Source organism: Pristiophorus japonicus, chromosome 6, assembly GCF_044704955.1.
Source record: "Pristiophorus japonicus isolate sPriJap1 chromosome 6, sPriJap1.hap1, whole genome shotgun sequence".
Taxonomy (NCBI): domain Eukaryota; kingdom Metazoa; phylum Chordata; class Chondrichthyes; family Pristiophoridae; genus Pristiophorus; species Pristiophorus japonicus.
This window is the reverse complement of record NC_091982.1, coordinates 158565918-158707176: the sequence shown is the minus strand read 5'-3', so window position 1 is coordinate 158707176 and position 141259 is coordinate 158565918. Positions and strand designations below refer to the sequence as shown.

At 48.2% G+C, this 141259-nt stretch overlaps 1 protein-coding gene across 1 annotated transcript; it reads left to right on the top strand.

Moving 5' to 3' along the window:
* Positions 1 to 42534: 42534 nt before the first annotated feature.
* LOC139266211 (beta-arrestin-1-like) lies at positions 42535 to 139806 on the top strand. The gene is made up of 13 exons (XM_070884041.1): positions 42535 to 42622; positions 43065 to 43142; positions 50431 to 50627; positions 51249 to 51308; positions 72052 to 72119; positions 81866 to 82001; positions 87878 to 87962; positions 90720 to 90792; positions 94447 to 94584; positions 121306 to 121383; positions 130741 to 130764; positions 132358 to 132417; positions 139725 to 139806. Exons 1-13 carry the CDS (start codon positions 42535 to 42537, stop codon positions 139804 to 139806), a joined length of 1167 nt encoding a protein of 388 aa, XP_070740142.1.
* Positions 139807 to 141259: the final 1453 nt, after the last annotated feature.

Here is a 141259-nt window from a genome sequence, read left to right as displayed (position 1 = left end):
CCTCTGTGTCTCAGCTCCAGCCTTGCTGTATGCTAACTGCACCGTTGGAGGAATGTTTGTCCTGGGCCCAATTCTCATCAGGAACTGAGACTGTGCAAACTCACTTCACATGAGATTAAAGTTTTAAAAAAAAGGCAAACTTTCAACTTTTCATCCCCTCAGACTTGTTGGTGAAGGCCAGTAGCAAATCCACTGCATCATCCAGTCCCTCATTGCTGGCCTTTTTATATAGACAAATGAATCAAAATAAAACCTTCAACAACAAACCCCATGTATTGTTCACCAGAGGAGCCTCCAACTGCCAGCTCTTTGCTGCTTGACCATCACAGTGAGCTTTGGCAGTGCTGAGGGGCTTTTCAGTCTGTGGGCATCAGCCAGGTAGCTCTGTTCTACATGTGAAAATGCTCATATCAAACAATGTTTGAGTCTAGTTTCTGGTCCCATCTTTGTTGCATTGCTAGCGTAACATTTCCGCCTGTTGCGAGGTAACCCTGCTGAGATCGGGGGTGGGGGATGCATGTTCATTAATGCAACGGACTAGCCCCCTGGAGGTCAAGGCTTCGCACCTTTCTCATGGCTGCACCTTAGATGTTCAAATATCAGGGACCTGTAATTTACTACTGATCCGCGTTGGGGGGTGGGGGGGGGGAGAAAGAGTTCTCCAATTTGTTCAGATTGCCCTTTGCTTAACTGCCTGTTGTCAGTGTGGGCCACTCGAGTTGGGAAGAGCTGCAGCTGAATCCACAGATCCAATACCTTCCTTGGCTCCTAGTTTTACCAAATGCGCTATTAAGAAATTGCTTGCGCTGTGACTGCAGACAGATTTGTGCTCCTGTCCTGTGGTAGAGAGCAATGATGGCAGGATCCGACCTTTGTTCTGTGTGCGTAGTTAAGTGGCATGTTCCAATTACCTCATTTGTATCAACGCTTTAAGAGTGCTCTCCACAAAGTCTTATTTGCACTTTATATTTTTTGTCTGAAGAGCGCGGCACTGTAACTGCCTCGTCGCCTGGCTGAGATTCAGCTCGCTCGGCGTGGCTGAATCCCATGTAATCACTACCGACTTGCTCTGTAAATCTGCCAGTGCTGCTTCATTACAAATGGTTTTTAAAAAATAAAGTGAATTCTAAAAGCTACACCCACGTCAAGTTCTGAACCGCCATCTCTCCAGCACAGCTTCAACCGATGTTTCCTTCTGCAGTTTAAAAAAAAATGTGTATAAATGTTTGAGCCAATTTGAGGGTAAAGCTGTTTTTAAATTGTCTGTAGAGCCCCTTTCTCACCCCTCTTTCTCTCCCCCAACCCTCGGCTTTAATGGCTCAGTGGTTAAAAGCTCCACCTAGTGTGGTACAGAACCACAAGGAGCAGTGGAACATGGTTTTGGTGTGGTACTGAGCCACATCATACAGCAAAGGAGGTGGCCATTCGGCCCATCGTAGTCTGTGCCGTGCAGCAGGAGTGTGTGGACCCTGTCTATGCTGAGTTAGCTGGTGTCACCTGAATAACCAGTTATGACACTTTCATTGGCAATAGTACCTTCAGGGGGGGAAGGGGGGGGGCGCGCAGAGGGATCTCTGTTCTTGATACCTAGTGGGGGTCTGCACATTGAGTGAGAACAGAAATCGATGTTATACTCCTCGTGTTTGAATAACTTGCCAAGACTCATTACCTAGGCTCGCATTAGGACTGGCCACTTGGGGCAGTCATTAAATGTTTGAGCACCGATTGGCCTTTTAGTCATCAAATAATAAGAACTTTTATTTATATAGCGCCTTTATGCAGCCCCTGCATGCGGGTTTAATTGGGATGGGATAACTTTTATTTATATGCCGACTTTAACGTAGTTAAAAAGTCCCAAGGTGCTTCACAACAGTGTTACAGACAAACAGATAAATTGGACACCAAGCCACAGAGGAGAAATGAAGGCAGATGACCAAACACTTGTTTAAAGAGATAGGTTTTAAGGAGCGTCTTAAAGGGGGAAAGAGTTAGAGAGGCAGAGAGGTTTACGGAGGGAGTTCCAGAGCTTAGGGCCCAGGCAGCTGAAGGCACGTCCATCGATGGTTGAGCAGTTATAATCAGGGATGTTCAAGAGGCCAGAATTTGAGGAGCGCAGACATCTTGTGGGGTTGTGAGGCTGAAAAAGATTACAGAGATAAGGAGAGGCAAGTCCATGGAGTGATTTGTAAACAAGGATGAAAATTTTGAAATCAACAGGGAACCAATGTAGGCCAGAAAGCACAGGGGTGATGAGTGATCTTGACTAGTGCGGGTTAGTACACGGGCTGCTGAGTTTTGGTTGACTTCAAGTTTATGTAATGTGAAATGTGGAAGGCCGGCCAGGAGTGAGTTGGAATAGTCAAGTCTAGAAGTAACAAAGGCATGAATGAGGGTTTCAGCAGCAGAAGAGCTGAGGCAGGGGCGGAGACGGGCAATGTTATGGAGATGGCAAAAGGCGGTTTTAGTTACATCGCGGATATGTGGCTGGAAACTCATTTCAGGTTCAAATATGACACCTAGGTTGCGAACAGTCTGGTTCACCCTCAGATTGCAAGGGAGAGGGATGGAGTCAGTGGTTAGGGGACGCAGTTTGTGGCGGGTCCAAATCCGGGTTGGTGCCTTTCTCCATGAGGTACCAAGTTTAATCCCACACTCCTGTTTGTTTCCCATGCACTTTAATGTTAACCTAGTCTAAACCCACTCTTACCCTACCCTTTGATATTCCTTTTTCAAACAACTATCTAGTATTCTGATGAGGCTCAAGTAGCATGTTATTAAGTGTCAGACTTGACTAGTGAAAGCACACTCGCCTTGGCCTCATGCTAAAGGCTTGAGCACATAAACTAGACTGACACTTCAGTGCAGCACTGAGGGAGTGCTGCATTGTCAGAAGTGCCACCTTTCACAGGAGAGGTTAAACCGAGGCCCAGTCTACTCTTGGATGGATGTAAAAGATCCCATAGCCCTAGTCAAAGAAGAGTAAAGGAGCTTTCCCGGTGTCCTGGCCAATATTGCTGGTGTAGCGTGCTGGAGGTTACAGAAAGAGGGAGGGACAAGGCCATGGCTGGATTTAATTACGAGAGTGATCAGGATTTGGTGCTGGGCAGCAGAGTTTTTGAAGAACTGAAGTTTATGGAGGAGAGTCTGCCAGGAGTGCTTTGCAATATTCATAGAAACATAGAAAATAGGTGCAGGAGTCGGCCATCCGGCCCTTCGAGCCTGCACCGCGATTCAATGAGTTCATGGCTGAACATGCAACTTCAGTACCCCATTCCTGCTTTCTCGCCATACCCCTTGATCTCCCTAGCAGTAAGGACTACATCTAACTCCTTTTGAATATGTTTAGTGAATTGGCCTCAACAACTTTCTGTGGTAGAGAATTCCACAGGTTCACCACTCTCTGGGTGAAGAAGTTTCTCCTCATCTCGGTCCTAAATGGCTTACCCCTTATCCTTAGACTGTGACACCTGGTTCTAGACGTCCCCAACATTAATAAGAACATAAGAATTAGGAACAGGAGTAGGCCATCTAGCCCCTCGAGCCTGCTCCGCCATTCAACAAGATCATGGCTGATCTGGCCATGGACTCAGCTCCACGAACCCGCCCGCTCCCCATCACCCTTAATTCCCTTATTGGTTAAAAATCTATATCTGTGATTTGAATATATTCAATGAGCTAGCCTCAACTGCTTCCTTGAGCAGAGAATTCCACAGATTCACAACCCTCTGGGCGAATAAATTCTTTCTCAACTCAGTTTTAAATTGGCTCCCCCGTATTTTGAGGCTGTGCCCCCTATACAACCTCTCTGCCTCTATCCTGTCTATCCCCTTCATTATTTTAAATGTTTCTATAAGATCACCCTTCATCCTTCTGAACTCCAACGAGTAAAGACCCAGTCTTCTCAATCGATCATCATAAGGTAACCCACTCATCTCCGGAATCAGCCTAGTGAATCGTCTCTGTACCCCCTCCAAAGCTAGTATATCCTTCCTTAAGTAAGGTGACCAAAACTGCACGCAGTACTCCAGGTGCGGCCTCACCAATACCCTGCACAGTTGCAGCAGGACTTCCCTGCTTTTGTACTCCATCCCTCTCGCAATGAAGGCCAAAATTACATTCGCCTTCCTGATTACCTGCTGCACCTGCAAACTAACTTTTTGGGATTCATGCACAAGGACCTCCAGTTCCCTCTGCACCGCAGCATGTTGTAATTTCTCCCCATTCAAATAATATTCCCTTTTACTGTGTTTTTTTTTCCAAGGTGGATGACCTCACATTTTCCGACATTGTATTCCATCTGCCAAACCTTAGCCCATTCGCTTAACCTATCTAAATCTCTTTGCAGCCTCTCTGTGTCCTCTACACAACCCGCTTTCTCACTAATCTTTGTGTCATCTGCAAATTTTGTTACACTACACTCTGTCCCCTCTTCCAGGTCATCTATGTATATTGTAAACAGTTGTGGTCCCAGCACCGATCCCTGTGGCACAGCACTAACCACCGAATATCCAACCCGAAAAGGACCCATTTATCCCGACTCTCTGCTTTCTGTTAGCCAGCCAATTCTCGATCCATGCTAATACATTTCCTCTGACTCCGCGTACCTTTATCTTCTGCAGTAACCTTTTGTGTGGCACCTTATCGAATGCCTTTTGGAAATCTAAATACACCACATCCATCGGTACACCTTTATCCACCATGCTTGTTATATCCTCAAAGAATTTTAGTAAATTAGTTACACATGATTTCCCCTTCATGAATCCATGTTGCATCTGCTTGATTGCACTATTGCTATCTAGATGTCCAGCTATTTCTTCCTTCGAGAGGTGACAACGGCATGGAGGAAGCAGCAGTTGTGCTGAGGTGGGGGTGGAGGCATGTGATGTTACCGAGGTGACAGTGTTTGTGTTGGGAGATCAAATGAGGTCGGAAGCTCAGCTTGAGTTGAAAAAGGTACTGAAGTTACAGTCTGGTTCAGGTAGGATTTTGAACGAGCTGAAAATAAAAATCTGACCTAAAAAAATACTTTGTATAATGAAATCCATTTTTCCACTCCTTGCCTCCAAATGTGGACCTACCCAATCAGCCCCTCTCCTACATGATGCCGTGAGCACATCCCATCTCCTGTTCTTTAACTCTAGGGTCCTGCAGTGTGGGCCTTGGTGAAGTTCTAAAAAATTTCAAACAACATTTTATATTTGGTAAAGTGACAGTCCGAACTGGAGCCTCTATATCCCGCCCCCCACCACCACCACCACGCCACTTGTACATCTCACTCCTGAGATTGACTCCCCCATCTTCCTACTTGTCTTCCAGTCGCTTTATTTCCGCCTTGCCACTGTCTAGTGTCTGGTTCATAACGTAATAGGAGCAGAAGTAGGCCATTTGGCCCCTCAAGCCTGCTCCGCCATTCAATAAGATCATGGCTGATCTAATCTTGGCCTCAACTCCACTTCCCTGCCCGCTCCCCATAACCCTTGACTCCTTTATCATTCAAACATCTGTCTGTCTCTCCACCTGAATATATTCAATGACCCAGCCTCCCTCCATCTTCTCCCACCGTATTTTACACTGTCTCTCTGCCTCCATCCCCTCTCCTATTAACAATGCACCTCTGTCTAATCCTAATATCCTTTTATATCCTATCTCTCTGCAGCTGCCACTCACCTTTCTCCATTCAAGACTGACTCCCTGTCCTCTCCACATTTTCTCTCAGACTGTTCATTGTAACTCCTCATTGCAACTTTACAATTGCCAATACCCACAGTGCAGGACAGAACCAAGGTTGAAAAGAGATGAGATAAGCCAGGAGCAGTGATTAGGTGATTAGCTCGGGATGATTGAGAGTTCCACAGGTTGGAGACCCTTGGAACAAATAAGTTGCAGTAGGAGGCAGTGCAATGAGTCTTTACGGTAGAGGACACTAACAATGTTCCGACAGTGGATAGTCTAGGGGCTATAGGGGTGGAGGAACTTAAAACAAACACTAAGGAGGTGGTACTCAGTAAGCTAATAGGACTAAAAGCAGATAAATTCCCTGGACCTGATGGCTTGCATCCGAGGGTCTTAAGAGAAGTAGCGGCAAGGATTGTGGATGCATTGGTTGTAATTTACCAAAATTCCCTGGATTCTGGGGAGGTCCCAGCAGATTGGAAAACTGCAAATGTAATGCCCCTATTTAAAAAAAGAGGCAGACAAAAAATAGGAAACTATAACAAAGTTAGCCTAACATCTGTGGTTGGGAAAATGTTGGAGTCCATTATTAAAGAAGCAGTAGCAGGACATTTGGAAAAGCAAAATTCGGTCAGGCAAAGTCAGCATGGATTTATGAAGAGGAAGTCATGTTTGACAAATTTGCTGGAGTTCTTTGAGGATGTAACGAACGGGGTGGATAAAGGGGAACCAGTGGATGTGTATTTGGACTGCCAGAAGGCATTTGACAAGGTGACACATAAAAGGTTACTGTCCAAGAGGTTGGGGGTAATATATTAGCATGGATAGAGGATTGGCTAACTAACAGAGAGTCGGGATAAATGATTCATTCTCTGATTGGCAACCAGTAACTAGTGGGGTGGGTGCTGCAGGATCAGTGCTGGGACCCCAACTATTTGCAATCTATATTAACGACTTGGAAGAAGGGACTGAGTGTAATGTAGCCAACTTTGCTGACGATACAAAGATGGGAGGAAAAGCAATGTGTGAGGAGGATAGAAAAAATCTGCAAAAGGACATAGGCTAAATGAGTAGGCAAAAATTTGGCAGATGGAGTATAATGTTGGAAAGTGTGAGGTCATGCACTTTGGCAGAAAAAAAATCAAAGAGAAAGTTATTACTTAAATGGAGAAGGATTGCAAAGTGCCGAAGTACAGGGGGTTCTGGGGGTACTTGTGCATGAAACATAAAAAGATAGTATTCAGGTGACCAGGAAGGCCATGGTATCTTGGCCTTTATTGCAAAGGGGATGGAGTATAAAAGCAGAGAAGTCTTGCTACAGCTATACAAGATATTGGTGAGACCACACCTGGAATGCTGCATTTTGTTTTGGTTTCCATACTTAAAGAAGGATTATACTTGCTTTGGAGACAGTTCAGAGAAGGTTCACTAGGTTGATTCCAGGGATGAGGGGGTTGACTTATGAGGAAAGGTTAAGCCTCTACTCATTGGAATTCCAAAGAATGAGAGGTGATCTTATTGAATCGTGTAAGATTATGAGGGGGCTTGACAATGTGAATGCAGAGAGGATGTTTCCACTGATGGGGGAGACTAGAACTACAGGGCATGATCTTAGAATAAGGGGCCGCCTATTTAAAACAGATGAGAAGAAATTTCTTCTCTCAGGGTTGTAAATCTGGAATTCGCTATCTGAGAGCTGTGGAAGCTGGGTCATTGAATAAATGTAAGACAGAAATAGACAGTTTCTTAAACGACAAGAGGATAAGGGGAATGGGTGGGGAAGTGGAGCTGAATCCATGATTGGATCAGCCATGATCTTATTGAATGGCGGAGCAGGCTCAAGGGGCTGTATGGCCTACTCCTGTTCCTATTTCTTATGTTCTTAAGGAAGCATATTAGGAGCAATAAGGGGGAAAATTCGGAGCACAGAGTGTAGTAACGTTGATAAAATAGTGACAAAGTTTGCGCTGGAGAGAGGAGGGAATCTCAATACTTAAGCTCCTTTCAGCCCCGCTTATACCTCTTTACATTTGTCTGTACATTCTGTTCTCATTAGTAATGGACCAAGTGATGAGTTCAAATGATTTCAGTAATACAGGGACTGCTGAGTCAGGTAGATGCTGATTATAGGCAGGATTATAGGGATATTCTGAGCTTTAGCAGATATGGATTCTGCTCGCTGATGGATCCCTATTCCTGGGAGATATATTTTGTTAATTTGTCGTGTCAACTGCTGATCAACCCAACAGTTAACTGAAACCCCTTGGATTTTTGTTTTCAAGATAGTGAGGAGTGAGTTAGGAGATTGTTTTATGTAACTAATCAGTGTAGAGAGATGTGTAATTCTTCCAGCCACTGTGCTAATGTCCAGGCTCTCTCATGTTTCCTGCCTGAGGTTCTATGGCTCTCTGATGTTTCCTGCCTGAGGTTCTATGGCCAGCTCAAGAAGAGAGGGGGCACCATTCGTACCCCTTTGGGGGAATCACTGCAGAGCAGAGGATGTTGGTACACAAAATGGATGCAAGATTCTCGCGTCAAACTTTATCCACATCTAGAACATAGAATGCTATTCGCCTATGTACGACAAAAAGGAATTTCCACTCTATTCTCTCAAGTGCCTTCTCTATGTTTGGGGCAAGTTTTGTGCAAGGTTGTTGGTGTAGTACAATATTGTCTAGGGGCCTGGGGTTCCACCACCTCCAAATTGAATATCTCTTCCAAGAGCCATTCATATATGAAATGCACCAATGGGATCTGACCAACCTCCACTCCACTCCCCAACAAACCCCCATAAAACACATCTCACCCCCTTTTCCAAGTTTGCTTCTAGTTCAAATGATGACCCAAAATGTCTTAAGGCACTCTTTGAGCTAGACCTAGTGTTCCAGATCGTGGGCTAGATTTTCGGCTTTGATGATTTCGGGGCAGTAATTGCTGTGAGACGGTAAAGTTTGCGCCCGGGAACAGCTTGCGCCTCAGTCATCAAAATTGGGCAGCTGGGCCCTGAGTCTGGGGTGCAGCGCTAAGTAAGATGTTGTACACCTCTCAGGATGTTAGCATTGGAAAATCCTGGGCTAAAGAGCCGGGCCAGGAGCATTCCGAGAGGCTCCTAGGGAGAAACCCCACCCCACAAAAACACCGTCAATACCCAGCCCATGCCACCACAACATAAATCGCAAAGAAATTACACTTAGCTTAGGACAGCATTACTTATCTCTCAGCAGTTGGTATAGGTTGGGCTGCCTGTTTTCCAGGCCGGTCACTGCGAGGTGTGTTGTAGGGTGTACGGGTCGGCTGGGAGTCAAAAAGCGTGCCAGTGTTCCAACCAGGGGCGTTGCACACCGACGCAGCTCTTCCGGGCGGTACCACTCTGCACTGCTGCAAAGCCCGCTTCAAAAAACTCTGTGGGGTGCTGGAGGCTGACCGCCCACCCACCTAGAAGACCTCTCTGCCGCCGCTCCTGGGCAGAAAACGGAGCACAAAGATCGGAAAATCTGCCCTATCGACTCTTACAGCACAGTAGGAAGTCGGCTGTTTGAAAAAGCTATCCAATTGGTTCCCTCTCCCCTGTTCTTTCCCCATTAACCTGCACATTTTTTCCTTTTCAAGCATATATCCCATTCCCTTTTTGAAAGGACAAGACCCTAACTCTATCAGAGCCACCATTATAGCCCCAGGCTTAGCCAAATTGCGCTGTCAAATAACCCCAGTCTACAAAAAGTGCACCATTTCTGCCAGATGCACATCTTGGCACATACCCTCGTGGACCTATGTAAGTACCAGGTGATGAAATATACTGTGACTTCAGCAAATAGATGGATGTATATTTTTGCTATGAAAAATAAAACTTGATCAATCAACAAGCGTCCCATTGCAAACCAAACCATAAACTACAGGTCGTCTATTAAAAACGAAACCACAAACTGCATGACATGCATTACAGACTATAAACCACAGGTTGCAAGAGTTGCATTACTGTCTAAACCACAGGTTGAAGGAGTTTCCATTACAGACCTTAAACCTAGATCCTGACTATATTCTAAAACTATTTTTTCCCTGTCCCTCTCGTGCAGGCCCTCACTTATGCTGTGGGTACAATCATATATACTGGGTACCCTACGGTATCTCATGCTGTGGGTACAGTCCTATATACTGGGGACCCCGAAGGTACCTCACTCAAGCAGCCATTCACATACCAGGCGAGATAGTGAATGCTGGCTGACCTTTCAACTACAGATCTCGTTCTTCCCCAATGTCCATGTATACGCACCTCCAACAGGAATGGGACTCCTGGGTACCTGGTCCCCTCCCTGACCCAGTGATGGCCCTGCTAGATATAGCTCCCACAACTGTTGCCTCAGTGGTGACCAGCTGACTCGGCACAAATAGGGGATCAAACCTGGGGCAATCTAGTCTGGGTTTACAGCGCAACAGCTGCAAGAAAAATGCAGGGAACATCACCAACCCTTATACATGGCCGCCTTTGACACTGTCAACCGTGAGGGGCTATGGAGCGTCCTCCCCCATTTCGGATACCCCCAAAAATTCGTCACCATTCTCCACGACGACATGCAAGCTGGGATCCTGACCAATGGATCCATTACAGACCCAATCCATGTCCGGACCGGGGTCAAGCAGGGCTGTGTCATCGTCCCAACCCTCTTCTCAATCTTCCTCGCTGCAATGCTCCACCTCACACTCAACAAGCTTCCCGCTGGAGTGGAACTAAACTACAGAACCAATGGAACCTGTTCAACCTTCATCGCCTCCAGGCCAGATCCAAGACCGTCCCTACTTCTGTTGTCAAACTTCAGTACGTGGATGACGCATGCGTCTGTGCACATTCAGAGTCTGAACTCTGTCATAGTCGACATCTTCACTGAGGCATACGAAAGCATAGGCCTTACACTAAACATACGTAAGACAAAGGTCCTCACCACACAGCACTACACCCCAGTCATCAAGATCCACGGCGCGGCTCTGGACAATGTGGACCACTTTCCATACCTCGGGAGCCTGTTATCAACAAGGGCAGACATCGATGACGAGATTCCACACCACCTCCAGTATGCTAGCCAAGCACAGCTTTCGGCCGCCTGAGGAAAAGAGTGTTCGAAGATCAGGCCCTCAAATCTACCACCAAGCTCATGGTCTACAGGGCTGTAGTAATATCCACCCTCCTGTATGGCTCAGAGACGTGGACCATATACATTTGACACCTCAAATCGCTGGAGAAATACCACCAACGATGTCTCCGCAAGATCCTGCAAATCCCCTGAGAGGACAGACGCACCAACGTTAGGGTCCTCAATCAGGCTAACATCCCCAGCATCGAAGCACTGACCACACTCAACCAGCTTCGCTGGATGGGCCACATTGTTTGCATGCCCAACACAAGACTCCCAAAGCAAGCGCTCAACTCGGAACTCCTACATGGCAGGCGATCCCCAGGTGGGCAGAGGAAACATTTCAAGGACACCCTCAAAGCCTCCTTAATAAAGTGCAACATCCCCACTGACACCTGGGAGCCCTTGGCCAAAGATCACCTTCAGTTGAGGAAGTGCATCCGGGAGGGCGCTGAGCGCCTCGAGTCTCATCGCCGAGAGCATGCAGAAACAGGCGCAGGTTGTGGAAGGAGCGTGTGGCCAACCAGTCCCACCCACCCATTCCGTCAACAACTGTCTGTCCCACCTGTGACAGAGACTGTAATTCCTGTATTGGACGGTCCAGTCACCTAAGAACTCATTTTTAGAGTGGAAGCAAGTCTTCCTCGATTTTGAGGGACTGCCTATCATGATGATTGTCGGTACCATACCGGGTGGTACAGTTACCAACCTGAGCCACTAGGGGTGCTGTAATGCTGCTTAATTGGGTGGTTCCTGACCAGGTTAGTGGCTGTTTGCTGTGTTATAAACTGTTATGTATGATGTTGTAAATCTGTTGAATGTGTCAACAGATTATATATAGTTATTAAAAGATTTATCACATGAGGAGATGTAACCTTGGTGAGAATCTGATGTGCTGACAATGCCCTGTAATCTGCTCAGGCTGATGGCATACAAAGATTTACTACAACTTGTCACAGGATTTCAGAGCTTGAACACGTGAAAAGGAGCCTCCCTCTGACAGCGTAGGGGTGGGCACAGCAAATCACCAGACTATAAATGGTTCCAGTTCCCCACTTGTGGGTACCAGTGTTGGGCTCACACAGCATCTGAGAGGGCGGCTTCCTATTTGGAGTGACAGCAGGCCAAGAGAAGCTTCTTGTCTAAAGGGAGTGCCCAGGAGGTGCTGAAGGTTGTTGACTAGCTGACTTCTGTGTCTCTGTCCTGAGGCTCCTTCAGGTACTCACTCAAAATGTTCCCATTGTTTAATTTAATGAATATTGTTTCATTTATAATTATTGCTGTGACCGGGACAGTTTTAGGAAAAGGATGACAGTAGACCGTTCGCTCAAGTTGGGTTAAAACGTCACCTCATTTTGATAAGTCTCACTCTTAAAGATAAATGCAGCTGTGTGTGTTTAACCATGTCTCGGATCTATGTCATTCTTTCTGATGATAAATCTCACTTTTAATATTTCTCTGATGTCAGCAGCTTTGTCTTCTAATTCTAATGTAACATTGTTACTCGTCCAGTAATAGTGTCTAGTTCCAATGCAGCATTATTATTCATCTGGTAATAATGTCTAGTTCTAATGCAGTGCTGTTACTTATAGAATCATATAATAATGCAGCACAGAAGGAGGCCATTCGGCCCATTGTGCCTGTGCAGACTCTTTGAATGAGCTATCCAATTAGTCCCACTCGCCCCGCTCTTTCCCCATTGTCCAGCAATTATTTCCTTTTCATATATTTACCCAGTTTCCCTTTGAAAGTTATTATTGAATCGGCTTCCACCTATAATCTGGCAGTGCATTCCAGATTATAGCAACTCGCTGCATAAGGGATGGTTTTTTAGACCAATATGTCGAGGAACCAACTAGGGGGGAGGCCATCTTAGACTGGGTGTTATGTAATGAGAGAGGATTAATTAGCAGTCTCGTTGTGCGAGGCCCCTTGGGGAAGAGTGACCATAATATGGTGGAATTCTGCATTGGGATGGAGAATGAAACAGTTAATTCAGAGACCATGGTCCAGAACTTAAAGAAGGCTAACTTTGAAGGTATGAGGCGTGAATTGGCTGGGATGGATTGGCAAATGATACTTAAGGGGTTGACTGTGGATGGGCAATGGCAGACATTTAGAGACCGCATGGATGAACTACAACAATTGTACATTCCTGTCTGGCATAAAAATAAAAAAGGGAAGGTGGCTCAACCGTGGCTATCAAGGGAAATCAGGGATAGTATTAAAGCCAAGGAAGTGGCATACAAATTGGCCAGAAATAGCAGCGAACCTGGGGACTGGGAGAAATTTAGAACTCTGCAGAGGAGGACAAAGGGTTTGATTAGGGCAGGGAAAATGGAGTATGAGAAGAAGCTTGCAGGGAACATTAAGACGGATTGCAAAAGTTTCTATAGATATGTAAAGAGAAAAAGGTTAGTAAAGACAAACGTAGGTCCCCTGCAGTCAGAATCAGGGGAAGTCATAACGGGGAACAAAGAAATGGCGGACCAATTGAACAAGTACTTTGGTTCGGTATTCACGAAGGAGGACACGAACAACCTTCCGGTTATAAAAGGGGTCGGGGGGTCTAGTAAGGAGGAGGAACTGAGGGAAATCCTTATTAGCCGGGAAATTGTGTTGGGGAAATTGATGGGATTGAAGACCAATAAATCCCAGGGCCTGATGGACTGCATCCCAGAGTACTTAAGGAGGTAGCCTTGGAAATAGTGGATGCGTTGACAGTCATTTTCCAACATTCCATTGACTCTGGATCAGTTCCTATGGAGTGGAGGGTAGCCAATGTAACCCCACTTTTTAAAAAAGGAGGGAGAGAGAAAACAGGGAATTATAGACCGGTCAGCCTGACATCGGTAGTGGGTAAAATGATGGAATCAATTATTAAGGATGTCATAGCAATGCATTTGGAAAGAGGTGACATGATAGGTCCAAGTCAGCATGGATTTGTGAAAGGGAAATCATGCTTGACAAATCTTCTGGAATTTTTTGAGGATGTTTCCAGTAGAGTGGATAAGGGAGAACCAGTTGATGTGGTATATTTGGACTTTCAGAAGGCGTTCGACAAGGTCCCACACAAGAGATTGATGTGCAAAGTTAGAGCACATGAGATTGGGGGTAGTGTACTGACATGGATTGAGAACTGGTTGTCAGACAGGAAGCAAAGAGTAGGAGTAAATGGGTACTTTTCAGAATGGCAGGCAGTGACTAGTGGGGTACTGCAAGGTTCTGTGCTGGGGCCCCAGCTGTTTACACTGTACATTAATGATTTAGATGAGGGGATTAAATGTAGTATCTCCAAATTTGCGGATGACACTAAGTTGGGTGGCAGTGTGAGCTGCGAGGAGGATGCTGTGAGGCTGCAGAGCGACTTGGATAGGTTAGGTGAGTGGTCAAATGCGTGGCAGATGAAGTATAATGTGGATAAATGTGAGGTTATCCACTTTGGTGGTAAAAACAGAGAGACAGACTATTATCTGAATGGTGACAGATTAGGAAAAGGGGAGGTGCAAAGAGACCTGGGTGTCATGGTACATCAGTCATTGAAGGTTGGCATGCAGGTGCAGCAGGCGGTTAAGAAAGCAAATGGCATGTTGGCCTTCATAGCAAGGGGATTTGAGTACAGGGGCAGGGAGGTGTTGCTACAGTTGTACAGGGCATTGGTGAGGCCACACCTGGAGTATTGTGTACAGTTTTGGTCTCCTAACCTGAGGAAGGACATTCTTGCTATTGAGGGAGTGCAGCGAAGGTTCACCAGACTGATTCCCGGGATGGCGGGACTGACCTATCAAGAAAGACTGGATCAACTGGGCTTGTATTCACTGGAGTTCAGAAGAATGAGAGGGGACCTCATAGAAACATTTAAAATTCTGACGGGGTTAGACAGGTTAGATGCAGGAAGAATGTTCCCAATGTTGGGGAAGTCCAGAACCAGAGGTCACAGTCTAAGGATAAGGGGTAAGCCATTTAGGACCGAGATGTGGAGGAACTTCTTCACCCAGAGAGTGGTGAACCTGTGGAATTCTCTACCACAGAAAGTTGTTGAGGCCAATTCACTAAATATATTCAAAAAGGAGTTAGATGAGGTCCTTACTACTAGGGGGATCAAGGGGTATGGCGAGAAAGCAGGAATGGGGTACTGAAGTTGAATGTTCAGCCATGAACTCATTGAATGGCGGTGCAGGCTAGAAGGGCCGAATGGCCTACTCCTGCACCTATTTTCTATGTTTCTATCTATATGTAACAAATCGTTTCCACATGTTACCTCTGGTTCTTTTCCCAATTACCTTAAATCTGTGTCCTCTGGTTACCGACGATTCTGCCACTTAAAACAATTACTTGCTTAACCAATACCCTTCAAGGTTTTGAAAATCTCTATCAAATTGCTCCTTAACTTTCCCTGCTCTAGTCTCTCCACATAAGTGAAGTCTTTCATCCCTGGTACCATTCAGTAAATCTCCTCTGCACCCTCTCTAAAGCCCTGACATCCTTCCTAAAATGCAGTGCCCAAAAATGGCTACAATATTCCAAGTAGGACTGTAAGACTTACTGTCTAACTGTTTACAGAGTTCAGACTCGTGGAACAGACAACTCAAGTCACGGAGATCTTGTTTCCCTCACGGAGTAACCTTTACTTAAGAATCAACAAATCAAATAACCATCCAATAGCATCAATGCACAACAGTTCCTGCAGAGATCTACCCCATAAGACGTGCTGTCAAACAATTTATTTACTTTACACCCAAGCAATTTTAAGCAAAAACTCGCACATAACTAACACTAGCAGTGGTCAAGCGTCTAGTAACTAGTCCGTGGCTCTTTGGTTGGCTCCTGCCCAAGTTGCCCTTTTCGACTGCAGCGACGTATTGCTTTTTCACAGTCCAATTATACCTAAGAATTTGGCAACCGGCTCACTGCATCAGTGTCCCAAACTATACTAATAATGGTGGAATAATTGGTCTTTAGTTCCTTCTTCTCAAAAAGTCTGCAATTGTTTCTTTTTCATGTGTTAGTTTCAATTCAATGTAACTTAAGTAAGAAAGGATTGGTTTTGCAGTCTTATCAATCTATAGGCTCCAAGGACAGATACTGTACTTTATCTGAGGATTTTCGCACCTTCAAAAGTTCAACATAGAGATCTTTTGGCCTTGCAATGTATGCTGGGTTAGAAGAATTTGGTCAATTTTTAAGTTCGCCCATTTTGAAGCATAGTTACCGCAAAAAAATCAAGCAGAAAATGGTGTAATCATACAAATCCACCTTAAGTGACTGGACTCGAATCTTCTGGTCACAGGCACTTACAGCTTGTAGTCGTCTTCTTTCTTCGGCGTCTTCTGTAACAGCTTGAGCCACTCATGCTGCCTGCGTCTCCTGCTAACATGGCATGTTATTATCAAGAGATACAACACAATCACCAACTGAACTATGACCAACACACGTGAGGTAATCCGTATCCAAGGATGAATTTCGATATTCATACCAATGTCTCACCAGATGAATTGTCCTTGATTTTAGACACTTCTTTACGCAGTTCACTATTTTCCTGGGCCAATGTATAATAATGCTTTTGGGACTGTTTTTCATGTGCCATAGAAACATAGAAAATAGATACAGGAGTAGGCCATTCGGCCCTTCGAGCTTGCACCGCCATTCAATAAGATCATGGCTGATCATTCCCTCAGTATCCCTTTCCTGCTTTCTCTCCATACCCCTTGATCCCTTTAGCTGTAAGGGCCACATCTAACTCCCTCTTGAATATATCCAATGGACTGGCATCAACAACTCTCTGCGGTAGGGAATTCTACAGGTTAACAACTCTGAGTGAAGAATTTTCTCCTCATCTCAATCCTAAATGGCTTACCCCTTATCCTTAGACTGTGTCCCCTGGTTCTGGACTTCCCCAACATCAGGAACATTCTTCCTGCATCTAACCTGTCCAGTCCCGTCAGAATTTTATATGTTTCTATGAGATCTGCTCTCATCCTTCTAAACTCCAGTGAATAAAGGCCCAGTCGATCCAGTCTCTCCTCATATGTCAGTCCAGCCATCCCTGGAATCAGTCTGGTGAACCTTCGCTGCACTCCCTCAATAGCAAGAACGTCCTTCCTCAGATTAGGAGACCAAAACTGAACACAATATTCCAGGTGAGGCCTTACCAAGGCCCTGTACAGCTGCAGTAAGACCTCCCTGCTCCTATACTCAAAACCTCTAGGTATGAAGGCCAATATACCATTTGCCTTCTTCACCGCCTGCTGTACCTGCATGCCAACTTTCAATGACTGATGTACCATGACACCCAGGTCTCGTTGCACCTCCCCTTTTCCTAATTTGCCGCCATTCAGATAATATTCTGCCTTTGTGTTTTTGCCCCCAAAGTGGATAACTTCACATGTATCCACATTATACTGTCATCAACTCTACCAAGTGTTCTGGTAGAGTTTGAATGTCATAGCCGATTCAAGCCACACACTGTTGCAATTGCTCTTTTAACTCATCTTTTACAGTGATATTTTACTTACCTCTGTGAATAGTTAATAAAACCCACACCCCAAGTCTCATAGGTTGGACTGGGGTAAAGCAAAAGATTCCCGCAATGATGGAACAAGTCAGGGGTACCATACTGTTATTCCCGGTGCATGGTGGTGACACAATATTCACCCTTCCCTCTATATGCAGATCGTATGGGAAAATGCTGTCCCGCAATTACCTTCATGGTGCAGTTCCATGTTATCCCACTATTCCCACTAAACTGCTGACCACTCAACTTCCTTTTTTGGCTCCCATGTTAGCCGCCATTGTTAATGGTTCTCTCTCCTCAGATACTGTTCCCCTCTACTTCAAATCTTCTCACATCACCCCTCTCCTCAAAAAAACAAGCCTTGACCCCACTTTGCTTGCTAGCTATCACCCCATCTCCAAACTCCCTTTCCTGTCCAAAGTACTTGAACATGTTGTTGCCTCCCAAATCGGTGATAATCGTTCCATGAATTCAATGTTTGAATCACTTCAATCTGGCTTTCGCCCCTGCCACAGTACCGAAACTGCTCTCATCAAAGTCACAAATGACATCCTTTGTGACTGTGACAAAGGTAAACTGTCCTTCCTCATCCTTCTGGACCTGTCTGCAGCCTTTGACACAGTTGACCACTCCACCCTCCTCCAACGCCTCTCCACCATCGTCCAGCTGGGTGGGAATGCACTCGCCTGGTTCCATTCTTATCTATCTAATTGTAGCCAGAAAATCTCGTACAATGGCTTCTCTTCCACTCCCGCATCATTACCTCTGGTGTCCCCCAAGGATCTGTCCTTGGCCCCCACTTCTCATCTATATGCTACCCCTTGGCGATATCATCCGTAAACACGTAGTCAGTTTCCACATGTATGCAGACGACATCCAGCTCTCCACCACTTCTGTCGACCCTTGCTTGGTATCTAAATTGTCAGATTGCTTGTCCAACATCCAGTACAAGATAAGCAGAAATGTTATCCAATTTGGGAAGATCGAAGCCATCTTTGGTTTCCTAACCACTGACTCCATCCCTCTTCCTAGCATCAATCTGAGGGTGAACAAGACTGTTCACAACCTAGGTGTCATATTTGACCCCGAAATAAGATTCCAGCTACACATCCACGGCATAACCAAAACCGCTGTTTTCCACCTCTGCAACACTGCCCACCTTTGCCCCTGCCTCAGCTCTTCTGCTGCTGAAACCCTCATTCATGCCTTTGTTACCTCTAGACTTGACTACTCCAACTCAATCCTGGCCGGCCTTCCACATTCTACATTACGTAAACTTGAGGTCATCCAAAGCTCAGCAGCCCGTGTACTAACCCGCACCAAGTCACGATCACCCATCACCCCTGTGCTTTTTGAGCTACATTGACTCCCAGTTAAACAATGCCTTGATTTCAAAATTCTCATCCTTGTTTATAAATCACTCCATGGCCTTGCCCCTCCCTATCTTTGTAATCTTTTTCAGCCTCACAACTCCACAAGATGTCTGTGCTCCTCAAATTCTGGCCTATTGAACATTCCTCATTATAACTGCTCAACCATCGATGGACGTGCCTTCAGCTGCCTGGGCCCTAAGCTCTGGAACTCCCACCCTAAAGCTCTATTCCTCTCTATCTCTCTTTCCTCCTTTAAGACGCTCCTTAAAACCTACCTCTTTAAACAAGCTTTTGGTCTTAGAAACATAGAAATCTACAGCGCAGAAGGAGGCCATTTTGGCCCGCACAGCCCTCGGTCAGCAGCTCTGAAGGTTACATATAAACCTATGAACAATGAACAAAGGCAGAAAGGTAAAGAGCCCAACCAGTCCGCCCCACACCCCTTGCATCGCAACATTCTACATTCCATCCCAATCGGAGCCATGCGATCTCCTGGGAGAGGCAAAAACCAGATAAAAACCCAGGCCAATTGGCGGGAAAAAAATCTGGGAAAATTCCTCTCCGACCCATCCAGGCAATCAAAACTAGTCCAGGAGATCGCCTTGGCTGTATTCGATTCCCTGCAGTACTTATCATCGTATCTACACCAGCCAACAAGAGGTTATCCAGTCTAATCCCACTTACCAGTTCTAGGTCCGGAACCCTGCAGGTTATGGCACTTTAAGTGTCCATCAAGTACCTTTTAAATGTGGAGAGAGTATCTGCATCCACCACCCTTCCAGGCAGCGAGTTCCAGACCCCCACAACCCTCTCCGCAAAGAAGCCTCCCCTCAAATCCCCTCTGAGCCTTCCACCAACCACCTTAAAACTATACCCCCTCGTAATTGACCCTTCCACCAAGGGAAATAGGCCCTCGCTATCCACTATATCCAGCCCCCTCAAAATTTTGTACACCTCAATGAGGTCTCCTCTCAACCTCCTCTGTTCCAATGAGAACAAACCCAGCCTATCCAATCTTCCTCATAGCTTAGATTCTCCATTCCAGGCAGCTTCCTCGCAAATCTCCTATACATCCTCTCTAGTGCAATCACGTCCTTCCTACAATACGGCGACCAGAACTGCACGCAGTACTCCAGCTGTGACCTAACCAGTGTATTATCCAATTTAACCTCCCTGCTCTTATATTCTATGCCTCGGCCAATAAAGGCAAGCATTCCGCATGCCTTTTTAACCACCTTATCCACCTGGCCTGCTACTTTCAGGGATCTGTGGACAAGCACTCCAAGGTTCCTTTGTTCATCTACACTTTTAAGTGGCCTACCACTTAATGTGTATACCCTTTCCTTATTAGTCTTCCCAAAGTGCATTACCTCACACTTCTCCAAATTAAATTCCATTTGCCACTGCTCTGCCCACCTGACCAGTAGATTGATATCCTCCTGCAGTCCATGACTTTCTTCTTCATTATCAACCACACAGCCAATTTTAGTGTCATCTGCAAACTTCTTAATCATACTCCCTATATTCAAATCTAGATCATCTGCCTTAATTTCTTCTTCTGTGGTTCGGTGTCAAATGTATCTGTTTGTCTTGTAACGCTGTTGTGAAGTGCCTTGGAACTTTTTACTACATTAAAGGCGCTATATAAATAAAAGTTATTATTATCCCATCTCAATAAACCCCGCACACAGTGGCAACATGTTCTACTACACTGTAGGGGCAAATGAACGTGTCCTGAGCTTGAGCACACGCAGTTAGATCTGGGGCTACCGATGATGTCCTATCCACCCGGGTCACATATTTTGGGGGTTCACTATTAATCATCATCATCATCATAGGCAGTCCCTCGGAATCGAGGAAGACTTGCTTCCACTTTTAACATGAGTTCTTAGGTGGCTGTACAGTCCAATACGAGAACCACAGTCTCTGTCACAGGTGGGACAGACAGTGGTTGAAGGGAAGGTTAGGTGGGGAGCCTGGTTTGCCACACGCTCCGTCCGCTGCCTGCGCTTGATTTCTGCATGCACTCGGCAACGAGACTCGAGGAGCTCAGCGCCCTCCCGGATGCACTTCCTCCACTTAGGGCGGTCTTTGACCAGGGACTCCCAGGTGTCAGTGGGGATGTTACACTTTATCAGGGAGGCAAATAGTCTCACTGACATACTCCTATGTTCTCCAATCGGAACAAAGGACTTGGGGTTACTTTCTTGGGCAAAATAGGATAATATAATACTATCTCTAACAGGGCGATGCTGTTCTGTTCCTATGGTTGGCACTCGTGTTTCACCAGATACACCTGTACCAGCCCTTCGACTTGGCACAGAGTTGTGGTAATTTGGTAAGTGGACATTGCCCTCAAATGTCGATCAGTTACCCACGAGGGGAGATTTCCCTCAGCAATACGCTGCAGGTTTTCTCGGGCTTGTTCCACAAACCAAGATCCATACATTACACATACGTCATTTCAAGCAGTCTCGTTGAAGGCTTTCCCATTCCCTTCTAGAATCTGCTTTACCTTTTTGGCATGGGATTTGCGATGTTTAACCACGCCTTGCAAATGAATGGTCACGAATTGGCCCTCCCTCCTTTTGCTCCAGACCATTCATTTCACTCAAAGTTTTCTTTAATTGATTCCTGACCAGCCTTACGGGCTGGGCTCGGCTAGCCAAATCAAGACTGTTAACGAGGGAGGTTCCGGTATTAAAAACAGTCGCGGCATCATTCATCAGGCCTCGCCGCCTTCTGTTATGATTCTCTTTAATAGATTTGGTACCATACTTTTCGAGGGTATGATTAAGCTTATCACTCTCCTTGGATTAGGTGTAATATAAATGTTCTAAATTCTGATTTCGTTAAAGTTATAATGGCCCTCTCCCAAAATCCCTTGATTAATTCCAGTGCCATTCTCCCATATAATCGCACTGCCTCAGGCTTGCACCATCCAGGGGTAGTCCCACTTTGGTCAGATTCAATATTACACGCACCACTTCGTGATGCACATCATGGTACAATATCATCCGAGCTGGGATTACCACTAGCCCGTTTGTTGGTCCTGGGATGTGTTTAGGATGAACAATCAGAATTGTAGGCTGTCTATCCCGCAAGTGTGTTGTATTCACAGGGAGAGGGACTTTCGGATGAGTTTTAATTCTGCATGTATAACCGCATTCCCTTCACTACATCCCTTGATATGATGGATGGTTGCACTGATATGGTTACCATACCACTGGTAAAGTACTCTGGTCCTATTGTGAATAAACATTGTGCAACGAGTCACCTCCTCCCTGATTCCCTGATTTGCAACCGGACTGTCCGGGCCCGACTTGAAACCATAAGTTAACACTCCTGGACTTACATATCCGTAAATTCTCTCATGAGTTTTCCACCATCGAGGCCGACATAACTGGGCATATCCAGTGCATTGGGTCGAGCTCCCTACATTTCCCTTAGGGTCCCCTGCCCGGTGATACTTTGTGTGGTCATTCACCTCCGCCCGCACAAACCACTACAATGGTCGCTTGTTGCATTTTATGCACACCTTCTTGGACCTCATAGGTGGTAACTCATACTGTAACCGAGCACATAGTTTCACAATTACCCTTGATAGACTGCAGGGTATTGTTCCGAGCCGAGCATTGGGGTCCTGTCTCTGGGACAATGGTAATTGAACTGTTATAACGGAAATAAGTAAGAATGCGCCCAAATGCCAAATAGGCAGATGTTGAATCTTCGGGATAAAACAGAATCCCGATCATGAGCCAGAACAAATCCATCATGCTATATATCTTGCCTGTGGGGGACAAGGGACAAAAATGACTCTGCATCCTATTTCTACCCACACTATACCCTCGGCCGTCCCTACTCCCACCATTCACAATATCGAAGGGGTTTTCTTTTCTTTCTCTTACTACATCATGGGGTTAGAGAGGTATGTGGTGCTTATCTGTGGACAGGAAGTGGTTCTGGATCTGGGGCCGGAGAGGTTCTTACAGCTCCCGTGTCCTGTTTACCTTCATTTGGATCATACTGTACCTGATTAGGTGGGGGTATCCCATCAAGCACCCCTTCTCCCTCATCCCACTGGAAAGATTGAATCCAGCTCACCATGCTCATAATTGTAGCTTGTTGTCTCCACCGCCTGGTGGGCTGAAAAAGTTTCATCTGATAGATATGAAACCACTTAATTTTTTCAGGTAACCAAACTGCGTACACCATGGGACTAGCTTTTTCAATGATACTATACAGTCTCTTATACAGGGGTTCAAACACTCCCGCCCTTGCATAGTTTTGTGCCATTACCTGGCTTCCCACCTCCTACTCCTGAGGTTTACTCGGGGCCAGGTGTAGTCGGTTGCATTGGTGTGCCCTCCTGATATTGTGGGCAGTCACCAGATTCGATTCCTTTAAAGTTTCCCAAAGGTCATTCATGAACTTTTCCCTGAGTCACTTCCTTAGTTTGTCGGTTAAAGTGGGGACCAAATAAATGTGTAGGAGTTCGCCTGGATCTCCCGGTTACCAATTCATGAGGGGAGTAACCCGTCTCTTTGGACTTATCACTGCGGATTCCCATCAGGAGTAGGATTAAGGGAAGCACCTCATCCCACTCTGTGTCCTGTTCAATTAATTGCTTTCGCATAGCTAACTTTAATGTACGATTCATTCTCTCCACAATTCCAAATGACTGAGGGTTGTGGGTCACGTGCCACTTTCCTTCAATACCAAGCAACTTCAGACTGGCTTGCATTATCTGACCTGTAACGTGACTTCCCTGATCTGATTCTACCACCCGAGGGAGTCCCCATCGAGAGATTACTTCCCTTACCAGAGTCTTAGCCGTCCACAATGCTGTGGCCGATTTGCATGGAATAGCTTCAACCCATTTTATGAAACTATCCACTAGAACAAAGCAGTATTTATTGCCCTTCTTAGTGCTGGGCAGGGGCCTGATGAAATCTATCTGCGCACACTGCCATGGCCCCTCTGGTCGACGGACATGTCCCAGGGGGGCCTTTCTCTCGTGCAGGTCAGGGTTGTTAGCTGCACACATCAAACAGATTTTACAGTAATCCTCAACATCTTCCCTCAGATGGGGCCACCATCCCATCTCCTCTACCCGCTTGCAGGTTATCTCCGGTCCAAGGTGTCCGGCCCCTGGTCCCCCCATTTGTAAGCTGCATGAATTCCTCCCGATATCCCTCAGGCACAATCTACTTAAACCCTTTAAACAATATGCCTACTCTGACCTCTACTTCACTGGCGCCTTAGGGTCCTTCTACAGACTGACCAGCCCTTTTCTCCCTAAGGATAGCTTTTCGCACCAATTGTACCGATTTATGATCTGGGGGAAGCAAAACCACATTGGCCACTGGGATCGTGGCGGCTACTATTCCTGATTGGTACGGATTCCACGGAACCTCTTTTCTCTGCCTCCATTCTAGCTAGTTCATCTGCTTTTCTGTTTCCCTCCCACCTAGTTTGGTCTTAGAATGTGCTTTTACTTCGTGTATATAATAGTTTTCACCCCCTTTTCCTATGGCTTCTACAATAGTTGGCAACATTGGTGCTGTAATTAACGGTTTACTGTCCGCGGACGTAACACCCCTTCTAGCCCAGATCATCAAATATTCCGCACAAAAATTACAGGTGAACATGGAGTCAGAACAGATCATGTACAGCGGGGGGAAATTCAGCGGAATGTGTTACTACGGAATGAATAGCTGCCAATTCTGCTTGTTGAGCATTAAGTGTGACGGGCAACTTAATCACTAATTCCACACCTCTTCCCGATGGTCACCTACTTTAAACAAAAGAAACAGAGAATCCATTGTGACTCTGCTGAACAGCCCAATGGGTTAATCATAAAATTCCTTCTGCACCATGGGGCAAATATTTATTTAAAATGAAGAAACCTTCATTTAATAATGTCCAATATCTTTACTTTTCAGTCATCAATACAAAAAGCGGTTCCTTGATGATTTAAAAAAACAGCTGTCAGCAGAAAGGGTTAACTTCCTTCTAGGTTTATAAGAAGGCAGAACAAAACATTGTTTGACGTCATTACGTCACTTCACATAAAGTAAGAAAACTTTCGCAAACAACCAAACACCATCTTTTGTTTTTATTTTTGCTAGCAAAAATCGTTCTCAGCACTATTGACTTTAAACATTCTGTGAACTTATTCTGTTCCCACCATAGGGTGTCTTCCGTTTTTTTTCCCTCAATGTGAAAGTCTCATGTCTGGAACTAGAGACCCCCACACAATTTAAAATAACCAGAATTTCACCGTGGCCACAATGAAAGTCGGGTTTTCATAGGTGAATTAACCTCAATAACTCCAATTTAATTCAGACCAATTGTATCTGTGCAACTAAACGCAATGCCTATAAAACAAAAAATTATCAACTTGCTTTCAAAAAAAAAAGTAAATTACATCACCTTTCTTTTTTTATTCCTTCTTGCACTGTTCCAGATGAATGTTAAAATACTGCAAATATAACCGGATAAAAATTAGTTTTCATATTTTAAAGTGACACCACACTGAAAGTAGAAAAAGTACAGAAACGTTCCCTTTCTTCTTTCTTTCTGCAAACAAACCTGTTGCCTTCTGTACAGTTTTTAACACTTCCCTCTGGTATATGGGAGGTGTGTAATGATATAGATCAAAGGGTGCCAAAAATGCCGAATATTCAGTAGTCAAGAGTCCCAGTCCTTCCCTCAGTTTACCCTTCAGAATGCTGCAACTGTTTCTCTCAACATTTTCAACAACCCAACTTCCATTTCACACCCTCTTCGATCATGTTAACAATTCCCTTTTTTTTAGCTTTCCACTTAACATCTCATCATATATTAATATATCCTTTTTTTTCCTCAAACCTAATTTATAATTACTGATTACTTCTCACTTGTCAAAAACTTAGAGAGTGGGTATCTCGGACTTTCAGTAACCAAATTGAAAAGACAGTGCTTTGTTACGATTTGAATTTTCGAATTGAATTAAAACAGTAAGACAATAGCAATGTTTTACTGTAATCCAATCAAAATACTTTGTAAAAGATCAAATTCATTTTTTGTTAGCAGCCACCATAGCAACTAACGTCAAGGCTGAAGCTTATCTTTTGCAAAACAAACTGCTTTCTGTGCATTTCATAACTGAATGAATTATAGTCAAAATAGATCTGCACCTACATTTTTAACCAAAGATGTTATTCAATTCTGAGTACATGATTTCATTAACATTCTTAAGCAACTGCATTCACATAACTTAGAAAATATTCACTCCTGTAATGGATTATGAACTCGAGGTTCCAAATCAGTTCAAAACCAAAACCATGGCTCAAGTACCTCTCAAATAATACATGTGCATACATACCTAAAGCAATTAACCAACTTAACAGCATAAGCATTTGTCTAACATCCACAACAAGAGTACAACGGATTAAATGGCTTTTAGCTCTCTGTACAGAGCTAAAACAAACATACAGACACCTTTTTTTAAAAGATAAGGGGGCCGAAATTCAGGGTCTTAAAGAGACCTGTTAATGCCCGTTTGCAATGGCCATTCTTAAAAATTGAATGGCTGCTGTTTTGGGGTCAACTGGCTGACACGACCTAAATTCAGGGCGTGGATTTTTCGGCCTAGACCCGATCCCGCCCGATTCGGATGACCACTGAAAGTGAGTCACCAGGGGTTGCACCGGCAATTTTATTAAACAAAAACACTTACCTTCCGATATTCAGCTCCGTTCGTCGATCCCCCGATGCACGGTGTCCCCGACAGGTTTTTCTGACAGTGCACCATCTCTGCACAGTGCGGCCTGGCAGTGCAGTGGCCCGTAAAGGGGAGGGCCCACTGCCGCAGCCGCAATGTAGAAATTTTTGCCGGCCAACTTCCTGATCGGCCGGCAAAATACTGCTCCCGGGTTCGGCCGGGCCGCCAATGGGCAGCCTGGCACCCTGTCTTGGGTGAAACCATCCCTGGTGGCCCAGTGGCTGAAGATTTAAAATGACAGAATCACTCCCCTTTAACGGAGGGGAGAGAGCGTGATGACACACATGTGCTGTCATGTCACCACTACTCCACCGCTGATTGCGATTCATTTCCCGTGGGACTTTGAAAAAATGTCAAAGTCCTGAAAATGGCTCCGCATCAGAACTCCCAACGGTGAATAACACTCTAAAAATAATAGGTGCGCCAGCATCATCGCCGTCTATAATGACCCATACCCACCCTGAGAGGTAGCTCATCCATAGTCCTTGACATTGTCTGCTCTTAATGAGTCCCCGTTGTTCAGGTGCCAAAAATGTAAGACTGTCTAACAGTTTACAGGATTCAGACTTGTGGAACAGACAACTCAAGACACGGCGATCTCGTTTCCTCTCATGGGGTAACCTTTATTTAAAAATCAACAGAAGAATACAAATAACCATCCAATAGCATCAATGCACAACAGTTCCTGCAGATATCTAACGTGCTGTCTAACAATTTACTTACTTTACACCCAAGCAATTTTAAGCAAAAACTCGCACATAACTAACACTAGCAGTGGTCAAGCGTCTAGTAACTAGTCTGTGGCTCTTTGGTTGGCTCCTGCCCAAGTTGCCCTTCTCGACTGCAGTGACGTATTGCTTTTTCACAGTCCAATTATACCTAAGAATTTGGCAGCTGGCTCACTGCAACAGTGTCCCAAACTATACTAATAATGGTGGAATAATTGACCTTTAGTTCCTTCATCTCAAAAAGTCTGCATGTGTTAGTTTTAATTCAGTGTAACTTCAGGAAGAAAGGATTGTTTTTGCAGTCTTATCAATCTGTAGGCTCCAAGGACAGTTACTGTACTTCGTCTGAGGATTTTTGCAGCTGCAAAAGTTCAACAGACTTGCAAGCTTCACTGGGTTATAAGAATTTGGTCAATTTTTAAGTACGACCATTTTGAAGCAGTTACAGCAAAAAAAAGCAGAAAATGGTGCATTCTGACAGGACCTAACCAGTGTTTTATAAAAGTTTAGCATAACTTTCTTGCTTGCTCTACGCCTCTATTTATAAAGCCAAGGATCCCATATACTTTTTAAAAACATTCTGATCTTGTCCTGCAACCTTCCAACACTTGTATACAGATACCCACATGTCTCTCTGCTCCTGCACCCCCTTAAAAATTCTATAATTTAGTATATTTGCCTCCCTTCATTCTTCCAACCAAAATGAATCACTTCATTTATGTGAGTTAAATTTAATATACCGTGTGTCTGCCCATTTCACTAGGCTGTCGATGACCTCCTGAAGTTTGTCACTATTCTCCTCACTGTTGGCTACATTTCCGAGTTTTAAGCTCCACTGGTAATAGTGTCTAGTTCGAATGCAGCAATGTTATTCAGCCAATATATGAAAGGATAGTGTGTGACCCACTGTACCACCCAGTCCCAGAGTGTGAAAGGACAGTGTGTGATCCACTGTACCACCCAGTCCCAGAGTGTGAAAGGACAGTGTGTGACCCACTGTACCACCCGGTCCCAGAGTGTGAAAGGACAGTGTGTGATCCACTGTACCACCCAGTCCCAGGGTGTGAAAGGACAGTGTGTGACCCACTGCACCACCCAGTCCCAGAGTGTGAAAGGACAGTGTGTGACCCACTGTACCACTCAGTCCCAGAGTGTGAAAGGACAGCGTGTGACCCACTGTACCACCCAGTCCCAGAGTGTGAAAGGACAGTGTGTGACCCACTGCACCACCCAGTCCCAGAGTGTGAAAGGACAGTGTGTGATCCACTGTACCACCCAGTCCCAGAGTGTGAAAGGACAGTGTGTGACCCACTGCACCACCCAGTCCCAGAGTGTGAAAGAACAGTGTGTGACCCACTGTACCACCCAGTCCCAGAGTGTGAAAGGACAGTGTGTGACCCACTGTACCTCCCAGTCCCAGAGTGTGAAAGGACAGTGTGTGACCCACTGTACCTCCCAGTCCCAGAGTGTGAAAGGACAGTGTGTGACCCACTGTACCTCCCAGTCCCAGAGTGTGAAAGGACAGTGTGTGACCCATTCTACCACCCAGTCCCAGAGTGTGAAAGGACAGTGTGTGACCCATTCTACCACCCAGTCCCAAAGTGTGAAAGGACAGTGTGTGATCCACTGCACCACCCAGTCCCAGAGTGTGAAAGGACAGTGTGTGATCCACTGCACCACCCAGTCCCAGAGTGTGAAAGGACAGTGTGTGATCCACTGTACCACCCAGTCCCAGAGTGTTAATGTGTCTAGTGCTGGTTTCCAGTCAGGCCATTATTTAGTTATTTTGTTGTTCAGAAAATAGCCTATTTTTGGTGAAGTGAATAATTTTTTTTTGCCTTCGCTTCACTCCAGATCTCACATCTACCGACAGCCCCCATTGCAGAAAGGATGAGTGCTCGTTCCAAAAAGCACATTGTCTACAAAAAGCTGTCTCGCGACAAGTCGGTTCGTACTTTCTCTTTTCTTCTTTGGTCTTCACCTGCCCCATTTCCCTCCCTAGAACACAGGCAAGCACAGAACAAGAAATGTCCTTGGTCTTCCCACAAGCCCTATACAATCTATCCTTTCATGGACCCTAACCCTACGATTCCAATACAATTGACCCTATCACAGATCCTAACGCAACAATTCCGATACAATCTACGCTATCATGGACCCTAACACAATTATTCTGAAACAATCTACACTATCGTGGATCCTAACAAAATGATTCCAATACAATTTACCTTATCACAGATCCTAACAAAGCTATTCCGATACAATCTACACTATCCTGGATCCAAACACAATGATTCCGATACAATCTACTCTATCACGGACCCTACTCAATGATTCTGATACAATCTACCCTATCATGGACCCTACGCAATGATTCTGATACAATCTACCCTATCACGATCCCTAACTCAACAATTCCGATACAATCTACACTATCATAGACTCTACCCCACCCATGTCGGGTACAATTTGCTCTATCGTGGACCCTAACCCAATGATTCCGATACAATCTACTCTATCATGGACGCTAACCCCATCCATTTTATGTACTGTCTACCTTAGCATGCAGTGTACTACAGAGCCTAGCGTGCAGGGCACCACAGAGCCCAGAGGAACATAGGAATAGCTAGACAAAAAGGACCAAGTTCTATCTATAATAAAAACAGCAAATGCTGGAAATCTCAGCAGGTCAGGCAGCATTTGTGGAGAGGAAGCAGAGTTAATGTTTCAGGTCGATGGCCCTTTGTCAGAACCGGAGAATGTTTGAAAAGAACAGATTCTTAACAAGCACTGAAAGGGGGAGGGGAAGAAAGAACAAAAGGGAAGGTCTGTGATAGGGTGGAAGACAGGAGAGATTAGAGAGACAAAAGGGATGATGGCTCAAATTCAAATGGTAATGCCAGGAGTTAGAAAAACATTAGTCAAGATAGGGTGTGAATGGCGGGATAATGACCAACTGCCATTAGAGAGAAGGAGAAAAAAAGAAAGAAACAGGCTCCGAGTTGGGGGGTGGGGGGGGGGGGCGGGGGGGGGGGCAGAGCCAAAGATTGACCGCAGTTACGCTCTGTTGAACTCGATGATGAGTCCAGAAGGCTGTAAAGTGCCTAAATGAAAAATGAGGTGCTGTTCCTCGAGCTTATGTTGAGCTTCATTGGAACAGTGTAGGAGACCGAGGATGGAGATATCAGAGTGGGAATGGAGTGGAGAATTAAAGTGACAGGCAACCGGAAGCTCAGGGTCACACTTGCGGACTGAACGGAGGTGCTCCGCAAAACAGTCACCCAATCTACGCTTGGTCTCCCCAATGCAGAGGAGACCACATCGTGAGCAGTGAATACAGTATACTAAACTGAAAGAAATACAAGAAAATTGCTGTTCACCTGCAAGGAGTATTTGGGGCTCTGGATAGTGGGAACAAAGGATGTAAAAGGGCAGGTGTTGCATCTCCTGCGCTTGCACGGAAAGGTGCTGTGGGAAGGGGAGGGGGTGCTGGGGGTGACAGCGGAATTGACTAGGTGCCGCGGAGGGAGCAGTCCCTTCAGAATGCTGAGAGGGGAGGGGTAGATGTGATTGGTGGTGGGATCACGCTGGAGGTGGCAGAAATGGCGGAGGACGATTCGTTGAATGTGGAGGCTGGTGGGGTGAAAGGTGAGGACTAGGGGAACCCTGTCATGGCTCTGAGAGGGAGGGGAAGGGGTAAGAGCAGAGGTGCGGGAAATAGAACAAGCACGGCTGAGGGCCATGTTAACCACGGCGGAGGGGAATCCTCTATCTAATTCACCTTCTACCACCCTGGTAGTCATATGATGCAACGATACTGGAGTTGATGACTAATCATGGCAATCAATCTCTGTCAATTAGTCTACAACAGACCCAGACATGAGGCGTGGAAAAACCCAGTGGTGGAGAGCTGTTCTTCCCAAGCAAGCTACACTTACCACATCTCATGACTCCAATTATTCATATATTGTATCCCAAAATATAATTGTCTGAAATAAATCGATCTAATTTGCATTTGAATGAATCAATACAAACTGCTTCCATCATCTCCCTAGAGAGTCTGCTCCATAGATTGACCAATTGCTCACTGAAATAATGTTCACAGAGATTAGCTTTGAACTTACTCCCTTCAAGCATAGGCCACGTCCTCTGGTTCTACTGTTCTGGAGAAGGGCACACACGGCCTAGAGTGCAAGGCAGGAAGGTGAAAATGATGATAAGGGAAGCAAGGTAGATGTGGGAGTACTAATCAGGTGACTCTAAGCTTGGGTTTTGGAAGCCTATAGAGTGTACGAGGAAGGGAAAGTGAAGAACGGAAGGACTTCCGCAGTTTTCAGGCTCTGGGAAGGAATGAGTTGAAGTGTGACATGGTGCAATGAGTCTTGATTTAGGTGAGGGGAAGGAACGAGAATCGAGAGGAACACTAACCACAGTGATGTCATATGAAGAAAGGAAAATATTAAACAGGAGAAGGCCATTGAGCCCCTCGAGCCTATTGCTCCATTCAATTAGATCATGGCTGATCTGTACCTCAACTCCATTTAGCCACCTTTGCTCCATATCCCTTGATAACCTTACCCAGCAAAAACCAATTGATCTCAGTCCTGAAAGCTCCAATTAACCCAGCATCCACAGCCGTTTTGGGGAAACATAAGAACGTAAGAAATAAGAGCAGGAGTAGGCCATACGGCCCCCCGAGCCTGCTCTGCCATTTAATACGATCTTGACTGATACGATAATGGACTCAGGTCCACTTCTCCGCCCGCTCCCCATTACCCCTTATTCCCTTATCGGTTAAGAAACTGTCTATCTCTGTCTTAAATTTATTCAATGTCCCAGCTTCCACATCTCTCTGAGGCAGCGAATTCCACAGATTTACAACCCTCTGAGAAAAGAAATTTCTCCTCATCTCAGTTTAAATGGGCGGCCCCTTATTCTAAGATCATGCCCCTGGTTCTATCTTCCCCATCAGTGGAATCATTCTCTCTGCATCCACCTTGTCAAGCGCCCTCATAATCTTATACGTTTTGATAAGATCACCTCTCAACCTTCTGAATTCCAAGGAGTAGAGGCTCAACCTACTCAACCTTTCCTCATAAGTCAACCCCCTCATCTCCGGAATCAACCTAGTGAACCTTCTCTGAACTGCCTCCAAAGCAAGTATATCCTTTAGTAAATATGGAAACCAAAACAGCACACAGTATTCCAGGTGTGGCCTCACCAATACCCTGTATAACTGTAGCAAGACTTCCCTGCTTTTATACTCCATCCCCTTTGCAATAAAGGCCAATATTCCATTGGCCTTCCTGATCACTTGCTGTACCTGCATACTAACCTTTTGTGTTTCATGCACAAGTATCCCCAGGTCCCGCTGTACTGCAGCACTTTGCAATCTTTCTGCATTTAAATAATAACTTGCTCTTTGATTTTTTTCTGCCAAAGTGCATGACCTCACACTTTCCAACATTATGGGCCCAAGTTTCCACATGATTTGCGCCTGATTTTTAGGAGCAACCGGTGGAGAACGGACTATCTTAGAAATCGCAATTCTCCACATTTTTTTTTCTGCAGTTCTAGTCAGGTAGAACAGTTCTACTTTGGAACAGAATTTTTTCTTCAAAAGGGGGCGTGTCCGGCCACTGACGCCTGATTTGAAAGTTTCCACAGTGAAAACGTACTCCAAACTAAAGTAGAATGGAGCAAGTGAAGATTTTTGTAGAACTGAAAAAACCTGTTCTACACATTAAAAAATCAGGCGCAGGTTACAAAGTAGGCGTCCAGAACGAGGTGGGGGGCGGGGGGAGGGAAGGGAAGTCATTAAATTCTACAATCAATCCTTATTTATACTTCTACAAATATTATACAAATAAATCCAACCTGAATAAACATTTATAAGCAAAGAAAAGATTAAATAAACCATCTTCCTACCTGTGTGAAAGTGCTTCAGCCATCGATCGTTGCCGCGGGGGGTGGGGAAGGAAACCGCCGTTTGCCGCCGCGGAGGGGAGGGAGGGGAAGGAGACAGCGGTTTGTTGCCGCGGAGGGGAGGGAGGGGAAGGAGACAGCGGTTTGTTGCCGTGGAGGGGAGGGAGGGGAAGGAGACAGCGGTTTGTTGCCGTGGAGGGGAGGGAGGGGAAGGAGACAGCGGTTTGTTGCCGTGGAGGGGAGGGAGGGGAAGGAGACAGCGGTTTGTTGCCGTGGAGGGGAGGGAGGGGAAGGAGACAGCGGTTTGTTGCCGTGGAGGGGAGGGAGGGGAAGGAGACAGCGGTTTGTTGCCGTGGAGGGGAGGGAGGGGAAGGAGACAGCGGTTTGTTGCCGTGGAGGGGAGGGAGGGGAAGGAGACAGCGGTTTGTTGCCGCGGAGGGGAGGGAGGGGGAGGAGACAGCGGTTTGTTGCCGTGGAGGGGAGGGGAGGGAGGGGAAGGAGACAACGGTTTGTTGCCGCGGAGGGGAGGGAGGGGGAGGAGACAGCGGTTTGTTGCCGCGGAGGGGAGGGGAGGGAGGGGAAGGAGACAGCGGTTTGTTGCCGTGGAGGGAAGGGAGGGGAAGGAGACAGCGGTTTGTTGCCGCCGCGGAGGGGAGGGAGGGGAAGGAAACAGCGGTTTGTTGCCGTGGAGGGGAGGGAGAGGAAGGAGACAGCGGTTTGTTGCCGCGGAGGGGAGGGAGGGGGAGGAGACAGCGGTTTGTTGCCGCGGAGGGGAGGGAGGGGAAGGAAACAGCGGTTTGTTGCCGCCGCGGAGGGGAGGGAGGGGAAGGAAACAGCGGTTTGTTGCCGTGGAGGGGAGGGAGGGGGAGGAGACAGCGGTTTGTTGCCGCGGAGGGGAGGGAGGGGAAGGAAACAGCGGTTTGTTGCCGCCGCGGAGGGGAGGGAGGGGAAGGAAACAGCGGTTTGTTGCCGTGGAGGGGAGGGAGGGGGAGGAGACAGCGGTTTGTTGCCGCGGAGGGGAGGGAGGGGAAGGAGACAGTGAGAAAGATAGCCTCAGCGCTGATGTGCTGATGGCAATGTGCTTTTATTAAAAAATGTTCAAAAATTAAACAGCTACAAAGAACTACAAAAATGGCCGAGTGCCAATGTTTTTTTCACACTGAGCATGCGCGAACGCTCCAACGCGCACGCGCAGCGTTGCCGGCAGGAAAAAAACTAATTTAAATAGTACCCGCCCCCTCCCACTTACAAAATCGGTGCGAATGTAGGCTCCACCCCCCTGCGCGCTGCGCCAGGCAGACAAGGAGCTGCAGGGCGCTCGAGAATAGCGCGTTTTTTTTAGGCGCCGTTTTAGGCGCGAAAAACAGGCGCCCAGCTCGGAGGGGCGCCTGTTTTTTATCCTGTGGAAACTTGGGCCCTATATTCCATCTGCCAAATTTTTGCCCACTCACTTAGCCTCCTCACACATTGCTTTTCCTCCCATCTTTGTTTCATCAGCAAACTTGGCTACATTACACTCGGTCCCTTCTTCCAAGTCGTTAATATAGATTGTAAATAGTTGGGGTCCCAGCACTGATCCCTGCGGCACCCCACTAGTTACTGATTGCCAACCCGAGAATGAACCATTTATCCCAACTCTCTGTTTTCTATTCGTTAGCCAATCCTCGATCCATGCTAATATATTACTCCCAACTCTGTGAACCTTTATCTTGTGCGGTAACCTTTTATGTGGCACCTTGCCAAATGCCTTCTGGAAGTCCAAATACACCACTTCCATTGGTTCCCCTTTATCCACCCTGTTCGTTACATCCTCAAAGAATTCCAGCAAATTGTCAAACATGACTTCCCCTTCATAAATCCATGCTGGCTCTGCCTGACTGAATTTTGCTTTTCCAAATGTCCTGCTACTGCTTCTTTAATAATGGACTCCAACGTTTTCCCAACCACAGATGTTAGGCTAACTGGTCTATAGTTTCCCGATTTTTGTCTGCCTCCTTTTTTAAATAGGGGCGTTACATTTGCAGTTTTCCAATCTGCTGCGATTTCCCTAGAATCCAGGGAATTTTGGTAAATTACAACCAATGCATCCACAATCCCTGCCGTTACTTCACTTAAGACCGTGTCTCCACTCCTGATTTCCACTCTTAAATGGCCTAACTCTAATTTTAAGATTGTGCCCCCTTATTCTGGATTTCCCCACCAGAGGAAATAGTTTCTCTATATTGACTGTCAAATCCCTTTATCATTTTAAACAACTTGCTTAGATCACCCCAGAACCATCTAAGTTTATGCAACCTGTCCTCAATAACGTAGCCCTTTAAGCCTCAGAATCATTCTGGTGTATCTGCACTGTACCCTCTCCAAGGCCATATCTATCCAGACGTTCAGTGCCCAGAACTGAACGCAATACTCCAGTTGGGGTCTGACCGAGCCTCTTTACAACTGAAGCATCACTTCCTCACTTTTGTATTCCACCCCCCTTAAGATGAACACAACATTCCATTAGCCTTTTTGATTGCTTTTCAACCTGTGCACCAGCTTTAAGTGATTTGTATACCTGGACACCTAAAATCCATTGCTCCTCCACAGTTGCACATAGCCTTTCTCGGAACCAAAGTGTAAGATTTCACACTTCTCCACATTGAACTGCATCTACCATTGTGTTGCCCATCCTCCTCCTTCTCTTTACCCGATTAGTTTAACCACTACACTGACCCTCTATATCCCAGTTAATTTAACCTCTACACTGCCCCTTTCTCTATACCCCGATCAGATTAACCTCTACATTGTCCCTTTCTCTATACCCCGATCAATTTAACCTCTACACTGCCTGTGTCTCTATACCCTGATATATTTAACCTCTACACTGTCCCTTTCTCTATACTCTGATCAGTTTAAACTCTACATTGTCTGTTTTTTTGCGATATGCCATTGACATAGATTCTTTTATCTGTTATTTTGATGAATACCACTTTGGATTAATTGACAACAGGCTAATGGTTAAGTTAAATCAATGGATGGAGTTTAATAAGAGATTGTCCGATAATATCGCCAATCATTTCTACCTATAATTCTATCTTTTAATCGTTCATAGATTGCTGCCTACTTAAGCAAAAGAGATTTTGTGGATCATGGCACCCATATTGACCCTGTGGGTAAGTGTGCATCACTGACAGTTAATGTATTAACACACACTAAACCTCACAAGGAACTTTTTTTTTTCCCACAAGAATTTTGCAATGTACTGTTATTCTCTACTTTCAATCCTCATCAGATTGTAGGTAAGAATTCCTCCTACACGAAGCCAGTCAGTCTCCCTGCTCACCGGCTTGTCTCCACACTGCAAATAGCATCCAGCATGAGGTGCCATAGAGCAATTGGGATGTCTCTGTGGGGTAGTGTCTCTGTGGGATAGTGTCACTGTGGTGTAATGTCTCTATGGGGTAGTGTTTCTCACTCTGGGAGTGTGACTCTGGGGGTTAATGTCCCTCATTATGTTGTGTGACTTACAGAAGTGACTCTGATGGTGAATGTTCAGAGAGTGAATGCTGGAGCTGTGTGCAGCTAGGTGTTGAGTCCTGGTTTGTTCTGATAGGTTGTCTCCGGGTTTGTTCTGATGGTGTCTTTGGGGGCAATTTTCACCATCATCAGGCGCCATTATTTGGTGCCGGGCGATTTTTTTTTTGCCGTGATTGGTAATTTGAAATTTGCCCCAAAGTTTTGGCGCTGGTGCAGATCGTCAGCGGCAGATATTTTGCCGCTGGTCTGTGTTGAAAAGGAATTCTACGCCGTTTCTGGCCATTTATGTCAGTTTCCTCAGCAACGATTGTTTTCAAAAAGATGCAGAGAGACCTTAGACACCGTTGTAAAAAAGCCTAACTTAAGTTAAGGAAATCAGCGCTGGCCCACTGTATTCCCGGGTCAAAGGTCCCCCACACTCACGGTCCGCTCCAATCCCACACTCCCGGCCCGCTCCAATCCCACATCCCATACCCCATACTCCTGGCCCGCTCCAATCCCACATCCCACACTCCCGGCCCGCTCCAATCCCACACTCGCGGCCTGCTCCAATCCAACACTCCCGGCCTGCTCCAATCCCACATCCCACACTCGCGGCCCGCTCCAATCCCACATCGCACACTCCCGGCACGCTCCAATCCCACACTCCCGGCCCGCTCCAATCCCATATCCCAACTCCCGGCCCACTCCAATCTCACACTCCCGGCCCACTCCAATCCCACACTCCCGGCCCACTCCGATCCCACACTCCCGGCCCACTCCGATCCCACACTCCTGGCCCGCTCCAATCCCACATCCCATACCCCTGGCCCACTCCAATCCCACACTCCCGGCCCACACCAACCCCACATCCCACACTCCCAGCCTGCTCCAATCCCACACTCCCGGCCCGCTCCAATCCCACATTCCCGGCCCGCTGCAATCCCACATCCCACACTCCAGGCCCGCTCCAATCCCACATCCCACACTCCCGGCCTGCTCCAATCCCACACTCCCAGCCCGCTCCAATCCCACACTCCAGGCCCGCTCCAATCCCACATCCCACACTCCCGGCCCGCTCCAATCCCACACTCCCGGCCCGCTCCAATCCCACACTCCCGGCCAGTTCCAATCCCTCACTCCCGGCCCGCTCCAATCCCACACTCCCGGCCCGTTCCAATCCCTCACTCCCGGCCCGCTCCAATCCCACACTCCCGGCACGCTCCAATCCCACACTCCAGGCCCGCTCCAATCCCACATCCCACACTCCCGGCCTGCTCCAATCCCACACTCCCAGCCCGCTCCGATCCCACACTCCCGGCCCACTCTGATCCCACACTCCCGGCCCACTCCAATCCCACACTCCCGGCCCGCTCCAATCCCACATCCCACACCCCTGGCCCACTCCAATCCCACACTCCCGGCCCACTCCAATCCCACATCCCACACTCCCGGCCCACTCCAATCCCACATCCCACACTCCCGGCCCGCTCCAATCCCACATCCCACACTCCCGGCCCACTCTAATCCCACACTTCCGGACCGGTCCAATCCCACACTCCCGGCCCGCTCCAATCTCACACTTCCGGCCCGCTCCAATCCCACACTCCCTGCCTGCTCCATTCCCACACTCCCGGCCCGCTCCAATCCAACATTCCACACACCCGGCCTGGTGCAATCCCTGGCCCAAGGTCCTCCTCACATGGTCTCGAGCTTCTATGTCAGATTGAACAACAATCATAGAATCATACTCCAGGCGCATTGAAAAATAGTTTGCACCATTATAAGGAAATGTCATTCACAGCATACATTGAGGTGTTGTTAAACTTGCAGAAGAGTTTTTCAATCTAGTTGCCTTAATATAATTGAATGCAACTTCGTGTCAATTTCATACTATTTCAATCCACAGTATTTTCAGTTAGTTTAGTAATACAAAACTACCGAAAATGTAACATTTCTAAGTGTTGATTTGTAGTTAATGAATTGAGAGAGGGGGGTGGGGGCGGTGCGATGGAGGGGAAGAGGGAAATTAGGTGGTAATAAAACATCTTAATGGTGTCTTGTCATTCGTGTTCTTATTACCTTACACAATAACTCCTGCTGAATGTAAATAAGGGGATCCTGAGCCATCATCAGTGCCTTTTCCATTGCCACAAAAGAATTTAAAGCAGCCTTGCTCAAAAATGCATTACTTAAACTTTTCAGATGGGCTCTAATTTGTTGACTTCACTGATGTAGAAGGTTTTTCTGTTTTCTGTTGCCCTGAACAGAAATATTCATGACCGCGTTGCCCTATCAGAATGCTTTAAACAAATCTCATTTGATCTTTGATGAAAACTCGTCAATCCAATTACAAACTTTCTGTCTTCCAATGAGACGTAAACCATGATAAATTATTGCAGTAAGAGAGGCAGTTTGCATATATAAATTACAGAGGAAGCATGTTTACGGAGTCATCTATTGAACACTTTGGTTCTGGAAGATAAGAGCTTGATTTTATAAACAAGACCGATGGGGGCAATTTTCAACTTTGTCCCTGGGACCACCTGTAGAGCAGATCACGGCTTATAGAACCTGCCCCTGTTTCATTTAAATTTATTTTTTTAAACTACATATTTTATAATAAAGTTAACAGATTTATTCACTAAATTAACTTTTATGTCTTTTAATGCCTTTATTAAAGTTTTTATATGAAGGTGTAACATTAGTGCTTGTAGTTGCCCTTTCATCTTTCATCACAGAATGGGTTTTCAGGCCAGCATTGGAAAGGAGTGTGATTATTGCTAAGTGTGTGTATGGTTTTATGCTGCAAATTTGGCTCTGAACAAAATTTTAATTCTCAGTTTTTAAAAACATGTTGCACAAAACACAGAGTTTAAATGTGAATGATATTTAGTCTTATTTCCCTCTCTAAGACTACATTGCTTTATAATTATCTTTTTTATACCTTTGCTGTTTAAAAAGTGTCTTGTAAAGATGACTCAAGCTGATCAAGTGAATGAAATAGTATCCTGAACTTTACCCAGTTTGGTTGCAACACAGAAGGAGGCTATTTGTCCTGTCGAATCCGTGACATAATCTAGAAAGATTTTCTAGTGCTGGATTCAAAAAATAATGTATAGGATTCTGGTTAAATATAAAAAATAAATATGTTTATTAAACATTTGTACAGTACAGTTGTACTTAACTTAACTTTTAACTTTAATAACTTTCAAAAGTTTGATGCAAAATTTTTTAATGAAGAAACAAACAAATAAATAAACAAGCCATCTCTCCTCTCCCTTCGCTCTGTGCGCTACTCCTGCCCCTGTTGCTGCCTCTACCCCTACCCATCCCCGTTCTTGCAGACTTCTGCTTCCTCGCCCTCGCCCCCCGCCACCCCCTGACCCGACCCCAAGGTTTTTTCTGTTTCCTTTCGGACGGCGCGTTTGTTGTTGGTGAGTTCTGACAGGGACAGAGCAAGCAGACTCATTGTGGAAGGCCCCGGTTCCTCTTCAGACTCTTCTTCAGCCTGTGGATCAACCCCTGACTTTGGTCTGGGGATTAGAATGTTAGTGGCAGCAATGACAGCCTGGGTGTGCCTCCTTATTGCTATTACTACCCCTGGCATCCCCTCCTTCATCTGTCTCGACAGTGTTGCTACCTCTAATGACAGTCCCGCAATTTCTCCCCTCAACTCACCCATTCCTCCAGACAGTGTTGCTACTTCAAGTGCCAGTCCCACTAATTCTACCCTCACCCCACCCAAGGTTTCCAGGAGTGATCTCGTTAACTGGATGCTCTCCCCACTCATCCCCACGAGCTGTCTTATGTTCCCTGCATCCTCTATTTCAGGTTCTCCCTTCCACCCTCCTCTGCCATCTCCCAGGTGTGGCTTGCTGCGACACACTGGGACCCGCAGCCTCAGGCGGTACACCTTGAAATGTCGTGTCGGTTGAATCGCTCAGGAAAGGGCTTGGAATCCTCGAGAGGTTCACAAGCTCCAATTCCAGTGTAACCATCTCAGTATCGGGGTCTTCCTGCTGCCCTTCATTCTCCTGATGTAGATGAACAATATCTGGACTGCCGGCTTCCTGATCATGCTCTTCTTCTACTCAGGTGCCTCTTCTGTCTCATCCTGATGGGCAACATCTGCAAAACATAACAGAGCAGATGCTTGGTTAGCAGCAGGGGAGGAAGCAGAAGCCCACGCAGTACTTAACATTTAGCCAACCCAGACTGTGCAATTTACAGGGCTTACCCTCTCTCGGAAACCTGGGCCCAATGTCCACATTGGTGGTTGATCTTCTCTTGTGAGATTTAATCATATCAGCGATCCTCTGTTCCACGGCTGTTAGCTGCAGCCTACTTGACGCACCTCCCCCAGTTTTTGCCCTTTCTCGGATGATCTGTGACACCTTTCTCTGCAAAGATGAAAATATAATTATTACTTAGTCACTGCTTGTCCGAAGTCCTGCCACTTTTTGAGCTGTGTGCCGCTTCTTGGGGTAATGGACAATGCATTAACTCTACTGCAACCTGGTTCCAAACTTTTGCGAGTGCAGAGGGTTTAAGTTTCTTTTGGCCCAGTCTCCTTTTGTTCTGAAGCACATCCCATCTCCTCTCAATTATGTCTACCAGGGGCTCAATTTTTTCTGCTAGAAATCTCTTGGCTATTACAGCTTCCCCTTCCCCCTCGCCTTCTCTGTCCCGTTCTACTTCTCTGCCCCCTTCCCTTGCATCCATCTTTTGTTTGAAGCTGTATTTTCAATCTGCAAATCCACCTCTGCTACCAGTGGGTCGCACTGGTGATCCAGACCAGGCAGATCCGTCACGTGCAGAAAGTGATTTTCTTTTTCCAGCGCATGCGCAGTGATTCCCCCCCAGCGCATGCGCAGTGATTTCCCCCCCCCAGCGCATGCGCAGTGATTTCCACCCCCCCAGCGCATGCGCAGTGATCCCCCCCCAGCGCATGCGCAGTGATTCCCCCCCCCAGCGCATGCGCAGTGATTTCCCCCCCCCCAGCGCATGCGCAGTGATTTCCCCCCCCCCCAGCGCATGCGCAGTGATTTCCCCCCCCCCCAGCGCATGCGCAGTGATCCCCCCCCCCCAGCGCATGCGCAGTGATTTTTCAGCACACACTACAAGCTCCGCCCTCAGAATTGTCTTCGGGTAGCGCGGCGCTAAAAATAACTTATGCTTTGTGGAAAGTGCCGTTTTTTTTTTAATGCAAACGGGGGGGGGGGGAAATGTCATACGTGGGCGCCAGAAATCAGCCTTTGACTGAGACCTGGTCCATGGTGGTTGGTGTTGGGTTGGGTTTGAGATTAACCTGGGCTTCCTGGTACACTATTTCAACGGTTCATTTCACATTCTGTTGTTTGTAAGCTCAGCATCTCCTTGAGACTGGTTCAGCAGCATTCAATGGTCTGCTATTGGGCTCCTCAGAAGACACATCCACAAGAGAAGGTTTCTCTGGGATTGGATGATGGTGCTGTCCCAATGGTCTATCCTGGAGGAGATTGTGTTACTTTCCATTGTTGATTAACTGTCAAGACTATCAAAGTCTTGGAGGGGGTGTAGAGGAGATTGACTCGAATGGTACCAGGGATGAGGGACTTCAGCTATATGGAGAGACTGGGGAAACTAGGATTATTCTCCTTAGAGCAGAGAAGGTTAAGGGGGGAATTAATAGAGGTATTCAAAATTGTGAATGGTTTTGATCGAGTAGATTGGGAGAAACTGTTCCCACTGGCAGGAGGGTCAGTAACTAGAGGCCACAGATTTAAGATAATTGGTAAAAGAACCAGAAGGGAGCTGAGGAGAATTTTTTTAAGCACCGTGTTGTGATCTGGAATGCACTGCCTGAAAGATTGGTGGAAGCAGACTCAATAGCAATTTTCGAAAGGAAATTGGATAACGACTTGAACAAAGAACAATTTGCAGGGCGATGGGGAAAGTGGAGAAAGGGACTAATTGGACAGTTTTTTCAAAGAGCCAGCACAGGCACGATGGACTGAATGGCTTCCTTCTGTGTTGTAAGAATCTATGACTGACTGAATGTTCATTTTCTTTCCCTCATCTCTAAAGGCGCTGGCTCTCAAGGGAGCACGTGTTCCACTTGCAGTGGCTGCTCTCCACTATCTGAGTCAAGTGACCATTCTTTACGTGCAAGCCTAGACAGTGAGCGCCAGCCAGCTATTCCACTGTGGAGAGCATCATGGCTAAACCCAATGCTGCCCTCCCTCAAAGCCCACATACATGTGCTTTCTGGCAGGAGGTCACTGAACAGGAAGTCAGTGGCGCGACCTCTGACTGATTTTTTTACCCTAAGTCCGTCACTATCTGGGGCTGTTTCCATTTTTAATTTTCACTCTTTCTTAAAACTTACAATCCATCTGGGTTGAGAAGGATTGGTTCTGTGAGTCTGAGGGAAGTTATAAGTTGCATTGATATGAGATGCGTGGGTTTCAAGTAAAGTCGGAGTAAGCAATGTTCTGCTTCTTTCTGTAGATGGCGTGCTGCTGGTGGACACCGGTTACGTAAAGGAACAAAAAAGTGAGCTCCGGACTGTCCGCAGTACTATAAGGGCCGTTGTCCTTTTCTGAAGTGAACCTTGTGATAATGTCATCACGTTACCGATTATACGAGTTCTTACAAAGAAAACTTCTCCAAATAAAATGTAGTCAAAAACTGCTCAACACTCCTTTGAAAGTGGAGTGGACCAGATTTGCATCAGAGTTCATCCTTAAAAAGACCAACATCAAAAAATGAGACCTAGAAGCTCCTATTTCTAATGTTAGGGGACAAATATTTTACTCACTCACCCACTCTTCCAGTTTAGTGGAGGTGTTTAAAATAACTTTTATTTTTCTTATTCATTCTCAAGATGTGAGCGTTGCTGGCAAGGCCGGCATTTATTCCCCATCCTCGGTTGCCCTGAGAAGGTGCTGGTGGTGGTGTGCCTTCCTGAGGGAGTACTCCACTGCCGGAGGTGCCACCTTTTGGATGAGACGTTAAACCGAGTCCCCATGTGACCTCTCAGGTGGACGTAAATGATCCCATGGCACTATTCAAAGACCAGCAGGAGAGTTCGCCCAGATGTCCTGCCTGTACTTATCCCTTAACCAACATCACTAAAACAGATTATCTGGCCATTAACACATTGCGGTTTGTGGAACCTTGTTGTGTACAAATTGGCTTCCCACATTACAACAGTGACTACACTTCTAAAGTACTTAATTGGCTGTAAAGCATTTTGGGATGCCCTGAGGTCGTGAAAGGTGCTATATAAATACAAATCTTTCTTCTTGAACTGTCGTTAGCATTATTTTGATACAACTGAGTGGCTTGCTGGACCACTTCAGAGGGCAGCTAAGAGTCAACCATATTGGTGAGGGAAAGAAGTCACATATATGCCAGACGGGATAAGGATGGCAGATTTCCTTCCCTTAAGGACAGGGTTTTTTTTAATGACAATCGAGCAGCTTCGTGGTCAGTTTTTATTGATTTTATTTCCAGATTTTTAAAAAATTGATATGAAACTGGGTGAGTACCTCTGCCATGACAGGGGAAATCTCAGTCAACACAACCCCCGCCCTGCCCCCAGTCTGACTGGGTGAGTATCTCGGTCAGGACAGGGGAAATCCAGGCACACCCACAAAGGGTTAAATGGTTCGATCCCACAGTGCAATTTCAATGCCTGAATTTTGTTTTATCTCACACTCCTGAAATATGATTAACTTCACTTCAGAATTCACAAGCGGATTATAATGAATGGCGCATTTGTAGAAGCTGTCTCACCATTTGGAACTAATCCACGCTCGTGTGTAAATTGCTCCACTCTTGGGCTGCTGTGGCTTCATGTAATGGTCCTGAGGAGGAGGCCGTGCAGTGGGCAGTAAACTGGGTCCCAGACCCCTGGAGCTTGCTGAAGAGAGTGAAGTGCTGCCGGCCCACACTGCCCCTACCTGTTTCCTGCAGTCTCCGTGTGATGGGCATGCTGCGGACATGGGCGGTGAAATCATGGGCAGCATACCATGATATTCCCATCCACGTTCACGGCGTGCCAGGCACCTCGCCCTGGGTGAGGAGTTGGAAAATGTATCCTGTCATCGCTCCCTATTGGCTAGACGGAGAGCAGATGACTGGGATGGCAAAACGCTTTGCGTGGACCATGGACCTACCACTCTGGCACATGTTGGCAATGCATTCCAGCACCAGCCGGGCAAAGGAAGAAGCTCACGGCTTGACGGAGTTGACCAGCTGTAAGACTTTACAACAGGACGGGTGGATCTGTCAGCTGTGTTTGGTTGAATGCATCTTAGAAACTGCAAACTAATAGCGAAAAAATAATGGGGGTGACATTCGACTTGGGCATCGGTGAAAGAAAATCGGGCTGGGTGTAAATTGGGCGTTGTGTAAATCGGGCATGATGTAAATCGGTGTAAATCAGGCGTTGTGTAAATCGGTGTAAATCTGGCTGGGTGTAAATTGGTGTAAATCGTGCTCGGTGTAAATCGGTGTAAATTGGGCGTTGTGTAAATCGGTGTAAATCGGGCGTGGTGTAAATCGGTGTAAATCGGGCGTGGTGTAAATCGGTATAAATCTGGCTGGGTGTAAATCGGGCATTGTATAAATCGGTGTAAATCTGGCTGGGTGTAAATTGGTGTAAATCGTGCTCGGTGTAAATCGGGCATTGTGTAAATCGGGCGTGGTGTAAATCGGTGTAAATCAGGCTGGGTGTAAATCGCTGTAAATCGGGCGTGGTGTAAATCGGTGTAAATCGGGCGTGGTGTAAATCGGTGTAAATCGGTGTAAATCGGACGTGGTGTAAATCGGTGTAAATCGGGCGTGGAGCAAATTGGTGTAAATCGGGCGTGGTGTAAATCGGTGTAAATCTGGCTGGGTGTAAATTGGTGTAAATCGTGCTCGGTGTAAATCGGGCATTGTGTAAATCAGGCGTGGTGTAAATCGGTGTAAATCAGGCTGGGTGTAAATGACTGTAAATCGAGCGTGGTGTAAATCGGTGTAAATCGGGCGTGGTGTAAATCGGTGTAAATCAGGCTGGATGTAAATCGCTGTAAATCGGGCGTGGTGTAAATCGGTGTAAATCGGGCGTGGTGTAAAACGGTGTAAATCTGGCTGGATGTAAATCAGTGTAAATCGGGCGTTGTGTATATCGGGCGTGGTGTAAATCGATGTAAATCGGGTGTGGTGTAAATCGCTGTAAATCGGGCGTGGTGTAAATCGGTGTAAATCGGGCGTGGTGAAAATCGGTGTAAATTGGTGTAAATCGGACATGGTGTAAATCGGTGTAAATCGGGCTTGGAGCAAGTTGGTGTAAATCGGGCGTGGTGTAAATCTGGCTGGGTGTAAATCGGGCGTGGTGTATATCGGGCGTGGTGTAAATCGATGTAAATCGGGCGTGGTGTAAATCGGTGTAAATCGGTGTAAATCTGGCTGGGTGTAAATCTGGCTGGGTGTAAATCGGGCTGGGTGTAAATCGGGCTGGGTGTAAATCGGGCTGGGTGTAAATCGGGCTGGGTGTAAATCGGGCTGGGTGTAAATCGGGCTGGGTGTAAATCGGGCTGGGTGTAAATCGGGCTGGGTGTAAATCGGGCTGGGTGTAAATCGGGCTGGGTGTAAATCGGGCTGGGTGTAAATCGGGCTGGGTGTAAATCGGGCTGGGTGTAAATCGGGCTGGGTGTAAATCGGACTGGGTGTAAATCGGACTGGGTGTAAATCGGACTGGGTGTAAATCGGACTGGGTGTAAATCGGACTGCGTGTAAATCGGACTGCGTGTAAATCGGACTGCGTGTAAATCGGACTGCGTGTAAATCGGACGGGGTGTAAATCGGACGGGGTGTAAATCGGACGGGGTGTAAATCGGACGGGGTGTAAATCGGACGGGGTGTAAATCGGACGGGGTGTAAATCGGACGGGGTGTAAATCGGACGGGGTGTAAATCGGACGGGGTGTAAATCGGACGGGGTGTAAATCGGACGGGGTGTAAATCGGACGGGGTGTAAATCGGACGGGGTGTAAATCGGACGGGGTGTAAATCGGACGGGGTGTAAATCGGACGGGGTGTAAATCGGACGGGGTGTAAATCGGACGGGGTGTAAATCGGACGGGGTGTAAATCGGACGGGGTGTAAATCGGACGGGGTGTAAATCGGACGGGGTGTAAATCGGACGGGGTGTAAATCGGACGGGGTGTAAATCGGACGGGGTGTAAATCGGACGGGGTGTAAATCGGACGGGGTGTAAATCGGACGGGGTGTAAATCGGGTTGGGTGTAAATCGGACGGGGGTAAATCTGGCTGGGTGTAAATCTGGCTGGGTGTAAATCTGGCTGGGTGTAAATCGGACTGGGTGTAAATCGGGTTGGGTGTAAATCGGACGGGGTGTAAATCGGACGGGGTGTAAATCGGACGGGGTGTAAATCGGACGGGGTGTAAATCGGACGGGGTGTAAATCGGACGGGGTGTAAATCGGACGGGGTGTAAATCGGACGGGGTGTAAATCGGACGGGGTGTAAATCGGACGGGGTGTAAATCGGGTGGTGTGTAAATCGGACGTAGTGTAAATCGGGTGAGGTGTAAATCGGGCGGGGTGTAAATCGGGTGGGGTGTAAATCGGGTGGGGTGTAAATCGGACGGGGTGTAAATAGGGTGGGGTGTAAATCGGACGGGGTGTAAATAGGGTGGGGTGTAAATCGGACGGGGTGTAAATAGGGTGGGGTGTAAATCGGACGGGGTGTAAATCGGACGTAGTGTAAATCGGGTGAGGTGTAAATCGGGCTGGGTGTAAATCGGGTGGGGTGTAAATAGGGTGGGGTGTAAATCAGACGGGGTGTAAATAGGGTGGGGTGTAAATCGGACGGGGTGTAAATAGGGTGGGGTGTAAATCGGACGGGGTGTAAATCGGACGGGGTGTAAATCGGACGGGGTGTAAATCGGACGGGGTGTAAATCGGACGGGGTGTAAATCGGACGGGGTGTAAATCGGACGGGGTGTAAATCGGACGGGGTGTAAATCGGACGGGGTGTAAATCGGGTGGGGTGTAAATCGGACGGGGTGTAAATCGGGTGGGGTGTAAATCGGGTGGCTGATCTGCTATTGCCTATTTTAGTGTTAAAGCCCAGGACAGATTTCCCACCCCCTGATTTTTAGCCAGTCAAGAAGCAGTGTATATCTTGACCTGGTATTCACAAATGACCCAGAAAACAACAACTTGTATTTATATAGCGCCTTTAACACAGCAAAACTTCCCAAGGTGTTTAACAAGACTGATATTAATGAAAATATTTTTGGCTCCGAGCTACAGAAGGAGATATCAGGACAGATGACCAGAAGCTTGGTCAAAAATGTTGGTTTTAAGGAGCATCTTAAAGGAGGGGCGAGAGATGGAGATGCGGAGAGGTTTAAGGGCGAATTCCCGAACTTAGGGCCCAGGCAGCTGGAAACACGGCCGCCAACAGAAGAGCGATTAAAATCAGGGATGTGCAAGAGGTTAGAATAGGAGAGGCACAGAGATCTTGGTGAGTTGTAGGGCTGGAGAAGGTTACAGAGAAAGGGCCATGGAGTGATTTGAAAACAAGAATGAGGATTTTAAAATCGAGGCGTTGTTAGTTCACGAGCCAATGTAGTTCAGCAAGCACTGGGGTGATGGATAAATGGGACTTGGTGTGGGTTAAGATATGGGCAACAGAGTTTTGGATGAGCTACAGTTTATGTGTGGTGGTAGATTGGAGGCAGCCAGGAGAACATTGGAATAGTCAAGTCCATAGATAACAAAGGCATAGATGAGGGTACCAGCAGCAGATGAGCTGAGGCAGGGGCGGAGTCCAGTGATGTTACAGAGGTGGAAGTAAGCAGTCTTGGTGATGGAGCAGATGCATGGTCGGAAGGCAATGTACAGGAAGTGGAAACTGTGGCTTCCTTGAGGAACAGAGCAATCAAGTTCGACAAAATTTGGAATTCAAAAATCCTAAGGACCAGGAGTCAGGTACATAACTTTAAAAATGCTCAAGGAACTGAGGAAACATTTTAAGCAAAATGGGTGTGCGGTTTGTTCAACATTTCGACAGTGCATGTGTAGTGTGCTGAATAAATGTGTACCCAGGATTAGAAAATGTGGGTAAACTGCGATCTTAAATGGGTTAACAAATTCATCAGAAGTGTTTCAGTGGATGGAAAGTCAGGGACTCAGTATAGCTGGGAGCCCCAATCCGAGTATCGGCCCTTAAATGGTTACTTCCTTTAAGTTTTCACTGAGGAGACATAAGCATATTGCTCTGACCAAATTACAATGGAATTAATGAATTCGATATAAGTGGGATGGAAGTCCGAGACAGGCGAAAAGAGCTCAAGACAAATTAATCTCCAGGGGTAGATGTTATTTGCCCCAGAGTACTAAAAAAGACTCAGGTCGCCATTTGTGATGCATTAGCAGTCATTTTGAAGGAGCTACTGGGCACAGAGGAGGTAGGAGTACAGTGGAAATAAGCTAACATATAGAATCATAGAATGATACAGCACAGAAGGAGGTCAATCGGCCCATCCTACCTGTGAAGGTTTTTTGAACGAGCTATCCAATTAGACCCAATCCCTTGCCCTATCCCCATAGCCCAGCAAATGTTTCCCCTTCAAGTATGTATCTAGTTCCCTTTTGAAAGTTACCATTGAATCTGCTTCCACCGCCCTTTCAGGCGGTGCATTCCAGATCATAACAACTCGCGGCATAAAAAAAATTCACCTCATGTCCCCTCTGGTTCTTCAATTACCTTAAATCTGTGAGCTCTTGTTACTGACTCTCCTGCCACTGGAAATTGGAAATGGTGCCAGCCACAGGCATCTACAGACCCATTAGTCTTACTTCAAAACGAGGCAAATAATGGAACTGATAACCAGGAGAAGAACATAAGAAATAGGAGCAGTATTTGGCCCCTCGAGCCTGCTCCGCCATTCAATAAGATCATGGCTGATCTGATCATGGACTCAGCTCCACTTCCCTGCCCGCTATCCGTGACCCTTTATTCCCTTATCGCTCAAAAATCTGTCTATCTCTGCCTTAAATATATTCAATGACCCAGCCTCCATAGCTCTCTGGGGCAGAGAATTACATAGATTTACAACCCTCTGAGAGAAGAAATTCCTCCTCAACTCAGTTTTAAATGGGCGGCCCCTTATTCTAAGACTATGTCCCCTAGTTTTAGTTTCCCCTATGAATGGAAATATCCTCTCTGCATCCACCTTGTTGAGCCGCCTCATTATCTTATAAGTTTCAATAAGATCATTCTTCTGAACTCCAATGAGTAGAGGCCCAACTTACTCAACCTATCCTCATAAGTCAAGCCCCTCATCTCCGGAATCAACCTAGTGAACCTTCTCTGAACAGCCTCCAGTGCAAGCCTTAAGGGTTATCACTAAAACAATAACCAAGTAGACAACTCTCAACATGGATTCAGAAGGAAAAGACGCTGCCCAACTAACTTCCTTTTTTGCCTAAGTGACTACTTAAGTGGTCTGTGGTATACCTTAACTTCCAAGAAAACACTGAGCCAAGTTCCACATGAAAGGCTTTTCATTAAGCTTAAAATGATGGAGATTCAGGGTAAATTCTGGAAAGCAATAATGGAATTGTCAGAAGAATCCTGGTAAAACTATAGATTGCTCTGATCAGACCACACTTGAAAGATCTATCCAGCTTAATCAGGGCTCACAGGCGAGACACCAGAACCTATCTTGTCTCTTGACAGACCCCGGCTGACCTGCTGTGTATTTCCAGTATTAGCTCTTATTACTATCTCGTTAATCTCCCACTCTTCCTCCACTCTCAGTTTTTTGCAGGCTGAGCTGTATTTTCCGCTATGGACCCGATGACATCGATGTGGTTGGACACTGTTTTACAAGGGACCTGTTTGAGTCCACAATCCAGATATACCCTCCAACAGGCGAGGAGCAGAAACCCCTGACCAAGATGCAGGAACGCCTGATGAAGAAGATTGGAGACAAAGCCATGCCCTTCTCCTTTCAGGTACCTCTGCAACCTGCAGTAATGACATAAATGACTCTGGTTTAGAGCATTACCGGCTGGGAGGGGTGGGAGGTGTTGGGCAGGGTGGGGAGGAGTGGGGGGGGGGGGGGGTAGGTGGCAGTAGAGCTGGGGCTCAATCTTATCATGGCCATTTTTACAAAACTGAGCTTTGAACCCGATGACATTGATGACATTATCACTAACTAGTCAGTACTCCATCCAGATTCCGGTCCACAATTGCAGTCACTAACCAAGTTAAAGAAGCTTCCCAGTTATGGGAGCAGGATTCAAGCCTCGTACATGCTTGGGTTTCTATAGAGAATCCAGAGTTATTGAGTGAAAAGAGGTATTTGGCACAAAGGCCACTGTGCATCTTAGAGGCAGCATCAGTGATGGAGGAGATGTGAGCATTCCATGTGAGGTCAGAGGAGCTTGATCAAAAATGGCACTGAATGAAGAAGGACTACGGCTGAAGTAAGGAGGAGCAGCTGACTTGTGAGAGATACAAAGAAACTGTGTGTGTGAAAAACCAAGAGGAACAAGAAAATGTGTGGTTGCTGCTTTGAATGTTACTGATGGTCTGTCTGCCACAATTAATATCTCCGTCTTTTCCCTGAACAGTTCCCAAACCACCTGCCCTGCTCTGTAGCTCTGCAGCCTGGTGTCAACGACCCAGACAAGGTAAGAAGAACCGGTTATGATCCAGAGGAAAACGATGAACAGCAGGGGCACACTATGTTGGATGTATATTGTCCACAGATAGTTTAAAGGAGTTCCCTGTTGATGTCATCAAAATTATTTCCAATAATCCAACAATTTTAGTCTTAATTCTGGTCCAAATTCTTCAGTCGTGAGGAATTGAAGAGTAAGAGCTGGCTTATCTATAGCGTGAGTTATAGGCTGCATCCAATTGAAGTGTTTGGGTGGTTGATTTCTCGAATACCAAGTACAGTGAGAGCAGAGAGAGCAAGCCTGAGGCCAAAGTCAGTGTCAGAGTGCGTGCTGAAAGCAGAACAGAGAAAGAAATTCAAAACTGAAGTCACTGCCGTGGAGGGAGCAGACTGATGGGTAAAAGGTGATAGTTTGTTCGCTTGTTTGATTAAATTATTAGATTTTTCGCTGTTATTGATAATTCACTTGCTTGTAGTTTCCATTGTGTTTTAGATTGATAGATATCAATTCCAATGTTCCGAGTTAACCTTTTTACCATTTTAGTATCTCGGGCCGAAACTGCCCTGCACCGTTTGAGGCGGTAACCTTGCAGGGTCAGGACATTTTTTGCCCAGCCCAGAAGTTCCACTGGTGCAGAATTTTGCCTTTCCCTATCGGAGGCACTCCGCGTCCCTGGCGGGACACTCCAGGGGTAGTAGCGCGCTCCAAAGCCCAGCACCCGCCAGCAGTGTCAGTGCTATGCGGATGCTCCCATAACGTAATGCCGGTCTGCAGGATGGTGGCCCAGTCGAGGCGAGGGCCTACAAAAAAATATGGCGGCTCCACGGCACAAACAGCCTCCTCTTTACCGGGCGCCCCAGCGGCAGATTTCCGCCAGCTTCGCGGCAATGACCTAATTGGTGTGCGTGCGCCATCACGGGGGGGAAATTGCGGGGTACGCCGCTAATGACGCGACATTCCCCAATTCTCCGGGGCAATTTCCCCCGGGCGATAACCTTGTTGCGCCCCATTAGCGCCCCTCCAGAGGTGCTAATGGGGCTATAAAAGAGGGCACTCTGATTGAGTGCTGAGCTGCTGGCGTGACACCCCTGCTCCCCCGTGGTCTAGGTACAACCCTTTTTATTATGCAGCATATGCAGCCTTGGCTTTTCCCTTTAATTCAGGGAAGAGCGCCTCCTACGTGGCAGTGCTATGCTACGTGTGCTCTGCTATCACCCCAGAAAGGAAGTGAAGCGCTTGATTTAACGCTCCACTTCCTTTCAGGCATGGTAACCCCAATTTCTCGTAAGACTTCTGAACCTGGAGCAACGTCTCATGCCTCGCGAGTGCTGGGATGGTACCCAATTTTTAGCCCTCAGTGTCTTAGATTTTTAGAGTTCTGTTTCAAGAGTTTTAATGGTCAGGGTCTCAGTGATTTACAGGTCAGTGGATTGACTACCCTGGCAGGCCAAAGGGGACCCGTTGTATGCGCACCCTGTTCTTTGTTGGAACTCCAGGACAGTCCATGCGTCCGGGACAGCCCACTGCCACAGAAGGTGCAGGCGATGAGGGAGTGGGTGACCACCAGACAGAGGAGGAAGATGCAGGTTGTGCAGGGAACCTCCAACCTAATGGAATTCGCTAACCGGTTTTCAGTTTTCAATACCAAGGAGGGTGACCACTCCTTGGAGGAATGCAATAAGAATCAAACCCCCGGCACCATGGGAGATTTGACTGCACACAGGGGAAAAAGAAAGAGTAGAAATGCAGGAGTCAAAGGGGATTCGATAGTTAAGGACATAGACAGGCATTTCTGTAACCACTAACGTGATTCCCGAATGGTATGTTGCCTCCCTGTCACCAAGTGAGTGCAGGACATTTGGCAAGGGGAACAGCCAGAAGTCGTGGTCCACGTTGGAACCAATGAAATAGGTAGAGAAAGTGTTGAGGTAATTCAGGCAGAATGTCAGAAGCTGGGATAAAGATTAAAAAACATGACCTCAAAGGTAGTAATCTCAGGATTACTTTCAATGCCACGTGCTAGTGAGTATAGTAACAGGAAGATACCACAGGTAAATGCGTGACTGGAGAAGTGGCACTAAGAGATCCTTCAAGTACAAACAAGACATATTCCTTTGAAGGGGAAAGGTAGAGCATCCAAAACTAATGCACCCTGAATGACAAAGGAAATAAAAGTTAAAATAAAACAGAAGGAGGCTTATAGAAACATAGAAACATAGAAAATAGGTGCAGGAGTAGGCCATTCGGCCCTTCGAGCCTGCACCGCCATTCAATGAGTTCATGGCTGAACATGCAACTTCAGTACCCCATTCCTGCTTTCTTGCCATACCCCTTGATCCCCCTAGTAGTAAGGACTACATCTAACTCCTTTTTGAATATATTTAGTGAATTGGCCTCAACAACTTTCTGTGGTAGAGAATTCCACAGGTTCACCACTCTTTGAGTGAAGAAGTTTCTGCTCATATCGGTCCTAAATGGCTTACCCCTTATCCTTAGACTGTGACCCCTGGTTCTGGACTTGCCCAACATTGGGAACATTCTTCCTGCATCTAACCTGTCTAAATATGTCCTGACAAATGTCAGGACCAAGATTCAGTTAATAACCCGAGATATTTTGGGAAGTACAGGAGGGAATTGAAAAAGTTAATATGGGAGACAAAGAGAGGTTACAAGAAAGGATTAGCAGGCAACATTAAATTGAATCCTAAAACATTTTATAAACATATAGGGGGACAAATTGGTCTCCTTAGTGCCTCCCATTAGTGCCTCCAGGGGCAATAATGCGGCACTAACGGCTTACCGACCGAGCGCAGCGAAAATACCAACACTCGCGAACTTCCCTGGTGGGTTAGCGCTGGTGGTAAACCTTACTGCCTCGATCTCCTGCGCCCCGAGATCGTGATGTCATCTGGTGCACAGCGCTGGTTATTGGCCTTCATCTTAAATTCGCTTCCGCCACCTGAATCATTGCTGGGCGTCAACACTGGCAGCTGCAGAGGCGTTGCGAGCTCGGCTGGCCGCTTGGGGAGTGGTAATTAAAGGCATTGCTGGCCAGGTAGGCCAAAATTTAATTTTCACCCCACTGTAATGTGTTTTGAATTTTTCCAATGCTGCAATTGATCAGCCCTGCGCTCTGTTAGATCTTTGCGGTTCGCAGGTGCCATCGCCGATCAGTCGAAGCCTTACCTTGAAACGACCTAGGTATTGGCCCTTCCCTTTAAGGGAGGGAAGGAGCCTGTGAATCCAGCAGCGCTGCATGGGACAATGTGCAGCTCTGCCGCTGCCCCCCTCCCTGCTCCAAGGGAAGTGGTAGAGCTTGATTTAGCGTTCCACATCCTTCCTGGAGTACTAAACCGGAAGTTCGCATCCGCTGGAATTGTGTCACGCCCGCCAATACTTTTACGATCCCGCAAAAGTTATCGCCCCAAACGTGGCACTACGCAATGTCTATCCCATAAAGTGAAAGAAGTTAGCTCGGGAAAAAGTTGGGTCTATTAAAGACCCAAAGAAATCTTCATGTAGAGGCAGAGGACATGGTTAAAGTATTAAATGTATGCTTTACATCTGTCTTCACAAAGGAAACGGATGATGTGAAGGTTGCACTAAAAGAATAGAGAGAAGTTATGGACAGGACAGTAATAGATAGAGAAGATGTACTTGAAAGTTGGTAAGCTACCTGGTCCAGGTTGCTGAAAGAAGCAAAGGTAGAAATAGCAGAGGCATTGGTCACAATCTTTCAATCCTCATTGGATACAGAAGTGCCGGAGGACTGGAGGGTTGTCAATGTTATACCACTATTCAAGAGACTACAGGCCAGTCAGCCTGACATCGAAGGTAGGGGAGTTATTGGAAACCATTAATAGGGACAAAATCAAATTTCATTTGGAAAGGCATCAGTTAATCAAGAAACCTAGAGTGTGCCAGTGCCCATATATCTGTAAGCTAGAGAGTCAATGCCCATATACCTGTAACCTAGAGAGTCAATGCCAATATAGCTGTAACCTAGAGAGTCAATGCCCATATACCTGTAACCTTCCACCCCACCCCATGGATTGGGGCAGAGAAAATCTTAAAGAAATGGTAAGTGCGCTCCATTCGGGGCAGAGGACAATTTCGGCCCCAGTGGGTTTATAGGATAGCTGCTTTCATCTAGAATTCATGTAATCAACAACATTAATTTTTTTAAACAATGTTAGTTTTAGTTCAACCAATAATGAGAACTCAAACTTGCACCAGTGTCTTGGTAAAGTTCTCAAAAGTGAGTTACTGGAAAACAGAAAAAGGAAATTGGAATCAACTGCACTAAAGTAGGAGTCTCACGTCAGAATTGAACAATTACAAGCCCAGCTAAGCCCAGAAATCGGCACGGTCCCGGCCTGCAAGACCATCAGCAGGCCGGGACCATTAGAGGGAGCAGTGTGCGGCGGCATACCACTGTAGGGAGCAGCGCGTGCTGCTGCAGGAGGGCGACAGCTGATTGCAGTGCGGGCAGGAACAGCAGGAGCGGCAAGAGTTCATAGAGGGATGTGATCAGGAGAGGCGAAGGTTTGGGGTCCAGAAGAGCCGAGGGTCCAGGGGCAGCACGAGCCAGCCCACACTGCGATATGTGTGCGCACTAGGTCCGTGCAGCAGAGCAAGTCTCCAGTCATCTTGGTTAATCCTTGCCACTGGACCAAGACCTAGATCTGTCAAGCCCGTGTGGTGGCTGGTGTGCAACGGCCACCACACGTTAAAAAAAATCCACGCACAGGCATCTTCCACCCTTCAGGATCCGGCATATCATTGAAACACCTGTGAACTCATCCGTTCTCGGCATGGAAACAAGTCTTCCTTGTTTTGAGGGGCTGCCTATGTTGATGATGACCTGTAACCTAGAATGAGTCAATGCCATATACCTGTAGCCTAGAGTGAGTCACTGTCCATATACCCATAACCTAGGGTGAGTCATTGCCCATATACCTGTAACCTAGATGAGTGTTTCCCCATTCTTGGCCAGCAGTGAGGTGGGGCCTTGAGTGTTTGGCCTGTAGGTGGCCTTGACTGCGGTGAAGAATCCTCGCACATCATGGTTGTCGGCCAGCTGCTGTATCTTCTGTGCTTTCTCCATCCACCACCTGTTCTTTAGGTCCTGGGTTTTTTGTTGGACCTCAGCCTTGAGCCGTCTGTAATGCTGCTTTGATGCTCCCGCATTGCGTTGTTGTTTAAGGCTCAGATATGCCCTGCATTTGGGATCCATTAGCTCTTGGATATCCTGATCATTCTCATCAAATCAGTCCTGGTGTTTCCTGGTTGAGTGACCGAGCATCTCTTTGTAGGCATTGGCTATGGAGGCCTGGAGGGCAGATCGAGCGTGGTGGGCATTCTGCGTCTCATAGAAACATAGAAAATAGGTGCAGGAGTAGGCCATTCGGCCCATCGAGCCTGCACCACCATTCAATAAGATCATGGCTGATCCTTCACCTCAGTACCCCTTTCCCGCTTTCTCTCCATACCCCTTGATCCCTTTAGCAGTAAGGGCCATATCTAACTCCCTCTTGAATATATCCAATGAACTGGCATCAACAACTCTCTGCGGTAGGGAATTCCACAGGTTAACAACTCTCTGAAGAAGTTTCTCCTCATCTCAGTCCTAAATGGCCTACCCCTGATCCTAAGACTGTGTCCCCTGGTTCTGGACTTCCCCAACATTGGGAACATTCTTCCCGCATCTAACCTGTCATGTTCCATCAGAATCTTATACGTTTCTATGAGATCCCCTCTCATCCTTCTAAATTCCAGTATATAAAGGCTCAGTTGATCCAGTCTCTCCTCATATGTCAGTCCAGCCATCCCTGGAATCAGTCTGGTGAACCTTCGCTGCACTCCCTCAATAGCAAGAACATCCTTCCTCAGATTAGGAGACCAAAACTGAACACAATATTCCAGGTGAGGCCTCACCAAGGCCCTGTACAATTGCAGTAAGACCTCCCTGCTCCTATGCAGTGCATTTGGAAAGAGGTAATATGATAGGTCCAAGTCCAAGTCAGCATGGATTTGTGAAAGGGAAATCATGCTTGACAAATCTTCTGGAATTTTTTGAGGATGTTTCCAGTAGAGTGGACAAGGGAGAACCAGTTGATGTGGTATATTTGGACTTTCAGAAGGCTTTCGACAAAGTCCCACACAAGAGATTAATGTGCAAAGTTAAAGCACATGGGATTGGGGGTAGTGTACTGACATGGATTGAGAATTGGTTGTCAGACAGGAAGCAAAGAGTAGGAGTAAATGGGGACTTTTCAGAATGGCAGGCAGTGACTAGTGGGGTACCGCAAGGTTCTGTGCTGGGGCCCCAGCTGTTTACACTGTACATTAATGATTTAGACGAGGAGATTAAATGTAGTATCTCCAAATTTGCGGATGACACTAAGTTGGGTGACAGTGTGAGCTGCGAGGAGGATGCTATGAGGCTGCAGAGTGACTTGGATAGGTTAGGTGAGTGGGCAAATGCATGGCAGATGAAGTATAATGTGGATAAATGTGAGGTTATCCACTTTGGTGGTAAAAAGAGAGAGACAGACTATTATCTGAATGGTGACAGATTAGGAAAAGGGGAGGTGAAAAGAGACCTGGGTGTCATGGTACATCAGTCATTGAAGGTTGGCATGCAGGTACAGCAGGCGGTTAAAAAGCAAATGGCATGTTGGCCTTCGTAGCGAGGGGATTTGAGTACAGGGGCAGGGAGGTGTTGCTACAATTGTACAGGGCCTTGGTGAGGCCACACCTGGAGTATTGTGTACAGTTTTGGTCTCCTAACCTGAGGAAGGACATTCTTGCTATTGAGGGAGTGCAGCGAAGGTTCACCAGACTGATTCCCGGGATGGCGGGACTGACCTATCAAGAAAGACTGGATCAACTGGGCTTCTTTCACTGGAGTTCAGAAGAATGAGAGGGGACCTCATAGAAACGTTTAAAATTCTGACGGGGTTAGACAGGTTAGATGCAGGAAGAATGTTCCCAATGTTGGGGAAGTCCAGAACCAGGGGACACAGTCTAAGGATAAGGGGTAAGCCATTTAGGACCGAGATGAGGAGGAATTTCTTCACCCAGAGAGTGGTGAACCTGTGGAATTCTCTACCACAGAAAGTTGTTGAGGCCAATTCACTAAATATATTAAAAAAGGAGTTAGATGAAGTCCTTACTACTCTGGGAATCCAGGGGTATGGTGAGAAAGCAGGAATGGGGTACTGAAGTTGCATGTTCAGCCATGAACTCATTGAATGGCGGTGCAGGCTAGAAGGGCCGAATGGCCTACTCCTGCACCTATTTTCTATGTTTCTATGTTTCTATACTCAAATCCCCTAGCTATGAAGGCCAACATACCATTTGCCTTCTTCACTGCCTGCTGTACCTGCATGCCAACTTTCAATGACTGATGAACCATGACACCTAGGTCTCGTTGCACCTCCCCTTTTCCTAATCTGCCACCATTCAGATAATATTCTGCCTTCGTGTTTTTGCCCCCAAAGTGGATATCCTCACATTTATCCACATTATACTGCATCTGCCATGCATTTGCCCACTCACCTAACCTGTCCAAGTCACCCTGCAGCCTCTTAGCATCCTCCTCACAGCTCACACCGCCACCGAGTTTAATCTTGGAGATATTACACTCAATTCCTTCATCCAAATCATTGATGTATATTGTAAAGAGCTGGGGTCCCAGCACTGAGCCCAGCGGCACTCCACTAGTCACTGCCTTCCATTCTGAAAAGGACCCATTTATCCCGACTCTCTGCTTCCTGTCTGCCAACCAATTCTCTATCCACACCAGTACATTACCCCCAATACCATGTGCTTTGATTTTGCACACCAATCTCTTATGTGGGACCTTGTCAAAGGCCTTTTGAAAGTCCAAATATACCACATCCACTGGTTCACCATTGTCCACTCTACTAGTCACACCCTCAAAAAATTCCAGAAGATTTGTCAAGCATGATTTAGAAACATAGAAACATAGAAACATAGAAAATACGTGCAGGAGTAGGCCATTCAGCCCTTCTAGCCTGCACCGCCATTCAATGAGTTCATGGCTGAACATGCAACTTCTGTACCCCATTCCTGCTTTCTCGCCATACCCCTTGATCCCCCGAGTAGTAAGGACTTCATCTAACTCCCTTTTGAATGTATTTAGTGAATTGGCCTCAACTACTTTCTGTGGTCGAGAATTCCACAGGTTCACCACTCTCTGGGTGAAGAAGTTTCTTCTCATCTCGGTCCTAAATGGCTTACCCCTTATCCTTAGACTGTGACCCCTGGTTCTGGACTTCCCCAACATCGGGAACATTCTTCCTGCATCTAACCTGTCTAAACCCGTCAGAATTTTAAATGTTTCTATGAGGTCCCCTCTCATTCTTCTGAACTCCAGTGAATACAAGCCCAGTTGATCCAGTCTTTCTTGATAGGTCAGTCCCACCATCCCGGGAATCAGTCTGGTGAATCTTCGCTACACTCCCTCAATAGCAAGAATGTCCTTCCTCAAGTTAGGAGACCTAAACTGTACACAATACTCCAGGTGTGGCCTCACCAAGGCCCTGTACAACTGTAGCAACACCTCCCTACCCCTGTACTCAAATCCCCTCGCTATGAAGGCCAACATGCCATTTGCTTTCTTAATCGCCTGCTGTACCTGCATGCCAACCTTCAATGACTGATGTACCATGACACCCAGGTCTCGTTGCACCTCCCCTTTTCCTAATCTGTCACCATTCAGATAATAGTCTGTCTCTCTGTTTTTACCACCAAAGTGGATAACCTCACATTTATCCACATTATACTTCATCTGCCATGCATTTGCCCACTCACCTAACCTATCCAAGTCACTCTGCAGCCTCATAGCATCCTCCTTGCAGCTCACACTGCCACCCAACTTAGTATCATCCGCAAATTTGGAGATACTACATTTAATCCCCTCGTCTAAATCATTAATGTACAATGTAAACAGCTGGGGCCCCAGCACAGAACCTTGCGGTACCCCACTAGTCACTGCCTGCCATTCTGAAAAGTACCCGTTTACTCCTACTCTTTGCTTCCTGTCTGACAACCAGTTCTCAATCCACGTCAGCACACTACCCCCAATCCCATGTGCTTTAACTTTGCACATTAATCTCTTGTGTGGGACCTTGTCGAAAGCCTTCTGAAAGTCCAAATATACCACATCAACTGGTTCTCCCTTGTCCACTCTACTGGAAACATCCTCAAAAAATTCCAGAAGGTTTGTCAAGCATGATTTCCCTTTCACAAATCCATGCTGACTTGGACCTATCATGTCACCATTTTCCAAATGCACTGCTATGACATCCTTAATAATTGATTCCATCATTTTACCCACTACTGAGGTCAGGCTGACCGGTCTATAATTCACTGTTTTCTCTCTCCCTCCTTTTTTAAAAAGTGGGGTTACATTGGCTACCCTCCACTCGATAGGAACTGATCCAGAGTCAATGGAATGTTGGAAAATGACTGTCAATGCATCCGCTATTTCCAAGGCCACCTCCTTAAGTACTCTGGGATGCAGTCCATCAGGCCCTGGAGATTTATCGGCCTTCAATCCCATCAATTTCCCCAACACAATTTCCCGACTAATAAAGATTTCCCTCAGTTACTCCTCCTTACTAGACCGTCTGACCCCTTTTATATCCGGAAGGTTGTTGGTGTCCTCCTTTGTGAATACCGAACCAAAGTACTTGTTCAATTGGTCTGCCATTTCTTTGTTCCCCGTTATGACTTCCCAATTCTGACTGCAGGGGACCTACGTTTGTCTTTACTAACCTTTTTCTCTTTACATATCTATAGAAACTTTTGCAATCCCCCTTAATGTTCCCTGCAAGCTTCTTCTCGTACTCCATTTTCCCTGCCCTAATCAAACCCTTTGTCCTCCTCTGCTGAGTTCTAAATTTCTCCCAGTCCCCGGGTTCGCTACTATTTCTGGCCAATTTGTATGCCACTTCCTTGGCTTTAATACTATCCCTGATTTCCCTTGATAGCCACGGTTGAGCCACCTTCCCTTTTTTATTTTTACGCCAGACAGGAATGTACAATTGTTGTAGTTCATCCATGTGGTCTCTAAATGTCTGCCATTGCCCATCCACAGTCAACCCCTCAAGTATCATTCGCCAATCTATCCTAGCCAATTCACGCCTCATACCTTCAAAGTTACCCTTCTTTAAGTTCTGGACCATGGTCTCTGAATTAACTGTTTCATTCTCCATCCTAATGCAGAATTCCACCATATTATGGTCACTCTTCCCCAAGGGGCCTCGCACAATGAGATTGCTAATTAATCCTCTCTCATTACACAACACCCAGTGTAAGATGCCTCCCCCCTAGTTGGTTCCTCGACATATTGGTCTAGAAAACCATCCCTTATGCACTCCAGGAAATCCTCCTCCACCGTATTGCTTCCAGTTTGGCTCGCCCAATCTATGTGCATATTAAAGTCGCCCATTATAACTGCTGCACCTTTATTGCATGCACCCCTAATTTCCTGTTTGATACCCTCCCCAACATCACTACTACTGTTTGGAGGTCTGTACACAACTCCCACTAACATTTTTTGCCCTTTGGTGTTCTGCAGCTCTACCCATATAGATTCCACATCATCCAAGCTAATGTCTTTCGTAACTATTACATTAATCTCCTCTTTAACCAGCAATGCTACCCCACCTCCTTTTCCTTTTATTCTATCCTTCCTGAATGTTGAGTTCCCAGCCCTGATCATCCTGGAGCCACGTCTCCGTAATCCCAATCACATCATATTTGTTAACATCTATTTGCACAGTTAATTCATCCACCTTATTGCGGATACTCCTTGCATTAAGACACAAAGCCTTCAGGCTTGTTTTTTTTAACACCCTTTGTCCTTTTAGAATTTTGCTGCACAGTGGCCCTTTTTGTTCTTTGCCTTGGGTTTCTCTGCCCTCCACTTTTCCTCATCTCCTTTCTGTCTTTTGCTTTTGCCTCCTTTTTGTCTCCCTCTGTCTCCCTGCATTGGTTCCCATCCCCCTGCCATATTAGTTTAACTCCTCCCCAACAGCACTAGCAAACACTCCCCCTAGGACATTGGTTCCGGTCCTGCCCAGATCCTGTCCCTTTCATAAATCCATGCTGACTTGGACCGATCCTGTCACTGCTTTCCAAATGCGCTGCTATTTCATCCTTAATAATTGATTCCAACATTTTCCCCACTACTGATGTCAGGCTAACCGGTCTATAATTACCCGTTTTCTCTCTCCCTCCTTTTTAAAAAAGTGATCTTACATTAGCTACCCTCCAGTCCATAGGAACTGATCCAGAGTCGATAGACTGTTGGAAAATGATCACCAATGCATCCACTATTTCTAGGGCCACTTCCTTAAGTACTCTGGGATGCAGACAATCAGACCCAGGTCATTTATCGGCCTTCAATCCCATCAATTTCCCCAACACAATTTCCCGCCTAATTAGGATATCCTTCAATTCCTCCTTCTCACTAGACCCTCGGTCCCCTAGTACATCCGGAAGGTTATTTGTGTCTTCCTTCGTGAAGACAGAACCAAAGTATTTGTTTAATTGGTCTGCCATTTCTTTGTTCCCCATTATAAATTCATCCGAGTCCGACTGCGAGGGACCTACGTTTGTTTTCACTACTCTTTTTCTCTTCGCATATTTACAGAAGCTTTTGCTGTCAGTTTTTATGTTCCCGGCAAGCTTCCTCTCGTACTCTATTTTCCCCCTCCTAATTAAACCCTTTGTCTTCCTCTGCTGAATTCTAAATTTCTCCCAGTCCTCTGGTTTGCTGCTTTTTCTGGCCAATTTATATGCCTCTTCCTTGGATCTAACACTATCCTTAATTTCCCTTGTTAGCCATGGTTGAGCCACCTTCCTTGTTTTATTTTTACTCCAGACAGGGATGTACAATTGTTGAAGTTCATCCATGTGATCTATAAATGTTTGCCATTGCCTATCCACCGTCAACCCTTTAAGTATCACTCGCCAGTCTATTCTAGCCAATTCACGACTCATGCCATCGAAGTTAGCTTTCCTTAAGTTCAGAACCCTAGTTTCTGATTTAACTGTGCCACTCTCCATCTTAATAAAGAATTCTACCATATTATGGTCACTCTTCCCCAAGGGGCCTCGCACAACAAGATTGCTAATTAGTTCCTTCTCATTACACATCACCCAGTCGAGGATGGCCAGCTCTCTAGTTGGTTCCTTGACATATTGGTGAAGAAAACCATTCCTAATACACTCCAGGAAATCCTCCTCCACCGCATTGCTACCGGTTTGGTTAGCCCAATCTATATGTAAATTAAAGTCGCTCATGATAACTGCTATACCTTTATTGCACACATTCCTTATTTCTTGTTTGATGCTGTCCCCAACCTCACTACTACTGTTTGGTGGCCTGTACACAACTCCCACCAGCGTTTTCTGCCCTTTGGAATTCCGTAGCTCCACCCATACTGATTCCACATCATCCAAACCAATGTCCTTCCTTATTATTGCATTAATTTCCTCTTTAACCAGCAACACCACCCTGCCTCCTTTTCCTTTCTGTCTATCCTTCCTAAATACCCCTGGATGTTGAGTACCCAGCCTTGGTCACCCTGGAGCCATGTCTCCGTGATGCCAACTACATCATATCCATTAACTGCTATCTGCACAGTTAATTTGTCCACCTTATTCCGAATACTACTCGCATTGAGGCATAGAGCCTTCAGGCTTGGCTTTTTAAACACACTTTACCCCTTTAGAATTTTGCTGTAATGTGGCCCTTTTTGTTTTTTGCCTTGGGTTTCTCTTCCCTCCACTTTTACTATTCTCCTTTCTATCTTTTACCTCTGTCTCCCTTTTATTTCCCTTTGCCTCCTGCATAGGTTCCCATCCCCCTGCCATGGTAGTTTAACTCCTCCTCAACAGGACTAGCAAACACTCCCCCTAGGACATTGGTTCCGGTCCTGCCCAGGTGCAGACCATCCGGTTTGTACTGATCCCTCCTACCCCAGAACCAGTTCCAATGTCCCAGGAATTTGAATTCCTCCCTTCTGCACCACTCCTCAAGCCACGTATTCATCTGAGCTATCCTCCGATTCCTACTCTGACTAGCACGTGACACTGGTAGCGATCCTGAGATTACTACTTTTGAGATTCTACTTTTTAATTTAGCTCCTAGCTCCCTAAATTCGTCTGGTAGGACCTCATCCCATTTTTTACCGATATCATTGGTACCTATATGCACCACGACAACTGGCTGTTCACCCTCCCTTTTCAGAATGTCCTACACCCGCTCCGAGACATCCATGACCCTTGCACCAGGGAGGCAACATACCATCCTGGAGTCTCGGTTGCGGCCGCAGAAACGCCTATCTATTCCCCTTACAATTGAATCCCCTACCACTATCGCTCTCCCACTCTTTTTCCTGTCCTCCTGTGCAGCAGAGCCATCCACGGTGCCATGAACTTGACTGCTACTGCCTTCCCCTGATGAGTCATTCCCCTCAACAGTACCCAAAGCGGTGTATCTGTTTTGCAGGGGGATGACCGCAGCGGACCCCTGTACTACCTTCCTTGCACTGCTCTTCCTGTTGGCCACCCGTTCACTATCTGGCTGTGTACCCTTTACCTGCGGTGTGACCAACTCACTAAACCGGCTATTCACGTCATTTTCAGCATCGTGGATGCTCCAGAGTTCATCCACCCACAGCTCCAGTGCCGCAATGCGGTCTGTCAGGATCTGCAGATGGATGCATTTCCCGCACACGTAGTCGTCAGGGACACCGGAAGCGTCCCTGAGTTCCCACATTGTACAGGAGGAGCATAACACGTGTCTGAGCTCTCCTGCCATGACTTAACCCTTAGATTAACCTAATTGGGCAACAACAATGTTAAAGGGTTACTTACACCAGGTTAGCTGTGAGACGCTGGCTGTATAGAGCTCTCTTAGCTGGGTCCTTAAGTGCTCCGGCATTGACTTTTTTGCTGCACTGCTTCTGCTGCCCCCGCCGCTTTGGGACTATGTTGATGTCGATGATGGATCGGATTAGGCGGTTGTCCGTCCAGCAGTCGTCAGCTCCTGTCATGGCGTGGGTGATGCGCACATCCTTGCGATCCCTGGCTTGGACAATGACATAGTCGAGCAGGTGCCAATGCTTGGAGTGAGGTTGTTGCCACGATGCCTTGTATTTGTCCCTCTGGCGGAACAAGGCAGTCAGGGCCCGCTGGAAAGAGCACTTCGAAGATCTCCTCAATTGAGACTATGCCTTTGACTTAAGTGTTCTCGACTCCATCCCCCAGCATGCTACCCACCGCCACCTCAGTGAGACCCCAACACTGCATGAGGTAGAAAAAGCCATAAGACAGCTTAAAAACAACAAGGCTATGGGTGCAGATGGAATCCCTGCTGAGGCATTGAAGGATGGCAGAGAGGCTGGCGCGAATACATGAGCTCATCTCTCTCATCTGGAAGGAGGAGAGCATGCCGGGGGATCTTAGAGATGCAGTAATCGTGACCATCTTTAAAAAAGGGGACAAGTCCGACTGCAGCAACTATAGAGGAATCTCCTTGCTATCAGCCACTGGGAAAGTCGTCGCTAGATTCCTCCTCAACCGTCTTCTTCCCGTGGCCGAGGAACTCCTCCCGGAGCCACAGTGCGGATTACGTCCCCTACGGGGCACAACAGACATGATCTTTGCAGCGCGACAGCTGCAGGAAAAATGCAGAGAACAGCGCCAGCCCTTATACATGGCCTTCTTCGACCTTACAAAGACCTTTGACACTGTCAACCACGAGGGTCTATTGAGTATACTCCTCTGTTTCGGATGCCCCCAAAAATACATCACCATCCTCCGCCTGCTCCATGATGACATGCAGGCCGTGATCCTTACCAACGGATCCATCACAGACCCAATCCACATCTGGACCGGGGTCAAACAGGGCTGCGTCATCGCCCCAACCCTCTTCTCAATCTTTCTCGCCACCATGCTCCACCTCACTGTCAACAAGCTCCCCGCTGGAGTGAAACTAAACTACAGAACCAGTGGGAACCTGTTCAACCTTCACCGTCTCCAGGCCAGATCCAAGACCACCCCAACCTCTATCGTCGAGCTACAGTACGCGGACGACGCCTGGGTCTGTGCACATACAGAGGCTGCACTCCAGGACATAGTCGACGTATTTACTGAGGTGTATGAAAGCATGGGCCTTATGGTAAACATCCATAAGACAAAGGTCCTCCACCAGCTTGTCCTCATCGCACAGCACTGCCCCCCCCGCCCCCAGTCATCAAGATCTACGGCACGGCCCTGGACACCGTGGACCATTTCCCATATCTCGGGAGCCTCCTATCAACAAGAACAGGCATCGACGACGAGATCCAACACCACCTCCAGTACGCCAGTGCAGCCTTCAGCCGCCTGAGGAAAAGAGTGTTTGAAGACCAAGCCCTCAAAACTGCCACCAAGCTCATAGTCTACAGCGCTGTAGTAATACCCGCCCTCCTGTATGGCTCAGAGACATGGACCATGTACAGCAGACACCTCTAGTTGCTGGAGAAATATCATCAATGATGTATCTGCAAGATCCCACAAATCCCCAGGGAGGACAGGCGCACCAACATCAGCGTCCTCATTCAGGCCAACATCCCCAGCATTGAAGCACTGACCACACTCGATCAACTCCGCTGGACAGGCCACATAGTTCGCATGCCAGACACGAGACTCCCAAAGCAAGTGCTCTACTCGGAGCTCCTTCATGGCAAACAAGCCAAAGGTGGGCAGTGGAAATGTTACAAGGACACCCTCAAAGCCTCCCTGATAAAGTGCAACATCCCCACTGACACCTGGGAGTCCCTGGCCAAAGACCGCCCGAAGTGGAGAAAGTGTATCTGGGAGGTCGCTGAGCACCTCGAGTCTCAACGCCGAGAGCATGCCGAAATCAAGCGCAGGCAGCGGAAAGAGCGTGTGGCAAACCAGTTCCACCCCGCCCTTCCCTCAATGACCATCTGCCCCACCTGTGACAGAGTCTGTGATTCTCGTACTGGACTGTTCAGCCACCAAAGAACTCACTTCAGGAGTGGAAGCAAGTCTTTCTCGATTCCGAGGGACTGCCTATGATGGTTGTTATGTATGCACGTTAATGTATGTACCGTAACACTAGGCCACTGAATGTACCTTCACCCTGTATACACTATACCTGTACCACCAGAGGGTGCTGCTGCTGGAGACCTAAGGGCCACCTGTACACTGCAGGTAACCAAGTATAAAAAGGAGTTCACCTCTTGGTGTCCTCACTCTAGGAGCTGCAATAAAGGATTAAGGTCACTACAGTTCAAGTACTATACCCTTACCTCATGGAGTCGTTATTAGAGTGCTTGCATATACTACAACTGGCGACGAGGTTACGAATTTCCACGCACAATATGTCTAACCTAAGTAACTTCCAACAATTCGCTGATGGGGAAGATTGGGATGCCTTTATGGAAAGGCTAGAACACTTTTTCATTGCGAACGACCTGGCTGGGGACTTGGTGACCTCGCTGGTGGACAAGCGCAGGGCCATCCTGCTCAGCAGTTGTGGACCCAATAACCATGGCCTCGTCAGGCACCTGCTAGCCCCAGCGAAGACGACAACCAAGACCTATGCAGAGCTCGTAACTTTAATACAAGAACAACTCAAACCTAAAGAGAGTATCCTCACAGCCAGACACCGGTTCTACACTCACCGACGGCCCGAAGGCCAAGAAATTACGAAATATGCTGCAGAACTGAGAAGATTGGCTGCACCGTGTGATTTTGGCAACCACCTCACCGAAGCACTAAGGGACATCTTTGTTATTGGAATCGGCCACGAGGGCCTCCTCCACAAGCTGCTCTCTGCGGACACTATGGTCACCCTGCAGAAGGCAATCAAAGTGAGCCAGACATTCATGATTTCGGTCTGCGACTCCAAACGGATGAGGACTCACATCCAGGACTCTAACCCGACGAGCACTGTGAACAGAATGGTGACTTTCAGAGGCAAGACTGCTGCCCCGAGTCCCGCAACCCTGAGTCCGCCACATGGACCAACCGGCTAGCCAGCTGGCGCTGTGGAGGAAACCACAGGGCCCACCAGTGCCGATACAAAGACTATACCTGCAAAGGCTGCAACAATAAAGGTCACCTTCAGCGAATGTGTAGAAGTTTTACTCACTGAGTCGCTGAAGAGTTGGCCGATCACCCGGGCTCCAGCGCTGATGAAGACGAAGCTGCTCAGCCCCTGGAAGAGGAGTATGGAGTGTATACCTGCTCCACCGAGAGTTCCCCGAGGAAAATGGAAGTGGAAATCAATGGGGTTCCAGTCTCGATGGAGATCGACATAGGGGCGAGCCAGTCGTTGAGAAACTTTGGGATAGCCCCGCCAAATGACCCAAAATGTCCCCAATCCAGGCAAAGCTGCTCACCTACACAAAAGGCACCATCCCAGTCATTGGCAGTGTGGAGGTCCAGGTATCACATGGCGGCACAATGCACAAGCTTCCCTTGTGAATCATTGCTGGTGATGCCCAACGCTGCTGGGAAGAAGATGGATGAAGCAAGTCCAAATCTGTCGGAGCGACGAAGGCCTGAAAATCCTACCATCCAGCTCGACTGTGTGGCAATGACACAGACTGCACAACTCAACGGCGAGATGATCCTACCTGAACGACCAGACCTCACCTTCCGGGCTCCAGTGGCAGGGCTCCGAAGGAAGAAGATCGGCGCAGAAGGTAGATTCCTGGCGTCCGTGGCAGAACCTGGGGAGAGAAGGATCACCACAGCCGATCTCGTGGAGAGAAAGAAGATGGCGCTCACACCATGAGGCGAAGCACCTGGAATCAAGTTGGCCGCGACCAGACCACGTGGCGAACCGGATTGGGGTAAAGATTGCAAGGCCCTCTTAAAGGAGGCCAGCAACCCAAAACAATTAAAGGGACAGTTCCACTCTAGGCACAGCGTGCCAGTGATATTAAAGATACAAGTGTAATTAATGAATGCAGGTCTATAAATGTATTGTTGAATGGTGATGCCGGCAATGCTAATGGGAGAAATGTAACGAATGCTTCAAAAAGTGATGTAAGTGACAAGTTTGTACTGTTGAACAGTGATGCCAGTAATGCTAACATGATAAATGTAACCAACAAAAGCAGGAACCCAAATGTAACCTTGTACAGAGATACTGATAGCACACAAGAAAGCATTGCAAGTGATAAATGTGAAAGGTAAAGAGATATGACAAAGTCGAGTCAGCTAGTTATGATCAGAGCCAATGTATCATGTATACTAATGATAGAATGAGAAATTATACCGGGTTCTACATGTAATCTGACAATGCCAAAGGTAACCCCCTGTGGGAAACACCCAGGTCCAGCGGGCTATCTGATCATGTAGTCTGCGCTTCCGGGACCAATGTGATGCCCCAGGAAGGGTTCACACACACCCAGTGGGAGCATACCCACTGCAGGGACAACGGTCAATGGGCAGCTCAGCTACCACCACTGGCAACCTGCCTCAGATAGGCCCTTACCCCCCTCCCCCCTCCCCCGGCCACCAGGGCTAGCACCGGGAGCAAGAGGCCAGTACCTCCAGCTTTCCCGGCAGAACCTGGGATGACCAGACTTCCACCACCAATGGAGGACAAGAAGGCCACACCAGCCTGTGGCCCTGCCCACCACTAAATACCACCACCTACCCATTCAACAATGTAGGTACCTTACCCATAACAACATGTACTTTCTCCACCACTGCGGAATCCTCCAACAGTGACCCACATGGTCTATATATTGGGGGGGGGGGGGGGGGGGGGGGGAATGGATGTGGGCAGCCAGGAACACATGGATCACACCCGGCCCCCACACAACCCTCACCACAACCTCCCACCATCCACTACTGATCACCTCCTCATGTCATGGCAATAAGGACTTGGGAAAGGCTTAGGGGGGAGTGTTATTATGTATGCACCGTAACACTAGACCACTGAATGTACCTTCACCCTGATTACGCTATACCTGTACCACCAGAGGGTGCTGCTGCTGGAGACCTAAGGGCCACCTGTACACTGCAGGTAACCAAGTATAAAAGCGAGCTCACCTCTTGGTGTCCTCATTCTAGGAGCTGCAATAAAGGACTAAGGTCACTACAGTTCAAGTACTATACCCTTACCTCGTGGAGTCATTATTAGAGTGCTTGCATATACTACAATGATAATGACCTGTAACCTAGAATGCGTCAGTGCCCATATACCTGTAACCTAGAATGCGTCAGTGCCCATATACCTGTAACCTAGAGTGAGTCAGTGCCCGTATATCTGTAACCTAGAATGTGTCAGTGCCCGTCTACCTGTAACCTAGAATGTGTCAGTGCCCGTATACCTGTAACCTAGAATGTCAGTGCCCGCATACCTGTAACCTAGAATGTGTCAGTGCCCGTATACCTGTAACCTACAATGTGTCAGTGCCCGTATACCTGTAACCTAGAATGTGTCAGTGCCCATATACCTGCAACCTACCCTACCCTCCCCACTGAATAACTGTAATTTGTGATCATAGAATCATAGAAAGGTTACAGCAAAGAAGGAAGCCAGCTCTCTGCAAGAGCACTTCAGCTAGTCCCACTACCTGCCCTTTTCCCGTAGCCCTGGATTTTTTTTTCCTTCAGGAACTTATCCAATTCCCTTTTGAAAGCTACAATTGAATCTGCCTCCACCACCCTTTAGGTTGTGAATCCCAGCCTAACCACTCACCATGTAAAACAGTTTTTCCTCATGTCGCCTTTGGTTCTTCTGCCAATCACCTTAAATCTGTGTCCTCTGGTTCTTGACCCTTCTGCCAATGGGAACAGTTTCTCTCTATATACTCTATCTAGACCCCTCATGATTTTGAACACCTCTATCAAATCTCCTCTCAAGCTTCTCTGCTCTATGGAGAACAACCCCAGCTTCTCCAGTCTATCCACGTAACTGAAGTCTCTCATCCCTGGAATTATTCTCGTAAATCTTTTCTGCACCCTCTCTAAGGCTTTCACATCCTTCAGTACTCCAAATGAGTCAAACCAGTGTTTTATAAAGGTTCATCATAACTTCCTTGCTTTTGTACTCTATACCTCTGTTTATGAAGCCCAAGATCCCATATGCTTTTTAAACCACTTTTTCAACCTGCCCTGCCATCTTCAATGATTTGTGCACATAAACCCCCAGGTCTCTCTGTTCCTGCACCCCCTCTAGAATTGTACCCTTTCGTTTATATTGCGTCTCCTCACTCTACGTACCCAAATGTATCACTTCACACTTTTCTGCATTAAATTTGATCTGCCACGTGTCCACACATTCCACCAGCATCTTGAAGTCTATCACTATCCTCCTCACTGATCACTAAACTTCCAAATTTTGTGTCATCTGCAAATTTTGAAATTGTGCCCTGTACACCCAAGTCCAAGTCATTAATATATGTCAAAAAAAGCAGTGGTCTGAGTACAGGTACCGACCCCTGGGGAACCCCACTTTATACCTTCCACCAGTCCAAAAAACAACCCTTCACCATTACTCTCTGTTTCCTGTCACTTAGACAATGTCATATCCCTTTTATTCCATGGGCTTCAACTTTTCTGGCAAGCCTATTATGTGGCACTTTATCAAATCCATGTACACCACATCAACCGTGTTGCCCTCATCATCCCTCTCCATTACCTCATCAAATAACTCTTTCTGCTTTCTCTTCAGTTCTGTGCCGTAGATTTTGAGGTAGTAGCTTTCTGCGTGGAAAATCTGGAGGAAAGGATACATAAAAGGTAAATGAAAAGGAATATGCTGCAATCTGGAAGGCAATTGGCCCTGATATATCCCTCATATTCTGTGAAAATGGTCAAGTCTCTAACACCATTGCGATATTAGTAACACCTTCACTGAAACACAGTATCATATCTCTTCCTGTCATGTGCGGCACACAAGGTTTCAATTGGCCGCAGCAATCTGCTCAATTGAGGGTTGAAGTTGTTATGTATGCAACCTATGTAACCTGCACACTACCGCCACCAGAGGGCGTATCTGTTGGAGTCTCAAGGGATCCCAGCATCCCTTGGGAGCACTGTATATAAGCAAGCCTACCATGCTGTAGCAGATTCTGGAGTTAGAATAAAGAGACTTAGGTCACACTTATTCACATCTACAGTACTCAGTTACATTACTTTATTCAAGACATAACAACTGGCGACGAGATAACGAACCATCACGCGAAAATGCAGAGAACTGTTGGCATCCTGGAGAAATTCTCAGAAGGGGACGATTGGGAGGCTTTCATGGAGCGACTCGACTAATACTTTGTGGCCAATGAGCTGGAAGGGAGTGTGAACGCTGCCAAACGAAGGGCGATCCTCCTCACCGTCTGCGGGGCAACAACCTATGGCCTCATGAAGAATCTTCTTGCTCCGGTGAAACCAACAACAAAGTTGTATGAAGAACTGTGGATACGCTGGTCTGGGAGCACCTAAATCTGAAGGAGAGCGTTCTGATGGCAAGTTATCAATTTTACACATGTCAGCGGTCTGAAGGCCAGGAAGTGGCAAGCTACATCACCGAACTAAGGCACCTTGCACATCATTGCAAATTCGATGGATTCCTGGAGCAAATGCTTAGAGACTTGGCCATGAGATTATCCTTCGCAAACTATTGACTGTTGAAACACTGAACCTGAGTAAAGTCATAATGATAGCCCAGGCAGTTATGTCCACCAGCGATAACATCAAACAAATTTCGCAGCATAAAGATGTTTCAACAAGTACTGTACACAAAGTAACGTCGTTTTCAGGCAGGAATTCATATGGCAGAGCGTACATACCTGCAGCTGCACGACCTCAGGTGAATCAGAGTCCATCATCAAGCATTAATGCGAGGCAATTGACACCTTGTTGGCACTGTGGAGATGATCATCGAGCCCATCAATGCTGCTTCAAACACTAGGCGTGCAAAGGCTGTGGAACAATGGGACATCTCCAGTGAATCTGCAGATGAGCTGCAAATCTTGCAAACCACCACGTTGCAGAGGAAGACCGATCCATGGCGGATCAAACTGAACTAGGGACTCAAGCCGAGGAGGCAGAAGTGGACGGGGTACACACTTTCACCACGAAATGTCTACCGATCATGTTAAAAGTTGAACTGAACGTAATTCCAGTATCCATGGAATTGGACACGGGTGCGAGTCAGTCCATCATGAGCAAAAAGGCCTTCGACAGGCTGTGGTGCAACAAGGCACACAGGCCCAAGCTGAGCCCTATTCATACCAAGCTGAGAACTTACACTAAAGAGCTGATCCCTGTAATTGGCAGCGCAGCAGTAAGAGTCTCCTACGATGGAGCGGTGCATGAACTACCACTATGGATTGTACCAGGAAATGGTCCCACACTGTTTGGCAGAAGCTGGCTGGGAAAAACCTGCTGGAACTAGGATGACATCCGAGCGCTTTCGTCCGTCGACGATGCCTCATGTGCCCAGGTTCTGAGCAAGTTTTCGTCGCTGTTTGAGCCAGGCATCAGAAGTTTCTCGGGGGCGAAGGTGCAGATCCACTTGATTCCCGGCACACGACCCATCCACCACAAGGCACAGGCGGTGCCATATATGATGCGAGAGAAAGTGGAGATTGAGCTGGACAGGCTGCAACGAGAGGGCATCATTGCGCCGGTGAAGTTCAACGAGTGGGCCAGTCCGATTGTTCCGGTCCTCAAGGGCAATGGCATTAGTCCGAATTTGTGGGGACTATAAAGTAACGATCAACCGTTTTTCACTGCAGGACCAGTACCCCCTACCCAAGGCAGATGACCTATTTGCGACGCTGACAGGAGGGAAGATGTTCACCAAGTCAGACCTAACCTTGGCCGACATGATGCAGGAGCTGGCGGAATCTTCGAAAGGCCTCACCTTCATCAACACGCACAAAGATCTGTTCATCTACAATAGATGCCCATTTGGGATTCGATTGGCCGCTGCTATTTTTCAAAGGAACATGGAGAGTCTGCTAAAGTCGGTTCCGCGCACCGTGGTTTTCCAGGACGATATATTGATCACAGGTCAGGACACCATCGAACACTTGCAGAACCTGGAAGAGGTTCTAAGTCGGCTAGATCGTGTGGGACCCAGGTTGAAATGCTCAAAGTGTGTTTTCCTGGTGCCAGAGGTCGAGTTCTTAGGGAGAAGAATCGCGGCAGATGGCATCAGACCAACCGACGCCAAATCGGAGGCCATCAAGAACTCGCCGAGACCACAGAACGTTCCTTAATTATTTTGGTAATTTCCTACCCGGATTAAGCGCCTTGCTAGAACCTCTATACATGTTGCTATGCAAGGATTTTTCAAAGGAACATGGAGAGTCTGCTAAAGTCGGTTCCGCGCACCGTGGTTTTCCAGGACGACATATTGATCACAGGTCAGGGGGAAATCACAAGAGATTGCTTTTGAGAAAGCCCGAAATCTGTTATGTTCCAACAAATTGCTTGTCCTATATAATCCTTGTAAACGTTTAGTGCTAGCTTGCGATGCGTCTTCGTACGGGGTCGGGTGTGTGTTACAACAAGCAAATGAATCGGGAACATTGCAACTGATCGCTTATGCAGCCAAGAGCTTGTCCAAGGCCGAAAGGGCCTACAGCATGATTGAAAAAGAAGCTCTGACATGCATTTACAGGGTAAATAAAAATGCATCAGTATCTGTTTGGTCTTAAGTTCGAGATAGAAACTAATCATAAGCCACTCATATCGCTATTCTCAGAGAGCAAAGGCATCAATACCTCTGCTCGCATCCAAAGATGGGCGCTCACGCTGTCTGCATATAACTATGTAATTCGCCACAGGCCAGGCACAGAGAACTGTGCTGATGCTCTCAGTCAGCTACCATTGCCCACCACAGGGGTGGAAATGGCACAGCCTGCAGACTTGCTCCTGGTGATGGATGCATTTGAAAATGAAAAGTCACCCGTTACGGCCCGCCAGATCAGGACCTGGACCAGCCAGGATCCTTTACTGTCCCTTGTAAAAAAACTGTGTCCTCCATGGGAGCTGGTCCAGCATCCCAGCGGAGATGCATGAAGAGATCAAGCCATTCCAGCGGCACAACGACCAAATGTCCATACAGGCGGACTGTCTTTTGTGGGGTAACCACATGGTTTTGCCCAAGAAAGGCAGGGAAATGTTTATACGTGACTTACACAGTACCCACCCAGGCATAATAATGATGAAAGCTATAGCTAGATCCCATGTGTGGTGGCCTGGCATCGACTCAGATTTGGAGTCTTGCGTGCGCCAATGCAACACTGAGCAATGCACCCAGGGAGGGATTGGTAAGTTTGTGGTCATGGCCCTCCAAACTGTGGTCTAGGATCCATGTTGACTTCGCTGGCCCGTTTCTAGGCAAAATGTTTTTGGTTGTTGTGGATGCTTATTCAAAATTGATTGAGTGTGTAATAATATCTGTAAGCCTGTCCACTGCCACCATCGAAAGCCTACAAGCCATGTTTTCCACGCACGGCCTGCCTGATGTCCTTGTCAGCGACAATGGGCCGTGTTTCACCAGTGCTGAATTCAAGGAATTCATGACCCGCAATGGGATCAAGCACGTCACATCTGTCCCATTCAATCCCGCATTTAACGGCCAGGCAGAACAGGCAGTCCAAACCATCAAGCAAAGCTTGAAACCCGTGTCGCAAGGCTCTCTGCAGACCTGCCTGTCCCGAGTCCTGCTCAGCTACCGCACAAGACCCCGCTCGCTCACCGGGGTTCCCCCAGCCTACCTGCTCATGAAAAGGGTGCTCAAAACAAGGCTCTCTCTAGTCCACCCTGATCTCCATGATCACGAGGGCAGCATCAACAAAGCATGTACCATGATCGCGCAAATTTGTCACACGACATTGAAGTCAATGACCCTGTATTTGCACTCAACTATGGACATGGTCCCAAATGGCTTGCTGGCACTGTCATAGCCAAAGAAGGGAGTCGGGTGTTTCAGGTCAAACTCACAAAGGACTAACTTGCAGAAAGCATTTAGACCAAACGAAACTGCGACTCACAGGCAGCCATGAGCAACCTGAAGAGGACACCACCAACTTCGACCCTCTGACACACACACAAGTGGCAACCGACATCACGAAGCTGAACTCATCACCCACAGCAGCCCAGCAATGCCAGCTGTGCAGCAGCCCAGCGAAGAGCCAACCAACTCACCTGCACCTGCATTTGTACCGAGACGATCGACTAGGGAGTGGAAAGCCCCAGATCATCTCACCCTGTAAATAAGAATACTACTGACTTTGGGAGGGAGTGATGTTATGTATGCAACCCTATGTAACCTGCACACTATCGCCACCAGAGGGCAAAAACATTAGTGTCCCAAAGATCCCAGCATCCCTTGGGAGCACTGTTCTGTGCCGCAGATTTTGAGGTAGTAGCTTTCTGCGTGGAAAATCTGGAGGACAGGATACATAAAAGGTAAATGAAAAGGAATATGCTGCAATCTGGAAGGCAATTGGCCCTGATATATCCCTCATATTCTGTGAAAATGGTCAAGTCTCTAACACCATTGCGATATTAGTAACACCTTCACTGAAACACAGTATCATATCTCTTCCTGTCATGTGCGGCACACAAGGTTTCAACTGGCCACAGCAATCTGCTCAATTGAGGGTTGAAGATGTTATGTATGCAACCTATGTAACCTGCACACTACAGCCACCAGAGGGCGTATCTGTTGGAGTCTCAAGGGATCCCAGCATCCCTTGGGAGCACTGTATATAAGCAAGCCTATCATGCTGTGCCAAACTCTGGAGTTAGAATAAAGAGACTAAGGTCACACTTACTCACGTCTACAGTACTCAGTTACATTGCTTTATTCAAGACATAACAGAAGTACTACCAGCTGAAATAGGATCGGCGACGGGCAAAGACATAGAATTGTGAGCTGTCAGTTAGTGGGCCTTTAGTGAATCCTCAGTACAAACTTTCTGCTGCTACCAGTACCGTGTAAAGCATTGCGGCTTCATCTAGCGACTGACTTAAAAGGGACTGGGTAGTACAATGGATGAGACACTGATCTTTCACCACAGAGGCTTGGATCAAATCCAGCCCAGGTTGATGGGATGAAAACTGTAATGTCCTTACACACTACTATGAATTCACATGAGGCACATTCTGCAGACAAGGTCACTGTGTGACCTGAACCTTTATTCACAGGACCAAGAAGTGATGACGCTGCGTGGGACCTCCCTTTATATACCTGGATGACCAGGTGAGGAGTGTCTCCCACAAGTTCACCTCCTGTGGTCAAGGTGTGCATTTCTTGGGTGTATACAGTATGCAGTTACAGTTACATGAAGGTTACATACATGACATCACCTCCCCCCCCCCCCCCCCAACGTCTTATGGGGTCAAAGATTAAGTCTTTCAGGTGGTCGATGCTCTCTCGTGGAGCCCTGCAGTTGGGGCTCTGGTTGTTGAGCCTTGGCATGCGTCTCTGTCACCTGTGGTGATTTCGGTTTGTCCGGGCTGGCCGCAGGGACTGTGCATGCTGCTGATTGTTCTTGTTGCTCGTTCATTGGCGTTGGTGTGGGCAGCATCTCATGATCTTCCTCAGGTTCCTCAGTGTCCATGTTGAACCTTTTTTTTACTTGGTCCAGATGCTTGCGGCATATCTGTCCATTGTTAAGTCTGACCACTATTACCCTATTCCCCTCTTTGCCAATTACAGTACCCTCAAGCCACTTGGGCTCCAAAGCGTGATTAAGAACAAATACAGGGACATTGATTTCGATACATCTCCCCTTTGAGTTACGGTCATGGCACTCGTTTTGGGACTGGCGCTTACCCTCAACAATGTCTGACAGGACAGGATGAATGAGGGACAGCCGAGTTTTAAGTGTACATTTCATGAGTAATTCCGCGGGCGGGACTCCAGTGAGTGAATGTGGTCGGGACCTATAGGCCAGCAGGAGGCGCGATAGGCGGCATTGAAGGGAGGGTCCTTGAATCCAGAGCATGCCTTGTTTTATGATTTGGACCGCATGTTCCGCCTGGCCATTGGAAGCCGGCTTGAATGGTGCCGTCCTGACATGTTTGATGCCATTATCCGACATGAACTCCCGGAATTCATAGCTAGTGAAAAATGGGCCGTTGTCGCTAACCAGGATGTCCGGCAAGCCGTGGGTCGCAAAGACCGCACGCAGCCTCTCCACAGTGGTGGATGTCGTGCACAAATTCAATATGATGCACTCGATCCATTTCGAGTACGCATCAACAACAATGAGGAACATTTTTCCCATGAACGGGCCCGCGTTCTACGTGAATACGTGACCATGGCATGGTGGGCCAGGGCCACGGTCTGAGTGGGGCCTCCCTGGGGGCATTGCTCAGCTGTGCACACGTCCAGGTTGTGGAGGTGTTCCTCGGTGTCTCGACCCGTGATAAGGATGTCGTCCTGAAATACGATTGTTCCAGGGATGGATTTGAGCAGGCTTTCCATGTTCCTTTGAAAGATAGCGGCTGCTGATCGAATGCCAAACGGACACCTGTTGTAGACAAACAGACCTTTGTGCGTGGTGATGGTGGTCAGTAGCTTGGATTCTTCGGCCAGTTCCTGGGTCATGTAGGCTGAAGTGACGTCCAACTTGGTGAACAGTTTGCCGCCTGCCACCGTGGCAAAAAGATCCTCCGCTCTCGTAAGCGGGTATTGGTCTTGTAGTGACACTCGGTTAATAGTGGCCTTGTAGTCGCCACAGATCCTGACCGAGCCATCCGTTTTTAGAACAGGGACGATGGGGCTTGCCCAGTCGCTGAATTCAACGGGTGAAATTATGTCCTCTCTTAGCAACCTATCCAACTCACTCTCAATTTTCTCTCGCATCACATACGGCACAGCTCTGGCTTTGTGGTGCACTGGTCTGGTAACTTTGAAAGTCCCGACGCCAGGTTGAAATAGTGACTCACATTTCTGTAGGACCTGTGAGCATGAACTTCGTTCCACAGATGAAATGGCGTGCACATCCTTGCATTTCCAGTTCATCTCGGCTAACTAGCTCCTCCCCAAAAGTATGGGACCATTTCCTGGGACAATCCAGAGTGGCAGCCGGTTCTCTGATCCATTATGTGTAACCACCAACATTGCACTGCCTAGCACTGGGATGATCTCTTTGGTGTACATCTGTAATTGTGTGTCAATGCGTTCTAGTTTGGGTCTGCTAGCTCTGAATGGCCATAGTTTCTCGAATTGTTGGACACTCATAAGTGACTGGCTGGCCCCTGTGTCCAGCTCCATGCGTACCGGTATGCCGTTTAATAGGACTTTCATCATCATGGGTGGCGTTTTGGTATATGAGCTGTGGCTGTTTGCCACATGAACCCGCTGAACTTTAGCGTCCATTGCTTTGTCCCAAGCATCAACCTGCCTTGCAGACCCCTCTTCTGGTTCATCTGCCTCGTAAATTAGCCTCGCTGCGGGCTTCCTGCACATTCTGGCTAGATGTCCACTGAAGTTACAATTTCGACAGATAAATTGTTGAAACCTACAGGTTTTTGCAGCATGTCTGCCCCCGCACCTCCAGCATGAGCTGAGATCGTTGTGAACAAAAGGGCTGTTACCAGGCATTCCTCTCTGATTGTCTCTTTGATTACTCTTGAGCACTCTGTTAATGGGTGTCAATGGCCCCATCGCGAGACGCTTGTCCACCGTGATGGCATAAATGTCCATTCAACCTGCCATTGTCTCTGTTGAGGACCCGTTCTAGAGTCTGTTGCTGCCTGAATTGCCCTTGCCTGCCTGTGGGGCTCTGAGTCGCATTTACAATGTTAACTCCCTGATCCATCACCACGTTGGAAGCAGAGTTGCGCGCATATATTATCTTAGTTTCCTCCTCCCCCGCCATGAAGGTCTGAGCCATCAACGCCACCGCTTCCAAGGTCAAGTCCTTGGTCTCAATTAGCTTTCTGAAAATCCCGGCATGACCAATGCCCTCAATGAAGAAATCACTTAACATCTCCCCCCTGCAGGCTTCTGTGAACTTACAGAGGCTGGCCAAGCGCCGAAGGTCCGCTACGAAGTCCGATATGCTTGTCCTTCCCAACGTCGGTGTGTATAGAATCAGTGTCGGGCCATGTGTATACTGCTCACCGGTTTGAGGTGCTCACCAATCAGTTTGCTGAGTTCTTCAAAGGTTTTGTCCGCCGGCTTCACGGGTGCGAGCAGGTCTTTCATCAGCGCGTACGTCATAGGTCCACAGCTGGTCAGTAGATGCGCCCTTCGCTTGTCAGCCGCTGCATCTCCCAGCCAGTCCTTCGTGACAAAGCTCTGCTGGAGCCTCTCAATGAAATCGTCCCAGTCCTCACCAACACAGTACCGTTCCTCTGTGCTACCGGTGGCCATTCTCGTGAGTCGTTGATTCCCGTTTCTCATCGCCAAATGTAATGTCCTTACACACTACTATAAAATTCTATCGAGGCACATTCTGCAGACAAGGTCACTCTGTGACCTGAACCTTTATTCACAGGACCAAGGAGTGATGACCCTGCGTAGGACCTCCCTTTATATACCTGGATGACCAGTGAGGAGTGTCTCCCACAAGTTCACCCCCTGTGGTCAAGGTGTGCATTTCTTAGGTGTATACAGTGTGCAGTGTTGTTATGAAGGTTACATACGTGACAAAAATGTCTTTATTTTGACAGAGTTAGTCCCGTTCAGAGGAGGCAATGGCCCACGACAGTAAACTGCCCCTAATTCAGCACCAACAGGCATTACATTTGCAATTACAAGAAGCCACATATGGTGGTGGAAAATGGAAAATTGTCACTTTGGTAGCTGAGGAACATTGTTAGGATGGTGTAGAGGGAGCTTTACTTTGTATCTAACCCGTGCTGTACCTGCCCTGGGAGTGTGTGATGGGACAGTGTAGAGGGAGCTTTACACTGTATCTAACCCATGCTGTACCTGCCCTGAGAGTGTTTGATGGGACAGTGTAGAGGGAACTTTACTCTGTATCTAAACCGTGCTGTACCTGCCCTGGGAGTGTTTGATCGGACAGTGCAGAGGGAGCTTTACTCTGTATCTAACCCGTGCTGTACCTGTCCTGAGAGTGATTGATGGGACAGTGTAGAGGGACCTTTACACTGTATCTAACCTGTGTTGTATCTGCCGTGGGATTGTTTGGTTGGACAGTGTCGAGGGAGCTTTACTCTGTATCTAACCTGTGCAGTTTAATTTAGTTTTTAATTTCTTATTGGAATGTGGGCAATCCCTGGTTGCCCTGAGGCCATTTAGAGTCAACCCCATAATATGGGACTGGCAGACTAGGTAAGGGTGGCAGGTTCTCTTCCCTGAATGACATCAGTGAATCAGTTAGGTTTTTATGATAATCCAGCAGCTTTTATGGTTGATGGGACAGTGCAGAGGGAGCTTTACTCTGTATCTAACCCGTGCTGTATCTGTTCTGGGAGTGTGATGGGACAGGTTTTGTATTAACTTGCTGTTGTTGTTGACTGATTTGTTTCTCTTGTGTCTCTTTTTGTAGAAGCTCTGTGCGTCTGGCTATCCGCAAAGTACAGTATGCTCCGGATCGAGCCGGACCACCCCCAACTGCTCACATCAGCAAGCATTTCCTGATGTCAGACCAGCCACTCCACCTAGAGGCAACTCTGAATAAGGAGGTGAGGGCACATCTGATAGAAGCTACTAATGAAACAATAGCTCACTCCTTGAAGTGTTAAGGGCAATTTACCAGCTGCACAATACCTCACTCTTTGAATGGTGAAGAAAATATGTTTCAGAATCAAAAGGATACAAATAGGAAGATAGGAACAGGAGTAGGCCATTCAGCCCCTCGAGTCTGTTCCACCATTCAATTAGATCATGGCTGATCTGCATCCCAACTCCATTACCCGCCTTCGCTCCATATCCTTTAGTGTCATTTCCGAACAAAAATCGATCTCAGAGTCTTGAAAGCTCCAATTGTCCTCGCATTCACAGCCTTTTAGGGGATAGAGTTCCAGATTTCTGCTGCCCTTTGTGAGAATAAGTACTTCCTGATTTCACTCCTGAACGGCCGAGCTCTAATTTTAAGATGATGTCCCCCTTTTCTTGATTCTCTTGATTTATCATTCTGGTGAGTCTGCGCTGCTCCGCCTCCGAGGCCAATATCTCCTTCCCAAGGTGCGGGGCCCAGAACTGAACACAGTGTCCAGATGGGGTCTGACCAGAGCTTTATACAACTGTAGCATAACGTCCTCCCCTTTGTAATCTAGCCTCGTTGAGATAAAGGTCAATATTCTAGTAGCCTTTTTGATTGCTTTTTGAACTTGTTTACTAGCTTTAAATGATTTGTGTGCTTGGACTCCCAAATCTGTTTGCTCCCGTACAGTTCCTATTTTCTCACCATTTGGAAAATATCTCGATTTATCTTTCTTGGGTCCAAAGTGGATGACCTCACACTTGCCCACATTGAACTCCATTTGCCAAAGTTTTGCCCACTCACTTAATCTGTTCATGTCCCTGTGCAACTTCCTGCTCCCCTCGTCAATATTTGCTGTCCCTCCGAACTACACACTAGTTAAAATACAGTGTCATTGTTTTGATCAGACTCAGAGTTTAATCAGTATAATTTCTTTTTGTGATATAATAGAAAATAATAAGCATGCTTCTCCACACATCAGTGGTTTAAACAAAATCTCTTAACTACATTCCTGTATTCTCCTTCTGGGCCTGGCCAAAGCATGCCCTCACAGCTCTCTGTTTTAAAAACCTCACTGATGTTGTAGCCTTTGCGACTGACTTCCTGTGTCTCTGTCTCTGTTTATTACCCAGCTTAAATAATCAGAGACTTTCCAATACAATGAGTGTCAGGCCTTTGCTGGTTGCTGAGGCAGGCTAATGAATTGCTTATTACTGGCAGTGTGTGTGAACATTATTGTTATGTCTATAATGTACTTATGAATGATTCCATGAGGCAATGTGTTGTACTCAAACTGTAGTGACCTTGGTCCTTTATTCCAAATTCCAGAGTGCTGTGCAAGCATGGTGTGCAGCCTTTTATACAGGGCCCTGTCACCAGGGCAGGAAACCTCCCGGTCTCCACCAGTTGCACCCTCTATGGGTGCCAACATGTATGTACACGTTGTGAACCTTATTGATAGTACATCAGGTGAACAAGTCTCCATCTTATACAATCTCACAGAGACTACACATAGAGTACATCCATAGTCAGCATATACAATAATTATATCAAAGCCCAGCTCACTGGTATGTTAACCTCCTATCATCTCAGTGCTTTTATATAATTAAAACAAACTTGTGTGAATACACTTGCCTTTAAAACTCCCAAATTTAAAAGTAATTATTTTCTTCACCCATATCCTTTCTGTGGAAAAATTGTTTAAAAAATTCCCCAATAGAGGCATGCTCCACATAGGCTTAACACATAGTAACGTCCCAATCAGCTACAGCATGGGTTAGACACATAGTAACGTCCCAATCAGCTACAGCATGGGTTAGATACATAGTATCGTCCCAATCAGCTACAGCATGGGTTAGATACATAGTAACGTCCCAATCAGCTACAGCATGGGTTAGATACATAGTAACGTCCCAATCAGCTACAGCATGGGTTAGACACATAGTAATGCCCCGATCAGCTACAGCATGGGTTAGATACATAGTAACGTCCCAATCAGCTACAGCATGGGTTAGACACATAGTAATGCCCCGATCAGCTACAGCATGGGTTAGACACATAGTAACGTCCCAATCAGCTACAGCATGGGTTAGACACATAGGGGCACAAGTTTCCACATGATTTGCGCCTGATTTTTAGGAGCAACTGGTGGAGAACGGACTATCTTAGAAATCGCAATTCTCCACATTTTTTTTTCTGCAGTTCTAGTCAGGTAGAACAGTTCTACTTTGGAAAAGAATTTTTTCTTCAAAAGGTGGCGTGTCCGGCCACTGACGCCTGATTTGAAAGTTTCCACAGTGAAAACGTACTCCAAACTAAAGTAGAATGGAGCAAGTGAAGATTTTTGTAGAACTGAAAAAACCTGTTCTACACATTAAAAAATCAGGCGCAGGTTACAAATTAGGCGTCCAGAACGAGGTGGGGGGGGGGGGGGGGAAGGGAAGTCATTAAATTCTACAATCAATCCTTATTTATACTTATACAAATATTATACAAATAAATCCAACCTGAATAAACATTTATAAGCAAAGAAAAGATTAAATAAACCATCGTCCTACCTGTCTGAAAGTGCTTCAGGCAGGCCTTTCGGGATCGAAGGCTCAACGGGCCGGCCCGAGACTTTGGGCAGGGCCCGTCCCCAGCACCAGATTTACAGGTAGGTGGCGTTGGGTTGGGTTGGGTCGGGGAGGTTCGGTTCAGATCGGGTAGGGAGAGGGGGGGAGGGGGAGGGGGAGGGGGAGGGGGGGAGGGGGAGGGGGAGGGGGAGGGGGGGGGGGGAGGGGGAGAGGGGGGGGGGGAGGGGGAGAGGGGGGGGGGGGGGGGGAGAGGGGGGGGGGGGAGAGGGGGGGGGGGAGAGGGGGGGGGGGGAGACGTGGGGGGGGGGGAGACGTGGGGGGGGGGGGAGAGTGGGGGGGGGGAGAGTGGGGGGGGGGGGGGGGGGGAGAGGGGGGGGGGGGGGGAGAGATCAGGTTGAATCCAGTCTGGGAGCGGGAGTCGGGTCGGGTCAGGTCCAGTGGGGGGGGGGGGGGTTGGGTCAGGTCCAGTGGGGGAGGGGGGGGGGTCGGGTCAGGTCCAGTGGGGGCGGGGGAGGGGGGGGGGTCAGGTCCAGTGGGGGGGGGTCAGGTCCAGTGGGGGAGGGGGGGGGTCGGGTCAGGTCCAGTGGGGGCGGGGGCGGGGGTCGGGTCGGGTCAGGTCAGGGGGCGGGAGCGCGGGTCGGGTCGGGTCGGGTCAGGTCAGGGGGCGGGAGCGCGGGTCGGGTTGGGTCAGGTCCAGGCGGGGAGCGGGAACAGGAGCGCGGGTCAGGTCGGGTCCAGTCGGGGAGGCGGGAAGCGGGAACAGGAGCGCGGGTCGGGTCGGGTCCAATCGGGGGGGGAGGGGCGGGCGGAGCGGGAACAGGAGCGCGGGTCGGGTCCAGTCGGGGGGGGGGACGGAGCGGGAACAGGAGCTCGGGTTGGGTCAGGTCGGGTCGAGGCGGGGAGCGGGAACAGGAGCGCGGGTCGGGTCGGGTCGGGTCCGGTCCGGTCGGGGAGGCAGGGAGCGGGAACAGGAGCGCGGGTCGGGTCGGGTCCAGTCGGGGGGGGGTGGAGCGGGTGTCGGGTCTGGTCCGGAGGCAGGGAGCGGGTGTCGGGTCTGGTCGGCGGCGCGGGGGGGGGGGAGCAGGAGCTGGCCGTGGGAGGAGCCTTATTCACGCAGCCCCAGTGAGGCCATTCGGCCAGGGCTAGGGGCTGCGTGCTTCGGGCCCCTCCCACACAGTTCGGCGCCTGGAGCTACTGCACTTGCGTGCCCACTGTAGTGCACATGTGCAGAGGTCCCGGCACTGTTTTCAGCGCAGGGATCTGGCTCCGCCCCCCTACAGCTCCTGCTGCGCTGCACCGAGGGCCAGAGGACCTGCAGGGAGGTGGAGAATACGGAGGATTTTTTTAGGCGCACTTTGTGGCGCGAAAAATGGATGTCCAGGTCGGGACTGCACCGTTCTAGCTGCGTGTGGAAACTTGGGCCCATAGTAATGTCCCAATCAGCTACAGCATGGGTTAGACACATAGTAACGCCCGATCAGCCACAGCATGGGTTAGACACATAGTAACGCCCGATCAGCCACAGCATGGGTTAGACACATAGTAACGCTCCGATCAGCTACAGCATGGGTTAGACACATAGTAACATCCCTGATCAGCTACAGCATGGGTTAGACACATAGTAACGCCCGATCAGCTACAGCATGGGTTAGACACATAGTAACGCCCGATCAGCCACAGCATGGGTTAGACACATAGTAACGCTCCGATCAGCTACAGCATGGGTTAGACACATAGTAACGTCCCTGATCAGCTACAGCATGGGTTAGACACATAGTAACGCCCCGATCAGCTACAGCATGGGTTAGACACATAGTAACGCTCCGATCAGCTACAGCATGGGTTAGACACATAGTAACATCCCTGATCAGCTACAGCATGGGTTAGACACATAGTAACGCCCCGATCAGCTACAGCATGGGTTAGACACATAGTAACGCCCTGATCAGCTACAGCATGGGTTAGACACATAGTCATGCCCCTGATCAGCTACAGCATGGGTTAGACACATAGTAACGCCCCGATCAGCCACAGCATGGGTTAGCTACATAGTAACGCCCCGACCAGCCACAGCATGGGTTAAACACATAGTAACGCCCCTGATCAGCTACAGCATGGGTAAGATGCATAATAGAGCTCCCTCTACACAGCCCAAAACATTTATCTCAGCACTAATCTCAGTAAACCACTCCTTATTCCTCCGGGGTGATAGTTATCTGTTGTCCACAGTAGTCATCCTGTGTCCTCTTGCAGTGAGAAGTGGGCAGGGAAGTGGACCTGAATCCATGATCGGATCAGTCATGATCATATTAAATGGTGGAGCAGGCTCGAAGGGCCGTATGGTCTACTACTGCTCCTATTTCTTATGTTCTTATGAGATAATGAGCAGAATCTTTTGATGCCCGTGTCACAAGTGGAGCCACACTTGCAGTGGGTTTATTATTGGGAGAATTATGGCAGCACTCCTTCTGGCTGGTGGAATGGGTGGACTCGTGGCATTTCTTTGATCAGCCGATTGCTGCATGCAAGGTCCTGTGTACTTCATGTCACTTTAGTGTCAGGTCAGGGGTGAGGGGAATCTTTGTGCTGTGGGCCTGAGTATGACAGAAAGGACCAACCTTCATCGTTTCTGCACGGTATAAAGCAGGATGAAACCTATTGCATCAGTCAGTCCCTCGCAAGGGAGGCTCCTTTGCCTCATTTCTCTGTTGGGCTTTGACTTGGGCCCCACAGGTGTAACAGCAGTGCTACAACACATTCTATCCACTTGTTCCATGTACTATATTTGGCAAACCAGTACAGACAATCACTTCAATGAAAACCGATGTGCGGCCCCATAGTTTGGTTGGTAAAGCCAGCTTCTCACTGAGCCGCAAGAGGTCCCAGATCTGATCCGCAGTGTGTGCTGAGTTCGTAGATCCCAGCCAGGCCAGTAGTTAGAGCACCACATTTGGCCTCAATGCCCCTGGGTTATGGAGGGAAGAATTCGGCTTGATTGCCTGCTCCCAATCGCTATCCAAATGATTCTTGCTGGAAGGTTTGAGCATGGCCCTTGGGCGTGGATAGAATTGTGCTTGGCTGTGATGCCCCAACAGTTGAATAACCTAGCAGCACACACTAGGCTTAGACACAGAGGCTGGCATTTGGATGAGGTATTAGAACTGCAGGCAGCATCTGGGAAAAACAGGTCCCCAGAAAGAGTTGGTGCTTTTAGGAGAGGAAGAGAGAAAGTTGAAACCAAAGGGCAGTATTTGAGCTAATGATTTAATTCTTTCCTCAGATCTACTACCACGGGGAGCCCATTAGCGTCCACATTCAAGTGACTAATGGCTCTAACAAGAATGTGAAGAGTGTCAAAATAGCAGGTATGGGTCGGGTTGTGGTTATGGACTAGCAACCCAGAGGTCAAGAGTTGAAATTCCACCATAGTAAGTTGTAAAATTAAATTGGATTGGATAAATCTGGTCACTTGTGGGCTGGAAACAGAGAAATGACCACAAAAGCTGCCAAATTGTTACAACAACACCAGTGGGGAAGAGAAGCTGCCAATCTTAGAAACATAGACATAGAAACATAGAAAATAGGTGCAGGAGTAGCCCATTCGGCCCTTCGAGCCTGCACCGCCATTCAATGAATTAATGGCTGAACATGCAACTTCAATACCCCATTCCTGCTTTCTCACCATACCCCTTGATCCCCCTAGTAGTAAGGACTACATCTAACTCCTTTTTGAATATTTTTAGTGAATTGGCCTCAACAACTTCCTGTGGTAGAGAATTCCACAGGTTCACCACTCTCTGGGTGAAGAAGTTTCTCCTCATCTCAGTCCTAAATGGCTTACCACTTATCCTTAGACTGTGACCCCTGGTTCTGGACTTCCCCAACATTGGGAACATTCTTCCTGCATCTAACCTGTCTAAACCTGTCAGAATTTTAAATGTTTCTATGAGATCCCCTCTCATTCTTCTGAACTCCAGTGAATACAAGCCCAGTTGATCCAGTCGTTCTTGATATGTCAGTCCCGCCATCCCGGGAATCAGTCTGGTGAACCTTCGCTGCACTCCCTCAATAGCAAGAATGTCCTTCCTCAAGTTAGGAGACCAAAACTGTACACAATACTCCAGGTGTGGCCTCACCAAGGTCCTGTACAACTGTAGTAACACCTCCCTGCCCCTGTACTCAAATCCCCTCGCTATGAAGGCCAACATGCTATTTGCTTTCTTAACCACCTGCTGTACCTGCCAACCTTCAATGACTGATGTACCATGACACCCAGGTCTCGTTGCATCTCCCCTTTTCCTAATATGTCACCATTCAGATAATAGTCTGTCTCTCTGTTTTTACAACCAAAGTGGATTATCTCACATTTATCCACATTGTACTTCATCTGCCATGCATTTGCCCACTCACCTAACCTATCCAAGTCACTCTGCAGCCTCATAGCATCCTCCTCGCAACTCACACTGCCACCCAACTTACAGGTGTCTTACAGGAGACACCAGGCCCACACTACGGGGTTGACTCTTAATGCTCTTTCAAATGGCATATCAACCACTCAGTTATCCAAACGATCGCTTTATTCAAGAAGAAGGCTCACCACCTTCTCGAAGTGACTACAAGTGGGCAATAAGACCAGCGTTGCTCATGTCCCAAGAAACAAATTAAACAGACAGCAGGATTATACCAGACATCACTTCTACTGGTATGAGCTGTGAGGAGGACGATAAGAGGCTGCAGGGCAACTTGGCCAGGTTAGGTGAGTGGGCAAATACATGGCAGATGTAGTATAATGTGGATAAAGGTGACTGAACAGTTCAATACAGGAATTACAGTCTCTGTCACAGGTGGGACAGACAGTGGTTGAAGGAAAGGGTGGGTGAGACAGGTTTGCCACATGCTCCTTCCGCTGCCTGCGCTTGATTTCTGCATGCTCTCGGCAATGAGACTCGAGGTGCTCCGTGCCCTCCCGGATGCACTTAGGGCGGTCTTTGGCCAGAGACTCCCAGGTGTCAGTGGGGATGTTGCACTTTATCAAGGAGGCTTTGAGGGTGTCCTTGAAACGTTTCCGCTGCTCATCCTGGGCTCACCTGCTATGTAGGAGTTCCGAGTAGAGCGCTTGCTCTGGGAGTCTTGTGTCAGGCAGAGGAAACGTTTACATAGTAATTGCAGCACAGAAACAGGCTATTTGGCCCAGCAGACCTAGGCCGGTGTTTATGCTCCACATGGTAACCTCCACCCATCCTTCTTCATCTAACCCCATCAACATATCCTTCTATTCCTTTCTCCCTCATGTGTTTACCCATCTATGCCAGTCGCCTCAACCATTCCCTGTGGTAGCGAGTTCCACATTCTCACCACTCTCTGGGTAAAGAAGTTTCTCCTGAATTCTCTAATGGCCCCTAGTTCTGGTCTCCCCTGCAAGTGGAAATATTATCTCTACGTCTGACCTATCAAAACCTTTCATAATCTTAAAGACCTCTTTCTGGTCACCCCTCAGTAATCTCTTTTAGAGAGAAAAGAGCCCGGCCTGTTCAATCTTTCCCGATAGGTATCACCTCCCAGTTCTGGTATCATTCTGGTAAATCTATTTTGCACCTTCTCCAGTGCCTCTATATCCTTTTTATAATATGGAGACGAGAACTGTTTACAGTACTCAAAGTGTGGTCTAATCAAGGTTCTTTATTTTAACATAACTTCTCTGCTTTTCAATTTTACCCCCTTTAGAAATGAACCCCAGTCCTTGGTTTGCTTTTTTATGGCCTTACTGAGCTGCATTGCTAGTGATTTTAGTGATTTGTGTAGCTGTACCCCCAGATCCCTTTGTTCCTCTACCTCATTTAGACACTTCCAAGCAGTATGTGTGCTCCTCATTCTTCCTATCAAAATGTATCACCTCACACTTCCCTATATTGAAGTTCCTTCACTAATTACACACCCATTCTGCAAGTTTACTGCTGTCTTCCTGTATTTTGTCGCAGTCCTCCTCTGAATTAATTACACCCCCCCCCCCCCCCACTCACACTTTGGTGCCATCTGTAAATGTTGAAACTTTGTCTCAGAAAATAAAATATTTTTTTAACTACAAACTTCAGTGGGTTTAAATATCTTTTCTTTGTTCTCAGTTGAACAAACGACCACTGTGGTGCTGTACTCGAATGATAAATACGTCGAGGAGGTTGCTCTGGAGGAAGCTAAGTAAGTAAAGCACTTTGGTAGCACAAGAAATGCCTCATTGGACAGCCAGGGATGATAGGAGCCCTGTAGAATGGTTGGTGCCTGGTACGATGGCCTGGGCCCTCTATCGTGGCTGGAGCTCAGTAGGATGGCTGGAGTGTCTTTTTATCTCTCTCTTTTAATCCAATCTTTCTTCAACTCTCTTTATTTCTCTTTCTGTGCCTGATTTGACCCATGCTAATTTACACTTCCTTTGTAGTCCTTATGCTATTAATTTCCCAATCCATCAATCTGATTGTTTAAAGAGATACACAGTTGCTGGCCCTGTTCACTCAGGTCCCAGATGCCCGATTTCCCTCGCTGCGACGACATCAGCTTGCACTTTCAGCAACTTGCCACACAGATCTTTTTTTAAACTGAACATACAAGGGTAAGCTAGATGTCTTGCCACGGCAAATTATGACCCAAAATGTTTTAGAACTGACTATACTAGAATTAGTGACATTATGAAAAAAAGGAAGCATCTTGGGAATAATGATTATAATATGATTGAATTTGATGTTAGGTTTGAGAGTGAAAAGGGAGAATTTTCAACTACGGTTCAAATTTAAATAAAGCAAATTTCGAAGGAATGAGAAATGAATTGACCACGGTAAACTGGGCTGAGCTGGTAATGGGTAAACCTCCAGACAAATAGTGGGAAGGATTCAAAGATCTATTTGGTATCATGCAAAACCAAAGGCAAAAGCTCCACTTCTGCAATTCAGCAATCATGGTCAACAAATTAGATAAGAGACAGTATTCGGCTAAAAGAAAAATCTTACATAAAAGCAAGGAAAAGTGGAAATCCAACTGACTGGGAGAGCTATAAAAAGCAACAAAGGGACAGAAAGAAAGTCACAAGAGGTGCAAAAGTTTTAATAAATATATTAAGGGAAAGAGGGTGGCAAACAGAAGTGTGGGCCATTAAAGACATTTGAAGGCAAGACTACAATGGGCAATAAAGAAATGGCAGACTTGTCAAATAAGTACTTTCATCTGTAGGGGAAGAGGACAAAATACCAGTGCTACACAGGAACCTAAAAATAAGTCAGGGGACGAAAATAGTGAATTTAATATATGAAAAAAAGGGTATTGGAGAAAATATTGGGACTTAAGACAGACACATTTCCAGGACCTGAATGTTTCCACCCCAGAGTATTAAAAGAAATAGGTGAGGAAATGGCAGATCCCTTCGTAATAATCTTCCAAAGCTCTCTTATACCTTTGGATTGTAAAATTCCAAATTCACTCTGTTATTTAAGAAGGGAGAGATGGAGAAACCAGATAACTGCAGACCTGCCAGTTTAACATCAGTTTTGGGGAAGATACTGGAATCTATCATCAGTGACAGAGTGACCAAGCACTTGGACAAGTTTGAGCTGATGAAAGAGAGTCAACATGGATTTGCAAAGCATAAATCATGTCTGACTAATGGAGCTGATTTTTTAAAGGAGGTCACTAGCATGATAGACAGGGGATTGTCTATGGATATTGTCTATATGGACTTACAGAAGGCATTAGATAAGGTTCTGCACAAGAGACTATTCATAAATATGAAAGAACATGGAATTGGAAGTAACCTTGTGGCATGCATTGATGATTGGTTGGGAGGTAGGAGACAGAGAGCAGGGATATGGGGAACGTATTCCGATTGGTGGGATGTGACAAATGGTGTTCCTTCGGCAGCTGTACTGAGGCCTCAGCTTTTCACCATATATGTTAATGACCTGATGAAGGAATTGAGAGATGTGTAATCCAAGTTTTGTCTCATAATACTCCTCTGAAGTACCTTAGGACGTTTCACCATGTTAAAGGTGCTATATAAATACAAGTTGTTGTTGTTGATGACACTAAGTTAGGAGGCACAGTAAGTTGTATTGAGTAAATTACAAAAGGATATCGATAGACTAAGTGAGAGGCAAAACTGTGGCAGATGGAGTTCAATATGGGGAAGTGTGAGGTCATCCACTTTAAATGCGAGAAAACAAATTGGAAAATAATTTTAATGTGGAGAAACTAATTGCTGTGAAGGAACAAAGAAATTTAGGTATCCACGTTCCCAGACCATTAAACACTAGTACACAGCTACAAAAAATAATGAAAAAGGCTAGATCGACCTTTACCTCAATGGGGCTGGAATACTGAAGTGAAGAGTTGCAGTGAGCCTCGGTCAGACCCCATTGGGAGTACCGTGTTCAGTTTTGCGCACTGCACCTCAGGAAAGATACCTTGGCCTTGCAGGAAATACAGCACAGATACCCCAGGGCTTAAAGGGTTAAATTATGCGGACAGATTGCATAAACTTGGTTTGCATTCCCTTGAAACTATTTCTTTTGGTGGTGGAATTCAGATCAAGAGGGCATCATTTACAATTAGAGCTAGGCTATATGGGAGTGAAATCAGGAAGCACTTCTTCACATAAATGATAGTGGAAATCTGGAACCCTCTCCTCCAAAAGGCTGGGGTCAATTGAAATTTTCAGGACTGAGATCAATAGATTTTTGTTAGGTAAGGGTGTTAAGGGATACGACTCAAAGACAGATAAATGGGGTTGAGGTAGAGGATCAGCCATGGTCTAATTGGATGGCAGAAGAGGCTGGAGGGGCTGAATGGCCGACTCCTGTTGCTATGTTCCTATCTCCTACTGTAAGTTTGGTGGGAGATTGCCGGAAACCCCACAGCAACAGTGCAAATGCTTGTTGACAGCGTTTCTCCGGGATTTCCGTCGAAGTAACAATAGGAGTTCGGGAGAACCCCCCATGGAAATACTACCCTGTGATTGCATCTGCGTTTGGGCAGCAGTTCGGATGGTCCAATCAACCTGAAGGCCAGTGGGCTTGGGTGGAGAACAATTAGCCAGGGTTCCAACTCCTGATCATTGTCCAATGTCCTTTGCTAAAAGGGGTGTGTGTGGGTATCACAGTCAGGCTTGGCAGCGATGCCCCGCACAGTTGGGCAGTCCACTGACAGCATTGTCTAAGCTCACATATTAAAGTCTAATTTTAGCTCTATCAGCCCTATGCAGTCTGAGGAGTGAGATGGATAAAATGATGTCTTTCCGCAGGAATACAGTACATCTTACCTTGAGAGGTCAATCCCAAGACCCATGTGGCACATTCTCTACCAGAAGGGCACGAATTGTTACGATTTGCCCACAGTGCGCTGTAAGATACCAAGCCTGGCCACATTAGGGTGATCACCAGTCTGGTTTTCAACCGGATGTTCCTGTTTTTTTGGTGACCCTCAAGTACCGAAGACAGTTTAAGGTCTGGAGGGCTGGGCCAAGCGAGCAAAGCATGCACAGTGAGAATTTTCCTCCCCAACTTACTGTCAATCATCCAAAGCCCTGCCCATCCGGGCTTTGGGCTGGGTCGAAAGTCGGTACATGAGGGGCATGATTCTCTTCTTATATCCTGTGGTGGAATAACACTCGTGTCTGAACACCTGTGACTGGAATGTGTGTGCGAGGCTTCTCGGGGCAGGAGCAGTGAATCTTCTTGGTATAGCTCAGGGTGCTCACCGTCCCCCACAGTTTGGCAGGTGGTAGTCAGGAAGGCACTGACTGGGTGTGTTGTAAGGTACAGGATATGTGGTTATCGTGTCTCTAAATATTAACATTGTGTTTTTATACAGTGACCAGATTGCCCCAGGTTCCACTTTCTCGAAGACCTACGTGGTCTTGCCCTTAATGACCAACAACCGCGAAAAGCATGGCATCGCACTTGATGGTAAATACAAACAGGAGGACACCAACCTGGCTTCTTCCACCATGTAAGCGATTCAGGCATGGCTTGGGGGAGGGAGGGCAGTGGAAACTGGGAGAGACTGAGGGGGTGGACAGGGCTGGGGGAGGAAGGGAAATGGGCATGGGGGGAAATGTGAGGGAGGGAGACAGGCTGGCAGGAAGGAGTAAGATAGCAAGATGAGCTAGGGGAGGAAAGGAAATGGGTTGCAAGGATGGTTGTCACCCAGCAACCAAACTGAGGTTCCGACTGACGGCTGACACGACAGGTCTTGTCCTTTCAATCAATCTGCCACTTTCATATGGGAGTGCTACCCGCTGATTGCACCTTTTAAACGCAATGGGGAAATGCATTGCCCGGTGCGGTAATGAGTTACACACAATGGTAAGCTCCCAAGGTCTGTTCCTGGTCATGCTCGGTTAGCTGTCTCATCTGGGTTGTGACATTTAAGCTCCTGGGATAGGCAGGGAGGGAAATCAGCCAGGGTTCCTGCTCCTGATGACGAAGCACTGAATCCGGCTGGAAAATGCAAGAGAGTGCGGGATTGGGCACAGCTGTGATGCCATCACAGTTGAATATCTTGCTGACATTTATTGTCTTTGCTCACACATGAAGAATGGATAATTTTGCAAGTACCAAAGAGTTACCAGCATGGAGCTGCATCCCAGTGCCTTTCGGAGAGCTGGGGGCTGCTGATACTGGAGGGATGAATAATTGCATTGTAAATAATTTTACCACAATGCATTGCATCAGTGTGCTTGCCTTTGCTTGAATAATACTGTTATGTATGCAACCTTATGTAACCAGTATTATACCGCAGCTGTTGGAGTCCCAGGAGATCCCAGCATCCCTTGGGAGCACTATTTCTAAGCAGGCCTCCCATGCTGTACCAACATTCTGGAGTTAGAATAAAGGAACTAAGGTCACACTTACTCACGTCTACAGTACTAAGTTGCATTACTTTATTTGAGACATAACAAATACATTGAAGTGAACAGATTCTGATGACCAGGGCAGTGATTTCACCAAATAATTGAGAAAGAATTCCTGACTTTCGCGGCTTTGTTGACAATGCAATCAGGCCGCTTTCTCTGGGGTTTGAAGGAATGATCAATACAGAGGAACCTGTTGGCAGAAGGCAGACTCACATCTGTGAGAGTTCTCGATGTAGCACTAGGGATGGAGATTGGTGTGCTAACGAGCTACAGACCACAGGCTCCGGACTGAGCCGAATTACTCAACCATGTTGAAGGTGCGGTAAAAAGACAATCACCAGGCAGACCGATGTCTCTTTAAGAAAGTTAAATGCTTTAACTACACAGATTGGAGCTAGGGGTTGCTAAAGTCAATAGGTGCTGCCTGATTGGAGTCAGGGAAAAGAAAAGAAGGCCCCCAAGTCGTATCGTGGCATTGTGAGGCAAAGTCAAAAGTCCAGTGTCCATTCCATTGATTTGGTGAGCAAGCTGTGCCATAAGGTGATACGGATGGAGAAGAGATGTATTTTCCTGTACATTCCATAACATGATAAGGGCAATGTGAATTCGTGGCCCCTGTCTGAATAGCGAGCAGGTGTAACTATTATGTCATCAAAAGCATGTGAAGTAATGTTTCAGAGAATTGCACTGCAAGAAAACAAATTTTTGATGAAAAGTTATTGCCAGTCCTACGGGAAATAGAAGTTCAAGTAAAATAAGAAAGTTAGATGTTTGTAATTGTGTTTAAGGGCAAAGATCTCTCATTGCTGTGTCAAGGCTGGCTTCAAAGCCTGAGGTTAAACTCGGCCAATATTAAGAAGAGCACCACTCCCAAGACCAGTGAATGTACATACGGAAGAGTACAAGTCCTTATTCAGTGCAAAACCTGATACTTCAAAGGGTATTCAAGTACCCCTTAATGTAAAGGAGGGGGCAATGTTTAAAAATGTTAAGCCCTGAGCAGTACACTATGCGCCAAAGGAAAGCACATCAGCGGAGTTAGATCTCATGGAGTGTGAGGGCAAAATTGATAAAAATCGACGACAGCGAATTGGAAAGCCCTACCACACCTGTGGTAAAACCTGAACAGGAAGGTTCAGAGACCGATTCTGAAAGCAGACGCACCAAGACCCATACCAAAAGATCCCTGATGATGTGTGGATTCAAAGGCGAGCTGTGAGAATTGCTCAATTCGGAACTTAAACCCTTTTGTTCTGTGCTGGATTAGGGTTATGAAGGGCCCTTACAGCCAGCAATCTGAGGAGCTGTAGTGTCCTCTCTGACTGGGCTAGATTTCAACCCAGGTCCCAGAACTTAAAGGCTAGTATGGAACCCATTGTATGATCCATTCCCCTCTGCATTTTCTCACTCCTGCACAAACTATGAAGTGGGATGAGAAAACACATTGAGTAGCACGTGGAGCGAGTTGGTCTTACCGCAGGAGAAGGGTCCACAGCCAGCGAGGGAATGGAAGACCAGCATGAAGAGTAGTGCAAGGAAGGTAGTGCAGGGGTCCCCTGTGGTCATCCCACTGCAAAACAGATACACTGCTTTGAGTGCTGTTGAGGGGGATGACTCATCAGGAGAGGGCAGTAGCAGCCAAGTTCATGGCACCGTGGCTGGCTCTGTTGCACAGGAGGGCAGGAAAAAGAGTGGGGGAGCGATAGTGATAGGGGATTCAATTGTAAGGGGAATAGATAGGCGTTTCTGCGGCCGCAACTGAGACTCCAGGATGGTATGTTGCCTCCCTGGTGCAAGGGTCAAGGATGTCTCGGAGCGGGTGCAGGACATTCTAAAAAGGGAGGGAGAACAGCCAGTTGTCGTGGTGCATGTTGGTACCAACGACATAGGTAAAAAAAGGGATGAGGTCCTACGAAATGAATTTAAGGAGCTAGGAGCTAAATTAAAAAGTAGGACCTCAAAAGTAGTAATCTCGGGATTGCTACCAGTGCCACGTGCTAGTCAGAGAAGGAATCGCAGGATAGCTCAGATGAATACGTGGCTTGAGCAATGGTGCAGCAGGGAGGGATTCAAATTCCTGGGGCATTGGAACCGGTTCTGGGGGAGGTGAGACCAGTACAATCCGGACGGTCTGCACCTGGGCAGAATTGGAACCAATGTCCTCGGGGGAGTGTTTGCTAGTGCTGTTGGGGAGGAGTTAAACTAATATGGCAGGGGGATGGGAACCAATGCAGGGAGATAGAGGGAAACAAAAAGGAGGCAAAAGCAAAAGACAGAAAGGAGATGAGGAAAAGTGGAGGGCAGAGAAACACAAGGCAAAGAACAAAAAGGACCATTGTACAGCAAAATTCTAAAAGGACAGAGGGTGTTAAAAAATCAAGCCTAAAGGCTTTGTGTCTTAATGCAAGGAGTATCCGCAATAAGGTGGATGAATTAACTGTGCAAATAGATGTTAACAAATATGATGTGATTGGGATTACGGAGACGTGGCTCCAGGATGATCAGGGCTGGGAACTCAACATCCAGGGGTATTCAACATTCAGGAAGGATAGAATAAAAGGAAAAGGAGGTGGGGTAGCATTGCTGGTTAAGGAGGAGATTAAGGCAATAGTTAGGAAGGACATTAGCTTGGATGATGTGGAATCTATATGGGTAGAGCTACAGAACACCAAAGGGCAAAAAACGTTAGTGGGAGTTGTGTACAGACCTCCAAACAGTAGTAGTGATGTTCGGGAGGGCATCAAACAGGAAATTAGGGGTGCATGCAATAAAGGTGCAGCAGTTATAATGGGTGACTTTAATATGCACATAGATTGGGCTAACCAAACTGGAAGCAATACGGTGGAGGAGGATTTCCTGGAGTGCATAAGGGATGGTTTTCTAGACCAATATGTCGAGGAACCAACTAGGGGGGAAGCCATCTTAGACTGGGTGTTATGTAATGAGAGAGGATTAATTAGCAATCTCGTTGTGCGAGGCCCCTTGGTGAAGAGTGACCATAATATGGTGGAATTCTGCATTAGGATGGAGAATGAAACAGTTAATTCAGAGACCATGGTCCAGAACTTAAAGAAGGCTAACTTTGAAGGTATGAGGCGTGAATTGGCTGGGATAGATTGGCGAATGATACTTAAGGGGTTGACTGTGGATGGGCAATGGCAGACATTTAGAGACCGCATGGATGAACTACAACAATTGTACATTCCTGTCTGGCATAAAAATAAAAAAGGGAAGGTGGCTCAACCGTGGCTATCAAGGGAAATCAGGGATAGTATTAAAGCCAAGGAAGTGGCATACAAATTGGTCAGAAATAGCAGCAAACCTGGGGACTGGGAGAAATTTAGAACTCAGCAGAGGAGGACAAAGGGTTTGATTAGGGCAGGGAAAATGGAGTATGAGAAGAAGCTTGCAGGGAACATTAAGACGGATTGCAAAACTTTCTATAGATATGTAAAGAGAAAAAGGTTAGTAAAAACAAACATAGGTCCCCTGCAGTCAGAATCAGGGGAAGTCATAACGGGGAACAAAGAAATGGCTGACCAATTGAACAAGTACTTTGGTTCGGTATTCACAAAGGAGGACACAAACAACCTTCCAGTTATAAAAGGGGTCGGGGGGTCTAGTAAGGAGGAGGAACTGAGGGAAATCCTTATTAGCCGGGAAATTGTGTTGGGGAAATTGATGGGATTGAAGGCCGATAAATCCCCAGGGCCTGATGGACTGCATCCCAGAGTACTTAAGGAGGTGGCCTTGGAAATAGTGGATGCATTGACAGTCATTTTCCAACATTCCATTGACTCTGGATCAGTTCCTATAGAGTGGAGGGTAGCCAATGTAACCCCACTTTTCAAAAAAGGAGGGAGAGAGAAAACAGGGAATTATAGACCGGTCAGCCTGACATCGGTAGTGGGTAAAATGATGGAATCAATTATTAAGGATGTCATAGCAGTGCATTTGGAAAGCGGTGACATGATAGGTCCAAGTCAGCATGGATTTGTGAAAGGGAAATCATGCTTGACAAATCTTCTGGAATTTTTTGAGGATGTTTCCAGTAGAGTGGACAAGGGAGAACCAGTTGATGTGGTGTATTTGGACTTTCAGAAGGCGTTCGACAAGGTCCCACACAAGTGATTGATGTGCAAAGTTAGAGCACATGGGATTGGGGGTAGTGTGCTGACATGGATTGAGAACTGGTTGTCAGACAGGAAGCAAAGAGTAGGAGTAAATGGGTACTTTTCAGAATGGCAGGCAGTGACTAGTGGGGTACCGCAAGGTTCTGTGCTGGGGCCCCAGCTGTTTACACTGTACATTAATGATTTAGATGAGGGGATTAAATGTAGTATCTCCAAATTTGCGGATGACACTAAGTTGGGTGGCAGTGTGAGCTGCGAGGAGGATGCTGTGAGGCTGCAGAGCGACTTGGATAGGTTAGGTGAGTGGGCAAATGCATGGCAGATGAAGTATAATGTGGATAAATGTGAGGTTATCCACTTTGGTGGTAAAAACAGAGAGACAGACTATTATCTGAATGGTGACAGATTAGGAAAAGGGGAGGTGCAAAGAGACCTGGGTGTCATGGTACATCAGTCATTGAAGGTTGGCATGCAGGTGCAGCAGGCGGTTAAGAAAGCAAATGGCATGTTGGCCTTCATAGCAAGGGGATTTGAGTACAGTTGTACAGGGCATTGGTGAGGCCACACCTGGAGTATTGTGTACAGTTTTGGTCTCCTAACCTGAGGAAGGACATTCTTGCTATTGAGGGAGTGCAGCGAAGGTTCACCAGACTGATTCCCGGGATGGCGGGACTGACCTATCAAGAAAGACTGGATCAACTGGGCTTGTATTCACTGGAGTTCAGAAGAATGAGAGGGGACCTCATAGAAACATTTAAAATTCTGACGGGGTTAGACAGGTTAGATGCAGGAAGAATGTTCCCAATGTTGGGGAAGTCCAGAACCAGAGGTCACAGTCTAAGGATAAGGGGTAAGCCATTTAGAACCGAGATGCGGAGGAACTTCTTCACCCAGAGAGTGGTGAACCTGTGGAATTCTCTACCACAGAAAGTTGTTGAGGCCAATTCACTAAATATATTCAAAAAGGAGTTAGATGAGGTCCTTACTTCTAGGGGGATCAAGGGGTATGGCGAGAAAGCAGGAATGGGGTACTGAAGTTGAATGTTCAGCCATGAACTCATTGAATGGCGGTGCAGGCTAGAAGGGCCGAATGGCGTACTCCTGCACCTATTTTCTATGTTTCTTTGAGTCCTCATTGGGTGAGTCAAACTTGACTTGTACAGTGTGCAGCCTTAATGACCGAGGTCATGGGTAAGTGGCGCTGGGCTGGGCAAGTGGCTGGGCATGACCGAGGTCATGGGTAAGTGGCGGGGCATGACCGAGGTCATGGGTAAGTGGCGCTGGGCTGGGTAAGTGGCGCTGGGCATGAACGAGATCATGGGGAAGTGGCGCTGGCCATGAACTAGGTCATGGGGAAGTGGCGCTGGCCATGACCTAGGTGATGGGGAAGTGGCGCTGGTGATGACCAAGGTCATGGGGAAGTAGCGCTAGGCATGACCACCCGACAGGCACCTTGACATCTTGTTGACTTCAAGACAGATGGCGCTGGGAGTTTGGGTCCCGATTTACCACTAAAGAGCCATTTGGCTGAGAACAGAATTTCTGATGAGTGATGATAAAAAAATGCAACAGATATTTGAAGTACTGCTTTTTATGGAACGTGTCCAACTTATATTTTAGATTTATTTGAGTTCAATATTTGTTTTTGAGTGGGTACTTAGCATCCACTTACAGGCAATCCACGCAAATGAACCACTTACTTTATCGAAAACCAGGTGAAAGTCTATAGTACACAGCACCAGGTGAGGGTCTATGGGACACGGCACCAGGTGAGGGTCTATGGTACACAGCATCAGGTGAGAGCCTATAGTACACAGCACCAGGTGAGAGTCTGTAGTACACGGCACCAGGTGAGGGTCTATAGGACACGGCACCAGGTGAGAGCCTATAGTACACAGCACCAGGTGAGAGTCTATAGTACACAGCACAAGGTGAGGGTCTATAGTACACGGCACCAGGTGAGGGTCTACAGTACATGGCATCAGGTGAGGGTCTATAGTACATGGCATCATGTGAAGGTCTGTAGTACACGGCAGCAGGTGAAGGTCTATAGTACATGGCACCAGGTGAGTGTCGATAGTACACGGCACCAGGTGAGGGTCTACAGTACATGGCATCAGGTGAGGGTCTGTAGTACACAGCACAAGGTGAGGGTCTATAGTACACGGCACCAGGTGAGGGTCTATAGTACATGGCACCAGGTGAGGGTCTATAGTATATGGCACCAGATGAAGGTCTATAGTACGTGGCACTAGGTGAGGGTCGATAGTACACGGCAACAGGTGACGGTCTATAGTACACGGCACCAGGTGAAGGTCAATAGTACATGTCAACAGGTGAGGGTCTATAGTACACGGCACCAGGTGAGGGTCAATAGTACATGGCACCAGATGAGGGTCTATAGTTCACGGCACCAGGTGAGGTTCTATATTACACCGCACCAGGTGAGGTTCTATAGTACATGGCACCAGGTGAGGGTCTATAGTACATGGCACCAGGTGAGGGTCAACAGTACAAGGCACCAGGTGAGGTTCAAAAGTACACGGCACCAGGTGAGGAACTATAGTACACGGCACCACGTGAGGGTCTATAGTACACGGCACCACGTGAGGTTCTATAGTACACGGCACCAGATGAGGGTCTATAGTACACGCCACCAGGTGAGGGTCTATAGTACACGGCACCAGGTGAGGGACGATAGTAAACGGCACCAGGTGAGGGTCTATAGTACATGGCACCAGGTGAGGATCTATAGTACACGGCACCACGTGAGGGTCTATAGTACACGGCACCACGTGAGGTTCTAGAGTACACGGCACCAGGTGAGGGTCTATAGTACACGGCACCAGGTGAGGGTCCATAGTACATGACACCAGGTGAGTGTCTATAGTACATGGCACCAGATTAAGGTCTATAGTACACGGCACCAGGTGAGGGTCTATAGTACATGGCACCAAGTGAAGGTCTATATTACACGGCACCAGGTGAGGGTCGAAAGTACATGGCACCAGTTGAGGGTCTATAGTACATGGCACCAGCTGAGTGTCTATAGTACATGGAAGCAGCTGAGGGTCTATAGTACATGGCACCAGGTGAGGTCTATAGTACATGGCACCAGGTGAGGATCTAGAGTACACGGCACCAGGTGAAGGTCTATAGTACATGGCACCAGGTGAGGGTCTATAGTACACGGCATCAGGTGAGGATCTAGAGTACACGGCACCAGGTGAAGGTCTATAGTACACGGCACCAGGTGAGGGTCTATAGTACATGGCACCAGCTGAGGGTTTATAGTACATGGCACCAGGTGAGGGTCTATAGTACATGGCACCTGGTGAGGGTCTATAGTACACGGCATCAGGTGAGGATCTAGAGTACACGGCACCAGGTGAAGGTCTATAGTACATGGCACCAGGTGAGGGTCGACAGTACATGGCACCAGCTGAGGGTTTATAGTACATGGCACCAGGTGAGGGTCTATAATACATGGCACCTGGTGAGGGTCTATAGTACACGGCATCAGGTGAGGGTCGATAGTACACGGCACCAGGTGAAGGTCTATAGTACATGGCACCAGGTGAGGTTCTATAGTACACGGCACCAGGTGAGGATCTATAGTACATGGCACCAGGTGAGGTTCTATAGTACACGGCACCAGGTGAGGATCTAGAGTACATGGCACCAGCTGAGTGTCTATAGTACATGGAAGCAGCTGAGGGTCTATAGTACATGGCACCAGGTGAGGGTCTAGAGTACACGGCACCAGGTGAGGGTCTATAGTACACAGCACCAGGTGAGAGTATATAGTACACAGCACCAGGTGAGGGTCTATAGGACACGGCATCAGATGAGGGTCTATAGTACATGGCACCAGGTGAGGGTCTATAGTATAAGGCATCAGGTGAAGGGCTATAGGACACGGCACCAGGTGAGGGCCTACAGTACACGTCACCAGGTCAGTGTCTATAGTACACGGCACAAGGTGAGGGTCTATAGTACATGGCAAAAGCTGAGGGTCTATAGTACATGGCACCAGGTGAGGGTCTATCGTACAAGGCACCAGTTGAGGGTATATAGTACATGGCACCAGGTGAAGGTCTATATTACATGGCACCAGCTGAGGGTCTATAGTACATGGCACCAGCTGAGGGTCTATAGTACACGGCACCAGGTGAAGGTCTATAGTGCACGGCTCTAAGTGAGGGTCGATGGTACACGGCACCAGGTGAGGGTCTACAGTACACTGCAACAGGTGAGGGTCTATCGTACTCGGCACCAGGTGAGGGTCTATAGTACCTGGCACCAGGTGAGGGTCTACAGTACATGGCACCTGGTGAGGGTCTATAGTACACGGCATCAGGTGAGGGTCTGTAACACACGGCACCACGTGAGGGTCTATAGTACACGGCACCACGTGAGGTTCTATAGTACACGGCACCAGGTGAGGGTCTATAGTACACGGCACCAGGTGAGGGTCTGAAGTACATGGCACCAGGTGAGGGGCTATAGTACACGGCACCAGATGAGGGTCTATAGTACACGTCACCAGGTGAAGGTCTATAGTACACGGCACCAGGTGAGGTTCTATAGTACATGGCACCACGTGAAGTTCTATAGTACACGGCACCAGGTGAGGGTCGATAGTACACGGCACCAGGTGAGGGTCCATAGTACATGGCACCAGGTGAGGGTCTATAATACATGGCACCAGGTGAGGGTCTATATAATACACGGCACCAGGTGAGGGTCTATAGTACATGGCACCAGGTGAGGGTCTATAGTACATGGCACCAGGTTAAGGTCTATAGTACACGGCACCAGGTGAGGGTCTATAGTACATGGCACCAGCTGAGGCTCTATAGTACACGGCACCAGGTGAAGGTCGATAGTACACGGCACCAGGTGAGGGTCTATAGTACATGGTATCAGTTGAGGGTCTATAGTACACGGCACCAAGTGAAGGTCTATATTACACGGCACCAGATGAGGGTCGAAAGTACATGGCACCAGCTGAGGGTCTATAGTACATGGCACCAGCTGAGGGTCTATAGTACACGGCACCAGGTGAAGGTCTATAGTACACAGCACCACGTGAGGTTCTATAGTACACGGCACCAGGTGAGGGTCTATAGTACACGGCACCAGGTGAGGGTCTATAGTACATGGCACCAGGTGAGGGTCTATAGTACACGGCCACAGGTGAAAGTCTATAGTACACGGCACCAGGTGAGGGTCTATAGTACATTTGCACCAGGTGAGGGTCTATAGTACACGGCACCAGATGAGAGTCTATAGTACACACCACCAGGTGAGGGTCTATAGTACACGGCACCAGGTGAGGGACGATAGTAAACAGCACCAGGTGAGGATCCTTCATACATGGCACCAGGTGAGGATCCAGAGTACACGGCACCAGGTGAAGGTCAATAGTACATGGCACCAGGTGAGGGTCTATAGTATACGGCACCAGGTGAAGGTCGAAATTAAAAGGCACCAGGTTAGGGTCTATAGTACACGGCACCAGGTGAGGGTCTAGGGTACACGGCACCAGTTGAAGGTCTAAAATACATGGCACTAGCTAAGGGTCTATACTACATGGAACCAGCTGAGGGTCTATAGTACATGGCACCAGGTGAGGCTCTAGAGTACACGGCACCAGCTGAGGGTCTATAGTACATGGTACCAGGTGAGGGTCTATAGTACATGGCACCAGGTGAAGGTCGATAGTACATGGCACCAGGTGAGGGTCTACAGTACATGGCACGAGCTGAGGGTCTATAGTACATGGCACCAGGTGAGGGTCTATAGTGCACGGCACCAGGTGAAGGTCTAAATTACACGGCACCAAGTTAGGCTCTACAGTACACGGCACCAGGTGAGGGTCTATAGTACATGGCAAAAGCTGAGGGTCTATAGTACATGGCACCAGGTGAGGGTCTAGAGTACACGGCACCAGGTGAAGGTCTACAGTACATGGCACCAGCTGAGGGTCTATAGTACATGGAACCAGCTGATGGTCGATAGTACACGGTACCAGGTGAGGGTCTGTAGTACATGGCACTAGGTGAGCATCTATAGTACACAGCACCAGGTGAGGGTCGATAGTACACGGCACCAGGTGAGTGTCAAAAGTAAATGGCACCAGCTGAGTGTCTATAGTACACGGCACCAGGTGAAGGTCTATCGTACAAGGCACCAGGTGAGGGTCTATAGTACACGGCACCAGGTGAAGGTCAATAGTACAAGGCACGGGGTGAGGGTCTATAGTACACGGCAGAGGTGAGCGTCTATGGGTCGATAGCACACAGCACCAGGTGAGGGTCTATAGTACATGGGACCAGGTGAAGGTCTAGAGTATATGGCACCAGGTGAGGGTCTATAGTACATGGCACCAGTTGAAGGTCTATAGTACATGGCACCAGGTGAGGGTCTATAGTACACGGCACCAGGTGAAGGTCAATAGTACACGGCACCGGGTGAGGGTCTATCGTACACGGCACGAGGTGAGGGTCTATGGGTCTAAAGTACACAGCACCAGGTGAGGGTCTATAGTACATGGGACCCGGTGAGGGTCTAAAGTACATGGCACCAGGTGAAGGTCTATAGTACATGGCACCAGGTGAGGGTCTATAGTACACGTCACCAGGTGAGGGTCTATAGTGCATGGCACCAGATGCGGGTCGATAGTACACGGCACCAGGTGAGGGTCTACAGTACAGGGCACCAGGTGAGGGTCTATAGTACATGGCACCAGGTGAGGGTCTATAGTACACGGCACCAGGTGAAGGTCAATAGTACAAGGCACCGGGTGAGGGTCTATCGTACACGGCACGAGGTGAGGGTCTATGGGTCGAAAGTACACAGCACCAGGTGAGGGTCTATAGTACATGGGACCCGGTGAGGGTCTAAAGTACATGGCACCAGGTGAAGGTCTATAGTACATGGCACCAGGTGAGGGTCTACAGTACACGTCACCAGGTGAGGGTCTATAGTGCATGGCACCAGATGCGGGTCGATAGTACACGGCACCAGGTGAGGGTCTACAGTACAGGGCACCAGGTGAGGGTCTATAGTACATGGCACCAGGTGAGGGTCTATAGTACATGGCACCAGCTGAGGGTCTAGAGTACATGGCACCAGGTGAAGGTCTAGAGTATATGGCACCAGGTGAAGGTCTATAGTACATGGCACCAGCTGAGTGTCTATAGTACATGGAAGCAGCTGAGGGTCTGCAGTACACGGCACCAGGTGAGGGTCTATAGTACACAGCACCAGGTGAGGGTCTATAGTACATGGCACCAGGTGAGGGTCTATAGTACACACCACCAGGTGAGGGTCTATAGTACACGGCCACAGGTGAAAGTCTATAGTACACAGCACCAGGTGAGGGTCTATAGTACATGGCACCAGGTGAGGGTCTATAGTACACACCACCAGGTGAGGGTCTATAGTACACGGCACCAGGTGAGGGACGATAGTAAACAGCACCAGGTGAGGATCTTTCATACATGGCACCAAGTGAGGATCCAGAGTACATGACACCAGGTAAAGGTCAATAGTACATGGCACCAGGTGAGGGTCTATAGTATACGGCACCAGGTGAAGGTCGAAATTAAAAGGCACCAGGTTAGGGTCTATAGTACACGGCACCAGGTGAGGGTCTATAGTACATGGTACCAGGTGAGGGTCTATAGTACATGGCACCAGGTGAGGGTCTAGGGTACACGGCACCAGTTGAAGGTCTATAATACATGACACTAGCTAAGGGTCTATACTACATGGCACCAGGTGAAGGTCGATAGTACATGGCACCAGGTGAGGGTCTACAGTACATGGCACGAGCTGAGGGTCTATAGTACATGGCACCAGGTGAGGGTCTATAGTGCACGGCACCAGGTGAAGGTCTAAATTACACGGCACCAAGTTAGGCTCTACAGTACACGGCACCAGGTGAGGGTCTATAATACATGGCAAAAGCTGAGGGTCTATAGTACATGGCACCAGGTGAGGGTCTAGAGTACACGGCACCAGGTGAAGGTCTACAGTACATGGCACCAGCTGAGGGTCTATAGTACATGGAACCAGCTGAGGGTCTATAGTACATGGCACCAGGTGAGGGTCTAGAGTACACGGCACCAGGTGAAGGTCTATAGTACATGGCACCAGTTGAGGTTCTATAGTACATGTCACCAGCTGAGGGTCGATAGTACACGGTACCAGGTGAGGATCTGTAGTACATGGCACTAGGTGAGCATCTATAGTACACGGCACCAGGTGAGGGTCGATAGTACACGGCACCAGGTGAGTGTCAAAAGTAAATGGCACCAGCTGAGTGTCTATAGTACACGGCACCAGGTGAAGGTCTATCGTACAAGGCACCAGGTGAGGGTCTATAGTACACGGCACCAGGTGAAGGTCAATAGTACAAGGCACGGGGTGAGGGTCTATAGTCCACGGCAGAGGTGAGCGTCTATGGGTCTATAGCACACAGCACCAGGTGAGGGTCTATAGTACATGGGACCAGGTGAAGGTCTAGAGTACATGGCACCAGGTGAGGGTCTATAGTACATGGCACCAGTTGAAGGTCTATAGTACATGGCACCAGGTGAGGGTCTATAGTACACGGCACCAGGTGAAGGTCAATAGTACAAGGCACCGGGTGAAGGTCTATCGTACACGGCACGAGGTGAGGGTCTATGGGTCTAAAGTACACAGCACCAGGTGAGGGTCTATAGTACATGGGACCCGGTGAGGGTCTAAAGTACATGGCACCAGGTGAAGGTCTATAGTACATGGTACCAGGTGAGGGTCTATAGTACACGGCACCAGGTGAGGGTCTATAGTGCATGGCACCAGATGCGGGTCGATAGTACACGGCACCAGGTGAGGGTCTACAGTACAGGGCACCAGGTGAGGGTCTATAGTACATGGCACCAGGTGAGGGTCTATAGTACATGGCACCAGCTGAGGGTCTAGAGTACATGGCACCAGGTGAAGGTCTATAGTACATGGCACCAGCTGAGTGTCTATAGTACATGGAAGCAGCTGAGGGTCTACAGTACATGGCACCAGGTGAGGGTCTAGAGTACACGGCACCAGATGAGGGTCTATAGTACACAGCACCAGGTGAGAGTATATAGTACACAGCACCAGGTGAGGGTCTATAGGACACGGCATCAGGTGAGGGTCTATAGTACATGGCACCAGGTGAGGGTCTATAGTATAAGGCATCAGGTGAGGGTCTATAGTACATGGCACCATGTGAAGGTCTACAGTACACGGCACCAGGTGAAGGGCTATAGGACACGGCACCAGGTGAGGGCCTACAGTACACGTCACCAGGTGAGTGTCTATAGGACACGGCACCAGGTGAGGGTGTATAGTACACGGCACAAGGTGAGGGTCTATAGTACATGGCAAAAGCTGAGGGTCTATAGTACATGGCACCAGGTGAGGGTCCATCGTACAAGGCACCAGTTGAGGGTATATAGTACATGGCACCAGCTGAGGGACTATAGTACACGGCACCAGCTGAGGGTCTATAGTACACAGCACCAGGTAAAGGTCTGTAGTGCACGGCTCTAAGTGAGGGTCGATGGTACACGGCACCAGGTGAGGGTCTACAGTACACTGCAACAGGTGAGGGTCTATCGTACTCGGCACCAGGTGAGGGTCTATAGTACATGGCACCAGGTGAGGGTCTGCAGTACATGGCACCTGGTGAGGGTCTATAGTACACGGCATCAGGTGAGGGTCTATTGTACACGGCACCAGGTGAGGGTCCATAGTACATGGCACCAGGTGAGGGTCTATAGTACATGGCACCAGGTTAAGGTCGATAGTACACAGCACCAGGTGAGGTTCTATAGTACATGGCACCAGCTGAGGCTCTATAATACATGGCACCACGTGAGGGTCTATAGTACACGGCACCACGTGAGGTTCTATAGTACACGGCACCAGGTGAGGGTCCATAGTACATGGCACCAGGTGAGGGTCTATAGTACATGGCACCAGGTTAAGGTCTATAGTACACGGCACCAGGTGAGGGTCTATAATACACGGCACCAGGTGAGGGTCCATAGTACATGGCACCAGGTGAGGGTCTATAGTACATGGCACCAGGTTAAGGTCTATAGTACACGGCACCAGGTGAGGGTCTATAGTACATGGCACCAGGTGAGGGTCTATAGTACACGGCACCAGGTGAAGGTCAATAGTACAAGGCACCGGGTGAAGGTCTATCATACACGGCACGAGGTGAGGGTCTATGGGTCTAAAGTACACAGCACCAGGTGAGGGTCTATAGGACACGGCATCAGGTGAGGGTCTATAGTACATGGCACCAGGTTAGGGTCTATAGTATACGGCACCAGGTGAGGGTCTATAGTACATGGCACCAGGTGAGGGTCTAGAGTACACGGCACCAGTTGAAGGTCTATAATACATGGCACTAGCTAAGGGTCTATAGTACATGGAACCAGCTGAGGGTCTATAGTACATGGCACCAGGTGAGGGTCTAGAGTACACGGCACCAGCTGAGGGATTATAGTACACGGTACCAGGTGAGGGTCTATAGTACATAGCACCAGGTGAGCGTCTATACTACATGGCACCAGGTGAGGGTCTATAGTACACGGCACCAGGTGAAGGTCGATAGTACATGGCACCAGGTGAGGGTCTACAGTACATGGTACGAGCTGAGGGTCTATAGTACATGGCACCAGGTGAGGGTCTATAGTGCACGGCACCAGGTGAAGGTCTAAATTTTCGGCACCAAGTTAGGGTCTACAGTACACGGCACCAGCTGAGGGTCTATAGTACATGGCAAAAGCTGAGGGTCTATAGTACATGGCACCAGGTGAGGATCTAGAGTACACGGCACCAGGTGAAGGTCTATAGTACATGGCACCAGTTGAGGGTCGATAGTACACGGTATCAGGTGAGGGTCTATAGTACATGGCACTAGGTGAGCATCTATAGTACACGGCACCAGGTGAGGGTCGAAAGTACACGGCACCAGGTGAGTGTCTATAGTAAATGGCACCAGCTGAGTGTCTATAGTACACGGCACCAGGTGAAGGTGTATCATACAAGGCACCAGGTGAGGGTCTATAGTATACGGCACCAGGTGAAGGTCAATAGTACAAGGCACCGGGTGAGGGTCTATAGTACACGGCAGAGGTGAGGGTCTATAGTACATGGCACCAGTTGAAGGTCTATAGTACATGGCACTAGGTGAGTGTCTGTAGTACACGGCACCAGGTGAAGGTCAATAGTACAAGGCACCGGGTGAGGGTCTATAGTACACGGCACGAGGTGAGGGTCTATGGGTCTATAGTACAGAGCACTAGGTGAGGGTCTATAGTACATGGGACAGGTGAGGGTCTAAAGTACATGGCACCAGGTGAGGGTCTATAGTACATGGCACCAGGTGAGGGTCTATAGTACACGGCTCCAGGTGAGGGTCTATAGTACATGGCACCAGGTGAGGGTCTATAGTACAAGCACCAGGTGACGGTCTATAGTAAATGGCACCATGTGAAGGTCTATAGTACATGGCACCAGGTGAGGGTCTATAGTACACGGGCCCAGGTGAGGGTATATAGTAAATGGCACCAGCTGAGGCTCTATAGTACACGGCACCAGGTGAGGGTCTATAGTACATGGCACGAGTTGAGGGTCTATTGTACACAGCACCAAGTGAAGGTCTATATTACATGGCACCAGATGAGGGTCGAAAGTAAATGGCACCAGCTGAGGGTCGAATGTACATGGCACCAGCTGAGGGTCTATAGTACACGGCACCAGGTGAAGGGCTATAGTGCACGGCTCTAAGTCAGGGTCTATAGTACATGGCACCAGGTGAGGGTCTATAGTACATGGCACCAGCTGAGGGTCTACAGCACATGGCACCTGGTGAGGGTCTATAGTACACGGCATCAGGTTAGGGTCTATAGTACATGGCACCAGCTGAGGGTCTAGAGTACACGGCACCAGGTGAAGGTGTATAGTACATGGCACCAGTTGAGTGTCTATAGTACATGGAAGCAGCTGAGGGTCTATAATGCATGGCATCAGGTGAGGGTCTATAGTACATGGCACCAGGTGAGGGTCTATAGTATAAGGCATCAGGTGAGGGTCAAAAGTACATGGCACCAGGTGAAGGTCTACTGTACACGGCACCAGGTGAAGGGCTATAGGACACGGCACCAGGTGAGGGCCTACAGTACACGTCACCAGGTGAGTGTCTATAGGACACGGCACCAGGTGAGGGTCTATAGGACACGGCACCAGGTGAGGGTCTACAGTACACGTCACCAGGTGAGTGTCTATAGGACACAGCACCAGGTGAGGGTCTATAGGACACGGCACCAGGTGAGGGTCAATAGGACACGGCACCAGGTGAGGGCCTACAGTACACGTCACCAGGTGAGTGTCTATAGGACACGGCACCAGGTGAGGGTCTATAGTACACAACACCAGGTGAGAGTGTATAGTACACAGCACCAGGTGAGGGTATATAGTACACGGCACAAGGTGAGGGTCTATAGTACATGGCAAAAGCTGAGGGTCTATAGTACATGGCACCAAGTGAAGGTCTATATTACACGGCACCAGGTGAGGGTCGAAAGTCCATGGCACCAGCTGAGGGTCTATAGTACATGGCACCAGCTGAGGGTCTATAGTACACGACACCAGGTGAAGGTCTATAGTGCACGGCTCTAAGTGAGGGTCTATAGTACACGGCACCACGTGAGGGTCTATAGTACACGGCACCACGTGAGGTTCTATAGTACACGGCACCACGTGAGGGTCTATAGTACACGCCACCAGGTGAGGGTCTATAATACACGGCACCAGGTGAGGATCTATAGTACTCGGCACCACGTGAGGTTCAATAGTACACGGCACCAGGTTAAGGTCTATAGTTCATGGCACCAGGTGAGGGTCTATAGTACATGGCACCAGCTGAGGCTCTATAGTACATGGTACCAGTTGAGGGTCTATAGTACACGGCACCAAGTGAAGGTCTATATTACACGGCACCAGGTGAGGGTCGAAAGTACATGGCACCAGCTGAGGGTCTATAGTACATGGCACCAGGTGAGGGTCTACAGTACACTGCACCAGGTGAGGGTCTATAGTACATGGAAGCAGCTGAGGGTCTGCAGTACACGGCACCAGGTGAGGGTCTATAGTACACAGCACCAGGTGAGGGTCTATAGTACATGGCACCAGGTGAGGGTCTATAGTACACGGCCACAGGTGAAAGTCTATAGTACACGGCACCAGGTGAGGGTCTATAGTACATTTGCACCAGGTGAGGGTCTATAGTACATTTGCACCAGGTGAGGGTCTATAGTACACGGCACCAGATGAGGGTCTATAGTACACACCACCAGGTGAGGGTCTATAGTACACGGCCACAGGTGAAGGTCTATATTACACGGCACCAGGTGAGGGTCGAAAGTACATGGCACCAGCTGAGGGTCTGTAGGACATGGCACCAGGTGAGGGTCTATAGTACACTGCACCAGGTGAGGGTCTATAGTACATGGTACTAGTTGAGGGTCTATAGTACACGGCACGAAGTGAAGGTCTATATTACATGGCACCAGGTGAGGGTCTAGAGTACACGGCACCAGATGAGGGTCTATCGTACACGCCACCACGTGAGGGTCTATAGTGCACGGCACCGGGTGAGGGACGATAGTAAACGGCACCAGGTGAGGATCTTTCATACATGGCACCAGGTGAGGATCTAGAGTACACGGCACCAGGTGAAGGTCAATAGTACATGGCACCAGGTGAGGGTCTATAGTACACGGCACCAGGTGAAGGTCTAAATTACAAGGCACCAGGTTAGGGTCTATAGTACACGGCACCAGGTGAGGGTCGATAGTACATGGCACCAGGTGAGGGTCTAGAGTACACGGCACCAGTTGAAGGTCTACAATACATGGCACTAGCTGAGGTTCTATAGTACATGGAACCAGCTGAGGGTCTTTAGTACATGGTACCAGGTGAGCGTCTATAGTACACGGCACCAGGTGAGGGTCTATAGTACACGGCACCAGGTGAGGATCTAGACTACACGGCACCAGGTGAAGGTCGATAGTACATGGCACCAGGTGAGGGTCTACAGTACACGGCACGAGCTGAGGGTCTATAGTACATGGCACCAGGTGAGGGTCTATAGTGCACGGCACCAGGTGAAGGTCTAAATTACACGGCACCAAATTTAGGGTCGTCAGTACACGGCACCAGGTGAAGGTCTATAGTACATGGCAAAAGCTGAGGGTCTACAGTACATGGCACAAGGTGAGGGTCTAGAGTACACGGCACCAGGTGAGGGTCGATAGTACACGGCACCAGGTGAGTGTCTATAGTAAATGGCACCAGCTGAGTGTCTATAGTACACGCACCAGGTGAAGGTCTATCATACAAGGCACCAGGTGAGGGTCTATAGTACACGGCACCAGGTGAAGGTCAATAGTACATGGCACCAAGTGAGTGTCTATAGTAAATGGCACCAGCTGAGGGTCTATAGTACACGGCACGAGGTGAGGGTCTATCGTACAAGGCACCAGGTGAGGGTTTATAGTACACGGCACCAGGTGAAGGTCTATAGTACACGGCATCAGGTGAGGGTCTATCGTTCATAGCACCAGGTGAGGGTCTATAGTACACAGCACCAGGTGAGGGTCTATAGTACACGGCACCAGGTGAAGGTCTATAGTACACGGCACCACGTGAGGTTCTATAGTACACGGCACCAGGTGAGGGTCTATAGTACATGGCACCAGGTGAGGGTCTATAGTACATGGCACCAGGTGAGGGTCTATAGTACACGGCCACAGGTGAAGGTCTATATTACACGGCACCAGGTGAGGGTCGAAAGTACATGGCACCAGCTGAGGGTCTGTAGGACATGGCACCAGGTGAGGGTCTATAGTACACTGCACCAGGTGAGGGTCTATAGTACATGATACCAGTTGAGGGTCTATAGTACACGGCACGAAGTGAAGGTCTATATTACATGGCACCAGGTGAGGGTCTCGAGTACACGGCACCAGATGAGGGTCTATAGTACATGGTACCAGTTGTGGGTCGATAGTACACGGCACGAAGTGAAGGTCTATATTACATGGCACCAGGTGAGGGTCTCGAGTACACGGCACCAGATGAGGGTCTATCGTACACGCCACCACGTGAGGGTCTATAATACACGGCACCGGGTGAGGGACGATAGTAAACGGCACCAGGTGAGGATCTTTCATACATGGCACCAGGTGAGGATCTAGAGTACACGGCACCAGGTGAAGGTCAATAGTACATGGCACCAGGTGAGGGTCTATAGTACACGGCACCAGGTGAAGGTCTAAATTACAAGGCACCAGGTTAGGGTCTATAGTACACGGCACCAGGTGAGGGTCGATAGTACATGGCACCAGGTGAGGGTCTAGAGTACACGGCACCAGTTGAAGGTCTATAATACATGGCACTAGCTGAGGTTCTATAGTGCATGGAACCAGCTGAGGGTCTTTAGTACATGGTACCAGGTGAGGGTCTATAGTACATCGCACCAGGTGAGCGTCTATAGTACACGGCACCAGGTGAGGGTCTATAGTACACGGCACCAGGTGAGGATCTAGACTACACGGCACCAGGTGAAGGTCGATAGTATATGGCACCAGGTGAGGGTCTACAGTACACGGCACGAGCTGAGGGTCTATAGTACATGGCACCAGGTGAGGGTCTATAGTGCACGGCACCAGGTGAAGGTCTAAATTACACGGCACCAAATTTAGGGTCGTCAGTACACGGCACCAGGTGAAGGTCTATAGTACATGGCAAAAGCTGAGGGTCTACAGTACATGGCACCAGGTGAGGGTCGAGAGTACACGGCACCAGGTGAGGGTCGATAGTACACGGCACCAGGTGAGTGTCTATAGTAAATGGCACCAGGTGAGGGTCTATAGTACACGGCACCAGGTGAAGGTCAATAGTACATGGCACCAAGTGAGTGTCTATAGTAAATGGCACCAGCTGAGGGTCTGTAGTACACGGCACGAGGTGAGGGTCTATCGTACAAGGCACCAGGTGAGGGTTTATAGTACACGGCACCAGGTGAAGGTCTATAGTACACGGCATCAGGTGAGGGTCTATCGTTCATAGCACCAGGTGAGGGTCTATAGTACACAGCACCAGGTGAAGGTCTATCGTACACGGCACCAGGTGAGGGTCTACAGTACACGGCACCAGGTGAAGGTCAATTGTACACGGCACCAGGCGAGGATCTATAGTACACGGCACCAGGTGAGGGTCTATGGGTCCATAGTACACAGCATCAGGTGAGAGTCGATAGTACATGGCACCAGATGAGCTTCTATAGTACACGGCACCAGGTGAGGGTCTATAGTACACGGCACCTGGTGAGGGTCTATAGTACATGACACCAGGTTAAGGTCTACAGTACATGGCACCAGGTGAGGGTCTATAGTACATGGCACCACGTGAATGTCTATAGTACACAGCACCAGGTGAGGGTCTATAGTACATGGCACCAGTTGAAGGTCTATAGTACACAGCACCAGGTGAGGGTCTATATTAAACAGCACCAGGTGAAGGTCTATAGTACATGGTACCAGGTGAAGATCTACAATACACGGCACCAGTTGAGGGTCGAGAGCACACGGCACCAGGTGAGGGTCTATAGTACATGGCACCAGGTGAGGGTCTATAGTACATGGCACCAGGTGAGGGTCTATAGTACACGGCACCAGGTGAGGGTCTATCGTTCACGGCACCAGGTGAGAGTCTATAGTACACAGCACCAGGTGAAGGTCTATAGTACATGGCACCATGTGAGGGTCTATAGTACACAGCACCAGCTGAAGGTCTATATTACATGGCACCAGGTGAGGGTCTAAAGTACATGGCACCAGGTGAGGGTCTATAGTACACAGCACCAGGTGAAGGTCAATAGTACATGGCACCAGGTGAAGGTCTACAGTACACGGCACCAGGTGAGGGTCAACAGTACATGGCACCAAGTGAGCGTCTACAGTACATGGCACCAGGTGAGGGTCTATAGTACACGGCTCCAGGTGAGGGTCTATCGTTCACGGCACCAGGTGAGAGTCTATAGTACACAGCACCAGGTGAAGGTCTATAGTACATGGCACCAGGTGAGGGTCTATAGTACACAGCACCAGGTGAAGGTCAATAGTACATGGCACCAGGTGAAGGTCTACAGTACACAGCACCAGGTGAAGGTCAATAGTACATGGCACCAGGTGAAGGTCTACAGTACACGGCACCAGGTGAGGGTCAACAGTACATGGCACCAAGTGAGCGTCTACAGTACATGGCACCAGGTGAGGGTCTATAGTACATGGCACCAGCTGAGGGTCTATAGTACACGGCACCAGGTGAGGGTCTATAGTACACAGCATCAGGTGAGGGTCTATCGTATACGGCACCAGGTGAGGGTCTACAGTACACGGCACCAGGTGAAGGTCAATTGTACATGGCACCAGGCGAGGATCTATAGTACACGGCACCAGGTGAGGGTCTATGGGTCTTTTGTACACAGCACCAGGTGAGGGTCTATAGTACACGGACCAGGTGAGGGTCTATGGGTCTATAGTACACAGCACCAGGTGAGAGTCTCTAGTACACGGCACCAGGTGAGGGTCCATAGTACATGGCACCAAGTGAGTTTCTATAGTACACAGCACCAGGTGAGGTTCTATAGTACATGGCACCAGGTGAGGGTCGATAGTACACAGCACCAAGTGACGTTCTATAGTACACGGCACCAGGTGAGGTTCTATAGTACACGGCACCAGGTGAGGGTCTAAAGTACACGGCACCAGTCGAGGGTCTATAGTACATGGCACCAGGTTAAGGTCTACAGGTGAGGGTTTATAGTACATGGCACCAGGTGAGTGTCTATAGTACACGGCACCAGGTGAGCGTCTGTAGTACATGGAACCAAGTGAGGTTCTATAGTACATGGCTCCAGGTGAGGTTCTATGGTACACAGCACCAGGTGAGGGTCTATAGTACATGGCACCAGGTGAAGGTCTACAGTACATGGCACCAGGTGAGGGTCTATAGTACACGGCATCAGGTGAGGGTCTTTAGTACATGGCACCAGGTGAAGATCTACAATACACGGCACCAGTTGAGGGTCTATAGTACATGGCACCAGCTGAGGGTCTATAGTACACGGCACCAGGTGAGAGTCTATAGTACACGGTATCATGTGAGGGTCTATCGTATACGGCACCAGGTGAGGGTCTACAGTACACGGCACAAGGTGAAGGTCAATTGTACACGGCACCAGGCGAGGATCTATAGTACACGGCTCCAGGTGAGGGTCTATGGGTCTTTTGTACACAGCACCAGGTGAGGGTCTATAGTACATGGGACCAGGTGAGGGTCTATGGGTCTATAGTACACAGCACCAGGTGAGAGTCTCTAGTACACGGCACCAGGTGAGGGTCCATAGCACATGGCACCAAGTGAGTTTCTATAGTACACAGCACCAGGTGAGGTTCTATAGTACATGGCACCAGGCGAGGGTCTATAGTACATGGCACCAAGTGACGTTCTATAGTACACGGCACCAGGTGAGGTTCTATAGTACACGGCACCAGGTGAGGGTCTATAGTACATGGCACCAGGTTAAGGTCTACAGTACATGGCACCAGGTGAGGGTCTATAGTACATGGCACCAAGTGAGTGTCTATAGTACACGGCACCAGGTGAGGGTCTGTAGTACATGGAACCAAGTGAGGTTCTATAGTACATGGCTCCAGGTGAGGTTCTAAAGTACACGGCACCAGGTGAGGGTCTATAGTACATGGCACCAGGTGAAGGTCTACAGTACATGGCACCAGGTGAGGGTCTATAGTACACGGCACCAGGTGAGGGGTTTATAGTATACGGCACCAGGTGAGGGTCTATAGTACATGGCACCATGTGAGTGTCTATAGTCCATGGCACCAGGTGAGGGTCTATAGTACACGGCACCAGGTGAAGGTCTATAGTACATGGCACCAGGTGACGGTCTGTAGTACACGGCACCAGGTGACGGTCTATCGTACATGGCACCAGGTGACAGTCTATAGTACACGGCACCAGGTGAAGGTCTACAGTACATAGCTCCAGGTGAGGATCTACAGTACATGGCACCAGGTGAGGGTCTACAGTACACGGCACCAGGTGACGGTCTATAGTACACGGCACCAGGTGAGGGTCTATCATACATGGCACCAGGTGAGGGTCTATAGTACATGGCACCAGGTGAGGGTCTATAGTACACAGCACCAGGTGAAGGTCTATAGTACATGGCACCAGGTGAGGGCCTATAGTACATGGAACCAGCTGAGGGTCTATAGTACATGGCACCAGGTGAGGGTCTATCGTTCACAGCACCAGGTGAGGGTCTATAGTACACAGCACCAGGTGACGGTCTATAGTACACGGCACCAGGTGAAAGTCTATAGTACATGGCACCAGGTGAGGGTTTATAGTACACGGCACCAGGTGAAGGTCTATAGTACACGGCACCAGGTGAGGGTCTATAGTACATGGCACCATATGAAGGTCTATAATACATGGCACCAGGTGAGGGTCTATCGTTCATAGTACCAGGTGACGGTCTATAGTACACAGCACCAGGTGAAAGTCTATAGTACATGGCACCAGGTGAGGGTCAATAGTACACAGCACCAGGTGAAGGTCTATAGTACACAGCACCAGGTGAAGGTCTACAATACACAGCACCAGGTGAGTGTCTATCGTACATGGCTCCAGTTGAGCTTCTATAGTGCACGGCACCAGGTGAAGGTCAATTGTACACGGCACCAGGCGACGATCTATAGTACACTGCACCAGGTGAGGGTCTATGCGTCTGTAGTACACAGCACCAGGTGAGGGTCTATAGTACACGGCACCAGGTGAGGGTCTATAGTATACGGCACCAGGTGAAGTTCTGTAGTACACGGCACCAGGTGAAGGTCTATAGTACATGGCTCCAGGTGAGGTCTATAGTACATGGCAGGAGGTGAAGGTCTACAGTACATGGCAGCAGGTAAGGGGCTTTAGTACACGGCACCAGGTGAGGGTCTGTAGTACACGGCACCAGGTGTGGGTCTATAATACACGGCACCAGGTTAGAGTCTATAGTACATGGCACCATGTGAGGGTCTATAGTACACGGCACCAGGTGAGCGTCTATAGTACACGGCATCAGGTGCGGGTCTATAGTACACGGCACCAGGTGCGGGTCTATAGTACATGGCACCTGGTGACGGTATATAGTATACAGCACCAGGTGATGGTCTGTAGTACAAGGCACCAGGTGAGGGTCTATAGTGCATGACACCAGGTGAGTGTCTATAGTACATGACATCAGGTGAGAGTCTATAGTACAAGGCACCAGGTGAGGGTCTATAGTACACGGCACCAGGTGAGGGTCTATAGTACACGGCACCAGGTGAGGGTCTATAGTATACGGCACCAGGTGAAGTTCTGTAGTACACGGCACCAGGTGAAGGTCTATAGTACACGGCTCCAGGTGAGGTCTATAGTACATGGCAGGAGGTGAAGGTCTACAGTACATGGCAGCAGGTAAGGGGCTTTAGTACACGGCACCAGGTGAGGGTCTGTAGTACACGGCACCAGGTGTGGGTCTATAATACACGGCACCAGGTTAGAGTCTATAGTACATGGCACCATGTGAGGGTCTATAGTACACGGCACCAGGTGAGCGTCTATAGTACACGGCATCAGGTGCGGGTCTATAGTACACGGCACCAGGTGCGGGTCTATAGTACATGGCACCTGGTGACGGTATATAGTATACAGCACCAGGTGATGGTCTGTAGTACAAGGCACCAGGTGAGGGTCTATAGTGCATGACACCAGGTGAGTGTCTATAGTACATGACACCAGGTGAGAGTCTATAGTACAAGGCACCAGGTGAGGGTCTATAGTACACGGCACCAGGTGAGGGCCTATAGTACACGGCACCAGGTGAGAGTCTATAATACATGACACCAGGAGAGAGTCTATAGTACAAGGCACCAGGTGAGGGTCTATAGTACACGGCACCAGGTGAGAGTCTATAGTACATGACACCAGGTGAGAGTCTGTAATACAAGGCACTAGGTGAGGGTCTATAGTGCATGACACCAGGTGAATGTCTATAGTACATGACACCAGGAGAGAGTCTATATTACAAGGCACCAGATGAGGGTCTATAGTACACGGCACCAGGTGAGGGTCTATAGTACATGGCACCAGCTGAGGGTCTATCGTACATGGCACCAGGTGAGGGTCTATCGTACACTGCACCAGGTCGGGTCTATAGTACACGGCACCAGGTGAGGGTCTATAGTACACGGCACCAGGTGAGGGTCTATAGTATACGGCACCAGGTGAGGGTCTGTAGTACAAGGCACCAGGTGAAAAGTAGAAGAGAAGATCACGTAAATTAAGAAGAAATGTTTGGGTGATCTGAAGCTTGGGTTTGAGAAAGATTGTAGCAGGAAGGGAAAACTGAGGGAGATGAGGAGATTCATTATGTTTACGGACCTGGGTTTGATGCATTGCCTCAGTGCTATAGAGGGTTACATCAGTCTTGTCTCTTCTCTGTTTCAGTTTAAAGGAAGCAACTGATCGTGAGGTTCAGGGGATGTTGGTGTCCTATGCAATAAAAGTATACTTGTTGATTCCTGGGTGAGTGATGTGAACAAATATATCTTTAAATTAGCACCAAATGCCCAGCACATTTTATGCTCAAAAATCTAGATGGAGTCTTGTTTTTTGCAATTCCATCTGATCCCGTGCTCATGCTTTTATTTTGATTGGTAGGCAGTTGCATTGTTACGTTCATATCTAGAGAGAGATATCAGAAGTGTCCAAGCCCACCCCTCAGGAAGTGTTCAAACCTCCCACACAGGAAGTGTCCAACCCCCCACCCCCACACAGGAAGTGTCCAAGCCCCCCCACACAGGAAGTGTTCAAACCTCCCACACAGGAATTGTCCAACCCCCCCCACACAGGAAGTGTTCAAACCCCCCACACAGGAAGTGTCCAACCCCCCCCCCCACACAAGAAGTGTCCAACACCCCCTCCCACACAGGAAGTGTACAACCCCCCCACACAGGAAGTGTTCAAACCTCCCACACAGGAAGTGTCCAACCACCCCCACACAGGAAGTGTCCAAGCCTCCCACACAGGAAGTGTCCAACCCCCCCACACTGGAAGTGTTCAAACCCCCCACACAGGAAGTGTCCAACCCCCCTCCCCCACACAGGAAGTGTCCAACACCCCCACACAGGAAGTGTCCAAGCCCCCCCCACACAGGAAGTGTTCAAACCTCCCACACAGGAAGTGTCCAACCCCTCCCACACAGGAAGTGTCCAACACCCCCCCCACACAGGAAGTGTTAAAACCTCCCACACAGGAAGTGTCCAACCCCCCCACACAGGAAGTGTCCAAACCCCCCTACACAGGAAGTGTCCAAGCCCCCCACACAGGAAGTGTCCAAGCCACCCCACACAGGAAGTGTCCAAGCCCCCCCACACAGGAAGTGTCCAAGCCCCCCCACACAGGAAGTGTCCAAGCCCCCCCACACAGGAAGTGTTCAAACCTCCCACACAGGAAGTGTCCAACCCCCCCCCACACAGGAAGTGTTCAAACCTCCCACACAGGAAGTGTCCAACCCCCCCACACAGGAAGTGTCCAAGCCCCCCCACACAGGAAGTGTTCAAACCTCCCACACAGGAAGTGTCCAACCCCCCCCACACAGGAAGTGTCCAAACCCCCCCCCACCCACACAGGAAATGTCCAAACCCACCACACAGGAACTGTCCAACCACCTATACAGGAAGTGTCCAAATACCCCACACAGGAAGTGTCCAAACCCTCCCCTCCACAAAAAGGATGTGTCCGACACCCCCACACAGGAAATGTCCAACCCCTCCCTCACAGGAAGTGTCCAACCCCCCACACAGGAAGTGCCCAAGCTCTCACACAGGAAGTGTCTGAACACCCTACACAGGAAGTGTGTGCACACCCTGCACAAGAAGTGCCCAAGCCCTCCCCCCACAGAGGACGTGTCCAAGCCTCCCACACAGGAAGTTCCAACCCCCCCCCACATAGGAAGTGTCCAAACCTCTCACACAGGAAGTGTCCAAGCCCCCCACACAGGAAGTGTTCAAACCTCCCAGACAGGAAGTGTCCAAGCCCCCCACACAGGAAGTGTTCAAACCTCTCACACAGGAAGTGTCCAAACCCCCACACAGGAAGTGTTCAAACCTCCCACACAGGAAGTGTCCAACCCCACCACACAGGAAGTGTGAAAACCTCTCACACAGGAAGTGTCTGAACACCCTACACAGCAAGTGTGTGAACACCCTGCACAAGAAGTGCCCAAGCCCTCCCCCTACAGAGGGCGTGTCCAAGCCTCCCACACAGGAACTTCCAAGCCCCTCACGCAGGAAGTGCCCAGGCCCCACCACACAAGAAGTGTCCAAGCCTCCCACAGAGGAAGTGTCCAAACCTCCCACACAGGAAGTGTCCATATCTCGCACACAGGAAGTGTCCAAGCCCCTCACACAGGAAGTGTCCAAGCCCCCCACACAGGAAGTATCCAAGCCCCCCATACAGGAAGTGTCCAAGCCTCCCACACAGGAAGTTCCAAGCCCCTCACACAGGAAGTGCCCAGGCCCCCCCACACAAGAAGTGTCCAAGCCTCCCACAAAGGAAGTTCCAACCCCCCCACATAGGAAGTGTCCAAACCTCTCACACAGGAAGTGTCCAAACTTCTCACACAGGAAGTGTCCAAGCCCCCCACACAGGAAGTGTTCAAACCTCCCACACAGGAAGTGTCCAAGCCCCCCACACAGGAAGTGTCCAAACCCCCACACAGGAAGCGTTCAAACCTCCCACACAGGAAGTGTGAAAACCTCTCACACAGGAAGTGTCCAAACCCCCACACAGGAAGTGTCCAAAGCTCCCACACAGGAAGTGTTCAAACCACCCACACAGGAAGTGCCCAAGCCCTCCCCCCACAGAGGACATGTCCAAGCCCCCCACACAGGAAGTGACCAAACCTCCCACACAGGAAGTGTCCAAACCCCCACACAGGAAGTGTCCAAACCCCCACACAGGAAGTGTCCAAGCCCCCCACACAGGAAGTGTTCAAACTTCCCACACAGGAAGTGTCCAAACCCCCCACACAGGAAGTGTTCAAACCTCCCACACAGGAAGTGTCCAAACCCCCACACAGGAAGTGTTAAAACCTCCCACACTGGAAGTGTCCAAGCCCCCCACACAGGAAGTGTCCAAACCCCCCCCCCACACAGGAAATGTCCAAACCCACCACACAGGAAGTGTCCAAACCCTCCCCTCCACAAAAAGGATGTGTCCAACCCCCCACACAGGAAATGTCCACCCCTCACACAGGAAGTGTACAAGCCCTCACACAGGAAGTGTCTGAACACACGACACAGCAAGTGTGTGAACACCCTGCACAAGAAGTGCCCAAGCCCTCCCCCTACAGAGGACGTGTCCAAGCCTCCCACACAGGAAGTTCCAAGCCCCTCACACAGGAAGTGCCCAGGCCCCCCCACACAAGAAGTGTCCAAGCCTCCCACAAAGGAAGTGTCCAAACCTCCCACACAGGAAGTGTCCATATCTCGCACACAGGAAGTGTCCAAGCCCCCCACACAGGAAGTGCCCAAGCCCCCCACACAGGAAGTGCCCAAGCCCCCCACACAGGAAGTGCCCAAGCCCCCCACACAGGAAGTATCCAAGCCCCCCATACAGGAAGTGTCCAAGCCTCCCACACAGGAAGTTCCAAGCCCCTCACACAGGAAGTGCCCAGGCCCCCCCCACACAAGAAGTGTCCAAGCCTCCCACACAGGAAGTGTCCATATCTCGCACACAGGAAGTATCCAAGCCCCCCACACAGGAAGTGTCCAAGCCCCCCACACAGGAAGTGTCCAAGCCCCCCACACAGGAAGTGCCCAAGCCCCCCACACAGGAAGTGTCCAAACCTCGCACACAGGAAGTATCCAAGCCCCCCATACAGGAAGTGTCCAAACCTCGCACACAGGAAGTATCCAAGCCCCCCACACAGGAAGTACCCAAGCCCCCCCACACAGGAAGTGTCCAAACCTCGCACACAGGAAGTATCCAAGCCCCCCATACAGGAAGTGTCCAAACCTCGCACACAGGAAGTGTCCAAGCCCCCCACACAGGAAGTGTCCAAGCCCCCCACACAGGAAGTGTCCAAGCCCCCCACACAGGAAGTGTCCAAGCCCCCCACACAGGAAGTGCCCAAGCCCCCCACACAGGAAGTGTCCAAACCTCGCACACAGGAAGTATCCAAGCCCCCCCACACAGGAAGTGTCCAAACCTCGCACGCAGGAAGTGTCCAAGCCTCCCACACAGGAAGTGCCTAACCCCCTCACACAGGAAGTGTCCAAACCCTCCCCTCCACAAAAAGGAAGTGTCCATCCCCCCTCACAGGAAGTGTCCAACCACTCACACAGGAAGTGCCCAGGCCCTCCCCCCCACAGAGGAAGTGTCCAAGCCTCTCACACAGGAAGTGTTCACACCCCTCACACAGGAAGTGTCCAAATCTTCTCCACACAGGGGATCTCTGAACTCTCCACACATGAATTGTCAGAACCCCCCCCCCCGCCCCGCAGGAAGTGTCCGAACACCAACCCCACCGGAAGCGTCCGAATCCCTCCCCACACAGGAAGTGTCCAAACATGTCCCCCCCGAACAGGAAGTGTCCGAATCCCTCCCCACACAGCAAGTGTCCAAACACCTCCCCCACCACAGGAAGTGTCCGAACCCCTCCCCACACAGGAAGTGTCCGAACAATCCCTACCCCACAGGAATTGTCTGAATCCCTCCCCACACAGGAAGTGACCCGACCCCCCCCGCTACACAGGAAGGGTCTGAACCCCTCCCCCCCACAGGAACTGACCAGACCCCTTCCCCCACAGGAAGTGTCCGAACCCCTCCCCCCACAGGAAGTATGCAAATCTTCTCCACATAGGAGATCTCTGAACTCTCCACACATGAATTGTCAGAACCCCTCCCCCACAGGAAGAGTCCAAACCCCTCCCCACACAGGAAGTGTCCGAACCCCTCCCCACACAGGAAGTGTCCAAACCCCTCCCCAAACAGGAAGTGTCCGAACCCCTCCCCACACAGGAAGTGTCCGAACACCCCACACAAAAAGTGTCCACACCCCTCACACAGAAAGTGTGCAAATCTTCTCCACACAGGAGTTCTCTGAACTCTCCACACATGAATTATCAGAACCCCCCCCCCGCCACAGAAAGTGTCCAGACCCCTCCCCCCATAGGAAGTGTCCGAACAACCCCCCCCACAGGAAGTGTCAGTACACCCCATTCCCCACACAGGAAGTGTCCGAACACCACCCACACCCCATACAGGAAGTGTCTGAACCCCTCCCCGCACAGGAAGTGTCTGAACCCCTCCCCACACAGGAAGTGTCCGAACAACCCCCACCCCACAGGAAGTGTCTGAACCCTCCCCACATAGGAAGTATCCGAACCCCTCCCCGCACAGGAAGTGTCTGAACCCCTCCCCACACAGGAAGTGTCGGAACAACCCCCACCCCACAGGAAGTGTCTGAAGCCCTCCTCACACAGGAAGTGTCCGAACCCCTCCCCCACAGGAAGTGTCCGGACCCCTCCCCACAGAGGAAGTGTCCAAGACCCCACACAGGAAGTGTCCACACCCCTCACACAGGAAGTGTCCAAATCTTCTCCATACAGGAGATCTCTGAACTCTCCGCACATGAATTGTCAGACCCCCCCCCACAGGAAGTGTCCGTACACCACCCCACCCCCCACAGAAAGTGTCCGAACCCCTCCCCCCACAGGAAGTGTCCGAACCCCTCCCCACAGAGGAAGTGTCCGAACACCCCACACAGGAAGTGTCCAAATCTTCTCCACACAGGAGATCTCTGAACTCTCCACACATGAATTGTCAGAACCCCCCCTCCCCCCACAGGAAGTGTCCGTACACCACCCCACCCCCCACAGGAAGTGTCCGAACACCACCCCCACCCCCACAGGAAGTGTCCGAACACAACCCCCACCCCCCACAGGAAGTGTCTGAACCCCTCCCCACACAGGAAATCTCTGAACTCTCCACACATGAATTGTCAGAACCCCCCCCCCCCTCCACACAGGAAGTGTCCGAACCCCTCCCCAAACAGGAAGTGTCCGAACACCCCACACAGGAAATGTCCAATCACTCACACAGGAAGTGTCCGCGCCCTCCCCCCCACCACAGAGTAAGTGTCCAAGCCCCCACACAGGAAGTGTCCAAACCCTCTCCACACAGGAAATCTCTGAACCCTCCACACATGAATTGTCAGAAGCCCCCCCCCCACATATGAAGTGTCAGTACACACCATCGCCCACACAGGAAGTGTCCGAACACCACCCCCACCCCCCCACAGGAAGTGTCCGAACCCCTCCCCACACAGGAAGTGTCCGAACCCCTCCCACCATAGGAAGTGTCCAAACCCCTCCCCATAGAGGAAGTGTCCGAACCCCTCCCCACAGAGGAAGTGTCCGAACACCCCACACAGGAAGTGTCCAATGCCGCCCCCATACAGGAAGTGTCCAATGCCGCCCCCATACAGGAAGTGTCCACACCCCTCACAAAGGAAGTGTCCAAATCTTCTCCACACAGGAGATCTCTGAACTCTCCACACATGAATTATCAGAACCCCCCCTCCCCCCACAGGAAGTGTCCGTACACCACCCCCACCCTCCACAGGAAGTGTCTGAACCCCTCCCCCCACAGGAAGTGTCCGAACCCCTCCCCACAGAGGAAGTGTCCAACGCCCCCCCCATACAGGAAGTGTCCAAATCTTCTCCACACAGGAGATCTCTGAACTCTCCACACATGAATTGTCAGAACCCCCCCCTCCCCCCACAGGAATTGTCCGAACACCAGCCCCACCCCCCACAGGAAGTGTCCGAATACCACCCCCACCCCCCACAGGAAGTGTCCGAATACCACCCCCACCCCCCACAGGAAGTGTCCGAACACCACCCCCACCCCCCACAGGAAGTGTCCGAATACCACCCCCACCCCCCACAGGAAGTGTCCGAACACCACCCCCCACAGGAAGTGTCCGAATACCACCCCCACCCCCCACAGGAAGTGTCCGAATACCACCCCACACAGGAAGTGTTCAACCCCTCCCCAAACAGGAAGTGTCCGAACCCCTCCCCACACAGGAAGTGTCCGAACACCCCACACAAAAAGTGTCCACACCCCTCACACAGAAAGTGTGCAAATCTTCTCCACACAGGAGATCTCTGAACTCTCCACACATGAATTATCAGAACCCCCCCCCCTCCCCCCACAGGAAGTGTCCGTACACCACCCCCACCCTCCACAGGAAGTGTCCGAACACCCCACACAAAAAGTGTCCACACCCCTCACACAGAAAGTGTGCAAATCTTCTCCACACAGGAGTTCTCTGAACTCTCCACACATGAATTATCAGAACCCCCCCCTCCCCCCACAGGAAGTGTCCGTACACCACCCCCACCCTCTACAGGAAGTGTCTGAACCCCTCCCCCCACAGGAAGTGTCCGAACCCCTCCCCACAGAGGAAGTGTGCAACGCCCCCCCCCATACAGGAAGTGTCCAAATCTTCTCCACACAGGAGATCTCTGAACTCTCCACACATGAATTGTCAGAACCCCGCCTCCCCCCACAGGAAGTGTCCGAACACCACCCCCACCACCCCCACCCCCCACAGGAAGTGTCCGAATACCACCCCAACCCCCCACAGGAAGTGTCCGAATGCCAACCCACCCCCCACAGGAAGTGTCCGAATACCACCCCCACCCCCCACAGGAAGTGTCCGAACACCACCCCCACCCCCCACAGGAAGTGTCCGAATACCACCCCCACCCCCCACAGGAAGTTTCCGAATACCACCCCCACCCCCCACAGGAAGTGTCCGAACACCATCCCCACCCCCCACAGGAAGTGTCCGAATACCACCCCCACCCCCCCACAGGAAGTGTCCGAATACCACCCCCACCCCCCACAGGAAGTGTCCGAACACCACCCCCACCCCCCACAGGAAGTGTCCGAACACCACCCCCACCCCCACAGGAAGTGTCTGAACCCCTCCCCACACAGGACGTGTCCAGACCCCTTCCCCCACAGGAAATGTCTGAACCCCTCCCCACACAGGAAGTGTCCGAACCCCTCCTCTCACAGGAAGTGTCCGAACTCCTCCCCACACAGGAAGTGTCCGAACACCCCATCCCCCCACAGGAAGTATCCGAACACGCCGCCCACAGGAAGTGTCCAAACACCCCACCCCCCCATAGGAAGTGTCCAAACACCCCCCCCCACCACACAGGAAGTGTCCAGACCCCTTCCCCCACAGGAAATGTCTGAACCCCTCCCCACACAGGAAATGTCTGAACCTCCATCCCCACACAGGAACTGTCAGAGCCCCATTCCTTGATGAAGCATTAGATTCTCAATGTGAATCTAATTTAAGATATTGTCACTGCTTCCGAAGGTATTAGATTTGGCTCATTGGTAGCACTCTTGCCTCTAACATCAGAAAATCGTATTCAGAAAATTGGGCCCATAATCTAGGCTGACACTTGAGTGCAGGATGAGACATTAAACCGAGGTTCCGTCTGCCCTCTCAGGTGGATGTAAAAGATTCCATGGTACTATTCAAAGACAAGCAGTGGAGTTCTCCCATTGTCCTGGCCAATATTTATCCTTCAACCAGCTTCACTAAGATCAGAATGGGCCGTGAATTGCGGCCTCTCCGGGTGCGTACGATGTACGCACGTACCCGAAGAGGCCATGCAAAAGCTAGTCCTCGCCGCGCGATGCACATGCTCCAAGAACCGGCATTTGCGAATTGTTAAAATGTCTTTTGACAGATCGCCGCATCCCCGGGAGAAGGGCATCTGTGGGGCAGAGATTTGGGCTATTTACCCAGCGAATATCCTTCAATCCCTTATGCCCGGTAAAAGCAGGCATATAGCTTACTTTTACCAGCGTAAGAGTTTTAAAACATAGAAAAATTAAATGTTATTACTAATTTTTATTGTAAAAACCCTGACCATTAAGGTAAATCTATTTTTAACCTTATTAAAACATATTATGAAAAATTTCAAAAAAGTAATTTTTTTCTAAAACATTTAATTAAATTCAATTTCATTAATATTAAATATGTGGTTGTGTATGTTATTTATTGTGTTATGTTTCTGTGTTTTTGGGGGTGTATTCTCATTGATACGAAGGGGAACTTGAGCTCACATTATTATCAATGAGAATACTCCATGTTCATTGGTGATCCAGGCCCACGTGATCCTAGGTTGCACTTACGTTCCTGGGATTTGTCAGCCCATAAGCTGGGCTGAGCATCTAGGCCTTGGACCGTAAATATACGTTCCTCCGAGACCACCAGGTACTTTCGGAAAACAAATTCCGGTTGGAGGCGTCCGCCCGCAGGGAGCCTCCAACCACAATTTTCGGGCCATAATCTGGTCATTATTTCATTGCTGTTTGTGGAACCTTGCTGTAAACAAATTGGCTGCCATTATTTCCTACATTACAACAGTGACTACACTTCAAAAGTACTTCATTACCATAATGAAGTCAAACTCTGTTTCTTTAATTTCATTTTTGTCTTAAAATAAATTTATTTAATTTTGCCGATCTATAGATAGTTACAGAGGAACAGAGGAATGTTCAGGACCAAGGGCGTCTGTTGTGATGCATCTGGTTCTTCCACAGTTTAGTAACTGCCACTGTGCTCTGTCTCATATATCTCTCAATTGCTGCTTTCATCAAATCACTCCCCAGACCCCCTTGACACTATCCACTCTCTACTGTGTCCCTGGCCAGGCCAGTCTGTTCCCCACATCCTTCAACCTCTGTGTGAAGTTTTTACATATAAACTGTTTGAAATGAATTGAAATATATTAGACCCTTGTTCACAATATTAATGTTGCTGTTATTCCTTTCTTGCAGCTTGTTGGGTGACATATCATCCAGGTGAAGTAATGTTACATGAAATTATCAATAGCCATTCTTAACTTAATTAAAGCTTCTTACTAAGTAGAAAGATTTCACTGTGATACAAAAGGAATGCATTTAACCAATGGGAAACTTAAACTACCGAAAGATTCATACCCTGACTGACCCAGTAAATGTATCTGTATTGTTTTTGAATGGTTTATTTTATTAATCACCGTGTTGACATAGAATCAGAGGCATTACAGCACAGACGGAGGTCATTTAGCCCATTTTTCTGAGCCAGTGCAAGCTCTTCAACTGGAGCTATCTACTCTCATCCCATGCGTGTAACGATTGCAAAGGATGCAGAGTAATAGGTCAGGAAGTATTCAGAGAGGTGTGAGAGTGAGGAGCACATGGCTGAGGAAGAGGAGATAATGGACAGCATGCACAATATATGTACGCAATGTGTCTTATATCTACCTGCACCTTTCTGATGACACCTTCAGTGACACCTGTCACTGTCAGATAAAATGGTCAAGCTTGAGAACTTTCTGCGCTGAGTGTCCCTGGTACAACACCATTGCTTATCACTTTACAATGTTTTGTGTTGGGGTACCAAGGTTCAGTACCCCTTCGGCATTTGAAGTCATCGTGAAGCTCCCTAGTATAAGTACAGTGGGTAACTGAGCCGTATATACCAATGGTAGTACCCTTGCCTCTGAGCCACACCCCACTCCAGAGACTAGGAGCTGGATTTTCGGCTCACTTGCGCCTCTGTTAGTGCCTCGGACGGTGTTTCTAGGCATTACGGAGGGCGTCCAGCTTTTACCGCCCAGTTGGCAAATTCGGCTCATGGTTTGCAGCGGCACAAAAACTTACCGCCCCGCCCTCTAATTTCACTGAGATCATGACGTTAATCATCGTGCAATGCTCCACTAGCGCCCCGGATACAAAATGAGGCCCTTGGTGTAATTTACGCTTTAACCACCTGGGTGGTCATCTGGTGCAGTGGATCACTGACCCGTTGTAGAACCTGCCTGGTTTTCATCCGATAGATTTGGTTCTAGAACAGGTGGACAATCAGTTCTGCCAGATTACTGCCCAGACAGTGAAGGTGAAAATTACCCCCTTGAACTAGGCGGACACTCCAGTGCAATACTGGGACAGTGCTGCACTGTCAGAGGATCCGCCTGTCGGGTAAGTGGACACAAAATATCCCACGGCACTATTTGAAGAAGAGCAGGGGAGTTCATTCGGTGTCCTGGACAACCATTTTGTCTCATCCAACACCACTAAAAACAGATGATCTGGTTATTATCACATTGCTGTTTGTCGGACCTTGCTGTGTGCAATTTGGCTGCCGTGTTTCCGACATTACAACAATGTCTGCACTTCAAAAATACTTCATTGGCAGTGAAGCTCTCAGGACGTTCCAAAGTCATTGAAGGCTCTATATAATTCAGGTCCATTCTTTCTTTTAGTAGATAGAAGAGATTTGCATCCCAATAAATCTGGTTGAATTTGATCCAAAGGCACAAGTGTGTAACCCACTGCAATTGGCAGTAATTGTACTTACTGATTTCACTGATGTTTTAAAGCCTCATTTGTTGATACTTCTTCCTTCTGCAGTGATGCCTCTGTGGAAATACCCTTCCTGCTCATGCACCCCAGTCCTGGTGGGTATCAACTGTAAATAAGACATTATGGAATCTAGCTCCTGACAGATATGTCTCTGGTTTGCTAAGGTGGCTGAGGCATCCTCCTGGCACGAGCTGCTCATGTGGCAGGGCCTTGCACCGGTAATAGGGCTGGAAACAGGAAGTGCAGCTGAAGGCCTGAGGGCCTTCTAACTAATGCTAAAGAACAACAGCCTGAGGTCCCTGAGACCTGAAGATAGTGCTGAGGGGGCAAAGGAAGAGATGCTCACTCACAGCCACTCTCTGTCTTCAGGCTGGTCCTGGGATCTGTGCAGACCCTCCAGTCAGGCCCTCCAGTCTGAGGAGGGCCCCAGCACAAATCCCACCTACAGCTTTTTGGGTACCCCAGCCCTCCCTCCCTCACCTCTCCCTCCCTCACCTCTCCCTCTCCCCTCTCCCCCCTCTCCCCCCTCCCCACTCCCCTCCCCACTCTCTCTCCCCGCTACTCCCCCCACACCCTGCTCCTCTGTCCCCTCTCCACCACCCCACCCCCCCTCCCCTCTCCCCCTCCCCCCCTCACTTCCCCCCTTCCCCCCCTCACTTCCCCACCCCCCCTCACTTCCCCACCCCCCTCCCCACATCCCCACTCCCTTCTTCCTCCTCCCCACATCCCCACCCCATTCTCCCTCCTCCCCTTCCCCACTACTCCTGCCCTCCCACCACCCTTTCTGCCCCCTCCCCCTTCTCCACACCCTGCTCCTCTGCCCCCTCTCCACATCCCCACCCCCTTCTCCCCCTCCTCTCCACATCCCCACCCCATTCTCCCCCTCCTCTCCTTCCCCACTACTCCCACACCCCCACCACCCTTTCTGCCACCTCCCCACCCCCTCTTCCCTCCTCCCCTCTCCCCCCTCCCCACACCCCTCTCCCTGCTACTACCACTCCCTCCCACACCCCGCTGCTCTCCCACCCCACCACCCCCTCTGCCCCTGCCCACCACCCCACCCCCCTCTCCCCTTCCCCTCTCCCCCTCCCCTTGTCCTCTCCTCCTTTTCCCCCCTCCCTACCCCCCTCTCCTCCTCCCCTCCCCCCGCTACCTCCTCCCCCCTACCCTCCCCCCATACCCTGCTGCCCCTCACCACAGTGAAAAGAGTGCTTGGGAATCTACCCTGGAATCCTTTGAGTTTGGACTGAATGGGGAGTGATTGGAGAATTGAGTGATCCATGGGGATTATACATCATTGTAATCACTGGGCCTATTTTATTGGACCAATAAGGGGGGCACTTGACAGGAGTCAGCACGTCCAGTGACCCCTTTAATAACCAAACAAGTGACCCAATTAAACAAAAGATGCTTAAAATAAAGCAACAGAATAAATGGAACCTTAACAACAAAATCAGCATATTATTACAAGTGTTTAGAAGACACGTCCTGTGCAGGCCCCAAGCATAGCGGGGGACACCACATGGAGTGATAGGAAATGGAGGTTGGGATTCTGTAATGGGAGTGAGATAAAATTACTCGATCTATTGGATATCTAATAGGAACTCGAGGGCGATTCTACGAAATCCACTCCTAGTCGGGAAGCCACACTTTCAGAATTCACGGGTAGGAAAATCAGTGTGTCACTATTGAGATTCTCTATCTCCAACTCAAGCTTCCTGCAAGCATAACTTTCCCACTGGGAGCGAGTGGACTCGCAGAATGATCGCTTGTCATGCGATATTAATGAACGACTTTGCTCTCCCCAACTGTCTCAATGGTGAATTGCTCTGCCTAGTGTCGCACTGAGCCACACAGAATAGGAGGGCGTGTGCTGAGCTAGCTGATCGTAGATGGGATGGCTGTGGACAGACTGCACTTCATCCCAGTGTCCCTGGATTAGGGATGGAGAAATATATCAGCCAGGGCTCAAAGTCCAATCCATCTCCAGGGTGCAGTTGTGGACAGGATCGGGCTCCGTTGTGATGCCAAGCACAGCCAAATAGCAAGGGAGGGAGAGAGAAAGCGGGCAATTATAGACCGGTTAGCCTGACATCAATAGTGGGGAAAATGTTGGAATCAATTATTAAGGATGAAATAGCAACGCATTTGGAAAGCAGTGAAAGGATTGGTCCAAGTCAGCATGGATTTATGAAGGGGAAATCATGCTTGACAAGTCTTCTGGAATTTTTTGAGGATGTAACTAGTGGAGTGGACAAGGAAGAACCAATGGATATGGAGTATTTGGACTTTCAAAAGGCTTTTGACAAGGTCCCACACAAAAGATTGGTGTGCAAAATCAAAGTACATGGTATTGGGATTAATATACTGACTTGGATAGAAAACTGGCTGACAGACAGGAAGCAGAGAGTCGGGATAAACGGGTCCTTTTCAGAATGGCAGGCAGTGACTAGTGGAGTGCCGCAGGGCTCAGTGTTGGGACCCCAGCTCTTTACAATATACATCAATGATTTGGATGAAGGAATTGAGTGTAATATCTCCAAGTTTGCAGATGACACTAAACTGGGTGGGGGTGTGAGCTGTGAGGAGGATGCTAAGAGGCTGCAGGGTGACTTGGATCGGTTAGGTGAGTGGGCAAATGCATGGCAGATGCAGTATAATGTGGATAAATGTGAGGTTATCCACTTTGGGGGCAAAAACACGAAGACAGAATATTATCTGAATGGCGTCAGATTTGGAAAAGAGGAGGTGCAACGAGATCTGGGTGTCATGGTTCATCAGTCATTGAAAGTTGGCACACAAGTACAGCAGGCGGTGAAGAAGACAAATGGTATGTTGGCCTTGATAGCTAAGGGATTTGAGTATAGGAGCAGGGAGGCCTTACTGCAGTTGTACAGAGCCTTGGTCAGGCCTCACCTGGAATATTATGTTCAGTTTTGGTCTCCTAATCTGAGGAAGGACGTTCTTGCTATTGAGGGAGTGCAGCGAAGGTTCACCAGACTGATTCCCGGGATGGCAGGACTGACATATGAAGAGAGACTGGATCAACTGGGCCTTTATACACTGGGGTTTAGAAGGATGAGAGGGGATCTCATCGAAACATATAAGATTCTGACGGTACGGGACAGGTTAGATGCGCGTAGAATGTTCCCGATGTTGGGAAGTTCAGAACCAGGGGACACAGTCTTAGAATAAGGGGTAGGCCATTTAGGACTGAAATAAGGAGAAACTTCTTCATTCAGAGAGTTGTTAACCTGTGGAATTCCCTGCCGCAGAGAGTTGTTAATACCAGTTCATTGGATATATTTAAGAGAGAGATAGATATGGCCCTGACGGCTAAGGGGATCAAGGGGTATGGAGAGAAAGCAGGAAAGTGATACTGAGGGAATGATCAGCCATGATCTTATTGAATGGTGGTGCAGGCTCGAAGGGCCGAATGGCCTAATCCTGCACCTATTATCTATGTTTCTATGCATCATTTACAGGTTAGAATCAGAGACGTGGACCATATACAGTAGACACCTCAAAGCCCTGGAGAAGTACCACAAGCGCTGCCTCCGCAAGATCCTGCAACTCCCCTGGGAGGATAGATACACCAACATCAGTGTTCTCACTCAGGCCAATATCCCCAGCATCGAAGCATTGACCAAGCTCGACCAGTTCCATTGGGCGGGCCACATCGTCTGCATGCCCGACATGAGACTCCCTAAGCAAGCGCTCTACTCGGAACTCCTACACGGCAGGCGAGCCCCAGGTGGGCAGAGGAAATGCTTCAAGGACACCCTAAAAGCCTCCTTGATAAAGTATAACGTCCCGACCGGCACCTGGGTATCCCTGGCCCAAGACCGCCCGAAGTGGAGGAAGAGCATCCGGGAGGGCGCTGAGCATCTCGAGTCTCGTCGCCGAGAGCATGCAGAAAACAAGCGCAGGCAGCGGAAGGAGTGTGCGGCAAACCAGACTCCCCACCCACCCTTTCCTTCAACCACTGTCTGTCCCACCTGTTGGAGAGACTGTAATTCCTGTATTGGACTGTACAGTCACCTGAGAACTCACTTTTAAAGTGGAAGCAAGTCTTCCTCAATTTCGAGGGACTGCCTATGATGATGATGATGAGACTCAGATATAAGAAATTGGGCAAACTACCAGAGGGCACTCAGTGTCTGTGGAACCAGGTCCTAGCAGTAGTCGCTATCTTCAGGAAAGAGGGCACAGAATAAGCCCAGGAGAAGTGACTCTAAAATCAGTAAGGACAATTTTAACACTGCCGCCTGGCAGAAACCTGGCGAGCAGGCATTTAAAATTGTCTGGGAGACTTTACCCACCGAGGTCCCGAAGTCTTTGCTTTTCGCCTGTGCAGAACTAGGAAACATGCCTAAAACCACAAGGGTCCTTTAAATATGCAGATTGAGATCCGATGATGTCATCAGGTCCCAGCTACTATTTTAACTAGCAGCCTGAGTGGGGAAGCTGTTGTGGCTTTCCCATTGGGTGAAGGGAGGAGGATGCGGAGCCAAAGCCAGCAGTGGCCCCAAAGAGGAACTTAAAAAAAAACTTTCCTGGTGGGGCCATGACAAACAAGCCCCAGAGTGAAAGTTTAAGCCTCCCCAGACCCAGGCTTCCCCCCGTCCCCACCACTTACCTCAGTCCTGGGCAGCAGTCTCCTGCTGGCCAACATTCTGCTCCCTCCCACCCTCCTGCCAGTCCACTAACTGACCATTCCCGCCGCTTTCAGGTGGTCAACTGACCGGAGGCCCAGGAGTTAAAACCTTCCGGGCCCCATGCTGCTGAGGTCACCTCAGCTCACATCCGCCTGATTCCCAGTCTGAGTTAATATACAGGCTAGTGAGTCTAACACACAGCTTTATGGTCTAACACTCCGAGTGTTCCATTTAGACTGCCTATTTCAATGTACTTCCCTGCAATTTATTCCACAAGTCGATTACTCTTTGACTGAAAAAGCTCCCCCTAACTTTTCTTTCTTACTCCAAAATTCCTCATTTTTAACTTGTGTCCCCTGGGGTTCAAAACCCTTCACCACAGCGAACAATTTACCTGCATCTCTTTGGTATGGAATGGACAGAATCAGTGGAGTCAAGAAGTCACTAGATACATTTTTGGAGAGAAGATAGCTAGGTGGGACTGAGGAATATGAGGAGAAGGTGGATAGGTTGATCTGATTTATGAAAAAGGGGCAGAGTTGTTGGCCCAATAGGATTTTGACATTCCTAAAAATCTTATATTTTATATTCAAGTATTTGTGCATGTGAGAAGGAGTGTACTGGTGGAGCTGTATGTGTATGTCTGTGTAACTCTATGCATGCATTTGTGTTTATATCTCTGCATGTGTGCATGTATTTTTCTCTGTGTAAGTCTCTGGATGCATGTCCATGTGTATATGTGTGTCTCTGTATGTGTGTATATGTATCTTTATGTATGTATCTGTGTGTGTGTCTCTGTGTATATGTGTATGTATGTGTGTGTGTGTGTCTCTGTGTGTGTGTGTGTCCCAATGTCCCTGTATGTGTGTGTGTCTCTGTATGTGTCTGTGTCTTTGTGTGTGTGTCCATGTGTGTCTCTGTATGTGTTAGTGTCCCTGTGTCTCTATGTGTGTGTTCCTGTGTCTCTGTAGGTGTGTGTGTCTCTGTATGTGTGTTTGTACCTATGTGTCTGTATGTATGTGTTTATGTGTGTGTCCCTGTGTCTGTGTGTGTGTCTCTGTATATGTGTGTGTCCCTGTGCACCTGTGTGTCTATATGTATGTGTCCCTATGTGTCTCTGTATGTGTGTGTCTGTGCATATGTGTGTATACTATGTTATTGGACTGGCACTAACCCTTGTATCCCCTTTTTTCTCTTTCCCCATCTCTCGGGTTCTCTCACTTCGGGATTCCTTTGATAGAAAGTATCAAGTAAGAACCTTTTTAAAAATACTATCCTTCTCCCTTCATTTGGTAGATTCCCCCCAAATGGTTATATAAAACACTGATTTAAGTAAGTTGTTTTGGCCCTGGTGTATATGGACGGGTGTTCTATGTGTGAAACTCTGTGGAGCCCCCGAATTAGCATCCTCTTGAATTGTATAATCCCTTCTTCCAACGTGCTGGACAGCTGCCATTCTAGAATGTAATCAAATAGACTGGTACGGTTACAGCGTCTGATAACACATCACTGTGGGAAAGCTAATTTGCCTGACAGGAGATTAGGTCTACATTAAATAGGATTTAGTCATCAATTGGCGGAATTGAGTTTTCACTGGTTTTTTTAGTCTGCAGCCAGTGTGATTAGGTTTTCATTCCATGGATTCTTCAATGAATTGGAGTTAGTCTTTAATGGCCAAGAGTTATAATTTTTTATTGGTTAGAATTTGCTTTTCATTGTATGAGTTTTAATTTTCACTGTTTGGGTATAGGCTTCACTGTTTGAGGATTTTGTCTCTATTGATTGGGATTTAATCTACAGTGAGGGATTTAGTCTTGATTGAATTAGTCTTCAGTGGGTTTTCATTGAATGGGATTTAATCACAAATACCAGGAGATATTCTTGATTTGATGGGATTTAGATTCTTGTTTGGATTTACTTTAGTTGGTCACCTCCATTAATAAAGTTTACATAGGCATTAAGAACCAATACATTAAGAATTCATATGTTAGTATTGGATAGTACAACTTGAAGGTTTTACTCTTCATTGAAAAATGCTTAATTTTAGTACAATCGGGATTAACTCTTCATTGTTGGGGTTAAGTCTTGTTAGGGATTTATGTTGAGAATTTCCTTACAGGTTATCCCAATTGGCTGCCGTAACTTTGGTGGAAGAGCAGTGGAAATCCTGTTTATATAGGAACAAGAACAAGCCATTTAACCCCTCGAGCCTGTTCTGCCATTCAGTGAAATCATGGCTGATCCATATCTTAACTCTATCCATCTGCCTTGACTCCATATCCTTTTATTCCCTTGTTTAGCAAAAATCTATCGATCTCAGATGTTAAATTATTAATTGAGCTGGCATCTACTGCTTTTTGTGGGAGGGAGTTCCACACTTCTATCACCCTTTGTGTTGAAGCATTTCCTAACTTCACTCCTGAAAGGCCTGGCTCTGATGTTAAGGTTATGTCCTCTTGTCTTAGACTCCCCCACCAGCGGATAAAGTTTCTCTCTTTCTATCCATCTATCCAGGTGTTTCTGTCGAAGTTATGGCACCCAATGAAGAAATTCCCTTAGGATATTCCCAGCATAGCGTCTGTCTTTTGGTTGGCTGTACTCTCATCGATTTTGATTTAGTCGTCAGCGGGTTGATTTGTTCTGCATGGGTTGGAATTGTTCAGTTGGAGTGTGCTGCATGCCTCGTTTAATAGTTACATGGAAGGAAGTTGTGAACGTGGCCTTTCTAATTGGAAATTCTGCTGCTTTTATCTTCAGAAATCAGGAGGACGATGAGCTTACTGTTGAGGATGACGAGCATTCACCCCCAGGGACAGCAGATATGGAAAATGATGAATGATGGCCATGCCCCGGCTAGCCATGTAGAGTTCATTCGTTTGTTTCTAGCTCAAGTAAATATGGCCGAGAACTGTTTATCTGCTTAGTGGGATAGGGCTTCTGATTTCTTCACACGATCCAGGGAGCAGTCGGAAGAATTTCTTTATCCTGTTCAGAATGCGGGGCAGGTAGATCAATGTAAAGCAAGCATTTTATGAAGCTCTATTGGCTGCGGGTTGGTCTCAGTTTCGGAGGGATGTTCAGATTGTATGAAAAGGGTAAGTTTATAGGGAGGCGATGTACACAGAGGTGAATTAAATCTTTTAAAATGGGTCATTAACGGATTGAGGATGATGCAAACTTATTATTACTTTATGGTAATCAACTGTGAATTATTACTGGATAAATTTGCATCGATTATATGGCAATCGTGACTACTCCCGAGTAAATGACGGCAAGTATCGCTGGCAAAGAGCGCATAGCTTATTGTCAGCCATGAAACCCACCACTGAGATAATAAATGATCCAAGATAGAGTAAAACCACTCCCACAAACTCTATGATATATGTATTCCAAAAATAGGATGCGTACATGTAAGAGACTAAACTCATCTAGAGGTTCAGGAAATTATCTGAGCATCATTCTCACAGTTGATAACGTCATTTGATTAGAGTTCAATATTTGCTGTTCTCCATAAAAAAAATCCGAGCCCCTCATTTAGATTCCAGCCTGTAACTCACTCCCACGTATCTGTTATATATACAATACAAACCCATTGATTAGATTCCGGCCTCTAACTTATTCCTAGATATACGTTATTGCGAACTTCAGATTCCAGCCTGTCTCTATCTCTAAAACAATAATTGTATCAGATGTGTGACTTCCTCTTCAAAAGGCCTGGTTAGTATTTCTCCAATTACTTCTTAGACATCTCAGGGTGCTATGGTGAACTTAAGACTCGGTCATTCTGGTTACAGTGAGGATGCAGTTAGATAGCCTGGTTGTGGTTTTATTACCTATTTGCAGCAATTAGTTTGAAATAAAAATGCATTCTAAACACTTGTCTGTTCTTTCAATATACAATGTAATATTCATGTATTCAAAGCACTTTACATTTCACTATTACAAATAAGCAAGACTGTATCGTACCAACTGTAGACACAACAACAACTAGTATTTATATAGCGCCTTTTTAACGTAGTGAAACGTCCCAAGGTGCTTCACAGGAATATTATGAGATAAAACAATTTGACAACGAGCCGCATAAGTAGAAATTAGCGCAGGTGACCAAAAGCTTGGTCAAAGAGGTATGTTTTAAGGAGCGTCTTGAAGGAGGAAAGAGAGGTAAAGAGGTGGAGAGGTTTAAGCAGAGAATTCCAGAGCTTGTGGCCCAGGCAATAGTTGAGCGATTATAATCAGGAATGCTCAAGAGAGCAGAATTAGAGGAGGGCAGACATCTCAGGGGGTTGTGGGGC

Coding starts and splice junctions, on each gene's coding strand:
- LOC139266211 (XM_070884041.1), top strand. CDS start 42,535: ATGGGGAAAGTGGAGAAAGGGACTAATTGGACAGTTTTTTCAAAGAGC. Junction 42,623..43,064: donor GAATGGCTTCCTTCTGTGTT/GTAAGAATCTAT, acceptor TTTCAAGTAAAG/TCGGAGTAAGCAATGTTCTG. Junction 90,793..94,446: donor GTTGCTCTGGAGGAAGCTAA/GTAAGTAAAGCA, acceptor GTTTTTATACAG/TGACCAGATTGCCCCAGGTT.